The sequence below is a fragment of the Gambusia affinis genome, linkage group LG04, assembly GCF_019740435.1.
Source record: "Gambusia affinis linkage group LG04, SWU_Gaff_1.0, whole genome shotgun sequence".
In the NCBI taxonomy this organism is placed as follows: domain Eukaryota; kingdom Metazoa; phylum Chordata; class Actinopteri; order Cyprinodontiformes; family Poeciliidae; genus Gambusia; species Gambusia affinis.
The window spans coordinates 23,510,657-23,654,835 of record NC_057871.1 but is presented as its reverse complement, the minus strand read 5'-3'; the positions used below and the strand labels follow the sequence as shown (position 1 = coordinate 23,654,835).

The 144,179-nt window shown below is 39.8% G+C and overlaps 6 protein-coding genes across 18 annotated transcripts in view; all 6 read right to left on the bottom strand.

Annotated features, from left to right (window-relative positions):
• adra2a (adrenoceptor alpha 2A) overlaps positions 1-904 on the bottom strand; it is a 2,568-nt gene extending 1,664 nt beyond the window's left edge. Inside the window, exons 1-2 of the mRNA XM_044114570.1 lie at positions 536-904; positions 1-375 (exon numbers count right to left, since the gene is read on the bottom strand). The exon at positions 1-375 is cut by the window's left edge and continues 1,664 nt beyond it. Of these exons, the coding sequence (XP_043970505.1) occupies positions 1-247 (247 nt within the window). The 5' untranslated portion in view covers positions 248-375; positions 536-904. The remainder of the gene's footprint in view (positions 376-535) is intronic.
• A 5,193-nt stretch (positions 905-6,097) lies between these two features.
• shoc2 (SHOC2 leucine rich repeat scaffold protein) lies at positions 6,098-23,964 on the bottom strand. Of its 2 annotated transcripts, none has more exons than XM_044114568.1 (9): positions 23,858-23,964; positions 16,468-17,549; positions 15,337-15,474; positions 15,062-15,192; positions 14,704-14,892; positions 13,324-13,446; positions 12,348-12,485; positions 10,811-10,928; positions 6,098-9,711 (listed from the first exon to the last, which is right to left on the bottom strand). In XM_044114568.1, exons 2-9 carry the CDS (start codon positions 17,168-17,170, stop codon positions 9,503-9,505), a joined length of 1,749 nt encoding a protein of 582 aa, XP_043970503.1. In that variant the 5' UTR covers positions 17,171-17,549; positions 23,858-23,964; the 3' UTR covers positions 6,098-9,502. The 2 variants fall into 2 exon arrangements, with proteins under 2 accessions (XP_043970503.1, XP_043970504.1); XM_044114569.1 differs by lacking the exon at positions 23,858-23,964 and adding an exon at positions 23,579-23,597.
• A 5,019-nt stretch (positions 23,965-28,983) lies between these two features.
• Positions 28,984-38,097, bottom strand: pdcd4b (programmed cell death 4b). 5 transcript variants are annotated; one of them, XM_044114565.1, is made up of 14 exons: positions 37,982-38,097; positions 37,440-37,545; positions 36,170-36,487; positions 34,326-34,420; positions 33,947-34,060; positions 33,650-33,871; positions 31,784-31,881; positions 31,079-31,193; positions 30,740-30,847; positions 30,538-30,648; positions 30,318-30,457; positions 30,169-30,222; positions 29,265-29,421; positions 28,984-29,157 (listed from the first exon to the last, which is right to left on the bottom strand). In XM_044114565.1, exons 2-13 carry the CDS (start codon positions 37,480-37,482, stop codon positions 29,265-29,267), a joined length of 1,575 nt encoding a protein of 524 aa, XP_043970500.1. In that variant the 5' UTR covers positions 37,483-37,545; positions 37,982-38,097; the 3' UTR covers positions 28,984-29,157. The 5 variants fall into 5 exon arrangements, with proteins under 5 accessions (XP_043970500.1, XP_043970498.1, XP_043970499.1 ...); XM_044114563.1 differs by having other exon boundaries at positions 29,276-29,421; XM_044114564.1 differs by lacking the exon at positions 37,982-38,097 and adding an exon at positions 37,831-37,852 and having other exon boundaries at positions 29,276-29,421.
• Positions 38,098-39,138: 1,041 nt separating this feature from the next.
• On the bottom strand, positions 39,139-97,156 carry rbm20 (RNA binding motif protein 20). Of its 8 annotated transcripts, XM_044114556.1 has the most exons (15): positions 97,076-97,143; positions 89,407-89,625; positions 56,452-57,454; positions 55,402-55,466; positions 54,965-55,071; positions 53,492-53,592; positions 47,110-47,265; positions 45,866-45,997; positions 45,704-45,783; positions 44,967-45,615; positions 44,800-44,886; positions 43,425-44,004; positions 42,309-42,374; positions 40,691-40,812; positions 39,139-40,445 (listed from the first exon to the last, which is right to left on the bottom strand). In XM_044114556.1, exons 2-15 carry the CDS (start codon positions 89,466-89,468, stop codon positions 40,377-40,379), a joined length of 3,279 nt encoding a protein of 1,092 aa, XP_043970491.1. In that variant the 5' UTR covers positions 89,469-89,625; positions 97,076-97,143; the 3' UTR covers positions 39,139-40,376. The 8 variants fall into 8 exon arrangements, with proteins under 8 accessions (XP_043970491.1, XP_043970495.1, XP_043970490.1 ...); XM_044114560.1 differs by lacking the exon at positions 89,407-89,625 and having other exon boundaries at positions 97,076-97,156; XM_044114555.1 differs by lacking the exon at positions 97,076-97,143 and having other exon boundaries at positions 89,407-89,818.
• Positions 97,157-101,576: 4,420 nt separating this feature from the next.
• smc3 (structural maintenance of chromosomes 3) lies at positions 101,577-130,413 on the bottom strand. Its single transcript, XM_044114554.1, has 29 exons — positions 130,237-130,413; positions 129,529-129,604; positions 128,817-128,855; positions 128,650-128,717; positions 128,346-128,417; positions 126,324-126,403; positions 126,140-126,218; positions 125,369-125,486; positions 124,897-125,072; positions 124,577-124,657; positions 123,500-123,664; positions 122,011-122,132; positions 121,534-121,747; positions 121,248-121,351; positions 120,555-120,654; positions 119,562-119,722; positions 117,383-117,524; positions 116,531-116,681; positions 116,252-116,404; positions 112,461-112,612; positions 111,604-111,762; positions 110,216-110,323; positions 109,987-110,095; positions 108,595-108,842; positions 105,718-105,930; positions 105,442-105,633; positions 104,326-104,503; positions 103,529-103,635; positions 101,577-102,537 (listed from the first exon to the last, which is right to left on the bottom strand). Exons 1-29 carry the CDS (start codon positions 130,249-130,251, stop codon positions 102,466-102,468), a joined length of 3,654 nt encoding a protein of 1,217 aa, XP_043970489.1. The 5' UTR covers positions 130,252-130,413; the 3' UTR covers positions 101,577-102,465.
• A 1,427-nt stretch (positions 130,414-131,840) lies between these two features.
• Positions 131,841-137,167, bottom strand: dusp5 (dual specificity phosphatase 5). Its single transcript, XM_044114553.1, has 4 exons — positions 136,160-137,167; positions 135,046-135,185; positions 134,319-134,538; positions 131,841-132,619 (listed from the first exon to the last, which is right to left on the bottom strand). Exons 1-4 carry the CDS (start codon positions 136,521-136,523, stop codon positions 132,213-132,215), a joined length of 1,131 nt encoding a protein of 376 aa, XP_043970488.1. The 5' UTR covers positions 136,524-137,167; the 3' UTR covers positions 131,841-132,212.
• Positions 137,168-144,179: the final 7,012 nt, after the last annotated feature.

The following is a 144,179-nucleotide window of genomic DNA, read 5'->3' as shown; positions in this document are numbered from 1 at the left end:
CCGAGGCCAGGGAAACCAGGAACAGGTTCTGCGGGGCTCGCAAAGCCCGGCTTGTAAACACAGCAATGACCACCAGGACGTTGCCGAACACTATGAGCAGGATCATGAAGCCCACTAGCAGTGGCAGGGCTATCCGTAGGCTGTAAGGGGCCAAGCTAGGTAAGCTCTGGTTGGTGTTATTGTTGTCCGCCATGGCAGCAGATTGGCCCACTTTCTTTAAGAGTTCACCTGAGGTTACAAATATCATCCGCCAGGAAGGAAAGAGCTAGTGGTTCCCAGGAGAGCTGAGAGGAGAAGAGGCTGAATCACTCCTCTGAGACTTTCCCAGATTTTTCCTCCTCATTGTGAGGGATACTTAAAAAGATTACACTTTATCTGAAAATAAAACAAGAAGGAAAAAAAATTATATTATTTATCATACTTTTAGAATCGTGTCGTCTCTTCATCAGTGCTCCAAATACAATTAACTCGGATTTATAGCCTGGCACCACTGCGTGGATAAAATCGAGGTAAATATAATGATAAATAGTCCTACCTAAAACAAGGAGCGACGACAGCGGCTCTCCGGTGCCAGGGCACTAAAATAGTGCGACCGGGGAACTTCTTTGGGCAAATCAAGAGGAGGCAAAGAAGATCCATGTGCCGGATGAAGCGTTTCCCCTGCGCCTCTTGTCCCTCCACTCTTTATGGTCTCTGCGCTGCATCTAGTTGCGCTCGGCAGCGGACTTAATAGAGCGCTAATCACGTTATCCCGGGCGCTGCCGTGTTACTGTCTGCGTGTGGAGTTTCTCTCCTCACTGTTCTCCAGAGCGCCACTCCCTCTCCTTATAGCCCGCACGCTGCAAAAAGTGTCCCGCTCGCCGGGTCACCGCGCGTGCGTCCGTAGGAGTGTCAATACTGGCACGTTGCCCCGCCGTGTTTGTCTGACAACAGCAGCATCAGCTGGAGAGGCGCTTTAAATGACTGGAGAGCTGGGAGGAACATATTTCCTCGAGTTAGTGTTAAAAAAAAACCCCAACAACATTTAAATACATGACATGTGGAGACTGACTGGAGACCCAGAAGGAAGCAAATGAACCAGATTCACATGTGCGTGACGCTAATAAAAAAAATAATAAAATAGTGAAACTGAATCTTTTGGGGGAAAATATTAACTTTATTTATCAAGATTTCTTGAAATATGTCACTTGTAGTAAATGAATAAATGGAATATAAGAAGCTTTTTGCGTGCTCAAATATTAAGAACAAAAAATATCTTTAAGCAACTTTTTGTCCTGCATCAGATGCCTCAAAAAGACACCCTACAAAGGAACTAAACCTTAAAGAAATAAATAACAAAAATCAGGGGCCAATATACAAGGATGTGGACCCCTGGGCTGGAGCCAGTTTTGGTGCCTTAGCCACAACAGAATTATTATTATTATTATTATTATTATTATTATTATTATTATTATTATTATTATTATTATTATTATTTTTTTTTTTTTTTTTAACAAAAAAATATACTTAAACTATGACATGGGGCGTCCTTAAACTATTAATATATGTATCAATTCATACCCATATCAGTGGGTGTTAATTCATGTTCGGCAGATTTTAATACAGTAGCTAGCTGATAGCTCCAGGTTGTTCCCAAAGAAATCTACCACACATCCATAATTCTCAAGTACTTGAATATTGTTTATATTTATAAAAATATTAATACAACTCACCTCAATACATAAGTACATTTATATGTACATAAATGGTTCCTACATAAAGTGCAATTTTTTTTGCAAAACATGCATTGGTAAAAAAAAAAAAAGAAAAGAAAAAAGTAAAAAAATAAATAAAAAGAAAAATCTATGAAGCCCCCCAAAAATTAGGGCACTGGGTTACCACCCCTGTAAGTACTTTCTAAAGTCTGTGCCAGATAAAAATGTATGACAATTATCATGTCGACCTGAACATACATGACCAATAAGGTTTCAGCAAGAACATAAGACGCATTGGCCAAGAAGCCCAGGAACAGTCTGGAATAGAACAATAATGGAATTAAAATGAATAAAACATAATAAATACTCTAGACGTATCAGCATAGCAAAAATCCTCAGCAAGGGACTGAAACCTGTTATTTAAAGCAGGGACTTTTTGTAGCACAGCTGCAACTACACTCTGTTACTAAGCAGCAGCCAGATCTACACCACATGATCGTCGACACAAACCTTTTATATCTTAGCCCAAAACTTCAGCCATCAATTCTGACCTTCAACAACAACAACAACAAAAAACCTATAAAGAGGCCTCGGACTGATTTGGGGAGTCTGGAAGACATTTATTGTGTTCAAGGTCTGCTGTTGTGCCTGGAAATTTATAAAGCAAGAATTGAAAGACTTTATTGTTGTTATGCACAGCCCCTGTTAAGAAGCAGTCATCCAACACATCACAAAAAAGTACAATATAAAGTTAAGACTGCTCTCCAGGTCAGTATGTGGCTATGTGGTGTGTAGCTACATACCACCACGTGCTACAAAAACAATAAGCCACAGGTCACGTTTTTAAAAGGACATAATATTCTCAGTGTTTGAAGTAATTAAAAACACTATTATGGAGACTCCATGAACTCTGGGAAACCCGATGTTTGAAGTCAAATATTTGTTTTATGAGACAGCTGTCTTAATTTGCTCTTTGCTGTCCAACAACATCATATGCACCTGAAAAACAAATTTGCCAATGTTTGCTTTGTGTACAGAACGAAGACATAACCAGTGACGGAGTCACAGCTGTCATGTAATCGGAGTATAAATTAGGTCTGCGCATGACGATTACCACCCAGTGTCTCTCATAGACCAGCGTGTTTTCTAATAAATCCCTCCAGGGGTAAAGACAAGCTGATCTACTTCTGCTTGCCGTTTCATGTCAGGGTGTCCTCAAAACTGGAAGCCATTCTTAGCAGGAAGGTTTTACTGTGTTCCATTTCTCTTCCAGAGAAGAAATAACTCCTGATGGGAGGACATGGCAAAGAATATGTGTGAGGACAGATTGTAAGCGCTGCATGCGTCAGCCAGATGTGTTGTGTGGAAATGCTGCCAGCCTCTCGAAATGTTTGCAAATACGATGGCACAAAGGTCTTCACAGGTTCCGGTTCATGTTCTAAACCTGAAGCTTGATTTTAAATCTTTGAGTAAAAGTGAAAACGCATTTGGATATGCTTCCTGTGCTCGGCAGCCAGCTGGTTACTGTTGGTATGGTGCATATTGTACACTTAGTTTGCTGGTCTAATCTCAGAGGAGAGGAGCCTGGTGTGTTCTTCTGCTCCTGAAGGGTTTTGTGGTCAAAATGGTACTCTGAATATCTTGGTTTATAAAAGAAATTATTTTGAGCTAATTTAGATTTTTATCATCTTGAATCAGTCTGCTCTGACAGCAAAAGGGCTTTTCATTAACAAAACGACAAAACGTCCTTTTAATAGAGTGCAGTTCTTGCTACTCATCAGCAGATACAGACCTAACATATCACCATTTTAATTATAATTAGAGTTAAAGAGGTTGTTTATGCTAACAACACTTTTAGCTGACTACTATCTCTGCCTGAGCATTTTCTTTGTTTACTGTATATTTACCTTTTTTTTTTTTTTTTAGGTTAAAGGTTTCCGTTGTGTAAGTTTTTATATCTGTCAGCCTTTCTAAGGAAGCTGACCAAGCAACTGTGGCTGGTTTGTACTTTTACAGAAACTAAAAGAACGGCACAATATGAATCCGATAGACTCCGTAAGGAGAGAGTATCGGTGGAGGATAGTAATGGGGATTGTAAACTTTATGAAACGTAAAAAATATCAGTGGAAGCATGCAAAAAAATAAATAAAAATCTGGAAAAAAAAAAACAAAAACAAACTGATTACCAATAGAAGGGTGTAATTGCTGTGATGATAATAAAGAAATTCTGTTTGAATGTAGAAGAAATAGTAATATTCAACATGTCCTTTTTATTCAAATGTAAATAATTTTTTTTAATTGACACTTCTTTCATCGTTGTTTTTATTGTGATTTGAGATATGCTGATCTCGTTTCAATTTCATTCAAAAATTTTGATTAAAAAAAATTTTTAGACAATTTTTCATTGAAATCTGCAAAGGGTATGAATATTTTGGAACCTGACTCTGAGTCTCACAACTTCAGCATTGCTTAACAAAAGTAGTAGACTACTGTGAAGTCCAGTTGCTAAATCATCTAATATCTAATGTAATTTCTATCTAACGTATACCAAATGTAGTCATCATTTATGAATTAAGACTGTCATCTTCGGTCATAACTAACTTATTAAGATATCTGCTTCACGTTTACGGTCACGGCAACTTTTTTCTTTCTTTCTTTTTTTTTTTTTTTTTGGCGCGACGTGACGTGACGTCACACACACATACACACACCTGTTCCCACGGAAACGGAGAGGTGTGACGCGCCGACCCCTGCTCACCCCGCTCAGAGCAAGCAGCGATAATTGACATGAAGGCGCTCCGGCTGAAAACACAGCTTTAATGGGTTATTAGCAATTCAACCGCCTCTCAGATGAACCGCTGCTGCTGCTGCTGCCGCCATAAACCAGAAAGTATTTCACAAATGTGATGGGGAAGCTTTTAGCTGGAGCGCTGAACGCTCAGGTCGCCCACAACATTAAACACGGGGGAGAGAGGAGGAGAGAGATGAATTCAGGCTGATGCATCCCAGGATGTTTCTCAGTTCTCTGTGTTCAGAAGCCGCCGTGTGACGGGCTGTTTGTGGACAAGCACTCGTGTGTCGAGGCGCTGGTAGACGCATGATGGGGGCGCACGCTGAAGCGCAAGGACACAGTGACACCTATCGTCTCCAACCAGAGCCGCTGAAGTGCGGCAGCGCGCTACCCAGCTCAGTTCCGGGGGAAATAAAGAAACAGAAGAAGGAAGTGAAGGTTTTGGGTTTTTTCCCCTCCTCTTTTTTTGATAAGAACAAACGGCCCACAAATCGGAAAACATATTTAAATGATCTCTCTCTGTCTGGCAGCGCTTTCTTAAGCGAGCTTCAAAAACGCCTCTTGGTGATTAAAATATCAAATGGAAAAGAAACGTGCTGTTATTTATGTCGGAAGAACTGCGCCCTGTCAACTTTCAGAGAAATTTTTATTGGCCAGCAGGGGGCGGCGTTCACCTGGAATGTTTCTGATACTCGTCGCCGACAGTAAACATTGCAGGTACACCTCGAAAAAATGTCATATATTTTTGTCATTTCAATCATCGCAAAGATTGAAATATTTCCGATATTTATTTATTGTAATTTTGATCATAATTACAAATAAAGAAAAACTGAAATTTATCATCTCAGAACATGACACTATTAAATAACAGGTAAATTTCACGTCTTTGGATGTCTTGCTAATTTCTTGGTATGCTTCGTTGGGGCTCTTTTTGCCTGAACCGCTGCATCATTACGGCCTGGAAGCGCGGCTCTGCTGAGGTGTAATGGAAACCCAGGCTGCTTTAGCCTTCAGGTCATCTGTATTGCAGGGTCCTCTTGACAGCACTCCCTCCAGACTCTGGGACCTTGATTTCCAATAGAAACTCAAACTTTACTTCTATCATAACAAAAATGAAGACAGTCCAGTTTTGTAAACTGCTTTAAGTGGACAACAGAGACTGCCATTAAATACTTCAATTAGTTGTGTATGCCTTTCACTGACATCATTATATAAACTGTGGCTGTTTTTTCTCAGCTCTGTTTCATTTTTGTTTTGTTCCTCTCTTTCCGCAGGTGTAGACACAGATTCCCAAAAAGCATTTATTGTATCCCCTCTCTTTGTTAACCTTCTTTTTTCTCCTTTCTCGTCTTTGTTCACACTGAAATACACCTAAAACAAATTGTACAACGGCATAAACATTATAGTGAAAATATTGTATAAATATAACTAAATATTCATTATTGTGAAAGTAAATCCGTTAATTTTTCGTCCAAAAATAAAATATAAAATAAAAAATCAACATAATCAATTTGACTATTAAAAGGTCCAGCAGATGTTTTTGAAATGAACGCCCCATAACAAAAACTCTGTTGACAAAAATAGACTCTCACAAAACAACGATGCAAGTCAGTTTTGGTGGAATTCCCCTTTAATGCCACAGACGCGTGAAACATAAGCTTAATGCACATCCACCTCGGAGCATATTGGCATTATCTTCCAATGCAGTCTTTGTCTTCTTATAAAACTCTTCACATAACAGATTTTGTAATACCGAGTCTACAGATTACTGTACAGAGTAAAAGAAAAACAACAAAAAGATAAGACAGAGGAAAACTAGAATCAAATTTACATTGTAACGACCAGTTGCTTGTCATCAAGTACAGTCAGTGGCCATAGACACGAGAATTAGCCAAACGCATAAAAAAGACCATTAAGGCTGCTCGTCAATGTAGATTAAGTAGGAAAAGCATTGGCACACAATGCTTCAAGACCCTTTGCGATATACAAAAAGGGAGCATTTGCAGGTAACACCAAATAGCCAGAAAAGTTCTCTAAGCAACAAGGCCTGATTGTAACCGGACAGACGGACGGACCATGTCAGGTGTGTTCCCACATGCGTTGTTGCCTGTACAAAGGAACCAGGCGAGGAATCGCGAAGTTGCACGGTGCAGGAACCAGAAGCAAAGCAGAATGAGCAAAATGACCGATTCTGTAGGAAAAGGAAAACATACACTCAGCTCATTTTGGACGGACCGGTGAACTGCGGACAAATAACTCGATCGATCCGACTCCTCTCCAGCCGTCCCGGGTCTTCGTACGCAGACGTGTTGCGACGTGACACGGAAAAAATAACAAAAGAAAGGTGAAAAGATAAAGAGAATGTAAAAACGGGTCGCAGCAGTCGCGCTGCATACCTAATGCACATCTCACTGTTGAGTACTTGAAGGCATCTTCCCCTCCCCGCCCCACACACAGCGTAAAGTAAAATACACACAAAGAGAGAAGAAACTCCCAAAGCTTTTATATAAACCCCAGGAATGCAATGCCTCTGGTGTTGTTGAGCGTGAACACAGAAAGCCCTTTTTACAACGGTTCTGTCTTTTTTTTTTGTTTTTCCTCGACAGTCTTGTACTAGAACTGCGTTTGAGCTCAAATATGCACCTTTTGTTGTGTTGCTTCATGTCCGAACAATTTGATCTGTTTAACCCACCGAGGCCCGACGTTGACCAAAAAAAAAGAAAGAAAAGAACAATTCAAAGCAGCCGGTTCCTCGGTATCGGATGTTTTGTCCCGTTTCCTCCGCCAGCCTGATCCGTGTATGTTTGAGTCAATGAAGAGCAGCAACAGGTTCTGCTGGTAAATTAGAAGCAGCGTCTCGTTGTTTTTTCTTTCCTTTCCAATGATTTGACGCAACCCCTGTCGAGGAGCTCTAGGAAAGTGGACCCGAACCTCCCAACACGAAAAATCGAATTACGACTCGATAAACCGGGGAGGAAAAACGTATCCAAATAATGACCTTTTGTAGGGATGTTTTTTTTTAATGTACAGTCAGTTGAAGAAAGAAAAAAACCAACAAAAAAAAACTAACTTAATATACATTTAATCGTTTAGAAAAAAAAAACACTTAATCAAAATTTATTTAAAAATTAACACAACGCCCCTTTCAACTAAAAGAAGCCATTTTTCAAGCAAAGTAGAAAGCAGGATATGGAATTTAAAAAATATATTTTTACAGCCCAAGACAAAAGAAAGCTTCTTTAATAAAATCGACAGGGTTAAATTTCACCAAAGTTACTTGTAAATTCTGAGACTGCCAAACTCAACATTTATATTCGATTGATATAAATTTACATGATAAACCGTAAAAAAAAAAAAAATAAGAGAAGAGAATGGCCCCAAGGTTAGAGAGAGGGTCTTTTTGTGTGCCCGCTTCAATACAAAGGATGCCAATATCTTAAAAAAACAAAACAAAAAAAAGTGCATGAAAGCAGCAGCAGCATTGCTGGGACAGTGTGGCACAAATGATATATCTTTAAATAATCAGAAATGGATACAAGTCAAGGGAGTAGTTTCAGTTGTGTGTTTAAGATTATGACACCCTGTTAAACAAAAAGAGAAAAGTTTTAGAGAGGCGGAAAAAAAAGTGTCACGGAGGAATTTACCTGTCGATGTTTTATTATCAAATTGTTGTGAAGCTCCGACACTCGCCAAGTTGCTCCAGAGACTCAGAAAATGTATTTTTAATAACGCTTGATATGTTGGTCGATGATCAACTGGATGACGGCCATTAAGTTCAACACTGGAGATATCAAACAAGTAAACATGAACTAAAAATTTCACCCAAGGCAACAACCAGAAATTGTATAAATGTATAAAACATCTATTATTTATCCCCAACACCTATTTATATTTCATGACCCCTCAACCCTCTCCTCCCTCCCAATACCTAGCAGGAGCTGCCTCCGATGCTCCTCGTTGGGGTGGGGGTGCAAGAAAAAGTCCCATGATGCCCCCCATGGCCCCACCCTCTCTGCAGACATGTAGAATTGGCATTTATCATATGTATACAAAGACTAGCTCAATGCTGAACACCTACTGCTGCTATTTGTTAAAAACGATCTTCATATTTTACAACTGATATCGCTTGCATGACAGAATGATGCAACAGGTACACTTAAAAAAAAACAAAACAATAACCCATAAACAAAGAAAAAAAAAGAAAATAAAAACAGTAGTAATAAAAACACTATTGAAATAATTTATGTCTTTGTATGTCATGGAGAATCGTGTTTAGAAATGAGCCACCGGATCACTCTAAACATAGGCACAGTTTTTAAAACAAACAGAAAATAAAAACAGATCTTTGTTCTTTTGGGTCAAGAAACAATTAACATAAATTATGACCAGGAAAGATTATGTAAAAAAACAAAAAAACAAAAAAAAAAGCATAAAATGACAGAGTTTAAAATTACAGCAGCAGCAGTAAATGAGACGTTCCAAAGACTTGCTTTTTGTGTTTTTGCATACAATTGTAACCTTGCTCACATATTAGATGCTGTAATTACTGTAAATATATTGGCAATGGGGATTATGATTTAAAAAGCGGAAGGACTTGCCTCAGAGCTCACAGTCACTCGATATATTAAACTTTATATACCTTCAGTTTTGGCAAAACACGTTGAGGAGAGGGGGAATTTTCTGGTTTCATAATTCGGAATGAAAAGTTGAGTGGGTTTTTGGTGGCTGAGGGGAACAGAGGGCGTCGTAAATGACCGGGACCGACTCCGGAGGAACACAAAAGTCTCCAAAAGTTTCGCTTCCATTTCTGCCAGAGGACTGAGAACAAAATGCGATCCTTGAGCGCCTCCCTCCCCCATTGTTAATGTGCGCCCTTCACTCACCCCTCTACCCCCTCGCCCCCAACACTGATTGTAGCGAGTTTGTTTCTCTTTACAGTGTATGATACACGTAATGGGAGGGCAGGCAGGGGAAGGGGTGCGGAGTAAAGCCGAAGCGTTTTGGAGCTGCTCTTGGCTCAGACCATGGCACGGTATGGTCCCTGCATCTTTAGGAACTGGATGATGAAAGAAGGGCCTCCTGCAACGATCTGGGCCGGCAGGTGGGTGAGGGGACAGTTCTCGATGCTCATGATGGACAGCTTGCTGCAGAGAGCCAGCTCAAACGGGAGGCTGTGCAGGTGGGGGTTGTCGTTGAGGTACAGTTCCTCCAGATTCTCCAGTGTGCCTGGGAGCAAACGAAGGGCAGTGATGATGGGATTTCTGCAAGTTTCATCAACTCAAATGTAAGACTCTAAGAGCACTATGAATAAAATATAAGACCTGTGTCAGGACAGAAATGTACAAAAGAAAAATTGCAAATAAGACGCATGGGTTGGCAGCTGAAGTAAGCCAATGACGAAGACGAACATCGTCCAGGACAACTGGAAACAAATAGATATAAAGAAAGAAAAAAAAACAAAAACATAAAGCTAGCTAGCAAGAGCATATTAACAGCTAGCTAGTGGTAGCCACAACTGTTACCTTTACTGACAGGACGTGCAACTCATACAATATACTCATACTTCATGCAAAATATCAAATAAATAGTCCTGCCACAACAAACTTTAAGACTGTATTACTGTATTCAAGGCCAACTTATTGTTTTCAATGACTTTAAGGCCTTAATTTCATATAAATAAATTTTAGACTTTTTAATGATGTGCAGTCACCCTAAATTATTTAGCAACACACAGTTTCTTCAGCTTTCCCTAACTCATATTTAAGACTTTTTAAGACCCTTATGAATGATATTTAAGAGTTGTGTCCCAAGAAATGTACTAAAGGAAATCTCTGTTATGTAGCAATGCTAAGCTTGTTTATGCATGTAACTGGTTGGCAACAGAAATGAGCCAATGGATAAGAAGAATGTCCTCCAGCCAACCTGATATCATTTACATTTACCAATGATTGATGCAAAAAAGCTAGCTAGCTAGCAAAGTCTAGGTGTATGTTTGACTCAAACCTTGCTTCATAGAAAACTCCCGCCAGAAAAATAAAAAACATAGAACATACGAGATAAAATAGTATGTAAACTAATAAATAAAGTTAACTTGTGATTAACATATATAATTAAGACTTTTTAAGGATGTGCAGGCTTTAACATATTGGATACTTAACTCTAAAACATTGACCCTGAAAATTCTGGATCACACTTTGGCCTTATTAACCTAATGTTTGCCGAAACTATCACAAAGCTGAACTTGTGGCGCGTCTTAAGGGGTTGGCTAATTGTTTCACAATGTTTTAAGATTCATAACATGTTCGCAGGAATGTTAGACACCAACCGATCTCCTCAGGAAGGTGTTGCAGCAGGTTCTCTCCCAAACCAAGGTGAGTCAGGTTGGTGAGGTGACCGATGCCTCTTGGTAGCGTAGTCAGCTGATTATTAGTCAACACCAATTTCTGATAGGAAAAAAAATAATAATAATTTAAGAAGCGTTGCAATGTCAGCACAAAAAACATATCAAAGTGGAAAAATTTAAAAAGACATGTTTAAAATGTATTTAAGAACAGGTAACATATTTTCTAATGAATTCATGGCATTTTAAGGCCTTCATTTTAGATAAACAAATTTCAGGCTTTTTAAGGATGCAAACACGATATAAGCCAAACATTTTTCTGAAATAAAACTAATTTCTTAAAAGCAATCATACTTTGCAACTTATTTGGCTGCAAATAACTGTATGAAAAGTTGCATCTCTTACAAACCTTTAATTTAGAAAACTTCTTTCGTTAATTCAAATTTGTACCAAAAGGAAAGCAAAGCAGAGGCTTCAGCAATCTGCACCATCCAAACCTCAAAAGCGGTTAACGGATACACAAACTACAGAGGTTATCAATCTCATTATGTCTCATTATGCATCTTTGAACACAAATGCTGCAAAACATTCGAACATTACCTGTTTATGTCCCTTAAAATGATTATGATTGATGTGCTCACTCAATACCGTCACAGTCAGCTATAAGCATAAATCTTTACTTGATTTGTCTCTATTGTTAGCTGACCAGATTAATGTATTTGAAACACTACAAAGCACATTGAGAGGCCAGCCTTTAACGTCGTTGTCACAAAGAAAATTACAAACCATCTACTTGAAAACGTGACTTGTGGAAGAGAGAAACCAGATAGAAATGCCCTTCCAATGCATCTGCCGTGCAGCGTAGTCCAAACTGCTCCACATTGATTCTGGATCATGGCAACCAGCCTACACATACAGGCAGAGTCACGCAATTCTACCGTCAGCGAAAAGCACAAGCAGTGCTGCAGCAGCTGGTGCGACCCCCCACAGAGCTCTAAACTCAACACGCCGGCACCTTCAAAAACTGACTGTTCTCAAGACACATCAGGTATTGGTAGTGTGGAGAATTATCCGTGCTCCGTGCTCAGTTCGTGATGTATGAGGTTGAAGAATAGTCAGTGAGTTGAATTCATGAATTCCATTTATTAATACCAAAATACAGCTAGTCCACGATTCATGCTATCCATAAGGGCTACCTGAAAATATGGCATCCCACAAGAGGTTCCCATTCCCTTTGTCTCTCTGAGCTACGCCCCAAAGAGGGCGTTACCTAGTGTGTTACCCCAGCTCTCATTTGTATTTCCTAACAGGTGATTTTCTTTAGGTTTAGCTTAGCAACTAGCTAAAAGAGATAGAAGGAAAAGACAGAATTATTTATTCTCAACAATAGTCAGCAATGTGCTTGATTTGAATCGCTTTGTATTTAGAAGTGTTTACTTGAGAATAAATAAGCCAAAAACTTACTGCAAAGTCAATGAGTCGAGGGTGAAAAAAAAAAAAAAGGTAAATCTGGAAAAGTTACCTGTAAATCTTTAAGGTAAGCGATTTCATGCGGTAGACACTCTAGCTTGTTTTCCTCCAAGTCAAGTTCTCGTAACTTTCTCAAACTTCCAATACCGTGCGGTAGCTTCTTCAGAAGATTATTGGAAAGTATTAATACCTGGAAGACAAGGAAGGGAATTCAAGTGGACAATTCACACAAGGTGACAGTCTGGACCACATTTCTATGGTTATTACAAATTAATCTTAACCAAGAACAAAAGTTTTGAGGCCAACTACAAATGCACACCACACATTTTTGTTTGTATTTCTTCTTCTTTGACGTTACTTTCCTGCACCATTTTTATTAAATCACATAAGATCCATTGAAATCTGTGGTTGCAACATGAGAAATTAAGAAAATGTTCCAGAGGTGTGAATACCTTTGCCTGTGACTTTACTTAACATTCTCTTCAGTTTTTTGGGGGTTTTTTTTAATCAAAGCATACAGTTGGAACCAGATGTTTACATAAGTATATACAATCGATGCACCTGTTTTTTTTTCTGTCTGAAGATAAATCAGACCGAACACCTCTTGTTTTAGATCACTTAGAGTTACCTTAATTCATTTTATTTGCTAAATGCCACAATAATGAAATAAAAATTATGTCACATTAATTTATTAATGTCTTCAAAATTAGGAGTTTACATACATTTCCTCAGTATTCAGAAGAATTTCTATGATTATTTTATAACTGAATCTTAACCGAGATTCATACACAGATTTATGACAACCCTTTTTTTTTTTTTCTCATTTTATTCAGTGCGTGCAAGCTTCTGGTTTTAACTGTATATTCAAAAATTGTTTGAAGTTTGAACAATGAAAACTTTAACTTGACGCCTGGGGGTGGAAAACCAAGTACAAATGTCACAGTTGTTGAAATACATCATTAGTAAAATAGCATAAAATTCCACTTGATTATAGGCTGCATGATTTAAAGCAGCATAATCAGACGCACCTCTAGAGACATAAGCCCACAGATGTCTTCTGGGATTTTATTCAGCTGATTAGTGGCGAGGTTAAGTTCAACCATGCTAGTCCATGTACCGAAATCCAACGGCAGCGCCGTTAGCTGGTTGTCCTGTGGGAGGAAAGGACATTTTGTTTAACACCCATACAAAAGAACAGCAGGAAAGGAGACGTGCAGACTCAAATATTTTAGCATCTATGCTACCTGCAGCTAAAGGGAACTGCTTTAAAGTGAAATATTTTTTTTACAAAAATAAAACCCACGCACAAACCATGTTAGAGTAATTTCATACGATCTTCATTTTTATAGGTTGAGTGTTTTTCCCCAAAATGCAAAAACTATCAACCTTGAATTTTTATCGAAAGGTTTTAAAGAATTATCTTGGAGGCTAATATAATTTACTTTGTTTAAAAGGAAAAAAAAAGTTGAACATGTCAAGAACATTTGTTATTTTATTAATTTTGAGGGAACAATATATCATGGTAGGACATATTGCAGAGCTTTCCTATGTCTGTGTATTTAGTCAATCTAAAAGGCTAAATTTAGAGTTATATGATGGATGTGGAATTGAGCATTTTAGCCATCAGTAAATCTCTGTACTGCACACACTATTAATAGGGTGCAACACTGCCCCCTAGTGTTTGGAAAATGAAAAGAGAAGCTGCAATTACTGGATAAAGATGGAATATTCTCTATCAATAAAACTACACCAAAGTCTACTTTTATTTATTTATTGCACTAGCTTTTAGGCAACACTGGTAAAATAAAAGACAATATAAGTAGTCCAGTTATAAAAATGTAAATTTGAAATGAACAAATTGTAAACCGCTTAATGTCAAAACAAGAAATAGATTCAATTTCTATGAAATGCTTCAGGTTTAGTCTTATGTAGCAGTCACTGAGTTAAAGGCTCTGAATCACGGAGACGTTTTTATTCAGATAAGAGGAAATTAAAATACACATTCAATTCTACGATTTTTACAAACTTCAATGTTGTAAAGCAAGAAAATTCTCAAAGTCGAAGCTTAAAAAACCCCCCACAGTAATCCTGTTAATATAATTTAGGAGAAAAATTAGCAGGCAGGTGCTGCTAACAGAATACACTCTAATAAATGTGATAAAATATAAAAGCAGGAGTTTTAGAAGTCATTTTTACTAAGTTCTATTGTGTGGAACCACAGAATTGATGTGTCTTTTTCTTCTAATGACTATAAGTAATAATGGTCATTGCTATTACCAAGTATGAGATATAAACACCAGAGAAAGTCTGTTACAAGCTAATACTGCAACATCATTGACACCGTGTGTTCTTCTTTAAATAAATCTCACGATTGTTGTTGTTGAAGTTGTGCAGAAAGACCAAGATACCTTCATGTTAAGCTTGCTCAACACTTTGGCCCTGGAGAAGATACCGAATGGGATCTTGTTGATACGGTTGTGCTCCATGTTGAGGGTGTAAATGGTGGAGAACTGGGAGGGTCCGCCCACAGGGTACGACTGGAAGCAGTTCCTCGCCAGTGTGAGACTCGTCAAATTTAGCAAACTCGACAGCAGGCCCTGCCATCCGAGAACAAAGAAAAATTAGATGAAGCAGCAGTAAAACGCAAAAAAAAACAGACGAAGACCTGTAGCAGCAGAGTAGCGAAAGCTTTAACTTATATCCATACAGACATTTTCTCAACAGTTTCATAATCATTTTAGGGGTAAAAACCTCTACCTGTCTTACCTCTGGCAATACTGAAATGTTGTTGTTTTCGAGGTTAAGCTCCTCCAGCTCTCGACATTTGGCTAACGACTTGGGGATGGCTGACAATCGGTTATATCGCAGTCCTAAACGATTTATGCTTGCCAAATTGCCTGAAAAACAAAATCCAACAAACGCTTTATTAAGACTTATATTTGTAAAAATGAAAAAAAAAAAAAAAAAAAAAGTACACAGAATAAATTATATCTTGCATTGAATAAAAGTCTAAGATGTACCCAAGTGCCACACTTACTTACCTATAGTCTCTGGGAGGTCCAAGAGCTCGTTGTGCTGCAGGTCAAGGTTGGTTATTTGTGTGCAATTTCCAATCTCCTTCGGTAGATGTTCCAACTGATTATGGGCAACATCCAGAGTTATGAGGTTGCAGAGCTCCCCTGCAGAAAAATCCACAAGCATGAGAGGTCGAATCAGACACTGCCAACAATACAATGGCAAAAAAATCGCAATTACACGACAGAGTGTTAGGGAAGGGCTAAGAAAAAAATATGTTAATAACGAGAAGACATAATGTTAGGAGAATAGATTTGAACAACAGTAAGTGTAAATGCTACGACAATAATACAAGAATAAGCTATTAATATTACGAGGATTCTAAGTCATAATAATATGACAAAAAGTTAACGTTTTGAGAATAAAGTCGCAATAATACGAGAAAAGAAAAGTCGTGACAATAAAGTTGAAAAAAGTTGTTATATTAGTAGAAGGAAGTAGTCATTTCATAACTCCTACAGGAAAAATACATTTTTTTTTATTTATTTAAATGAGTAATGTTGAGCATCTTGTGAAGTTATACTTTGGTTATTGGTTTTATAAATAGAACCTTATTAATCTTTGAACACATCAGCAGCAAACGACAATCAGTAGCAGGACTTTGTGCAAACTACTGTGTCTATTTGGAAGAAAGAATCAGAGAATAGATGACTGTCATGTCAGATCTTAACAATTCTACTGAAGCTTTTCTCTCTTTAAGACCTTTTTCTTGTAATTGTATGACTTTCTTCAGGTATTATTGTGTCTTTGTTGCAAATATAATGACTACTTGTCGTAAACGTCTGGGTTTATTCTGTATTAGTAGGACTTAGACTGGCCCCCAATACACTGTCAAACAATTATGTTATCCAGATACACAGGACAAAAAGAACAACAAAAAACACTGCTGAATAATATAGCCAGAAAGATTTAGGTAAAATCCATGATAAAAACATTTTTATTTTATAATTCAACACTTTACTTCACTCAAATTGACAGATTGTTGTTCCCTTAAAAGAAATGAAGTCAACATTTATGGCGTACATTTCAACATAGGTTAAAGAGTCTGAAATCCAGAGTTGTTTCCCCCCCCGTCCCGTCCCATCGGTCACACCTACCTATTTCTGCTGGTAGCTGTTTAATCTTGTTCTCCCGGATGCTCAGCATGGTGAGCTTGGACAGGTTGCGGATGTCCTTCTCCACCGTGGTGATGCGGTTGAAGCGCAGGTACAGCGTGGTCAAAGACGTCAGCCGGTAGACGACGGGCGGTATCTCTCGGAGCTTGTTGTGCCGGAGGTCGAGCATCCGGAGCATCTTCAGCGAGTCCAGGGAGTCGGGCAGACTGGTCAGGGAGTTCTCGCTGAGGGCTAAAGTGACCAGCTCCGACAGACAGCCCAGCTCCGCCGGTAGGCTCTGCAGCTTGTTGCTGTATAAATAGAGTTCTGTCAACTGAGTCAACTCCTTAATAGCAGTGGGCAGCATGTGAATGGACCGCTTGGACAGGTCCAGTCTCGTAGAGTTCTCCTCCCGACATTTATTGAGCTCCTTGATGACCTCCGCGTTGCTGGATTTCTTGCGTGTACCTTGTGCTGGGTTTGGCCGCTTTATCGTGTTGTCAACAGAGAAGGCAACACCCGGCGTCGAGCTGCTCGTGTCCTTCTTTCCTTCTTTGGCGTCTTTCCCTTTGGTCTTTGTTTCTTTTCCACCATCTTTGACTAAGCTGGATAAAGTCTTGGCCTCTTTTTCCCTTTCTTTACCAGCCGGACCGCCTTTGGGGTCCTTTTCTTTTGAATCTTTGTCTTTGCCTAAAGTACTACTCATGTTGACGCTATCAGCACCCCAGCAGAGATGTGCATGGGACTCTCTCTCTCTCTCTTGCTAGGTTACTTATTAAGAAACAAAGGGACGCACACAGTCAAGGTAGCTCTCGAAGTAAACATCCCCATGTAGGCCGACGCATTTACAATTACCCTCAGAATAACGGCCTCCAGACCCAAAGTTGTTGTGTGTTTTTTTCTGCCTTTTAGATGTTCCTTTGCTAAAGTGGAATGGGAGAAATTAGCCTGTGAAGCAAGTGACCTGTGGCATCCACGGGACACATGCTTGAGTCTTTAAACTCCACACAATCCCGGGTTCCTTAGTTTGAAGTTGCTTCAGGTTGCAGGACGCACCGACGATTGTTTAATCCCTCCGAAAAATACTGTTGGAGAAAAACATATACTATGTTAATGCAATGCTGTTTTATAAACATCTCTAACATATCAGTTTCAGCACAAATGCCTCTGTGCCCGATTGCTGATCTCTAACCTTTCTGGTAGATTTTACAGAAGCAAACCGCTGCCTAAAATACGACCAGCTTCAACTGAACCGCCGGCTGATATTAGATACCAGCTAAATATTCATTAAACGATCTACCCTACTTTGGGTTGTCTTTGAAAAAAAAAAGCTAATCTTTTTTTCCTGTTCAGGTCGAGTGAATGCACTCACTACACTAACAACACCCTTCAGTATGGCCGCCATAACTGAGTGAAGTAAAAAAAATAATTTTTTTAATTACAAAAAAAAAGTCAAAATATTACAAGAACAACGTCATAATATTGTGAGGAAAAAACCTTTTATGAGAATAAAGCCATATGACAGTAGGTTAAAATAATCAGAGTTACCATAAAATGAAAATAAACTCAGAATATTACGAGAATAAAGTTGTAATAGTATGTGAAAAAAGTCAGAATGTTAAAATAAAGTCATACGATAGGAAGTCAAAATAATACAAGAATAATAATAATAATAATAATAATACGACAATAAATTCATATTAAGAGCGTTAAGTCATAATGCGAGAAAAAAACCCAACTGATTATTAGACTAAGGCCATAATAACATCAGACGTTGTACAACAGAATGTCATAATATTACCAGAATAATAAAGAAATGTTATGACAACTCTTTCTCAAAAAATATTTAAAACATTCAAATGAGCAATATTGAGCATCTTGTGAAGTTATACTTTGGTATTGGTTTTATATAAAGCAAACTTAATATTTGAACACATCAGCATCAAATTATCATCAGTAGCAGAACTTTGAAACAATTGTGCAAACCACTGTGTCTATTTGGAAGAAAGAACGACGAACTAGATGACCCAGTCATTAAAAATACCTTTTTCTAGTACAACTTTCAATATTACAACTTTCTTCTAGTTATATTGTGTCTTTATTCGGTTAATATTATTACTTTCTTCTAGTAATAAAAAAAAACAAAAACTCTTAGTCTAGTCCAAATACTCTTAGTACCTGGCCCCTTTCAAGGCAGATTAAAGGTGTCACATTTAAACGTGGAACTTTTCTACAATCATCATCTGAAAAATGCCAGTAGTTTCCAGCAGTCTCGTGTAAACGTGTCCTGAAGCTGCCCAACACATTTGGTAAACCTTTTGAAATGTAAATGGTGAGGGCTGGTCAGAGAGATTCCAGCTCCCTTAGAAAATTAGACGGGTGGAAAATGTCAGAAAATAAACTGCAGTAGCCTGGGCCGCAAAATGATGTCACAAAACGGAAAGCAACAACTCAAGCAGCTAAAACTGAAGATGATCACCAAACGGAAACAATCTCTTCAATTTTGTAGCTAGCAGGATTTTTTTTGTCGATTTTATCCGCCGTTAGTAGCAAGGGTTTCCATGTGAAGGAGGAATTACACATTACTCCCTTTTAGATCCACAGTACAATTAATTTTGTCATATATTCAACAAAATCCTGACAATACATCACCCTCAATATAAAACTTCACTGAAAGTGAATCTCCAGATAGTTGAATTCGCCACTTAAGTTACATTAAATAGAACCAAAATAAAAATTACATTTTTTTTGCTTGTTTGTTTTAAATATGCAGATAAATGACAAATTAAGGCCTCTTTGGCTCTAACCTAGAAAAACCAGCTTAATTCAACAAAACAATTTCACCAGGATTCTCTCTAAAGTGAGACAGAACATCCTTTTGGACATCTACATCACAAAAAAACGGTTTCTCTCTTCTGCTCTGTCTCTGTTTAGTCTCTCCTTTAGTCTGCTGCACCTTGCTGGCTGAGTAAAGCTCTCCAGCACCAGAACCACCTAAGCTGTTGCAAAAAAAAAAACAAGAGAGAGAAACAGGTTTGGCCCGTGATCTGAGCTAAGAGAAAAGGTTGAGACTGCTGAGAGTAATCTTTAGAAGAGGCCTTCAAAGCACACAGTCCACACCACACTAGGTCATATGACCTTTTGGGTGAAAGTAACGTTCAGTCGATAGATGTACATGGCAATACATAACACAGCGTATCCTGCAAAAGCAAGAATTTTTAAAAAAGTACATTGCTTTTGTTTTTTTCTTGTCACAAATAAACTCGGTAAAATCGAGAGTTGGCTGTTGGAAACATATCTGCGTGTGAAGTTATTAGTAACTTTAAGTGAGAATAACCAGGCCAGACCAAACGCTGCAACCATGTAAACGTAGCTGTGCAAGCCATTTCCTTTTATGGTTGTAGACTTGGTCTGTCTGTCCTTTATCTTTAGACTTGAGCACTAATGTTTTGTCCAAGTAGCCAGTAACAGCAGAAGATGGTACATTAAAGCCAAAGGGCACACCAGGAACGTCTCAATAATGTCTGGTACAGAGATATATTCAGTTAAAAGGTTATAATTTTCTATGAATGCAAATTCATTTGACCTGAAACCAAACATTAGTCCCAACAGATGCCAGGACCAGAGCGGGCTCCTTTAGTCGGCCACAGAGGCCACAGTAATCCCAAAAATGCCAGTTTGGTAAAAAACTGTTTCAGGTCATCACATTTGTGTCGGGCAAGTGAGGTATCGGTCTGCGCAGCAATAATGATCCTCCTGTGTCAAACGAGGAGAATGGAGCAAGTAGAAGCATTTCTGGTCAGTGAAACAGTAGGATGGCAGTTTCAGTAAATGCTATTGGATTTAGTTTTTGCCATAAGGTGTTTACTCTGACCCGAAACATTTTACATGTTCTGCTCTCTGTGTTTGTTTCGGATGGGACTCAAAGGATTGATCAAATTAGTCGTGATTAGCTGATTACTGAAACTATTAATCGAATTATTTATGATTAATCGGTCACTGAAATAATTGTCAGCTAATTTAGTAATTGAATAATCGTTAACTGGAGTACAAAGACACTAAAAATGGTCATTTGCTAAAAGAACAACACAGTTAGGGCGGTAATTAAGCCAAACATTTTCAGAGATGCGATCAGAGGGTCGCGCTAGACTTTTTTTGTTCCCAGTCATTTAAAAAAAAAAAAAATCAGTCATGTACTATTTTTACTCGTCAATTTTACCCGGCTATTTAGCCACATCTTTATGTTCAGTTAATATTCACCTAGTTGAATCGTGAACCCAGATTCCATCACACATAAAGCAGATAAATGCACCTAAATCTTTCTCCATAGTGACACAAACCACTGACTGTGGTCCCAATAACTTATAATAAATTAAACGACTCCACTTTAATTACAAGTACTTCACCTGCTGCGGCCTGACCGAACAGCGCCTCACAAACTCCTCCTGGTCGCATCTATAGAGAAATCTGCGCTGGTTCATCAGTCAGACCTGTCGGATCCAAACCGATCAATTGAACTCTCCAAGCTTTTTACCCTGTGCGGTCCGGGCCTGCGCTTTTACAAGGATTTTACTTTATTTTTTGTGTGGTTTCGTCTCCCGAAATGGACAGATGTTACGTCTGCTGCTCTCCTTCTGAGCTAAGGAGGGTCCCGTCTTCCAGCTCCACTTGTTAAAACCGCAGAGTGAGTTAAGTTCAATTCTTCGCAGCAGCAGACCCGCGTCGGCTGTGCATTTGCGTCTTTAACTGTATTTCTAAATCAAAAGATTGAGATTAAATGAAAAATTTGCAGACAGTGCCAATTTTTGTATCCGATTAATCAATTAATCGTCACAGTAAATGATAAAATATTTTTGTAAAAGTAATCATTAGTTACAGCCCCAGTTTCCTATAGAAAGATTACCTCCACTTCCTCTGTATATAAATAGTCTGTTTTCTGTGTTATCCAATACAATCACAACATTCTAAAGGTTCATTAAAAGAAGCATTTTGGAAATGTTGCCATCTAAAGAACCACAAGAAAATTTTAAGATGCCTAAAGTCAACTCTCAAATTTGCCATAAGTTCCAACATCTATCATCTTACGTTGGACCTTTAATAACAGATTTTGGATGTCTGAAAAGCTACCAAACCTGTTCAAGGGAGTACTTTTCCACAACAGGTCAAGAAAATCTATTAGGTGTACTTAGGATAACCTCACATCAGCTTACTGCTGCTAAGCAAACATGGCCCAAATAGTGTTGACATTGCTTCAGCGCCACCCCTCAAGCATGAGTTTAATGATTTAGCCATCAAATCTGAACAACAACATGATCTATGAAGAGGATAGCAACAGCAGGGGATAAAAATGAATGTACAACTTTGCTATGCTGAGTAGAAATAAGTTGCACAAACAACTGCAGAGACGTACCGGTCAGACTTCCGCCTGGCCAATACCAATTTCTGATTTCCTCTGAGAATGTTCAGCAGATTCTTTGGCAACGGTAGATATGAATGACGTAAAAAAATGAAGAAATGACAGGATTCTACAAAGATACGCTTCAAAGCAAATGTCCTTAAATATTTTTTTTCATTAAACTTGCTGGTTGACAGGAGATGGTGAAATCCCCTAGTTTATATCAAGTAGGATAACAGACTAATTTTTTTTGTTAGCATGTGACCGTTAAGCAGAACTGATCTGTAGCTAATTGATTGATCAATTATGTTTCCGTTAATCACCAAAGGGCAAAAACAGAATAGTATGGGCAGATCAGTAGGTGTGCAAGGATGCAATGTTTTTGTTTTTTGGGGGTTTTTTTGGCCAAAGATATTGAACAACGCCTTATAAACATTTAAATAACCCAGCAGTGACAAGATCTGCAGGCACTTATATCTCATAATATGTAGGAAAAACCACTTAGTCGATGTAGATATCAGGCTTGAAGTCAAATACAGCTTTTCAAAGAAAAAAGGCTAATGTGTGTCCATCAACACTACCGCAGAACCACCATAAAGGGCTTCTTTGACTTCCCCACACACACTAATGAAGTTTCCATTAAGGATATCTTGGGCCCATCAGCTAATCTCAGTGCATTTAGAGACAATTCCAACTCTGCTGGTATCCGTTTCACCGTCTTTGTGATCAGACATCTCGCACCAAAACAACAAAAAAATAAAACAACGTAAACCTGGATTTACATTAAACAAGCCATGCAGACAATCTTGAGTGCGGCTATGCATTACTGGATCTGGAGGCATGAAACCCCGAAATCCAACAGCACCCGCTGCCCATGAGAGTCACAATCATACCAGAAATAATCAGGCCCCAGGAGGAAATAAGGAAAACAGAGGTGATGTGGCAGCTGTTTCTATGAGCAATTCTTGGAAAAAGATTACCGACAAATCGGTAGCTACCAGGTCGAGAAGTCAAGTCGCCTTTAGAGATTAAATCATTTACCCAACAGGACAGCGAGGTAAAGATATTAGAGTTGGCTGTAGGCTCACGGAGACAAGAGTAATAATTCGCTAAGAGCTATAATAATGCTACACGTTACGTTGTAATTCATCACCACACTCATTTAGCTGTGTTATTAAATATACCATCTCATGAACAGACACGGGGAATAAACCATAATGCATAGAAAACGACGAAAAAGAAAATAAATAAATAAATAAGGAAATCTGCTATTACCAAAACCACTGACAACACGGCAGGAAATAACCACAACTAAGCTAAACGTCAACAGCAAAGCAAACGTCAGTTCTGCCAGACCGCTAACCGTTAGCTGGCGTTAGCTAGCGAGCAATTTAGCCCAACCCGCCAGCTGGATTTCAACGACAACCTTCCTTCACAGACGAACAGTCTAATCACACTGGGAGACAATATGACCCAAAAATACACATATATTCAAGTTACAACGAGTCTGCAACGTTAACCCTACACACTAAGCGGTTAGCCTGCTCTCGAGCTAAGTGGTTATTTAGCGTAGGCCCGAGCGGAGCGGCTGTCGGGCGCACAGCGAGTTCGCCCGAGAGGGGAAATCTCTGCTACCGCCAGCTGTGAGCGCAGACAGCGGACACCCAAGCCGTAGAGCATCCGGTGGTGGTAGCAGAGACAAGGAATCGTAGCCCTCACCTATATGGCTATATGCGATCTAGCATCAACACTGTATTCGAGCACCGATTCCTTAAAGAAAATAAGTAGAAAGAAAAGAAGAAAACACTCTGAAAAAACAGCGGCCATTCCGAAGCTGAACAAAAGAGTGCGCTCGTATTCGCCACCAAAAAAATGACACATTTAGCGCTAAACAGAGGTTCGTAAAAGGAAGGCGAGATTAGCACCTAATGAGTGTGGCCAAACTGAGCTGGAGGGATGAAAACGTTTATTGTTATTGGGGTAAAATAAGTGGTTTACCTTCAGAGGTGTGACTCCGCCATCCTAGCTGCTTCCTCCTCTTTTCCTACACTGCTGCTCAGCTCCCCTCCCTCCTCCCCCGATCACAGAACTGCGTCATCCTTACGCCGAACCAATGTTATCACGAGACCTTCAAATGCACCCAAATATTCAGCTTTTTAAAATAAAATAATAAAATTGGTATAACATTTATCTACATGGTTGCGAGAATGATGAGAATAAAAATACGTGTGAAAAATCATATATTACTGAACATAATGTTTACTTAATGTATATTGTAACAATAAGGAAAGTGGCATTTTCTGTTTGTAGCAACTAAAATACTTGCTAAGCACAGTGTTTTCCCCAGAAAACTTGCTAAGCCCGGGACTCGGGGTGCTAGGACTGTCAAAAAATGTTTAAACTTGACAGGAAATTTTAAATATATAGTTATGCATTATTGAAAGACTGTAAGATTAATGCCTAAACACCAACTATAAAGTGTTAAAAAAGGCAACAAAAAAAACAAAACAAAAAAAACTAAGATAAATTGACAATGCCAAGCCAAGATTATAATACACTGAGGGAAACCCTGACGCAATATCTAAGAAATCCGAATCACTGTATCCAAATGAACATGTTTTCAAGATCACGAGCGAAGTTGTATTTTATAAGATTTATTTTAATCTCAGTGCTCTTGGTGAAATTAAAATATTGCTGAATATTTAAGAAAACTAAAACGAGGGGTTTTTTCTTCAGGAAAATATATTTATGCGCATAATGTTTGGTGAACTATGAGTGAGCGGAATTATTGCACACCTAAATTGTACCATCTCACATGTTTGTTGTGATCTCTCAAAGTGAGAATAACAAATAAATGCCAAAAAATTGGTGCATAAACAATTCTGATCTGTTTTAGAAGGAGCCAAAAATCCTTATAGGGCATAGGCCATTGTTTCATATTTCACACCGCTAGTTAGCCATGCACTGTGATGGTTCATGTATGCAGTGGAGCATTGCCTAGTATATTAAAAGATACAGAAATCATATTTTCATCAACAAACATGTCTGCTCCACGGGACAGTTGTTTCCTGGTAGCCTTCTCTCAAATTAACTTCTCCAAGTTAATTTGCATCTCTCAACACGTTTCCTGCAATTCTGTCGACTTTTCTTGTTTTTTGCAGGAAACCATCCCTCTCAAAGATTTTTTTTCACAACTTTTTACTTTTCAGGCATTCACATTTATTTACTTTTGCTATTAAACTTTAGAAACTAACCGGGTAAAAACAACAACAACAATAAAAAAAAACCAACAATAACAATTGAGACCAAAGTCTCTTTTACAAGGATGGCAATAGAGTAGTTGCTCCTACACATTGAAAATAAATTAATTGAAGTGGTTCCAAGATCAAGCAAGATCCCTCCTGGATGCTTCCCTACGGTGATTTCTCCAGGCGTCTTCCACTGGGAGCAGATCCAGGAACAAACCCCAAACCCATCTGGTGGACCAGTTACTCCTTCTGATCCTGAAACAGTTCAGAACCCCTCAAAACGAGACAGCGAGCGACCATCACAGTGGAAAGGGATGTCTGAGTTTCCTTCCTTCTCCAGCTACCTGCACATTCTGATTATGCACAAACCAACAGGAATGATGTACTTTTGGAAATAAATAAATTGGAAATTAACTAATTGAATAATTATCTATTTAATTTACTCAAGATAAGATGAATTGCATTTCTAATAACGTAAAGAGTGAAAGATTAACATTTGGTCAGCACATCATCTGAAGAAGGCCAGTGGTAGAATCAACAGGTTTATTTATTTGTTTGAGTGGATTTGTAACACATTACCTCAGTCTATGTTATTGGTTATTTCAATGCACATGTACATGCTGAAAGACAAAACTGAGAAGATATAAAATATTGGAGCTAATAGGCCAGTTGTCATCATTTAAGGTTGAACAGATTATTCTGAACCGATTTCAAGAGAACTTAACAACAACAACCTTTTAGGCTGCGTTTTGAAACCAAGATGCAGGACTAATCTTTAAATATGTGCATTAAAGAAAATTGTTAGAATTAAAAGAAAAAACTTATCATTGGAAATTTTATGTAGACTTCCAATACCGTTTCTGCTCTTACTCATTTCTTCATTTTGGTTGATCTTTCTTTGGCTTAACTGCGCGAGCTGATGACGTGGCGATCCTCTCTTAATACTAGTTAAGCTGCCCAGTACGGCATTCTGTTTAAACCTAAAAACAGGGTTGTTATGATTTCCATAACTTTAGGAAGATCGAATGATAAACTTTATTACCTCTTCACATAGCACATCAAGCGTTAGACCTTTTTAAAACAGTGAAATGAGCCAAATCATAACAAATGATTTATCTGATAATGATGATGTTTGCAGTAGTAACAGTGTACCAAGTTGGACATTGTACATTTTCATGAAATGTTTACCATTAATATTTTTGTAGTATTTTAGACCTGATTTTTGTGAATTAGATTAATGTGTCTGCAGTGAAAGTAAATGTAAATAATTTTACCAGCTGGTGGTGTCCATCTTCAAATCTACATGTTGTTTTAACACAGAATTATCACCTGAGAAAGTGAGAAAAAGCCAACTTTGATTCTTTACGCAGATGGATATTAATACATCAAGAAGCAGTTGAAGAGGAGCTTTCGTATCACTAATAGAAGGTGCAATAATTAACCTACAGAATCTGTGTTATGGACTGATTGCTTCTTGCAGAATCTTGCTCTTACAAACAGGCAAGCAAAGCATTGAGACTTATCAGTGAAAACCAGTTTCTGAGGGATGTTGCAACATCGACCTCTATGCGTTAAACCGAAGATAACACGCCCTTGCTCACCCTTGGACTCAAAACATTGAGATTAAAAGCTTGCAGAACAAGCAGGACAAAGGCGTGTTCTGTTATTACTAGAAGCAGCAGTAGAAACATTATTAGTTTTAGTATTATTAGAGGACAAAATATAAACAGGATTATATTTATTAGCACTTTCTGGACCGTTTTGTCTTTAAATAATCTGTCTAACAAAGTAAAACTGTGCCGTTTTAACCTTTCAGTTTAGCTTCAATTCTCCAGGCCGCCTCTAGGTGCTGCTAAAGCGCCGTGTTAATAAAGTCAACGAGGAAGAACGTCACGTGATTCTGCGGACGCGTTGACCTGGCAACTGCAGCAACCCTTTATCTGGTGCTTAAAGGTAAGAATGAGGAAAAATTTACAACAACGCATTCAAACATGCGCTGATAACGTTTTTAAGTCTGATTAGACAGTCAGCTAAACCTCGCCAGGAGGTTCTTTAAAGGGAAATGTCCCTTAACGTATCCGAGCCCAAGTAAATGTATACTCGCTAACATGCTACGTGGGATTAGCGTTGTGCTAATTCGCAATAATCCACGTCTATGGCTCAACGTGATAGGTTCGAGAAATGTTTTTTTCCTCTCAGATGTGCCATTGAAATATTTATATGTATATGAAAATGTTTAAGAAAAGTCAACATGGAAGGGTTTATGCTTACACATGTCAGCTTCTGCAGAATTTTGTCACCACAATTGTGTATAAATGGTGACGTGTACGTAAATTTGTGTTGAATTGATGATTTTATGAGTCCGCTAGATGATAACAGATGTGTTTTAAAAGTAAAAAGAAAAGTACATATATATTTTCTTACCTTTCAGCACGCGCCCACAAGACACAGCGATGCCCGAGGTCAAGTCAATATTGCGAGAAGTTCTGCCTAAGCAAGGTTTGCATCGCAGCCGCTTGCTATCTGCACAGCAGTAGTTACAAAAGCTTGTTTGTGGATGCTCCGTATGACTTGTGGACTGTTGAGAAATCAGCAAACCCTCGCATAACTAGTCAAAGATTCCTCTGTGCTTCCTTCTTATTATCAGCATCTGCGCTCATTTAGCCAGTTAAGATATTTGAACTAGGAATAGAAATCTTTGCTAAACTATTCGTACCCTCTGGACCGCCTCATAATTTGCCAAGTTATGATAAACCTCATTGGATCTTATTGGGATTTTCTGTGATCCAGCAAGACATAACTGTGTATAGCGCTGAGGTTAAAGGAAAAATAATACAAGATTTTCTAAATGGTTTACAAATAAGAATCTGAAAAGGCTCATCTTTTTTTTTTTTTACCAAAAATAATTTTTGCTATAAAAAACATGCTAAAAATGGGTTTCTGTTTCCACTGAAAGTTAAACCTCTACTGCAGTCACAAATATTTCAAGGACAAATAAAGTCCTTGAACGTGCTTGATATTAAAACTGTCATTAGTTTTCTAATAATGTAACGTTTGATTAAAAGCCTAAAGTTAGGAAAACATTTACATTTGACAGCAGATACTAACAAGTAGAAGACTTTTTACACTAAAGTAAAATTTTCTTGTTATAGATTAAACCACCACAATTATTTCTATTCACTAAATGACAGAAAACTTGGCGAGAACACTTTTTAGAGATTTTTTTTTTTTTGTAACTGTTTGTAAATTATGTCAAAGCATTTAGTTTGAGCCATAAAGGTGATTTATATTTTATATTTTCCCTGCTGTAGAATGTTGGTACTATCATAAGTGATTATCAATAACAGTAATAAATGAAACAGTCATTTGTAGTTCACTTGTATTGCTTTTATCTCCAAAGTGATTCTGGGAAAGTTTCGAAATGTACATTGGAAATGTTGATAGTGGGAAAAGTGTATGAACCCTGATTTTTGCCTCATCTGATCGTCTTCATCTTCCACAAGTCATTAGTCTTTCCTTGGACGTCTTGGCTCCTCTGAATAATTATAGCATTCCACTTTAAGTAGAGACATCAGGACTAAGAGTTTGCGAATAGGTATGCATAAAACTTGTTTGGAGTTTCATTTATCACCCCTCCCCAGTATTTTTTTGCGTTGATCGATCACATAAAAAAAAAAAAATCACAAAAATAGCATGAAAATGTTTGCACAGTCTGGGTTGCTGTGTCTATAATGAACATAATCAGTGAGGAACTTCTCTTTTTCAGAATAAAGCATAGAGCAAACATGTGAAATGCAATTAAATAATAAACCCACGTTATTGTTTGAAAAATGACAACTTTTAGGGGCTCTTCTTTTTTTTTTTGCTGCTTCTACAGGACAGCTCTACATGGAAGACGTCCCAACCATGGTTCTGTGTAAGCCAAAGCTGCTCCCACTCAAATCAGTCACCCTGGAGAAACTGGAGAAGATGCAGATGGAGGCTCAAGAGGCCGTCAAGCAGCAGGAACTGGCAATGAAGGAGCAAGGACAGCAGATGCCCAGTTGATGACTTGAAACCACAAAAAATAAATAAAATACACGACGTTTTGATAGAGAACACAAGTCCAATGACTCAAACATTGGCGAGGAAGTATTTTTGCAATCAGTGGAACAAACTTAAGTTATACTTTTCCTTTTGCAGTGAGCAGACGCTTTAAGTAAGTTAGCACCACTTTGAATGTTTTCTCGCCTCGGGACTCCAACGCCATCACGACGGCCTGCCGAGAGCGCCGCGGGGTTTTCAGAAAACGCAACTGAAAATACGCAGCGGCTCCTACAGTAGGGAGACAGCAGACTCAGAACGAGATTGTTGGTAGCGGCGGCTTATCTGAGGAATTGTGCAACATGTAGAGATTATTTTAATAGTGACAATGATAGGAAAAAAAACCAAACAAATATTTTATAATTATTTAATCAATAAACAAAGAAATTTTTGCCATAAGTTGCTGCCTAAGTACAAAAATAAACCATTATGTTACGTTATATGATGGATGCTTCTTTGTTTTGATGTGTTCCAAGCACAGCGTAGAAGTGAAGCACAGCATATAAAAAGCAGCCAGTTTTACACCCGTTATGACATTGAACTAACACCCTCCCTTTATTTATTTATTTTTTATTTCTTCCACAGATTCATAAAGCTCTTATCACAAATTAGTTATCTTGGTACAAACACTGCTTTTGGAAAACAAAAGGAGTAGCAGTAAAACAAAAGAAAAAAACAAAAACAAAAAACTGTACAAAACAACATGGAATGACTGACACTGAGAGGTGTGGCACTTTAAGGGATAGCTTATGTAAATGTTTGTATAGAAACACTTTGAAGTAAAGTGGTCTACTTCAGTTTAAATCAAAAGTGCAGCTTTTCTTTTTACCCAGAATTATACCGTTGGAAGGGAGAACATTTTACTTCACCATTCAAAAAAAGAACAAAAAAAAAAAGAATGCAAGTAAAAAGGTAAGTTTGTTTTTTTCTTCCACTTCTTTTCAGGTATTCTGGCTCATTAAAATGCCTAATCAGTACCGTTCAAATTTCACAACTCCGCCGTCTCCCTCGCTGACGAACCTCTTTCGGTTCCTGACAAACAGATCACAGAGAGAGCGTCGATGAGCGCAGCGGAAAAACACCGTCGGACCTCTGCAGACATTTGTGTGAAATTAAAGAGAACTCACCGGTGCGGACACTGATCTCTTAATTTTACCCCAATGACACCCATGTGAAAGCTCTTCTCCACAAATTGCTCCAGGATAAAATACGCAAGAGGAACGTCGATGTTTATCTCATCGATGTCCATGTAAACTCGTTCGTAGCCCTGGAAGGGAAAAGAAATAAAACAATCACCTTCAGGATGGCACTTGCAGTGCCTGATTCAAACAGCAGGTGGCTCCCTACCCTTCGCATTTGGTCCTCTGTGATGATGGAAGACAGAGAGAGTGACTTGAGTAGCTGCAGCACCATCTTGAATGTTTTCTCCCCTCGGGACTCCAACACCATCACGATGGCCTGCCGAGAGCACCGCAGGGTTTTCAGAAAACGCAACTGAAAATACGCAGCGGCTCCTACAGTGGGGAGACAGGTGAGACGCTGCGCGTACCTCGTAGACGAACTCGTGGTGGAAATGCGGGACCTCCAGGTCTCGAAGGCATCTCTCCGCCTCCTTGCTGTCTCCAGACAGGATGTACTCCTTCAGCAGCAGGTTCATCTGAAAACGGTGGATCCAGAACGAAACTTGTTCAGCTTTAGCTAAATATGATTTGTGTTTTGGTTGCATATTTATTAAAAAAGAAAAAGAAAAAAAAAGCCTGGAATGGCGATACTGTATTTCAATGAATGTCAAAAGTTTCCATGTTTTCAAGGGTAATCTTTACTTTACTAGAAAGTGAAGATTACACTTCTCTGTCTAGTGAAGTGCAATCACTAGATTGCACTTTACCTCTTTGATGAGTTGTATGACGGGTCGCTGGCCTCCGCCCATCCCCCAATGGTTGTCGATGCGAAGGCCACCCATACTCATCTTCAGCAGCACGGCTGCTCGATCTAACGCCGCTCTGCAGATTTGATAAAGCAAGTCAATTTGTGTGGTTTACAGGAATTTCCATAAATTAGGTCAATCGAGTCTCTTCAAATGTTTCTATTAATATTTAATTTTTATGAAACTCAATTCGGATACTGTTGGAAGTGCCTGCGTTTGGATTCTGAGCCATGTCCCGAATCTTGGAGTAGACCAACTTCACACTGCCAGCCTAACTTTTACAACTTAGGAGAGACAATCTTTGGAGGAGAGGGTGTATTAACTGATGCTTCAAACTGACAGGATAGAAACACTTGAAAGTTTCTGAATTAAATATTTACTCAGATCTACACTTAGGCTCATAAAGACATATCCAACAATCCATCAAACTATCTCCGCCACGAAACTGTACATTTTTCCACATCTACACTGCAATTTGCTTAGTTATTTGCTCAACAGTCGTTGTTGATGCACTTAATCTTACCTAACAATTTAAATAACCCATTATGAGTGTCAATTTTTAGCTAGTACAACTGAAAATGTCATTTCAGCTCCCTCTTTGCAGTGAGAACTGTATGGTATAACTTACCAAGAGAATAATCTGCTAAATTGGCTAACGTTGCGTACCTTGCATATTCACAATCAACTTTGCCTTTGTAGCCGTCGATGTAGCTTTTGGACAATATCTGGTCGCTAACAGCCCGAGCAATGAACTGGCCAACCAACTGAAAGGAGAACATAAATAGGAATGTACCTTTTAAAATCGTTAAGCAACACTAGATTTGCGCAATAAAAATGTAAACATTTCTTTCTTAAAACGTTTTTCTCTCCAGTATATTACAGAATTCGTGCAGGTTTCACCAACTCAAATTTAAGACCTACACGTCCACAGAAATGCACAAACTTCATCCACAAAAATGGCAATAAATTTGCACATACACGTGACAGATGGAAAAAATACAAAAATAAAAATTTAGCCAGCCAGCATCGTTATGTTAGCAGTCGCCTCAACTGTCTACATACCGCAGTGAGTGCGACTAAAACATTTGCCTGACAGAGAAGTCAGGCAAATGTACGTAGAATATACCAGATTAAATAGTCCCGTCAAGGCAAAAATATTTAAAACCTGTGATTGAAATATTAAAGGCAAACTTAGTTTTTAAAATGAACTGGAGACATTTAGTTCATCAGCCTTGAATTTACTTTTAGATAAATTCAAGACTGGGGATGTACAGACACCCTGAATTAGGAACCAGCTGAGTAAATGAGATGTTTTCATGTTTGCTGCAGAAACACCAGTACCGTGCCGCAGCCTCCCAAACAAACACTGACATAACAACGGTGGCCTCGGGGGGGACATGCGCCTTTGTTTACAGTAGCGTGGGCCACACGGTTTTGGGAAAGGAAAGAGCAGGCTTTGCTGTTTTGGCCTCCACAAAGCATGCGCTCATTGTTTCTCTTCCAGACCAGAGGCAGCTACATTACAACGCGGCGCGTCGCAGCGGCCAGACCGAGCGCGTGCGAAACCAAGAGAACGCCCCCCCCTCAACCCCGCAAGTGAAAGTGTGGCGTATACAGAGGTGTGGGGGAAGGGCAGAGTCATAAAGCCCCACTGAACCCCCCCGAGGGGCAAGAGACAGAGAAAGAGAGAGAGAGAGAGCAGATGACTGGTCAGATAAATCAGACCGTGTAAGGAGGGGAGTGGGCCATGGTTTTTTTTGGGGTTTTTTTTGCCGAGTTTGCATTTTACAAGAAACGATAGACAATGCAAAGGATTTCATGTGTGCGCAGACTGAAAAGGAAAGAGCTCACAGACGCACACAGTGGCTCTCAGATAAAACCGCAGCGTTATTCCCCTCTGCCAAACCACCAGCAGAGGTAAAACTCCTCCTTCAGAAACAAAACTAGAAGCCTTGAAAAGAACGCAATGTGTAACGTGGGATGGACATAAAGTAGTAATAGTTGCCAAACAATTATCAACCCAACATGGCTTGCTACAAACTGTGAACTCAACTTGTATGGCTGTCTTTTGTGCACCATCACATACGAGTTGGTTGCTTCAGAGAGGTGCTTAAGCCCGTCGCAATTAATCGATTAATTGTATGATAAATTTAAAATTCCATTCAGAATCCGTTTTATTTGTGGTTTCGATTTGTGTGTGGTGTTTATTGTTTTTAGGATATTTAAAATATCTTCCAGTTGCAGTGTGAAGTGTTCTGTACATAATTAAACGTTTATTGGAAGCAAACTTCCATTATTACGAAATTGCCAATATATTGCTTCAAATTAGTCTTAAAAACAACAACGTAATTGTTTATATTTCTGGGACAAAGTATCGTCCAGCAAAATGCGAGATTATCATGGCTTTGGATGACCTCCAATACCTAAACCCTGCTTGAAACTTCACTCAAAACACACACACACACACACACACACACACACACACTTTCAAAAAGCGAACAAGCTTTTCAGCCGGAGGTTTTGGAAACTCACTTGAGGCGCTCCAGGTGTATCCAGGACCAGATCCGGCAGATCTCTGAGCAGCTTGTCGAAAGAGGACTCCATGTCGCTGTGGGAGAGAACGCTTCCGCACAGGTCCACCAGCAGCCTGGAGGTGAGCTCCCGCTGGCTGGCCTTGGCCTCCAGGGCCAGAGACACGGCGAGCGACGGGACCTCGCTCCGCATGGGGCCCAGGTTCAGGTCCGCAAGCAGCTCCTGACAAAAATGGGAAAAGAAATTTAGTTTGAGCTGCTTTCTCAAGGGGTGCTTTCTACACTTTGGAGCACTTACCGCTACTTCGTTTGTATCGCCGTGTTCAAAGTACTCTTGCACTATTGGGGTGACCGTCTTCTCAAAGTCCCTCTCATCCAGCGGAGGCACCACAGTCTCGTACACACAGTTTTCCTGTCGGAAAAGAAAAGGACAATTACTTCCTGTTTTCTTGTGTTGGCAGAACACATGCCAAATCTGCACCAACAATTCAAAATTTTACCTTCAAACCTGTTATTAACAACCGGCTAATTTTAGCTCGTTTTACTCGTGAGCAGAACAGCAAAAACAGAGAATATTTTACAAAGTGACTACTTCCAAAACCCCACTGTTTTCAAGTGTAGCTCAAACCCGAGTGAATACGCCGCTGAACGACTGTCCTAAATGCAAGTGTAATTACCTGATCTTCGTCAAAGTTGGGATCTTTCTTGTCCACCTCCACCGGTTCGTAAACTTCACCTGACCTTCCCCACACACCCTTTCCTCCCGCTCCACCTGCAGGTAAATGTCAGAGATAAAGTTACTGCCCTGACATCTGCTCATGTCAATTTAACAAGGGGAAAATAAATAATAGAAGGTGAGAAACTGCAGCTTTAGTGTCTTTGCGCATGTTCGTCAGCGGAAACATGAGCCGAAACATTTTCTGCAGGTTCCGCCAGCACAAATGTAAGACTTTTTAAGACCAGTGGCAATGAAATTTAAGACCAGCAGCATCGCATGGGTTGGCGATAGAAGTGAGCCAGTGGCAACGACAAACAGGCAACGGCTCATGATGGACGCCAAAAAGCTGACTAGCTAGCTAGGGTATATTAGCAGCTAATTAGCTGTAGCCACAACCACTTCCAGTCACTTTTTTTTTTTTTACTGATCACATATTTCCAATTGAATTCAGTACTGTACGTAAAAGACAAAAACAAGCATCATTGATGCTGCTGCCAACATGGAGATCAGGCTACATATTTAGCGTAGGCGCAAACAAACAGACAAAAAAAACAATTGAAGGGTGAGCCCCCAGCAGATTGCAGACAGTGTAAGAACACCAAAGCAGCTTGAAAACATCCTTTAAACCCCCCACCCCCATTAGTTCCACCCACTTTGTGGGTAGAGCACTATATTTAGCTCATCCCACATTAGTTGAGAATCCGTCCCACTTCTGTGTTAAAACGGCTTGCTTTCTCCTCTGTTTTACTAAAAGAAAAAAAAAAAAAAGCAGCACGCCCACACTAAATGTCTCTCTCCTCAACTAAAATGTAATATAGATCAAATGCTGAACAGCCCAGAGCTCAAATTGCACGGCTTCACTGATGCGAGAGAACCGTTGTGTAACCAAGACAGGACAGACTCGCTGCCAAGAAAAACTGGACATGCCCTGTAGTCTGCGGCCCATGGGGAAGAAGACAAGTGGGCAAACCCAACTGCAGTCTGAAGGAGAGGCTAAATGAGTTACATCACTAAAGTCACTAAACTCATTCAGATGCGCTGGAATGACAGCAATTCATGTTTTGTTTCTTTTTGTTTTAGCCAAACATATTCAGATACTAATTGTAGACTAATAAACTCTGCAGATTCCAATCAGAAAAGAATAAAGCTGATGCTACGCGACACAAATCACAAGTGTTTTTGGTTTAGTTTCCAGTACAAATATCTCAGTAAAATTGAAATAAGACAAAACTAACGAGTAACTTTTCAGCAAGATATAGGAGCTTGTTTTAAGTCAAAAATTCCTTTATACTGATGAAAGAAAATACTAGCTACAGCGAAATAATCTGACGTATTACAGATTATAATATGTCTTGCTACACTGACACATTATTGCATGTATAACTAGTATTTTTTCATCTATTTTAAGGACTTATTGACTTAAAACAGGCTCCTACATCGTGCTGAAAAGTTACTTGTCAGTCAGTTTTGTCTTATTTTAAGCGTACTGAGATATTTGCACTAGAAACTAGACCAAAAAAATACTTGGTAAGATGTTGTGTTTTTGCAGCGATGGTGGCTGGATCCTGCATCAGGCCTTCAGCGGAGAATTCCAGAAAAGCTGGGATGCACGCGGGACACGAAAGGAGGCTCGTTTTAAGGATTTGAGCCGCTCAAGAGCAACCGGCTAATTGGTTTATGGCTCGGCGCTGGAAGGGCTACAGCAGGAAGCAGTGAGTCCCTCTGACCCACTGGGACAGGTGGATTCCTGATGCAATCGAAAGTGCAGACAGAAGAAATATTGAGGAAGCGACGTGATATCACCTTTCTTTGGCAGGCCTCTGCCCTTCCCCATGCGGGACTTTCGGTCGAGCAGCTTGCTCTTGGGACTCGTCGGCGCCATGGAGGTTCCCCTCACTACTTCCCCGTTGTCACTGAGGGAGTCCCCCCTGCCCGAGTCCCTGGAGGAGTTTTTTCGCAGCCTCCGCTTGGCCTTTGCCTTCAGGCGAGCCTCCTGGATGTTGTTGCTGGACGAAGACACCCAGTTACCGTTGATCTCATTGATGATGTTCTTGTTGGAGACGCCGGATCCCCCATTGTCTTCCTCGCCAGAAATGAAGGAGTCGCTGAGGTCCACGGCCTCTGTTAAGACACAGAAGAACGAGTCTGTGTGCGCTTGTTACCATCAGTCGGTACTTTCACTCCACACAAAAACAGTTTTTCATTTGATATTTTTGGTTTGCCTTTCTAGATTCCTACTTGAAACCACGTCCGGAATAATGTTTAACGTTGACGTTTTGACGTCAACGTTAAACGTTAAATCTTTCACCCTGCAGAAGGTGAAAGATTATTTCGTTTCAAGTCAAAAGTACTTAACGTTTTAATCCAAATACCGAAAATAAACATATTGGTCAAATGAGCACAAACTCAATTTGCTACTATTTGTGATAAAATCAATTATAATAATAAATACATTTTCTGAAATTGACACAGTAAAACACAGATTAATGATTACATTGAAAACCGAATAAGTTTGATTTTTAAAATTCTATAAATGGTGTATTTGCTTCAATGTAGAATACCCTCCCACTGTTTTTAAATGGTGAAAAATTTCAGTTTCTATAGTAACAAATATGACCTTTTGGCTGACATCTTAACTGCCACCCGCTTCAACCTCTAAAAAAAAAATCTGAGCATTCTTCAAAATGCTGTTTACTTGACGCTTTATTGCAATATCTAAAAATAACAAATTACGCATTTGTTGATATTTCGGTTGACGGCCGTTTATAAATGACAGCTTTTTAGACGCCATCTTAATTTTTTTCTATTGCTCTTTCCAATTAAATCGTTCGTTCAGACGCACATTTCATCTGAATGTCTTCATATAGCAATCCCCTGAAAAGAACTACATCCCGTTTAGGTGAAATTAGTTCATTTACAATGCACTCAGCTACAAAAATGTGAGTAGAAAAACTGACTCAGTTCAGGGTGCAGTGAGAGGAAACACGAAAATCACCCACTTCCACATAAAAAAAAAGTCCCACTACCCTACATCAGTCCCAGCTGATTAAGAGTTTGAGGTTTTCACACTTACCAACAGGGTTTGCGTTCAGCCAAGCCTCGCAGTCAGCTGCCATAGTTTACAGTAGAAAAGAGCCTTTGCAGCGGAACCGTGCAAAAACAAGAATCACCGAAGATAACTGCAAAAAAGGAAGGCAAAATAACTGAAAATTATATATTTGGCTGCAGACGTGCAGCGACGGTTTGGCCAGACATGTCGCAACACAACCCCGCCACCCCCCCTTCAACCATTTTCATTCAAAGACGTACTGTTGACAAACAATGGCTAACGCAGTTAAAAATGATAATGCTAATATTGTAATGCACTTCCCTGGTTTTAATTTCACGTAAACAGGGTGACTTATTCCATATAGCTACGAAATGCAATACACATCTAAAGTAACCGTTCTCTTGCGTCGTCTTACCTCGAAGCCCACACGTTAGTAAAAGATAACATCTAACGGTCAGCAGCTAAAATAAACGAAGCTCTCAGTTTTCTAATGATGCTGAAGTTTTAAATGTACAAATGTGCCCACTCAAATGTTTGACTCAATAACAAGATTATAAAACACCTACCGTTTCGCACCTTGAAGCTTTAAACTCTGACGCGAACGCTGTTGTTTTTGTTTTACTTACCCAGCAACGCCGTCACTTAGGCTTGTGTTTTTCTTATCTGATTGGTCCAGAGGAGGGGGCTGATTCAGGGGAGCCAATCAGAGCGCAACAGAGAATTTCCTTCTAGAAAGTTCCATGTAGATCCATGAGGTCGTGTTGACTGTGAAGTGCTGCCCCCTGTCGTACAGCAGAGTATGTACGTTGTGTCTTGGGTAGATGTCACCGTTTAATACGGATATTAAATCCATATTTTTGCATAGAAAATAGTGATATAAATAGCTATGCTACTATTAAACCATTTTTTTAAATGCAAAATGGTGTTACAAGTATAAACAACCTAATATCAGGCAATAATAGACACCACAATATTCTTAATTATTCACATATGATTTTCTTTTAAATTGATTTAACATTTTTCAAAGCAACCTCTAATAAATGTAAACCTGCAGACTTAACGACATTAAGAAAAACAAAAAGCCTTTGAGCAACAGCACAACACTACACTTATGGAAAGTAGATAAATTTCAGCTGGTGTACAAGCAAGGAAAATAATTTCTATTTTAAAAACAAAATCTTGTAGATTCATAGTTTTACCAAGACAGTGCAAATATTTCAGCCTATGATTACAGTAATACTGTTGGTGTAGGTTGTGTTTATAAATGTCTGAATCATTGTTCGCTTTGTCCACACGGATGTAATCCCGGGAGCATTTCTGGAACAATCTGGAGATTTCTAGAAAATTACAACTAACACGTAAGCTCCTGATGACAAAGATAAAAGTGAGGAAGCTCACATGAACAGGGAGATATTAAGATTTAAATTAAATCTGCATTGGATGATCTATTATGCTGTAGTCGCACAACAAAACTAAAACAAATAGTAAAAGACGTGACAGAGCAGAAAAATGTAGAGCATTATTTTGAATCAGAAGGAAAAGAATGCATTTGCTTTCAATTGTTTACAAATAAAAATCTTAACAGTGACATGTATTAAGTATAATTCAGAGACCTTAGAACTAAAGCTCTAGTTATACTCAGTTTAAATGACACAGAATTGGACTTGATTTACTCACTCTGAAGGAGACTGGTTGCAACGGATATCAAATACAAAATCAGAAGCCATGTGATGGGATTTATTAGATTGTTTGCATTTTTATAATGGTTGACATAGTTAGACATTTGCAATGTTTTCCTTTTGCATCACAAATGTGTGGAAACAGTCCCTGTAAACAATACCAGTACCGATTTCACAACAGCCGCATCCAGAGAATAACAGATTCTGGCTTGATACTCTTCTTACAGAACATAAAAAAAAAAAAAAAAGCATGGTCAAGTTTAATGTTTGTGCTGCAGTAGACATATGATATGGCACATAAGCCTGGGATTGTCTTAGGAAGCAAAGACGTTAGCAAAAATGTATTGAAACATAAAACATTTCCATAATTTCATCATCGGAAACTATAGTGATGTGAGTTTACCTGAAAGATTTGCAGTCGGCCACATTCAATTCCAGCTGTAGATGTAAATATATAAATGTTATTTATACAACAAACAGGTTTTGATAAGTATAACAAGCCTGAGAACGTGTTCTACTGTTCTTTTAACTGAGAGAAAAGGAAAAAAAACCAAAAAACCCACATTTTGACCCTGAGAGCTCAGGCTGTAACACAAATGAATGGAGAAAATGCAAACAACCTTGAGAAACAATTTGATTTGGACAAAAGTTGCATGGCATTTAGAACAAAGAAACAAAGCCAACACACCAAATATGGACACTTACTGCAAACCTGGCAAATGATCGCTACCAGAATATCTGCCAAAAGCCTTACATAACTGTTTTATTTAAATATAATAATAATAATAATAATAATAATAATAATAATAATAATAATAATAATAATAATAATAAGATTGAACTTAAAACAGAAAATAGCATATTTCCCAATGAACTTTTTGCAGCAAGATAAAAATAAATAAAAATAAAATAAATAAAATAAAATAAATCAATAAAAATATTGTTTGTTTTTTTGTTCTTTTTTGTTTTTTTGTTTTTTCAGAAAAACTTGCATAAGAACTCTGGGAAGACAGTAGTTCATTAAAAGCAGTCCACAGTGTAAACCTCCTTTACAATTCACTTCAAGTATGTACAAAGTCAAAGAATTCAAGACATTTTAGTATAATTTAAACGTAAAATAAAAACTACCACAACAGTCCAAAAAAATAAATTCAAGCTTCTGTTTGTCACATTATCCATGATTTTTCTTCTCCCCCTCTTTCTGTAGCTCCACACAAACTCCACATGGTCACAGATCTTCCCCCCTGCTGCGTACTGTTGCAGGTCAAGGGTCAAGCTGGTGTCAGTGAGCCACGGAGGGCTCGGCCAGCGCGCTCGACAGGCCGTTCTCTGCCAGCTGGGACAGGTATTTCTGTGAAAGTAAAACCATACGACTAAACTTCAAATTCCAGCATTCGTACAGCACAATAGCATCATACAGCCCTGGATTTTATGCTTTTTCTGACTGATGAAGGTTTGGCTGTTAAACCAAACAGGTTCAACAGAACCAACAAGGACATTAACATGCCTTTGTCCTTGTTGTGTATATATATCTATATAGATATAGATATATAGACATATGTCTATATATCTATATAGTTGCAGTTTGAGATGTACCTGCAGGTTTCTGTAGTGTACGGTGCTGCGGCAGTGAGTGGTTTTTGCAGTGTCCTCGCTGCTGTAGAACAATCCACACAGTTTGCAGTAGAAGCCTGATCTTGGCTCAATGAACTCCACTCCTGTCAAGAGAGAGAGAGAGAATGCAACAGTCCAACACCACCCAGAACCAGAACAACACATACCCCATGGGTCTTGGCCAGGAAAGGCAAGGAACCTCACATAGGATTTGCAAAAAGTTTCCTTTTTTGTCACTCTCCTTGCGTGATGTTTGTGACAACAACATTTTAAAAAGTATCTTTTTCTTTAAAATACGATACTTTAAAAAAACGAGTATCGTATTTTAAAGTACGATACTGTAAAATATCGTACTTTACAGTATGATATTTTAAAGTATCGTACTTCCACATTGAGGTCTAATGTGCCTGTGTGATTTGTTATTATAAAAACTGTTTCAGCAGAATGAAGGCACCCGTAACTGTTCTGTTAAAAGAATGCTGCTGTCGGCCTCTGTCCCTAAAGAGGGCATGACTTTGCACTGAACCAGAGTGAAATATTTAATGTGATGATCTCTGACAGGCCGTAGATCAGTATGTGAACTGAATTTTATAGATCAGAATTGTGCTTTTGTGTTTGTTTTCTTGTAATTTTTATCAATTTTTCAGTCTTTACAAAGTCATTCATATTAACACTCCTTATAAACACGTAAAAAAAAAAACCTATAAGAATCTTTGTTTTCAAAGAAGTAGCATGATCTCACTTTAATTTGTTATGGACACATTCAATCGGAATCCAATTGCATAGCAGAATATATGTTTTTTTTGTATTTTTTTTTTTTACAAATCACAGGTGCCATAACTATTGACACCCCCTGAAGATTTCTGTAAAATAAGTGCAGCTTCTATTTTATTTTATTTTTTTCCAATTCCCACGTCACCTACCATGTTACTTTAAGTGTTTTATTGAACTCTTAATTAGTAATTCGTGACATTATGTTCTCCTGGGATGTAAAAGTGACGTTACACATACAAACTTTTTTTTTTACCCCTCCAGGGGGTCTTTTATGGGCTCTAGTGTCCCTTATATGACAGTAGGCTGACAGGAAGGGGGGAAGGAGAGAGAGGAAGACATGCGGCAAATGTCGGCCGGGTCCGGGAATCGAACCCGCGACGGCCGCGTCGAGGACTAAAGGCCTCCAAACGTGGGTTGCGATATCCCCTACACCACCGCAGCACGCCCACACACACAACCTTTTTAATCAGCCGCTCTTCAACATGGAAAAGACAAGAGAACATGCCGTTTACGTACGGGAGATTTGTAATCTTCGAGGAAAAAAAGTGCCAACTTTGTAGTCAGACTGAGTATTCAAAAGTTTAAAACAACCGGAAATGTGACAAATAAAGGGACATTTTGTGAAGATTAAGTCAGATCTCAAACACCTGAGAAGAGTTCTGGATGGGAGACATAAGCATGTATAATCCAGCCACTGAAATATGAAACAGGACTGATGTAGCTGCTGCTGAGACCGCATCACATAACTGGCCACATGGCAACAGTTTGCAATGTTTTATGGTGTTAATAAAGTTTTAGTTACTATGTTATAGTGTAATGTGCTTACCCAGAGGAATGCTGTGTTCACTGACAGCTTTGTCTTGCTCTAGAGATGATGAGGGGGCTTCGATCTCTGTGAAAGACATTTCAGCAATAAGAAAGTCGTTGTCAAGGAACGTCCTTAAATTTACTCATTCATAGTGTTTTGTTCCCTTTGGATTTTTTTTCCCCTCTCAAAAGAAAAAAAATAGTAAATGCTAGTTGTTTTTTTAACAGTTCAGTTTTCAGCAGTTCAATTATATTTTTTGGGGGGGGGAGAATTGGGCACGTAGGGTGATTTAAGAAAAAAACCAACTTATTTTGTTAGGATTTTCTCTAACCCACAGTGGTTCATAGTACAGAAACAGTCTCAAATGCAAAGACTCCTGACTAAAATCTGAGGCAATGGAGAAAATTTGGAATCTTCAATTGAAACCAGAGATGCAGGTTGAGGCAAATTATTAAAAAATATATTTGAATATAAACAAGCTGTTAATCAACTGCTCAAACATCTCAGAGCAATAACCCCTGAAAACCGAAAAACTGAACTTTAAGGACGTTTTCACACCTGACAGTCCAATAGACTCTGCTACATTTGTGCCATTTTCCAGGTTCGCTTTCACACCGAGGGTGTCAAACAATCTGAACCAATTGAAACACTTGCTTAACCTCCTCGCCTGTGGTGGCGCTGCAACAAGAACCACTTGAAGGAAACGGCACAAAAACGTCTGAAGAAGACACTGAGCTCAACTTCCTTCTTTACAAAACGTAAACAAAAATGGAGTGGTGTCATATTTTCATGGCTGTAAGATTTCTTTTTTGCTTTCAAGAAACGACAACGAGCCATTTCTCCCGCTAGCACTAGACTCCTGCAATTGTTGTGGTCGTATTTACCCAGAATTCTCTGCACTACGGTTCAATTACTATTTTTGGAAAGGTCTCTGATCCAGTTGCACGTAAAACTTGATTAGTGACATTTGACTTTTATTGGTTAAGTGTCTCTACCCTCTAATAGGTATAAAACATGTTGCTGCATGATTACGGAAAATGAAAAATGCTATCAGTGTGACGTATTTTTCAAAGTCACCTTTGGAGAAGATAAAAAAAAAAAAAAAAACCACACACACACATTGTAGGGAAGCACCTCTTTTCAGGCTGCCATCCTTCAGCCGAACGTCCAGAGGGATTTTATCTGGAGTTTCTTCCTGGCTTCTGCTGTCCTCTGGCAAACAGATATGATTTTCCATTGGCTCGTCCGGCGCCGTGTTGTTGGGAAGCTTGGCGCTCTCCAAGCACGTCTCCTCCAGCGCTGCTTTAAACTCCTCACTGGGGAAGCCACTGATGTCTGCCACTTTTTGCTCTGTACTTCCTAAATTCACTTTCTCGGTTTCAGTACTTGGCGCAGCGACTTGATCTTCTGCTTTCTCAGCTTCGGATGCCGACGCCTCGCCCCTCGTCTCCTCAAAGGAGTCCTCCCGTTCAGGTTTCTCGTCGGATTCTTTGTGCTCCTCCACTGCCGGAGTCGATGGAGACGCGTGCTTCTGCTGCGACTGTTCTGCCGTCGGCTCTTTGTGACAGGAAGTAAACTCCTCGAGCTCAGAGAGATCTGGCTCAAGGATGCAGTCGTCCTCCCCTCCCACTTCATCCACCGTGACCAGCTCCTCCATGTTTTTAGGATACCAACATTCTTCATCCGTGTCTTCGGCACTTTCCAGCACTTTCTCCTGGCGACACAGACGAAGGAAACGTTTCACAAACGCACAACGAGGTACAGACACGCTCGACGTAAAGCTGCAGACAACGAAGACGTTTAAAATACGCACACAGTTGATACGACTGAATGTCGAACACAGACAGTCGTCCAGCGTTTACTGTAATGAAACTGACATGTTTCAAATCTTATATAGATGCTCCAAAGTTTGAGTCTTAAAAATACATTCTGAACTTTGTTTCATGCTTTGTTTTAGTTTTTTTTTATTGTTATTTTCATTGCTTAATTTTAAGCCATATAAAGGAAAAAAAAAGCATATTACTCCCATTAACAGGTAAAAAAGAAAATAAAAAAATATATAGAGCCATATAGACACGGCAAAAAAATGTTTAGTAAAATAATAGTGAGTTTAGATATAAAGAATAATGTTTACATTAGTTTGTGTACGCATGTTTTTGATGTCAATACCACTGATGTTACTCAGACCGTTATTACAAAATTCATTTTTTAATTATATAATACGTATGCATGTATGTGTAATTTTAAATTATGAATAAAATTACAGTTAGTAATTGTAGTAATTGTATTACTAAACTTCTGACTAATTTTATTCATAATTTAAAATACTGTTAAGGTATTGCTTCTAACAGTAAAAATTTTTTTTTATATCAAAAGTTTACATCCACTCATGACGAACATATTTATGATAATTTATGTAGCCAATTCAAGTATTTAGTTGTGAAGCACATACCTATCGCAGGTCAATAATCAACAGTTTGAAAATCCTGATTATTTCAAGTTTACTCACAGTTTCTCTGTCTTTGTCATTTTCAGCCGCCTCTTTTGACTTGTTGCTTTGTTGTGGCAAAACAGATTTTTCTTTGGACGTGGCGTCCTGAAAGCAGAAAACATTTTATTGGTCAAGAGGTGAGACGCATGTAATTATCCGCCGATGCAGAAGCAAAAAGTACTCACAGTACTTTCGGGAGCAGTTTCTCTCTCCTGTTTGTCGGTGTTCCTCCTGCTCGGGTTTTTGCTCCGCCTCTTGTCCTCCGGCGTTCGACACCGCGGCTCGTCCGTCGTCTCAAACTCAGAGTGTCTTGACCGAACCGGGTGGTCGCCGTCCCTCCTCCTCGGCTTTGTGTCATGCCGATAGTGAGATGCCCTGTTGAAATCTTCGTCCATGCCCCTGTAAGAGTTGAAAGACGAGCCCAGAGGGCTGTCCCGTGGGTGCCAGTCTCTGCTGCTGCTCCTCGTCCCTGTCGTTTCGCCGCTTCCGCGTTCGTCTGCAGACCTCAAGTGACCCAAGTGTTTGTGGTAGCTCTTCCGTCGGTCGGCCGTCCTCCCGTTGGGTCGATTGTCGTCCATGCCGCCGCCGCTGCCGCCGCCGCCGCCCCTCCAGGGATCGTCCCGCTCCCTCTCATCCTCCCCTCGTCTCAGGTGCGACGGCCAGTCTCTGGAGCCCCGGTGAGGGCTCAGGCCGTTGCTGCCCCTGTCCTGACCCCGGCACGGAGCCGCCGGGAGGCTGTGGGCAGAGCTGCACGACGTAAAACTGGGACTGTGGGAATGAGGACTCAGAGAGCGACTGATGGGGCTGCGAGAACGAGCTCTGTCTGGAAGGTAGCTGACAAGAAACAGTAACGAGAGACACATCTCTGTAAATTTTTTACTTTTTTAAAAATTTAAGGACTGCAACGCAACAGTTTCCTTACTGTTCAAGTTCTTGCATTTTATCCCGTTCCCGCTGTGAAGTGATATCCTGGATGATTGACTGAACATCTTTACCGGGTTTCTGCAGAGAAAGGAAAATGATTCAGGCTTAGTGGGCGGCTAACACATCGTGAATGTCGGTTGCTTCTTTGTCATTATTTTACCTTGAGCTGCAGCTCCTTGTACCTCTTAGACATCCGTATGAGGAGTTTCTGACCGTTAATTGTGGCAGGAGTCAGTTGATAGTATTGAACCATGGCCTGAGCTGCCTCAACATACGCCATCTCCAGAAAGGCCTAGTCAAAGAGCAGAGAGAGCTTCCATTAAAAGAAACAACAACAACGAGAGTGACAATCTGGTGGCATCTCAAGGCACAGCAACGTTTTGAAATAGTTACGGTTTGAAAGTGACCGTTTCAAAGCTGGAAGTCATTTTAATATGTTCCACGGTTTCCCCAAGAAAACAGTGTAAAACTTTCAAGAGCGACAAAAGAAAAATAAAAAGAAAAAAAGAGCCTAAAATCTACCACTATAAAATCCAAGGCATTTAAAAACGAATCCAAAATTAATTTAGGAAAAAAAGAATCATCTGAAAATTGGGCGTTGACATAACTTCATAAATATTTTACTTCTTAATCACGTTATTGGCCCAAACTGCACTATTACATTATGACTGGGAGGTCATGGCAATTAAAGTTGCTGCAACAACTGGGACCTTAGAGGCAAACTGTGGAAAGAAAGCCAAGCTCACAACTTCCTCCGTTAAAGAAACGCCTGCTGACAGCTGCACAGAAACTTTAACCTGATTTCTCTAGAAGTTTTACAATGAGACACAATAATTATTGAGTCCAACTCCAAAAATACTGCGCTGATCCAAAAGGAAAATTAAATATTGTCGTAAGCCTTCAAAGAGTTTGCTCTGGGGAGGAAGAATCTTCTGTAGCGGTCTGCGTTACAGCAAATCTGAAGAAGTCTCTGACCGAAGACATTCTGTTGTTGTATGGTAGTATGTCATTACGTGACCAACTCAAAGGTGCATAAAGATAATAAAACATAAAGATATTCTCTCACACATATTTAAAATAAACTTGCCTTCTTTGAATCTGAAAATCAGCACGTGATTTTCAGAGTCAGGGTTAAATGATTGATTGTTACATATTCGTCTTGCATCTCATTCTACTTCTCACTAAAGTCAAAAGCTTGGCTTAACTCAGATTTCCCTTTATCTGAGATTATTATGAGGAGAAGACATTTTTGTACTTCGTACAGACAATTTCATCTGAGCAGAGCATTAACTGGAGTCACCTGATTTGGGGACACAGCAGCAAAGGAGCTGCATTGAATCTGAGCCGTACAGATGAAGAACTGTGAATTCAAATGTAAATGACTACAAAGGCAAAAGTAAGTACATGTTGCACCTGATGGGTTGAGCGCATCAGGATGTAGTTGGTGACCTTCCCGAACGGTATTCCCAGGTTGATGACGTCATTCTCCGTGCAGCTGCCCTCGGGCAGGTTGCAGATGTGAACGACGCGGCCGGCCGACGCCTTCCGGGGGGGAAACGGCTAAAAGCACAAAACGGACAGACGTGTGTTGAACACTCGGACCAGTGATCAAGTCTGATGAGCGTCTGAAATAAAGTACCGCACATTTAACAGAGCTACATTCCCAGATTTCTAGGTTTTTCAGACTGTTAAGCACACATTGTACAGTTGAGAGTTTTTACAAGATTCATTGCAACTCTTAGGCATCCTACACAAAAAAACATTAAGTTTGCTCTCCCTCATAATAACAGCGAGTGAAACTACTCTATCCACGTGATGGGAAAGTTCCTGCTCTTACTAAAGTCATCTCTTATTTTGACTTTGGTCCCTGGTGTTTCAAGGCCTTTAGAAGCTATCTCAGTTTCAGATGGCGCTAAATCAGATGAAAGCGGCCTCACCTAGCGTCTACACAAAATGCAGGATTTAAAAGTCAAGCATAGTGTGGAAAACCTGGCTGTCTAACTATGTGCAACATTAAACCGCATGATCCCTTTTATTATTAGCCCCCCTGGCAGCAGCGCTGTGGTGATAATGAAGGTTTCTTGTTTGGATTTAGAGAGTTGTCATTCGACGGGACCCAGACATTTCTCACATTTGACACTCAGCTGCAAACCCACCGAGGCACGGCGGTTCACCTGAACGGACTGGCGGGAAAAGGAGAGCATTAATCAAGACACACAGCCAAGGGCGAGTTTGGAGGAGCTGCAGAAATCCACAGCTCAGGTGAGGAAATCATTTGACAACGACAGCTGTTAGTTGTGGGCGTGACAGAGGAGTGGCTGGTCATGTGCTACAGGTCGTTTATTGACCGTTTATGGCCACGTCTAAAAAGATTTGGAAATTGTTACTCATTGTAAATGTGGAGGTGGCAACAAAATATAATCACATCGTCACTAAAGGGAGTATGAGAGAAAAAATGTGACTTGACTGAATGACAGTTTAAATATTTTCATTAGTTAGAAGTTCTAAAACCTGTCGCTAAGCATCCTGGGAAGTAGTTCCCACTCCGGCCCTTTTCTTCCTTCAGGTTTTTCAAGAGCTAACGCAGAAACCAAAGTTTACTCAACTCTTTGAGACCTGACAAAATGAAAGCTAATTAAAGCTCAGGAATATATACATCAATTTGATAGTAATTATACTAATTACTATCGATAATTATTATAATACCACATAATGTCTTAACATAAAGTCTTAACGAAACACTTTGAGGTTTGTGGTTATTTCATGACAAATGTAAAAGATTCAAGGGTACTGATACTGTGTATCTGCGCTGTCTCCAGTATGAACAGAGAACAAATACAGGAAATTAAAAGGTTTCCTTTTACAGAAATATACTTTCAATTACACACTAACCGTGTGAGACCTCTTGATTTCAGGCCTTGTGAGATCTTCTGCCTCAGTTGTTTCTGTACTATTTTCCACTTTCATCAGGAAGGTAAAACATGAAAACATTTGCTCCCAAGAATTTTGTTTGTGTTTATTACTGAATGTAACGTTAGGGGACAAAAGAGGAAAATTAGCCATCTTGCTAGCTCCAGCATATTTGCATGTTCTCTTTACCCAATACTACAAAGTTTGGAGCCCTTTAGCCTTTAGCTGTTTTCATAGCCAACAAACACTGTTTCATAGTTTTTAAATGCATCACTAAATGCCTCATCTTCAACCCAACAAATTCTGCAACGTTAGAACTATAAATACTGCGATAAGCACCCACCACTATGCTTGTCACATAAATCTGTCTCATTTCTGTAGCCATTGTGCTGCGGTGACAGTTTCCTCGGCTCCCCCTGCTACCCGCCATCTGACAGACAGACAGCTCCATGTGCGGGACAGGCGGTGGTCTTAATCCCACTTTAGGGCCGGACGCCAGGGTCTCGGGTTTTACAGGGAATTTGTTCAAGGAATACCCAACAATAACACAGACTTTACTCTGCTCAAGTGTGGAGAGTCCAATGGGACTCCATAAGGACGCCCTTGTTCCCTCAAAAGCCATCCATAATGTCGGAGCACTGCGTTTTCTGAGCATCAGGCGGACTCAGTTTGATGTTATCCAGCTACTGTTAAAAACCTGACAGAGATTTTATTTATTTATTTTTTCTCATTAAACAACACTGACATCATTTCATGAGTTAAAAGCTCAAAGGGAGACCATATTGTCGTTTGAGCTTCCACCAAACAACCCACGATTATTGAAAGTCTGTGGGGTGACTTAGTGTTTTCTGGCCGGCTGAAACTGTTATGATATTAGCAGCATCAGACGGACGAGTGATAATTCTGCTAGCGGACTTCGCCAGCAGAAAACACAAAGGTCAGTTTGGGCTGAGCTCAATAAACACATCCAGGAATAAGCTGGTTAGGAACAAAAGAGAGAACAAAAGTCTTTATAAGCTGGAGGAGTTTGCTCAGAGCAACTACAGCGTTTGTTGACTTAGCACTTAAACAGCAGCTGCTTCCATAAACCATAAAACGTTACGGTTAAGCCGTGTTGCTTCTTGCTCCGTTGGTATCATGGCCTCCGTAGAATAAACTGAAACCAACAACACAGCGATTAAATATCTACCTGCTGTGGTGTGCTAAGCTGTTAACTGTTTCTGTGGGTTTGTTCAAGCTAGCAGTCGGCTAGCCAAACTTTATGTCACACTGGCCAAAGGAATATTGCAATTGTTTTGCACAGATTGCAATTCAGGTTCATACATTCCACTTTGATTTTTGTCATCAAGCAATGCAGTCAAATTCAGTTTATTGTTCAAAATCGATGGAAGAGTTTCAGCTGTAGGCAGAAATCCTTCATACTGTGCACATGTGTAGCGACTGTGGAGAGGAAAAACTCCAGTAAAACTTGACCCAGTGTGATCAGCCACCAGCTAGGGCAGACTGGGGGGTAAAGCAGTCAGAAAATACGTGTGAATTATTGTAGATCCAAAACTTAAAAGGGGTTTGGCATGCTTTCACTAAAAGAAAGCTACTCAGCTAGCAAATTCATTTTGGTTTGACTGGATGTTAGTATCTTTGTTTTACCAGAATCTCTCTCTTTGAGCATTTCCGCTCCGTTTAGCCAAGTTCAGTGAAATGATTTAAAGCAGATTTGGGTGGAATAAAAGTTATATTTATCACGGAATTAAAAAGAAATGGAAAAAAGAAACATGGTTATTATTTAACAACAATTACTTTGTATTTTTAAACACAAAGTATTTAGTATCAAATTACTTTGATACTTTCCGATCAAATACCAGATCAGATACTTTCATATCAAAGTAAATGATATGAAAGTATATCATTTACTTTCATGACATAAGGATTTAAATTTGTTGGTTATAATCTTTGCTCTGATTACAAATAAAAAAAGATCATTGTTAAACTGCAGTCATGGGCGGCACAGAACCGCTGCAGGGGAAAACTTCGGACACCCCTGGTTTAGACTGTAGCGACATGGAGTTCTTTAGTTTTTTTCTCTGAAGCTGTTTTGCTTCATAAAAACCAGCAGAAACGCCTCCTCGGGATGTTCCGGTTTATTTGGCCTCCGACACGTTGGTTGATGAAGGGAGAAAGTCTCTTTGGTTTTACAGTTTCTCCTTTGCGTTCCTACACACACGGCTCTCATGCCAGCTCCTCGGATCGCTTTACCAGTCCCTCACTGGTCTGAAACTTTATACTGCGGTACAAGGGTGCGACTCAAAGGCCTCCAGGTTGCTCTTCCAAACAGTGGTTAGCTGTAATCCAGTGTTTATCGCTGTTCTTTTGCAAGAAGCAACAAAGCTACTGTGTTACTTCGCCACAGACAGACAGACGGACTCTGCAGTGCAAAGAAACGTCAACCGTGTTCTTGAATGTTAGTGCAGACGTGGCAGAAACCTTTTTTTTTTGCACCAAAATAATAGACGTTAGCCTTAAAGTTTGATGCACATGTTTGACAAAGTTGTATGTGTGGAAGTTCTTTGTTTGTAACACAATAAAACCTGCACATGTCTGGCTCAGGCAGGTGTGTTTTTATTGGGACTAACATTAGCTCTTGAAGCGCAGCTTGTAAATGTTTTTACACTGATGCAGTAAAATCTTTTATGAATTAAAAAACAAACAAACATGTGATCGATAAGATGATATATCAGGTCACAAAAACGCTGTGGTTTTGTCAAAGAAGTAAAGGGTTAATAAATAAAAAAAAGGAGGCTGTGGTTTTGTTAATTTGAATAAGGTTGAATCTGATTGTAGATCAGATTTAGACAGTCATTTACTTGCTTTCATCCAATGAAATATATTTAAAAATGATTTGAATGTTGAGTTGATATTAGATACCATTTTCTTTTATAACCTAACTCTTCATTCATTCATTCATTCATTCATGGATGGATGGATGGATGGATGGATGGATGTTTATCTCTCTCCGACTGCATTTGATGCAAAACAAATGCAGTGGAAGTCTGAGTGAACACAGTTTTTGTTTTGTTTGATTTTTCGGTGCATTATGTTTGCATTAAATCATAGCTATGTCTGGTCAGACCCACGCGTTGCATCATATGAAACATCATTACCCAGAACACATTCTGCCAATGCTTACTCTCTGCACAACGCGGCAGGTTCAGTCCCTACTGAACTGACATGCAAATAATCAACAGAAAACTTACTTGGAGTAAAACCAACAGAGATTTTTTTTTAACTCATTACACCCTTGGATGAAATTTTGCTCTGGGTGGTGAGCCCTATCTCCCTCAACAAAAGTGACCACAACCAACATGGTAGCAACAAGAAGTTCTGTTGATATCTAAACCTTTTTAAATGGTTAAATTAAAAGTTCATTATTTGCTTGTAGCCATAGAAAAAGTTTAAAAAAAACGTTTGTTTTTTTTTGGGGTTTTTTTGCACAAAGTATCCACTGACTACAATAGCTTGAACTAAGAAAGAGTGAAAATAAGTTTTTATAAATGAAGAATAAATATATCGACGTTTCACAATCTTCAAGAAATCTAAATCTGAAAGTGAGGAATGAGTTTGCTGTACTTGTGTGTGCTTTTGTAAAAATAAACAGCCTGTCATTGCGTGTCTGTTCCAGTCCACACACTGTGGACAGCTTCATGCTGCGCTCCAATTCAGCCTGTCTGCAAGTTACCCGGGGTAATTTTGGGCTCCTTTCACCCCACTTATCATCCGCTCCGTGCTTTTCGAGACGTCTGCCTGCGTGATGTATGTCTATCAACAGATGCTGTTTCCCGGTCTCCTGTTCTAGAGGAGAGGCCGACCGACTGCGAGGCGAGCCTCTGCAGCTCCGTTCCCAGGGAATAATACGGAGGCGTATGAAATGTGGTGACTTACATTCATGACTGCTGAAATTTCTGTCCTCCAGTTTAGGAATATGATGTCCTCGCAGAAAGATTAGCAGGACCTGGGCCAACCCAGAGGAGGTTCAAAAGGTAATTCACAACAGTGATTTTGGACTCGTGCTTGTTTTAAACGCAACTTTCCGTTTTGTTTGGCATGAAACTGTAAAAGACTAATTTTGCTCGTTTTGACGAGGCTTCAATAGTGTGGGACAGAAAAAAAGTTAGTCAATTTTTCTCTTTCTTTTAAAATACGTACATAATGCATTTAGTTAATGTAAGAGTCGATTAAAGTCACTTGAAGCACAAATAATGTGACTGAATAACAAATACTGGAGGTGTGAAATAATATCTCACCACTGCTAAAAAAAAGAGCAGAAATTCATGTTCTAGCGGTTACATAATCTCACGCTGAAAAAATTAGAAAAGCGTAATTTGAGTAAATTTTTGCAGTACGGTGGAAGAAAAAACATCTCAAGTAAAAAAGAAAAAAAAAAAAGCACACTTCTTTTTAATCTCAGTAGAGCATTTTCTTTAAGTTTATATTTCACTGCCAACAATATTAAATTAGTGATCCTTTTCAACACGGGAAAGACAAAAAATAAAAATAATGAAATTCAACAAGCTCAGTGTTGTTGCCTCCCGGAGGATATTGACAAGAAAAAAAAAACAGGGTCCATTAATTGTCTCAAACATAGTCTGTTCACACAAAAGCACAATGTATTTTAAGAAACATGAAAACATAATACGACAACATCCAATAATATAAACAAGAGGAAAAACAAAGGTTTTTCCTTCTCTTAGTCAAAGATGACAGGAAAGGTGAGTAACAGTTGTTCCTTTATAACTTCAAAACCTGTTGAAACACGCATTCAGACATTCAGCGCAAACTGGAATAATTTCTAAGTAAATACAACGCAGAACCTTTGTCTGACCTTTGACTCCGGCTGATGGGGGGTAAACGCTGCGTCTGCTGTGGGATACGTCTTCATGGCTCCTGCTGGCAGGTACGACGCTTTGGTTCCTGGCGACACATCTGTTCAAACGACACGCTAAGCAGTGAATGAAAAGTCGCGTTTGACGATGATATAGTTAAGTCATTAAAAGATCATCTTCTAAATAACTCAGATTGAATCATTAGTCTACATTTTCTGACAGGAAAGTGAGTTTTTCCATTTAGAAGTTTCTAGTTACTGTGTCTGGAGTAGGAAGGAGTATTTATATCTAAACTAGAGGAGAAAAACTGTAAAAAGTTGGTTCTAGTGCATTCTCCCTGACCTGATCTGCTGGTGCTTTGGTCTGCATGATGCTGTTTGTTCACTAATGTTCTCCAACAAAACTCTGAGCGGAGATCCAAGATACTGACGCTCAAGTTTCAGATTAGATCTTGAAATGTTGTTTCTGTATTCGAATTTTTCAACTCTTCTTCAAAATAAGGTAAACTTAAATAAAAAGCATTGGTACTGGTGATCTCAGATCAATACCAAATCGAAATTTATGGTATTGCTCACCTTTACCTCTGAGGTCTTAACAGCACAGCCAGATGTAAACTCGGGTTAGTTTAGTAAGTTTACCAATTTGGTGAGTTATCAAGGGAATTTGATCGATTGCCTTTTATTTGTGGATATCAGGTTAAAGGAGGCTAAATTCAAATACATGACTCCTGTTTAGATTTTACTGGGGCAGGTTTTTCAGAACTATGCTTCATTTTACCTCCATCTCTGTACACTACTTTGTGAAGCACATGCAGTTCCAATACCACACTTAAAAATTTTCTTTAGTAACCTGATAAGATGTTAAAAAAAGATCTAAAGGAAAGGGAATATTTTTGCTAGGTAATATATGTCTAATTACCAGAAAAAGTTGTTCACAATACGCCCTAGTTACTGATTTGTAGCCTCGACGTAAACCAGGCTCAGGTATCATGTGCAGGGAAACTGAGACAGGAGACTGCTCAAAGTCATGTCCCTTGGATATTGTCAACAGTAATAGTTTGGCACAAGTTGTCTTCCATGCTGTCTGGACCACACTCTGGTACTCGATGCGACGAATAGGACATAATAAAGTGTGGAGATCCGTGGTCCTTCTCTGTAATGCTACTAAAGCTAACGGGATATTTTGTTTTTCTTGTACAGAAAAAAAACCCAAAAACAAAACGGCCATTTTGTTAGCTCTTTGCTCTCACGTGAGCATATCTCAGCCATCGAAAGTGTTTTCGATTTTTGCAAACAGCAAACGTGAAAAGTTCAAGTTGCATCATGACAAGCAATAAACTATCGTACACTATTGCATGCCTCTTGAAATAGTCTCCTTCGCATTCTTTAGCAGACAGAAAAAACATTACTACATTACATATCAGTAGTAAATAACGCTTAGTTGGAGGTGTTGATGAATGAACTCTACCCTACCTTGACTTGCGCCGGAGCAAACCGTGGGGTTCGTCCCTCCTGGGTTCAGACCTCCATCACACGGCCTGCCGACGGCGTACTGTGGGGCTCCGGCCGCTGCCGCTGAGCTGCAACAATCACAGAAGGCTGATTTTAGCTGCCTCTCCCCTGCCTTGCTCACTCATATCCTGTGACAGAGATCATAACCTTAGAAAGATTAAGACAGCTGTTTACGGAGCCAGTACGAGGAAGAAAAAATGCCCCAAACAGTCAGAATGCCGTTGTGTTGACTATGTCCGAGAGGCTAAGACAAAGTCTATGACAAAAATCATGTCTACACGTGTAGTTTTTGATTTTACACTAAAAAAAAGGAGGGGGAAAAAAGAACGAAAGGCAAGTAAACACGAGTTTCAGGTTGAGGAAGAAGCACAAGAACTTCAAAGTAGCTATAAACTCACCTGTCGGTGGCGTACAAAGTTCGATTCTGCAAATGTAGTTTCCCCTTCACATGCTGGTCCCAGTCCTGAAAACACATAAACGTCATGCCGTGTCCAAACATAGTCTTTAACTGCTTTGGCAGCACTGGACGGGCACTGCTTGTCCTTCGTGGCTGGGAGGAAAGCTCCTTAAAGCTGTAAATCATAACTGCAAACATTTCAGGATTATTATTATTATTATTATTTTTATCCCTGAGTTGTTTACAGTTAGGCCCAAAATTATTTACCTTCATTTCATTTCAATTTAATTTAGTTTATTTATAATACAAGACACTTTCCCAAAAACTTATTTCAATCCACTGATACATACACTTCGGTTGTGCATCAGGTTCACTGAAATTCACTCAAGTTAGTTTGATTTTGAAACGTATTTCATTGACATCTTAGAGTGGCCTAGTCAAAACCCTGATTTGAATTTGGTAGAGAATCTGTAGGGGAAGCTAAAGATTAGAGTGATGGCCAGGAGGCGTTCCCACCTCATTAGAGCTCATCGCCAAACATAAATCATCAAGACACCAGTGGAAACAAGCAAAAACAAAATGGCCGGCCAACATGGAGGTTTGATTGTTGTCATGGAAATGGTTGTTGAGAGGGGTGAGAATAATTTTTGACATGACATATTCAAACAAAACATAAACAGTCAAATTATCTGGTTGAAAATGTAAAGCAATAATGACAGCATTTGTCTCCTTTTTATTTATTCTGTTTTCTAAGAAACGTAGATTCAATGCAAAATCTAACGCAGAAAAAAATCTAATCTGTGGAAAAACTGGATTTCTGTTAGTCTCCAAAACGCCTGGACGCAAACGTAACGAACCTGTTCAGTTCAACACAATTTCTGATGAGTAATTTATGTGTCTGTTCTTGGGAGACGGGTTACTATTTACAATGAAGTGGACACGAAAGGTAAACAGTGCGAGTGCGTTGGACGACGTTCTAAAAATCACAGTGCCATCTAGTGGCCCTAAATACAAATGAAACATTCACACTCATTTTCACGAAGATGCTCACCTTGAGGTTGTAGACCTTTTTTTCACAGATGCTGCACTGATGTGGCAGCTGGGAAGGTGTGATGCCATAAAAGTCACTGACTTGATGGGCCTGGAGTGTCCTGGTACCCGACAACAGGGTTTCCTCGCCCCCATGCAGGGTCTGGTAGCTTCCGAAGCCCTGTGTGCCGAAAGAGGAAACCCCGCTACAGTTCAGCTTGGGCTCGGGGGTCGGCTCTTCTGGGTTGTACAGTTCTGTTCTGGACCAAATGGGCTGCCCAGCTGAAGGCCATGCTGTGGGAGGGTTTGAAGCCATGTTCACCTTTCCAATTTGGTTTAAGTTATTATGGCCTTTCCATTGCTCCTTATGTGCGGTGGAGTTCATTTGCTCATTGGAACTAAACCCAGCTGGTTGTCCCTGCAATTCATGCCCGTAGAAATCTCTGTGAAAGCCAACATTGGTCATGTTCTTGGCCTGAGATTTAATCCCAGCGTACTGTCCGTCAGCAGATGTTCCTCCAGATAAGCTGTACTGAAGACGTCTGTCGGTGTCAGAAGAGTAAGTTGATCCAGGATTTTTTCCGTACTCCCCACCTTGTTGACCCTTCCCACCCCCTCCACAAGGATGATCCAGTCGCACATTCCCTGAGTTTTGGTTGAATGCCCCACCCACCAATGACCCAACGGCTGAATTTGAGGAGGGGAAACCAATCACCCCAGTGGGGAAGGCCCCCTGTGGATTCCCGACCAAAGACGAACTCCTTAATTGATTCAACAGGGGCTGGGACATGTTGACATTGGAAATCAACTGGTTGAGAACGCTGGTGGCGTTGGCCGTGTTTCCTCCCTGAGCCAGTTTGAGGCGATGGAGGGTGAGCTGGGCCTGGAGCTGAGCGAGCTGAAGGCTTGCTGGAGTCAGGAGGAGCTGGTTCGGCAGCTGAGGTCCAGCTTGCACATTGCCTGGCAGCTGGGCACCCACCGGAAGACCCTTCTTCTCTGTGTTGTCCAACGGCCGTGCTATTATGCTACATGGTGGGGAAAACAACACAGACGTTATGGATTGCACAGGACAAATGCAGTTCCTTTCATACCTGTCAAGTTTTGGATTTGGAATTACGTGTGGTATGTTGTAATACAGTATGTTATAATACGGTATGTTATAATACAGTATGTTATAATACTGTGTGTTATAATACGGTATGTTATAACACTGTATAATACAGTATGTTATAATACTGTGTGTTATAATACGGTATCTTGTAATTCCAGGAGCATTTGGACAAGCAATGTAATTTATTAAACCTGGGGATTGAAATGTATAAAAAACAGACACAATTGAAGGTGCAAATTTAAAGAAATCAACATTTAGTGGAAAAAAAATCAATGGAATCACTTTCAACATTCAGAACATATTATTACCCAACGAAAGGAAGGGGTCTTTAAATGAGAACGATGTGCGGCATGTTAATTAAACTACTGTAAATGCGCAAGTTGCTAGTTTTTTCATAACACAGTAGAAAAACTCACATTTCACTGGGAACAGTGTTGTTGTTCTCCCTTTTTTGCCAGTGCATCAAAGTCTGGAGTTAGTTTCGTTGTGGCAATTCTCAGAATAGATCTGAGGTGTAGGTCAGTTAACCGGGATCTATGACGGGCTTTGTTGATGTTCATGACGCTGAACGTCTGCTCACACACGTAGGTCGAGCCAAACAATGCCAGCATCTTCTGTGCCGTCCTCCGGAGGTTTGGAAAAGTGGCTTCGTTGAGTGAAGCGTAAAAGTCACTCAGTTTAAGAGATCTGACCTTCTCTTTTGAGATGGAGTCAGAGTGAAGATCGATCAGCTCCAATTGTAGCTCATGCGGTGCTGTTTCGGGGTCTTGTGACAGGGGACAGGACACCAGCTGAAGTGACTTTTCAATTTTTTTCAAAATCAGTGAACCGACGGCAGAACCGACGAGTATGGGAAAATGAGCGAAAGGTTTGTTTGACATTTGCCTGGAGAATAAGATCAGCTTGGATTTGAAGGCTCTCACATTTGTGTACGTCGTGCACAGACTGATCTTTCCCCTGCAGCTTAACGTTCATCTCATTCATGTGTGACAATATGTCCACAGCAAACGCAAAGTCACAAAGCCAGTCCTCATCGCTCAGCTCAGGGAATTCGTCGGATTTCCCCATTAGCTCCAAAAACGAACGAATCTCCTCTTTGAGCTCCCACACTCGTTGGCACACTTTCCCCAAACTTAACCAGAGGACACGAGAGTGGTAAAGTAAGTCCTGGTGATCCGCATCGGTTTCCTCTAGGAACGCAATGAACTGACGGTGATTAAGTCCCCTTGCTCGTATGAAGTTAACAAGTTTTACACCTGGATCCACGACATGATTAAGCTGCAATACAGACTTACACAGAGATTCTTGATGAATGATGCAGTGAAGAAAAATAACATCCTGGTCAGGGTTTTCTTCTTTCACTTTATCTTGGAGTCTCCTCAGCAACCCGACGTTTTTTCCAGTTAAATTTGGCCATCCATCCGTGGTGACACCGGCAAGTTTACTCCAAGGCAGCTTCATTCTCTCGATGACAGCAGACACCTGTTTATATAAGTCCTCTCCTCGCGTTTTCACCCTTTGGCGATTCCATGCTCAAAAGCTCCTCCGTTATCTCAAAACTGTCATTTATCCCTCGGATAAAAATTAGGAGCTGAACAGTGTCTTTCGTGTCGTTGCTTTCATCCAGTGCTAGTGAATATACATTAAAGGACTCCGCTTTTTTTGTTTAACTCGCTGACTATATCTTCGTCAATCAGTTCCACACGCCGAGTCACTGTCCTGCGTGACAAGCTGATTTTTTCAAACTTGCCTTTGCTATCCTGACACAAGAAATCCGCTGTGTCTACCATGCATTCTTTCAAAAACTCGCCTTCGGATAAAGGCTTGCTAGCCTTTGCTAACTTGAATGCCAGCAAAAAACTTGCCTTGGTACTTGACTCCTGGATCGCAGTTTGTCGGTGAAAAGAATTCTGCTGAGTCTGTAAATTAGCTGCCAACCTCTGAGCAGTAGCCGCCCGTTCTTGTGTTGACAGCTTGCTAGCGGAGTTAGCATGCTTTGTGGCAAAGTGACAGCTGATATTGTACTCGTTGAAAACTGCATTGCGTTTCTTGGCATATCAGACATACAGCCGTTGATCGGACATCAGGAAAAAAAAAATTGTTGTCCACTCCTTTTTAAACACTCGGCACTCAGTGTCCACTTTTCTTTTCTTTGGTCCGCTCATTTTTACTGAAGGGGGGAAATGGCAGCTGGAAAGTGTGTCTAGACTAGTGCGCCATCTATCGGGGAAACGAGGGTATTGCAGGGGAAAGGGAAATGAAAGGATTTTACACATCCATGGGTTTTTACTATAATTTGGACAAGTTCGGCGGGCCGGATTAAAAAGCCTAACAGGCCGTATATGGCCGGGGGGCGTAGTTTGCCCATGTCTGACTTAGACCATCGTACACATGGTTAGCCAAAGTAGCAATTTATTTATTTTACTGATGTTTTTAGTAAATTACAGTTAGCATTTTATTACCGAGGGCGACTAATCCTTTCTACTTGAGTTTTTGTTTAAATTATTTCTTAACCTGGATTTTTTTCCCCATAAATAAAAGGTCGGATCTTTATAAAATTCTCAGAGCGCAGCTACAATTAAACACGCATTTATTTTAGGGCTTTTTTAAAAACTTTTTTTCACACATCTGTTACTGGCTGAGTAGCTGCTCCACCTTTTCAGTTTCTGAAGAGGTGGAGTGAATGCACTCACTGTCTAAACTTAGTCTCCTCAGCCACACGTCACGTCAGAAATGTGGAGCACCTGACACTACCCCGTCTGGCCAAAACACCCGTCTCATGGTTTGAGACAAAGCATTAAAATTGTAGCACATGCAGATACTGACAAACTAAATTTAAACCAACGTGGTGGGACAAAATCTTCTGGAAGTGGATGAAAAGATGCAACAGATGAAGTGGATTTAAGTTGCTAAAGAGTGAAGATTTTTGCAGAGATATTTCTTTCCAAATATTAATTCACGCCTCCGAGACAGGCAGAGGATTATTAGCCCCTACATATATCCGGGCTGCCTTCTCTGGTTATGATTTGCTCTTGTGAATTTGTTGCCACTTCATAAACTCATCAATTGTGACTATCACTTCTCCTCGCACTGACACACAAACCGGGCCCAGGCCTTAAAAATCACACCTCTGAGGTGGAAAACTGACACTCAGTGAAATCTTGCAAGCTTGTTTTGCATTTCAGATTACAGATTCCTTAACACCTGCGCTGAACTGAATGCAAACATTTGCATTTTCATCTGAACCATGAACTTTACGAGACAGTCGGAGCAGCTGCTGTCGCCGTGGTAAATAGAAGACAATTTGTCTTTTGTAAGAACTAGTGTAACGTATAAACATATCAGCATTTTGGACGGTATTATGATAATCACACACACACACTGAAGAGGAACCGAGGAGGAAAAACGAGCCTGATCTCATTCCTCATGAATCCACAGGAAGAGGAAGAGCCATGGATACACACTACGCTCTCTGAGCTGCAAACAGACTGGAGTAAAGTCAGATATTTACACATTTATCTGGACCCATCATGCAAGGTTGAATAAAGACAAAACTCCCAGAGCCGCACGAAGCACAAATGACGTTTGACAACCCCAAAACTGACAGTTTTATTTATTTATTTATTTATTTATTTATTTATTTATTTATTTATTTATTTATTTATTTAAATTATTTTCAACATTATTGATTCAATGAGAGCATCAACAAATATAAATAAATTTGAGGATATTAGTATATTCAAATAATATACAATTACTGTGTGTATTATTGGGATAAAAAAAAATAAATAAATCACACATCGTATGAAATAGGCATCCTTAAAAAGTACTGGTACAAAGATCTTGAATTTTAACATGGTGGTGGTCTGAATAAATTAAAATTTAAATCGCAGTCAAGACATAATAACCATAATTTTACGTTTAGAGGAAAAGGAGGGAAGTATGAACACCATAAGCTGTGAAGCACGGCGGTGGCAGCATCATGTTCAGTGGAGGTTTTACCGATGGAGATGCTGTTGCTCTTTACAATACAGATGGCAACATTAAGAAAGAGCATTATGAGGAAATATTGAAGACATCTTATAATTCAAAGCTCATTCGATCTAAAACTCTCTGAATCTTAAGGTTGAGCACAAATGGGTCTTTGAAATGGATAGAGACCTTAGTTATGCTGTTAAATTTGTTACAAAGCGACTTAAAGGCAAAAAATGTTTTAAATCTTTTAGCGGTCGCAAAGCCCTGACATACCAACATTTTGTGACCCAAGTTACGCAGCTTAAAAAGCTTTTTCTATTCTTTTTTTTTTTTTTCAAAAATATAAAAGAAATTGTGTAAATCTAGGAACTGAATGAAAGCAAAAATTCCTAGGAAAAAAAAATACAAACAAAAAACAATTCTCCAATTTATTTTTTAGCAAAAGATAATTGACCTTGTTGATCCTAGTGGACCAAAACCAGGAACGTTTGGTTTGAAATCATGTCAGGAAGAGAGAAAAATCTAAATCAAAAACGCTAATGCGTCTTTTTTCGCACTGTATGCAAATAACTTACTTGCGTGTTTATTGCACTTATTAGTTGTGAAAGGTTTTTCTAATGGTTTGGCCTCTTAAGTGAATAAGCACGCTGATGGAGAGAGATACACTTACACCATTCCAGCCAGTGACTCAAAGCTATAAATACAGGAGTCGCCCACACAGCCGTCCCAACGCACCGTGTCCTTAAAAGACTAATATGGCCTCTTGAGCAGCTGGCACGGCGTGTGAGACACTTCAGGCTAATCTTGCAATGACGATCGGGGAATGTAGGTGTCAAATACACAACCGCCAGGTGTGGAAGGGAAGAGTTTGGAAACCAGAAACACCGGAGGTCTGGTGGATGTGGAACAGGGAGGGAACATTTCATCGCACTGCACAATTCAGTTTCTGCTCCCGAGAGAACATGCTGAGGCGACACACATCTTAAACACGTTTACCTCTACTGCAAAGTATATTTTATTATTTTTACACGTTTACTCTGTCACCCATTTTAGCCAGGTAATTAGGAAGTTGGGGTAAACTGCAGCAGGAACATATTTTACCCAGAAATAAGTAGAACTGGCTGCAAAAACAATACAAATAAATGAAGCAACAAGCTGGTAATAAATGTATTTAAGGGTGATATTTATTATTAATTAAGCAGCCTGCTCCGAATTGTTTAATGGACAAAATAAAGTTGATTAAATCAAAGATAATAAGCTAATAAACTACTGCACTGACAAGGGGAACCTTTATGAATGAGAAATTAGTGGTTCAGAATATCATCTGAGATGATTACAAATGTCATTTTTAATCAAGCATCTTACGACCTTTCTGGATTTTAAATAAAGAGGTTTGCAGCCAGATTCCTAAGTTCTAACATCTAATAATAACTTGAAGGGAAAGCTTTGGAGAGAAAAGAAAACGAAAGAGGAACAAATTGAAGATTTCACATCTTCCTTTGAACCGTCACTAAAGAAAGTTCGGATTCCCTCACTCTGGTCTGGAATCAGCTTGTTGGCTTAAAGAACTTTCTGTTATTTGTTGGGGGGTTTTTTCCCCGTTGAAAGTTAAGCATTTTTGTTATATTAAAGAGATCCAGGATTACAGAAATGTTCAAATCTCACCTAGAAATTAATTGTGTATAACTGCTCCATGTTGGCTTTAACAGCAGCGTAAACATCAGAATCAGCTCTCTGTCTTATACCGTTTTCCACAGTCAAATGTATCCTGTATCTCTTTTTTTTTTGATAAAGTTTTACGCTTCTCTTTGTTTTAAATCCTAATAAACAGAAACAAAATAGTGGTTCTTTAAGAAAGACAACAAACTTCATGTAGTGGATAAGAAAAAAATAAGTAAATAAATAAAAAAAAGTTGGCTATTTTCCAGAGCTCATGTGAAATTTGGCCAGCTAAAGTTTTCTTTAGCTGGCGGAAAAGGTTGCAGGTGGTCAAAGGTTGCAGATGCCTGGCCTGTTCAATCATCAGTCAACAGAAGGGGGCAAGAAAAAAAAAAATCCCATAATGCTTCAGTCAGAAATCTACTCATCTTGCAAGCGGTGAATATGCTGAGAAGCCAGTGAGATGGAAAACGGTCCAACAGGAATATGATCTGCAACATAACTTCAACTTGTAGTCTGTCAAAGTCATTTGTTCACCTCAGTATTTACTGGTCAGCAGCTAATCACTGACCCAGAAGAACACAAAGCAGGAACAACACTTCCTTACAAATGAATGTAAAAAAAAAAACCTTATCGTAAAGAAATCCAAACTTTATCACCCAGTTGGCATAAAATTAACAGCAACGCACCACCTCCAGAAATTTTTGTCTAATATATATACACATACATATGTAAATGTATATTAGCTTTCTTTGCAAAGCCAGAAAGCTAAATTTAGAGAACATGAGTTGTCAGGAAACCTCACTGCAGTTATCCAGAAACACATTTAACAAACATCCACTTTCCCTTTGCAAGGAGATCAGAGTGGAGCTTCCTCTCTGTTTGTCTGCTCAGAATAAAAGAAAATTAGTCAAGTCAATGTATCAGAATGAGAACAATGTTTTTTATTTTCATATATTCCGACTTCGATCCAAAGGACTGGACTTGAAAATTTAGGTAAATTTCATATTTTTTTCTTTGGTCACAGTCTAGCCACAGACAAATATTGCAATTGCTGCTAAAAGTGTCCATTTAAACTTTCTGCACACAAACCCAGTCTCAGAAAAGGTCCACCTAAAGAATTAAGTGTGTGTTGTCACATAAAATGCTTTTACTCTCCTAACAAACAGAAAACAATGCTCGCACACAGAAAAAAATAGAGAAAAAACAACAAAATAACACATGCTGCTTGATGATTTTATGTACCTATTAATTATGGCATATAGAATGTTTTCTGTACAATACGCTGCTTTATAAAGTGCAGCGTCTCAGTGTTTAAGTCCAGATACACGCAGCAGCTGCCACAGACAGATGTAGCGCATTGCAGCGCAGTGGAGAAAGTAAAAATAAAAACAGAAACATTTATCTATAACAGTTTCCTATGTCATTAAAAGAAAATATTCAGAAATTCTGAATTAACAACAACAAAACAATTAAAACAGAAAACTTTCCCTTTGCTCAGTATAACTCGTCAGGGACACGCTGTTCTGCTAAAACTTTCATTTTGGCACCGATCAATCAGAGCTCCACCGGCAAATCAACCCAACGCGCCGACCCCATCGCTCAGCGGAGCCTCGCGGGGAGGAAGTAACAAATTAGAGGCAGGATTTGGTGCAGTTCAGGCCGAAGCATCGAATTTCACTGAAACATCCAGCGGAACAGCGAGCAGATCTGCCTAAATCTCCGACACGCCGCCGCAGACGGCGAAAACACAAACCTCTGAGAAGCCACCGGACGGCGATCCGAGCCTCACCTCTGACACTGCGCTCCCCAGGGCTCCTTCAGGCTCTGACATCTGCCCAGCATCTGAGACGGATGGGCCTGTCTCCCTCCCGCCCCGTACCCTTTGACACGGCCACTAATGCTCACACATGTACACTAGAATAACATCCCAGCCAGCGGTCCTTACCCTGAGCCGGGTGGCGGAGCTTTCCGGTGTTAAACGGACAGCCAGAGGCTCTTGTGATGAAAAGTCACAAGTGTTGAGCGGGTGTGTGTGTGTGTGTGTGTGTGTGTGTGTGTGTGTGTGTGTGTGTGTGTGTGCGTGTGTGTGTGTGTGCGTGTGTGCGTGGGTGTGTGTGTGTGTGTAGGGACGGGGTTAGACTAGCACAAGGGAGCTAAACTATTTGGCCTTTGGGTATTGCTGCTTCCACAGAGGCAGTAAAGCTCAAAGGAGAGTCGCCCTTCAGGTTCAAGGTGACGGAAAGCAGTAAATGCCCCTGGATTACGTCTGACCTTCAATCCAGCCGACACAGAGCTGCACTCACACGTGGTTACAGAAATGAAGATGATTTCCACTGGAGCGAATGTCCACTTCTCCAGTGTGTCTTTGAGTAAATGTAGATTTGCCTCAATAAAACCTAAGAACACATCTGATTGGCTAATGAGCTAAAATCATAATTCTGATTTCAGGTGGAAAATATTAACGTTGCTGTAACTTATTGATGTACTAGTTAAACACGCTAATTAATTGTTTGTTAATTCTTGATTTTTAGACTGAAATTTATTTATCCTTAATTTTGGTAAGAAAAAAAAATGTTGGTTTGCTCTTAATTCTTTAATAAAGTGCAGATATCTGGTCCTGTTTAGGATTTACAGTTGAACAAATATGTTCTAAACTTTCATGCATGATAAAGATAAGAAAAGAAAGGTTTCCAGTTTAATAACTTTTCATTTCTGATTGAATGAAAATCCAATGAAGGCACTTACTTTTCCCAATCTAAAATTCCTCATTTCTCATTTAGTAAACATGAATTTATTTTTAGCCTTACACTTCTGGTAACCGAGAAGGACAATCTATTATCTTTACGCCCAATCAACACATAGCGGAGGCTTTTTATTTAGCCAGAGTGAGAGAATAATGTTCATTTGTTTCACCATCTGCTTCGTCCTTTATTAAATCTGTTAAGTATCATTTAAGGTTTATGAAACAGAACATTTAAGAGAGAATTGAAACGGACTGAAGTGGACATTTTATGGGACAATGTTTGTCAAATGAACAGCAATGATTTCGGTTATTTAGTCTGTTACGAGAGACTAAATAAAAAAAAATGTGGGTTAGTTTTGCAAAGTAAAATTCTAAATGTTTTATTCATTAACTTACAAATGTCAGTTTCAAACTAAATATTTAGATAAGACACTAAACATTTAGGTTGGTATAATCTGACCTAAAATATATAATTTCTAAACTAAATATTTAGTTTCAAACTAAACACTTTTGTTTGCTGCTAAATATTAGTTTGTAAACTAAACATTAACCTTGAGGCATTAGCAAGCTAAACATTTCGCTTTCTAACTAAAGCATTTCGTTTGAAACTGCAACATTTCTACATGAATAAAAAAAAGTGCTGAAAATATGACCAAAAAAATAATTGTAAAATGAACAGCAATGATTTCGGTTATTTAGTCCGTTACGAGAGACTGAATAAAAAATAAAATAAAAAAGTGGGACACTTTTGCAAAGTAAAATTTTAAATGAGTTATTCAATTAAGGGACCTCAGCAACGCAGCTTTCTTTAAAAAACTGAGTTAGATGGTTGGTGCGCTCTACACATAGTGCAAGGAAGCAATATAAGAGCCTAAAAATGAATGTACAATTTCAAAACAACCAGATAAACATCAACAAACTGAATCTCCTGGAAAATGCAGCAAGTCTGAAGAAACCCTTCAATCCAACTGGCAAAGAAATCCCTATAATCCTCTATTGATGAGCAAGAAAACTGATTTTACTTCCAGTATTTGCTCTTCATGAATGTGCGGAATTGCTTAGCTGTGTATCTATCAGTCATTTGATGCTGGGCGATAACTGTGGTTCCATTCAGCCTGGTGGAGCAGCTGTGAAAGCTTTTGGGTGGCGGGTAGTTGCAGGAGTTAAGGTTTCAAAACTACAGCTGGATGTTGGACTGAAAACATGCATTTCAAAAACACACACAAAAAAAAATTTACCAAGTAATTTTGGTACAGTTTCTAGTGCAAATATCTTAGAACGCTTAAAAGAAGGCAAAGCTGACTTACAAGTTACTTTTCTGCAAGATATTGGAGCTTGTTTAGAGTCAGCAATTTCTTAATATCGACTAAAAACTCCTAGTTCCACTCGTAATATGGTAAAACAAGAAATAAATGTCTTACGCCTTTTTCCTGGGATTGGTGCATCTGTTTCTTTCTGCAGTTTGCCAGAGTTTATGATCCATGTGTCGCTGGTAAACAACTTTAACCAAACGTCTAATCCGAAAAACAGGCAAAGACTGAATGAGCGGATCCAAAACAAATGCGAAACTCGAAACAGCAAAATGTGTGGTTCTCAAGCTGTGCGGTGTGTCTGGTCCGCAGAACTTCCCAGTCTTCCAATCTAACGACCCGAACTTGTGTTCTTGTAATATAGTCAACAAATCTTTGCCTCCTCGATGACAGGACAACACATGAGAAGGTACAAGAGCATTAGGCTACAGATAGTAACACTCCGGCCTCCAATACGTTCTCACAAGGGGAGTCCGTCTGGACTTCGTAATCCTGCTTCCACATGGTCATTGGTGTTGGAGATATTTCCTCCTTAATGCCAGAGCCAAGAAATGTTTCCTAAGGAAGGCGTGAGACCCGTCTGAACAATGACGACAGGAAATCGACGCGTTTGACAGCTTATACATGTTGAGAACCTGAGACAGGAGGAGAGGAGGGAATAAAAAGAGAAGAATGGCGACAACGAGGAAGAGTACCTTGGTTTTAAGGTTGCAATGAAGTGTAAAAAAATAAACAGTGATATTACTGTTACTATGAAGAAGACAAAGACAAAGAAGAAATCTGGAGAAAGCTGCCTGAAAAACCAATAGCCATCAAATTGACAAGGGACCTCAGCAACTAATGAAACTTGATTAAATATGAGTGTAAATAAGTAAATTAGAAGTGGAAGGTACACTGAGCAGTCAGACTTATGTTTAAAGTTTGAGGAAGATGCAGGTCTTTCCTAATTTGTTCCTTTGTTTAATTCCAAACAAAAGAACATCAAACCTTCTGCTCACATTTATTCAGTAAAACTAAAAAAAAGAAGTAAACTTTTAGTATGAATGTTATTTTCTTAGCTGAAATAAAACTCAATCCATGTTTTTCACGTTTCTGATAGTCTAATTGAGAGTTGTCGTTCTCAGTGTAGCAATGATGAACACAATGACATGCAACAGGAACACAATACTGTCACTGTGATATTAATAATATCTGTAATTACATTTCTGGATGAAAGCGAGTCCATGCAATCATAAGACCATAAGATTTAGAAACATGTTGGGAAGGAGACTCCCAAATGGTCGATGAACCATAACTTTACCGTTTTATTTCTAAAAATTTAAGATGACAAAGCTATTTATTTTTACTGAAGTTTAGTTTCTACATTAATGCTTCATTTAAAAGCCACAAACACAATCAAAACAACAAAAAAGATTAATATTTTTTCTTTCACAGTAGCAGAGAGAAAATGTAAAAAAGAAAAAGATCCATCAAACATTTCTCAGTTTAATTTTATTTCTTTATTTTTTCTACAGATAAAGTCAAATTTGACCCAATCTGTTTCTCTAAAACAATTTTGACACGAAAACTTTGAGAACCATAGAAACGGATTAAACAGAAACAACTCTGATCTCAAACCCAACAATCAAGTCCTTCTTTATGGTGGCCAGCAGATGGCGCCAAATATCAACCACCCAGAGATCCGCGGGGACGCATCAGTCTGCCAGGGGAGGGCGCTAATGCTCCTTTTTTAAAGATCGAAACACTCATGGAACATCTCAGACTTGTGTTTACATTTGTGGGCAGCGATTGTTGAAGAAAAAGAAAAATGCTTTGGTGATGTAAAAAAAACAAACAAAAAAACCCCCCCAAAAAAAACACATTAAAAGGAAAAAGTGTTTTAAAGCTCATCTTCTCTGATTTCTTATTTAGATTTTTCACACGTAAATTATCCTGTGTCGACAAAAACGGATCAGAAACGGTATTAAAAGAAAAAAGAAAACACCATAACAAGGTCTAAACAGGTCCTGACATCTTGATTTAACTTTTTAAGAAATCAGACACTGTCTGCGAAGTCAACACATCCAACAGCAGGGAGGTTGGTGTGGGCGGGGAAGCAGGCTCATCTTCCCTCACTCCACATTTGGCACAGGGGGCAGCTTTTAATTTATGGCACCATACCAGCGGGCGAGGCATCTGGGCCCCAGGGACATGGGATCTGGGCCCTCACAATGCCCACCGGGTCAATGTCGTCTCTTTGATTCACGCCGTGTTTTATCCGATGACGAGTCGCTCAGATTTATGCTGAGAGGATCAGGAGTAAACGTCAGAGGATAAATTTAGATAGGTGAGATTTTCACATGGAACCAAATCAAATGATAATAAGAAGAGAAGCATCAGTTGCCAAGTCCGGCGTGAAACATGAAAGTTGACGACTCACAATAGCACCAATGAAAAGCCCAAATCCAGCTGCAAATTGTCTCCCCATGGGATCTCGCTCCAGATATTTTTGCAAAGGTGCGTCATGAGATTTTGAGGTCACAGTGAAGCGTTTAGGTCAGAGGAAGAAACTTCTGCCTGAACAGCTGCATCCTGACCAGGAGTATTTCAACAGATTTACCCCAGAGCAGGAAATCGGCCAGTAGTCCTGTACGTCCCGCTGACATGGCGCCCACTGCAGAATCAAACGCTTCTTTGAAACATCAGCTGGGAAATAAAAAGATTTCCCACCACAAACCGCAGGGGATGATTAAGTTGGTAATAAATTTAACAACCGTTTTTATTTACTTGATGAAAATGTTTTCTTTTTTCTGCAAGTCCAGCTTTTATATTAAGAAATGTTTCAAATTACAGCACACCACTTCAACCGATTCACATGAAACTTCAAAGGTAAATCCATGGGGGGAATTTTATGTGGCAAACATGTAAGCTTTTTAAAAAAAAAATTTTTAAAAGTACTTTTAGAAGATGTACTTTCTACTTCTACTTGAATAACTGTTATGAAATATCACTACTCTTACTTGAGTAAACTTTCTGGATACTCTGGATTCGGTGAACAACAAGCTCGCTTTAACCAAAAATTCTCCAGCTTTTTGTTAAAGTTCCTCAAGTTTCATATTGAGAGACATTGATTTGGAAAAATGTTTCTTTTGTCTGATTTTGTAAGTGTGTTATTAATATTAGGTATTTTTATTTTGCTCCTTAAAATACCAAAATTCCCACATAACTTAATTTTGATCTGTCTGATGCTGTCATTTTTAAATATCAAATAATTGATATTTTGATGAGTACTTGAGCTACTTTCTACCAAATACTTTTTTACTTATTTGAGTCCTTTCTTGAGTAAAAATACGTTGAAGTAGTGCTACTCTTAGCTGAGTAAAAAATTTCTACTCACCTCGGCATAACATAAAATATAACTGGGAAGTTATGTTTTCTGTTCAAATAAAACCGAACCGTGCATTTGCACTCTGCTGCCGCTGACAACACTTTGTAGAGCTGCAGTTTGCGTCTCAGGAGGTATTGTTTTGAAGATTTTTCTATATTTATCTAAATCCATCATTAAAATTGGCTCCCACCAGCTTCGTCTGGTGAAACACATCATGAGTCTCATGGCTGCTTCTTTAATTCATGGTCTTCTTGCTCAGTTTTATCAGTTTTATCAACCAACCATGTCTCGGTAGGTTTGACCCGACTCTCTGGACCTCCTTCAAACCGCTTCCTCTCAGGCCTCTCTGCTGTGCTCAACGTCGGACGAACAGCTGGACTTACACTGAGGTTAAATTACACACAGTTGGCCAATCACTGTTGGCCTCCTGAGTCGAATTTAAAGCCGCAGCGTGCAACTTTTATATTTTAAATCTATTTTTTTACATAATTGTTCAAATGTTCACCATGTTGACAGTATAACATGAGACAGTGAACCTCCTGTGCCTTCTCCCTGTGATAATGGCATCTACAGAAATGCACCACTCTGTCAGAAACAACCGATCACAGCCAGGAAGAGGGTCTTTGTGCTGTCAATCATGCCTGTGTACAGGTAGTTCCCCACAATAAAGTCTGTTGTTAATGCTCAGGCTAGTTAGCATAGCCACTGATAACAGCGGCCATGCTACATTAAGTTGTTTCTCCGCTGTTAGCAAATTGAGCAGCGTCCACACAATCCTGATTGACAGCGATAAGACCTGCCTCCTGGTTCTGATTGGGTGTTTCTGACCAAGCGGAGAAGAAATGCCACCTGGTGTTAGAAATTCTGCAATAGAACCACAGGGATGCTTGACTCAGTCTCATGTTATTCAGTCATGGTGACAGTTTGAACAAATACAAAAAAAATTAAATATATTTTGTGGGGGAAACTTGAGGAAAACTGGTATTTATAGGGTACAGATGTTTTAGTGGGGGTAAAAAAGGAAATACTTTGATAAACAACAGCAGCTAAAGCTTTGTCACCACCAACAATTTAACAGTTTGTCAGCTCTTGTCCCCTTTTTTCTGGCCTATCAAGTGTTTTGCAGTTGGTTTTAATGTAAGCACATGAGCTAAGAAAAGCCCCCGCGCTACCTGGCATCTGCTGACACCGAGTGTCAAACTGGGTGCTGAGAGCGGAGCCCCCAGCTCCTCCACCCGACTGCACAAAGTGACATCACAGATGTGTCTGACTTAGCAGAGTTTGCAGAGAGGGAAGATGATGACCTGAAATCATGGCGTTAATAATTAGAAATGCAATTAAAAAAAGAAAGCTTCAGCTCAAGCTCAGCAAAGTTTCATTTGAAACAAATTGAAAAATGTGTACGGTAAATCAAAGAAATATTTGAGAGGTGGGGAATTCGGGACCTGTCACAAGACTTAGAGGTGAAGTAAGATGAGAAGCGGCGTTGGCTGGAGTCGGTTTTGGCAGACGAGGCTGACCAACCATTTCGCCTGCTGCCCCGAAACAGTTATTTATAGCTGCTGCACGGGTGTAGACAGCAAAGTTATCTCGCCCTCTTTTTTTTTCTTTTTTTTTAAACAACACCACCGACTGCTACGCAGAGACACGCTTAAAGTTTCTCTACTAATTTTCAATGAGATTGGAGCCCATATTTCCAAAGGCACGGCCATTCGTTTTCCTCCAGAGCGTCAGCAGGACAGAGAGCATCTAAGTGAAGTCTTCCTGCATCGTGGTCAGCAACATCTGAGCTATATCTGTGCACAAGGTGACGTAGCAACGATTCCCACAACCCCCCTCAGCTCTGCTCCGCTTGAGCTCAGCCTCTCTCTCTCTCTTTCCCTCTCTCTCTCTCTCTCTCCCTCTCTCTCTCTCTCTCTTTCTGCTCTTACCTCACACTCATCTCTGGTTAAAGCAGGCATTGCTTCTTTTTTTTTTCTTCTTCCCCATCTGTCATACTGTCAACTTCACAAATACCGATCACACCCTAAAGTCTGGTCCCGCTTTAGCGACTTGTCAACCAATCGCAGCTCCGCTCTGCTCCTTCCTCCCATCGTTCTCACTCTGCTGCCCCCGTTTTTTTTTTTTTGTTTTTTTTTAAAGTTTAGAAATATATAGATTAATATAGTTTAGTAAGAAATTATATTTTCTTAGGCAACAAATTATGTCACCTGACCTGATGCAGAGAGTCACTTTTACTTCCTTACAGAACACTTAGTTTGGTTAGTTGTTTATTTAACTATGACACAAGAGAGAAATGAGACAAAACCGGATCTAATGCAAAACACATTAGACAAAACATGATGCATACATCTGATAAAATTCTTTTAAAAAATTACAGGTATATTGGTATGTGATGCCGTTTGCTTCATTTCTTTTTTGTCTTTGTAAACCTATTCTGGGAAATGTATAAATATTCTTTTTCTGGATTGGAAACAAGCTAAACACAGGAGATCAAGACTGATATACCAGAAAAAAATGGAGAACCATCTGAGAAACTAAAGAAAAATGTGTGTGTTCGTGCGTGTGGGTGTGTACTGTGCTAACAGAGACATTTTGAGGTTATGAAGTTATTGTAAAATATTTTGGGATCAACATGGAGTTATTGGCTAGAGGACCCGTTAAATCTACCACATATCAGTTTAGACCTGCTGGTGTGCAAGACTAGCCATTAATGTACTGCAATTTGCATTAATAAAATGTACATCCTTGTTAATCCAGCCCTGCATACAGCTGCAACAGGGTGTGTTCAACATGCACCATCTACTTAGGATTATAGTTTATGAGAATAAAGTAGTCTGTAATCAGAGCTTGGTAACATATCCAAAAATTGTACTGAAGTAAGTACAACATATTTTTACTCACGAGTAAAAAGGTATTTGGTAAAAAAAGGATACTGAAGTACAGAGTAACTGATCAAAACGTTAAACATTCAATATTTAATAATCCCATCACCAGATGGCCCAAAACATACAGCTACATGGAAAAAAAATAAGAATAATATACTTAGAAAAGAGCAAAATTACGCAACATTTAAAAAAAAAAAACTTTTAACAAAACCTGCAATTATGCGTCTGTGTCTGGTGAATTTTTGGTAAAGACACATTTGCTCTTCATTCAGTGAAGTTACTCAAAGTGGAGTATCCAGATATTTTTTTAAGGAAGAGTAGCGATACTTCATAGTGTATTACTCAAGTAAAAGTAAAAAGTACAGTGCAGTAAAAATACTCCCAAAAGTTGACTTTTCCCCCCAAAACATTTGTCAGGTAAATGTAAGCAGCTACTATCCAACCCTGATTGCAAAATCAATCAATCAAGTTCATGTGTCTAGCAGATTGTAGCAGCAGGTGCTAAAGTGCTTTATGTAACAAAAACACAAAATTGTTAGAAAAGTTAGAAAGAAAACACCATACTCTACATTACGTTTTATTGCAGTGTTATGGCAGTATTATTAGCGAACCTTGCTTTATTTGAATCACAATAGTCTAAGAAATATAAGAAATATTGCCTATATTCATGCATGTAAACCACTAACACAATGGCAAGTATTAGTGCAGTGGAGATTTTGCTGGACTAAAAAATATGATTGAGACACTAAAATACAACAACAATAGTAATAATAATAATCATTGTCAACATAAATGTTAATGTTTACAAATGGCTGCTTCCCTTTTGTAAGTTTGTGCCTGAAATCCAGGACAGACAGAGTCAACAACTAAGACATAATTTAAAACGTTGTTCTGTAATGTTTTCCACTGATGAAAATGGATTTGTATGGCTGTCTCAGATGTGTGTGAGGAGACACTCCACAGGGCAAAGCGGTACAGATGCCAGGCCAGCTCAGGGATAAGCCCAGCACATGGAGAGCACATTAAAGGAAAACGCTCAATCACACACTAAAGTGAAAAAGTAGAGGCTCAGCAGACCATATGGCTCAACGCGTCTCATACCACGGAGGTGTTGGCATCGCAGGCCGATCAAATAACAATTAATTTCCAACGAGTCCAAACACCACTGGCGAGGGAACTTCACAACTTTTCCAGCAGCTGCTCCGTAAACGCTCTCAAATTAATGGATGAAAAAGAGAGTGAAGGAGAAATCCCTTTGAAAGCCAGTGAGCAGAATGGGTTGGATATACCATGTGTGAAGGCCATCAGGGGATTCCCTAGGAACGTAGTCAGAGTTATACTCGATAAAAGAAGGATTACGCCGTCGTCTTTTAACTTAAAGACCATGTGGATCTCTGAGCTGCATCCTCTCTCAGTGACTGATTGGCCTTATTCTTTGAATATCAACTTTTATGGACATTCAGAGTGGCTGTTTTATCTTCAGCCTGGTGAAGGCTGCTTTTTTGCCGGGAAGGTTGCTGCCCTCCTAACTGTGCGATGACGAGTCACTGACAGCTGTCCCTGAGCTCTAACAGACCCACACGTGAAAACACGCCTGCAATGTAACTTTTCTCAGTGCTGAGCTCTTTGTTTGTCACGCTGGAAGTTACAGCCCAACTAAACCCACAGGCGCAAGGGACACGATTAAAACCCTGTTGTGGATGGCAGCACCTGCACACTTACAATCAGGAAGTGGCCTGTCAAGACCGCAGTCCCCTCCCACGCCCGGTCTCCCTGCGGTGCAATCGATTGGGAGGGAGTTAATTTGTCAGGAAACTCTTTGGAATGGATTTTAACCTGCTGATGACAAACAGGAGCCCTCCAGGTCCTCCGTCGTCAACACGCTGGTTATTTTAGGCTTCCTTGTTGTCTCTGATTCCTAATCTCTTCTCTAACCAAACACACACGTCTGCCTTGGCCTAGAGGTTCCTCCTGTTTGTGCATCTGTGTCAGCACTGCATTGCTACTTTGTGTGATTCACCCTCATTGTTTTGTTTCCCTCTCCCACCCACGTGGACGTCATCTTCCTCATCCATCCCCGACACCTGACGATGGCGTTGGTGGAGTGGCTGATAGCAGGAGCCAGGAATAGCAGGTTATTGTTTCTGCCATCACATAGGAAATTACATCTTGAAGTGCAGAGAGTCATCTTATTTACTGTCGCGGTGCAGTCACGCTGGTTCTGGTTCTTGGAATATCTAAAATTGTGTCTTAGGTTGACATAAACATGGAGAATATTTCCTGGACGTCTTCTAAGGTCCATGTAGTGTGACAGCTTATGTATAGTATAGTATAGTATAGTGCATGTGTAGTGGGATAAAGGGTGTGAAATGTACAGTCTCCAATTCTTTCAGGATGGAGAATATTATGTTTGCTTTCATGCCATGGTATTGTTTCGCTTCTATACTTAAAGATGTAATGTGCAACATTAGAAAAAATATATTTTTACACATTTGCTTACAAGAAACGCAATGTACATGAGCTGCATGCATGATGTATCCAAGTTGTGAAGCCAGCGCTGAAGGATGTTTTTGATGAAAAGAAAAAAAAAATTTATAAAATGGCATTATTGTTGCTACAGAATCAGATTCCAAGACAGGATGCTGGAGCTTCACTGACATTGTGCCACTGAGAAGGATAATATTGTGATGGGTCCTTTGTTAAGAGTTTCTTCTCTCAATATAATGAGCTAATATGTAGCTAAGAGCTGGAAAACTAGATCACCGCATTACTGTTGTTGATCATTCCTATTCGTCATGTCAAGGTCTTCCAGTGGTCTTTCTTATGACAAAAACATCTTAAACCTGCTCATTAGTATCCATTTCATGTTATTCTGAAAAAAAGAATCACATCAGAAATGTTAACTAAAGGCAAGACCCAAGTTTTCCCCAGAAAACTTGCTAAGCCCAGTGCTTGGAGCGTCAGTCGTGGTTTTGAGGTAAAACATGTTTATATGCGACAGGAAATTTGAAAATATCACTTGATAGTATTGGAAGACTGGACGATTAATACCTAAACACCAACTATAAAGACTTTTAAAAAAAGGCAATCATCAAAAAAAAACTAAAATAAATTAACAATGCTAAGCCTGGCGGGGGAACAAGTGGAACCTGGTGGCCCGCCAGGCTTAAAGTACACTGAGGAAAACCCTGCAAGACCATTATCTTGTTCTTATTCCTACAACAAAAAGATTTTTGCCAATGCTAAAACTGGCTTTTTCCCATTGCCTTTCAAAGTCAAATTAATGTAGAAAGTATTTATAAGAATGATAAAAAGTAATATAAAAAAAAATCAAATGACTTTTCTGGTCATTAACACTTTTAGCTGGTATTTGTGTTACCGCGGAAAAAAACAACAACCACACATCATAGTTAGAGAGAGGTGATACATTTTAATCATAATGAATAATTGTAATGTTGAATCAGGATTTCCTGCTGCTGCTCAGTCACAACATCACACATCACCTACAAAAAACCCCTAAATCTCCGCAGCCAAGATGGCAACCGTATCATAATAAAACGACGGTAGATTTGTTGCATAAGCACAGGTACGACGCATAACCTGACCCAGTGTTAGAAAGAGTCTGTTGCGTAAGGCTTACGCTGACAGACGGGCCCACACACCTTCACATGACTCATCGCTGAATCCAGGAATATCCACGAAACCTTGAGCATCCCACTCTTCAGGACAATGACAGCTTCAAACCGAAGAGGAGATCTTCACCAACCAAACGATGCTGCACATCTTCTCCAACTCAACATGAACAAATGAGCTCAACTCCACTTCTTTACATGTCACGTGTGAGGGACGTGAACCAGAGAAAAGGATAGAAATGGTTCAAAACTAGACAAATGTTTACCAAATGTAGTCATATAGATTCAATAAATGGAGCACATTTGTATAGAGATGCCATAAGCTGGTGAATTTTGGCTGACATGTAAATGTTTTTACATACAACACTTTGGTTGTTTTTGGATGATATAAAAGTATTTGTATAATGTTTTTATAGGCAAAGAACATAAAACAAAAGAAGCATAATTCGGTGGTCCAAAAATCACGCTTTTCACACTTGTAGCTTTTCTGTGCATGATGCAAAATGTCTTTTAGTTCATTTAGTAAAAGCAGAATCTTCACCAATGTCAACAATTTGCAACGTAATCTGCTGGATTTCTCGCACGTGCACGTTATATATCATCGACTGCTATTCCTGAACACATGTTAATGCCTGAAAGTGATCTGTAGTTGTTACTAAGGCTGACTTAGTAAGCTGGCAAAAGAAGGACAAACATAAAAACCTCACTGAGATTTATATGTTTTAAAACAAAACAAACAGATAAAAACATCAGCACAATCACCAAAATAACCGAGCAAATATTAAAAGTCAAAGAAGAACTTAAAATTACATTATTGGTGTCCATAACGTCTTCCGCTGATAGCAAAAGAATCTTTTTTTTTTTCCCCAATTTAATTATAGAAACAAATTTGTCCAAAAAGGCTCTGTCTTTGTTTTTAAATGCAGAATGTCCCCTTTAAAGAGAGTGACAAGGAGAGAGGGAGAGAGGGAGAGAGAGATAGAGAAAAGAAAAATTTATCAAACTGCAAAATGATTGCTTCAAACTGGCAGCACACAAGGCGAATGGAGGCGTCAGAAATACGACACCAAGTTCCCCCACGTTTCTCACTCTCAGTTCTAGATGTTGAGATCTGGGAGTTAAAACCTTTAACTCCAGTCAGACTTTGCAGCCATTTTATTTTACATCCTTTAACTTCCTTTTACCATCTTTACCATCTTTTTTCATGCATAACAATGAAAATAAAAACACACCATTGGCTATGGCTTGTTATAAGCAGAGATTCTACAAACAAGACCATGAACATTGGGGGGAAGAATCACAGCTTTATTCACACACACACACACACACGCACACACACGCACACACGCCCACACACGCACACACACACATGCACACACAGCTGCACAAGTTTTCCTAAAAGACAGATCTAGTGGTTTTCTCCTGCTGCCAGAATGTAAAACTACTCAAATTATTTTAGGTTAATGTAGTCGTTGTCTAAGTGGGACAGAATCACTCTAATACGGAAGGCCGGTATTTCGGCCTTCATTGTTTAATGCTCATTAGTGTCTGCATTGTATTTTCTGTGGAGAACAAAGAAGTCATTTAGCAGAAGTATTCTAGGAGACATTTTCAGCCGGTGTGGTTCCCTTTCACACTGCACTGTGTCTAAGGATCCAAAACATTTGAAAAATCTGTCACTCCCCTCCCCAGTGACAGTGTTGCACCACAAACCTCTGAAGAAGACACTGAGCCCAACTTCCTTCTTCATGAAATGTAAACACTACAAAAATGAAGTAGTGTCAGATTTAAGCGGTTCAAGGATTTCTCTTTTGTCTTTGGTAAAACACCAGGAGCCATTTCTAACGCTGACGCTAGAACCTCGCGTACATTTACAATGTATTTACCCAGACTGCCCTGTGCTACTGCACTTCCTGCTTTTGGAGCGGTTTCCTCTCCACTTGCATTCGCATAAGGTTTTGAACCATGCCAGACTTCATTTCGACCAGTCCGAGTCCTAGGTTTGTAGCCGGATCAGAGTTCGCTTTTTTGTCCTGCATCAGAGTTCAATTGTGCATTCACACGTCTCCAAAGGAACCAGACCTTCCAGACAAACGGACTGGTGTTTTATTAAAGCACACTGAACAGGGCTGGTGCAAATGCACTCTTCAGTATAACCTGCTGAGCAACACAAAGTGGGACAAAATATGGCAAAAACAAACACAATATGCTCTGAAAAGAAGTGAAGAACTAATGGAAAACCAGCATGTTGACACCAGTGTGAAAAATGTTACTGAGCCATTTGCAAGAATTTGGGACCACAGTGAGTTATAATCCACAATGAAAACACTACAAATAGCCAGTCATACAAATCTACTCCAAGAGAACATCCACAACTCATCCAGGAGAGCAAAGACAAAGAAAGAACCAAGGACAACATCTAAAGCAATGTGGTGTCTGAGATAAAGTCAGTGTTTGTGACTCAATAATAAGAGAGAGATTGGGAAACAACAGGATTGATAGGAGAGTTCCTGTTAAAGCTTCCCAAACTGAACACAATTGCCAAAAAAAAAAAAAAATACATCCTGGTCTTCACCTGGACAACTGGGAAAACGTCCTGCGGCCAGAAGAGACCGAAGTGGAGCTTCTTAGAAAGCATGCATCTCGTCAAATCTGGGTTAAAACTAACAGTAGTTCAGAAAATAAAAACCTGCAGCGAAACATGGTGGTGAGAGTGTGATGGTCTGGGGCTGCTTCGCCTCATCAAGATAAATGTCGCTTTTTCTGACCATCTGTTTGTGATCTTAAGCTCAAGTGCACTTGGGTTTTAGAGCGGGATCCTGATCTCAAGCCAAACCATTCACCTCTCAATGGTTCATAGGAAAAAGCAACAACAAAAGCCTCAGGGGCTTCAAACTATTTCACATTTAGGTCCAGGTTCTTTTTCATCTACTTTGCTCATGGGCTCCACCTGAACATTTGAGGGTGTGAATTTGTGAGGGAGCAAATATTTTTAACAGCCGTGTAAGTTTTGAGTAACTCTAAATGTCACTGTATCATATTACAGAAAAGCTCTTCAACTCATACATTACCAGAAACATGCTTTTTACAGTATAGCGTGTTTGTAAAAAGGGACGCAAAAAAAATGTGGCACCATGCGTCCACCTTTCCACACAGTAGCCACAACCTTCATTTATCTTGACATTGGCCATGAAGCAGACGGTTCCCAGCTGTCAATAAGCCCTCAAACTGTCAGCTGTGCTGCTGCTTCCTCTGCTTGGCAGAGGCGCATCGCACAATCGAGCTCCACTACTGCACTCTGAATATCACACATTGCTATCCATTACCGCCGCTGCAGACTCCGTTACAATTGCTGAGTTGTCAAGTTATACATCAGCTCTAACCGAAACTCCAACCCTCCCCACACCTCCCGATTTTAACACCCATTTTAGGTGTGAGCAGCGCCAGTCAGACAAGGGGGATGAGCTGGAGATGTGGCAGCTCTGATAATTTATACATCACCCACCTGGCTCTCTACGCAGAGCGGCATGTACCAGACGGAGAACAGCCTGGTGTTCCCGCTTCTCACAGATGAGAATTAAAGAAAGAGTAAAAAAGCAACTGGGTCTAAATGCTGCCATATATATCCCAGCTTCTCGTTATATACACAGTTATACAAACATGTTTCAAAAGTAATCGTGCTTTACAGCCCCACAAGATAGATAGAAAGATAAATTTTTAGAAGATAGATTTCCAGTCCTGCTCAGTCCGGTTCGTTTCAGGAGGTGGGAATGCACAATCTACTGATGCGGACCAAAAACATTTTATCCTGGTCAGCCTGAAAACCTAGCTCTCGGTTCAGCTGAACTGAAATCAAATGAATAGCGGACCAGAGACCATCCCAAAAGCAGGAAGTGAACTAAAGTTCAGGGCATTCTGGGTAAATGCAACCAAAACAAACACAAGAGTCTAGCGCTCCCGGGTGAAATGGCTCGTGGTCTTTTACCAAAAGCTAAAGAGAAATCCTACAAGTGCTAAAGTCTGTCGCTGAACCATTTTTGTTTACATTTCGTGACAAAGAAAGTTGCTCTCATGTCTTCTTCAGAGGTCTTCCCGTCGTTAAGTGGTTCTTGGTGCAGCGCCACCACAGGTGAGGGGGAGGAACAAGTTTTTCAAAAGACTTGATATGTTGAAAATGTTACAAATGTACTGCACCAGCTGAAAATATTACAAATGTTGCAACTTTGGATCCAAATCAAACCTAGTCGATGGGTATATCTGGTGTAAAAAACCCTAAAGAAAGAGAATGACAATACATCTAAAAGTAAATGAAAAAGGGAGGAACCATCCGTCACTTGTCACAAAGCAAGATATCTAAATCTCTTGTGTCACTTTTTGCAAAAGCAAATGCAAATACGTTGAATACTTTTCTGATTGAAGAACTGTAAGTTTGAATTCCTGCACTTTGCTCAATATTTTCAAGTTGTGTGAGAAAGGAAAATGCTTTTTAGATTGGAAAACGTGCTCCAGTCCCCCACCAGCCCCACCTTCCCCAGGCTCAGCTGTTGGTGCCAGCTTCCCAGAGGGACTTGAAACAGGGGGGTGATTGGAAGAGCGTGTTATCTAGAAACCCATACCCTCCTACTGTCACACCTTTGGGGCAACATGCATTCAGTACATACTGCAAGTTCATTGGTCACATGCGTCACATATTGATCTGTGTGTGTGTGACGCATGACCTTGTTCAAATGCACGCTCACACTGACACGCAATGGTGGAGATGTGCATTTGTAATTAATCTACAAAGGGGTTTACACGGCACTTTGTTTTAGTTTTAACGCAAACGATAAACGCCATAAGCAAGATTTTTAAACACCCTAACAAAAGGCGACAATGTGCTTCAAGAACTAGAAAATTATGCAACATCTCTCCATGTTTAGAAGGAACCCTTGAGTTATTCTGGGAGAGCAAAAAAAGTTAGTCCCTGAAATATGAAAAGAAACGCTGCAACATCAGCTTGCAGTCCTCCCTCTTCGCCGTCTTTATCTCAAACAAATAACAGTAAAATGGCAGATTTCAATGTGGAGTCCTCCTATTCGTGTTTACCTTGAAAAGAGCTCAGCAGCAGCAGCAGCAATGCTGACAGTCCTGTAACAAGCACCTGACTCACTTATGACTCATGACGTCAAGCAGGGGGGTTAATTGTACTGCCTTCAAGCAAAGAGTCCACACGTAATTAAACAACTGAAACAAAAATAGAAGTGGGCTACTTCTAAACTTTTCCTCCCTTTTTGTCATTTGCACCCACGACGACTTGCTTTTTAAATCTGTCAAATGAGTTCAAGGTCAGGGAGAAGAACCCTGAGCCTTTTACAAAGCTAGCAAAGAAAGCAGCAACGCTGGCACAACGCTGCTTGGGGTCCAGCCAGAGCTGAAGCCAAGAATCGCTGATATCTCTCTCAGTGTTGTTCTTATTTGATGCTGCTGAGTCACTACAGCTTGTTTTATAATTAACTGGGGTGTCAACAGCACATTTCTGTTATTAGGTAAAGAAAACCCAAAGTTGAGTGTCTCAGACATTAGACCGATCAATAACAGATGTTTCAGGCACAAACGTCAGGCCTCTGAAGAGTATGTTCATTCCTATGCACTCAATACTTGGTTGGGCCTAGTTTAGCATGAATTACTGCGTGAATGTGCTGTGGCATCGTGGCGATATGTATGTGGTACTGCTAGGTGTAATGGAAGCCCAGGTTGCTTTTATAGCTGCCTTCAGATCATCTCTCTTGTTGGGCCTGGAGTCTCACGTCTTCGTCTTGTCAACAGCCCATAGATTTTCTGTAGGGTTTAAGGAATTTGCTGACCAATCAAGAACAGGAACACCAGGGTCTCTGAAGCAGCTTTTGGTACCTTTGGCAGTGGGGAGGTGCCAGGAAAATAAAATCAGCATCTCCATATTTCTTGTTAGCAGAGGGGGGCGGGTTTAGAGCGCTCTAGAATTTCCTGGTAGATGGTTACGTTGACTGTGGATTTTAGAAAACAATGGACCAACGCCAGCAGACGATGTGGAAACTTCACACTGAGCTTAAAGTAACGTGTAGTCTGTGCCTCTCCACTCTTCCTCCAGAGTCTGGAACCTTAATTTACAAATTAAAGAAATTCGATTTACTTTCATCTGAAAGCTATTGCGCAACAGTCTCTGGTTTGGGGAAAGAGACATTTAGCCTCGTCTGCATAGTAGTTCCTCTGCATTGGGTTTTCCTTGACAATCCTCTCAAGGCTGCAGTTCTTCCTTTTCCTACTGCTCTTCTTCCTTCCTTGCTTTTTGTTAACATGCTTGGATACAGCACTCTATTAACAACCAGGGTCCTGAGCAATGAGCTTTTGTGACTTCCCCTCCCTGTGTCGGGTGTCTATGACTGTCTTCTGGACTTTTGCCCAACCAGCAGTCTTCAGCATGATGGTGTAGCCTACTGACCCAGAGAGAGAGAGAGAGACCGCTTAAGAAACCTCTGTACGTGTTTTGAGTTCATTAGCTCAAAACACCATGATTAAGGTGCAACACCATGAGTTTTCAATACTGATGCTTTTCATAATATTTTAATTCTCTGAGACACTGAAATTTGGGTTTTCATTATGTGTAGGCCATAATTATCAAAATTACAACAAACAAAGGATTGGAATATACTTTATGTGTGATGATTCTACATAGGTTTCACTGTCTGAGAAGACTGGCAAGAAATATTGCACATAATATTTCTTATGCAACATTACAAAATCTTTCTAGATGTACTAGTACTAAAAATCAATTGAAGACCAGCTACTTGCGTCATGTAAAAGTCAATCTGTGGACTTAAATTCTGTATGATAAAACGCCAGAACATGACGGTAGCGACCATCTTTGATTGGTCAGAATTGACATTTCAGATTCGAGGCAAAAGGTGGTTACTGCAAAACCACGCGTGTCAGGGAGGGTGAATTAGGTGCAGTGGCTTGCAAGAGTACTAATATCCCTTGAACCTTAGCATATTTTGTCACATTAAAAACAAAAACAAGATAAAGCAAATATATTTTGTTGGAATTTGTGGATGGAGTGCTCAGAGTGATGCGCAGCGTTTTGGATTTTGGTCAAAAAGTTCAGTCTTGGTCTCGTCTGACCACAGCTCTTTCTTCCACATGGTTGTTGTGTCTCCATCATGGCTTCTGGCAAACTGTAAACGGGCCTTCTTACTCTTTCTTCTAAAAATGACTGTCTTCTTTCCCCTCTTCCATCAAGACCACATTAGTGCTGTGCACGACTAATATTTGAGCTCTGGATCTCTGCATCCGGTCCGGAGTCACTATGGTCACTATGCTTTGAGATCAGAGCTCTCCTTGTTCAGCTTGTAAGTTTAGGTGGACGGCCTCGTCTTAGTGGGTTTACATTTGTTCCATACTATTTCCATTTCCAGATGATGGATTGAACAGCGAGGTGCTCAAAGCTCAGGAAATCTTTTCTAGCCTCAGCTTGCTTTAAACTTGTCCATAACTTTCTCCCTGACCTGTCTGCTGGGTTCCTTGGACTTCATGAAGCTGTTTCCTCTTAATCTCTGAGACGTCACAGAGCAGCTGGATTTGTACTGAGATTAGATTACACACAGCTCGACTCATTAGCAGCCATCTGGCAACTTCTGAAGGCACTCAGAGAAAAGGCGGCTGAACACTTTTGCACATTGCACTTTTCAGCTTTTTTAATTTGTAAAAAACGTTTTGAATCATGTATGGTTTTCTTCCTACTTCCCTTTGTGTTGGTCTTTCACATTAACTTACAATTAAATCCATTTATGTTTGTGGTTGTAATGTGACAAAATATGGAAAACTTCAAAGTGTGTGAGTACTTTTACAAGCCACTGTATAAAACAGCTGAAATGCAGACTCTTATTTTAAAGTATTTAAAGTATATTTAGGTATTCACTCACTTAACTTTCTGATTGGGAAAAGCTTAATCTAAGCAGCGACTTCTGCTGAATAAGTCATAAATAAAACAAGATGCCTGCTCACTGTACATTTTGAGTTAAAGTGCAGCAAAGAATCTGATCATCCTCTACTCCAGCAGCGCCATCAACATGATTATTGCTCTTTGTAATTCTGGTTCAGGCACTGGTTCTGTGGTCTCAAAAAAGACGTCCAAACCGGAGTTACACTTAAAATACACTTGATGGGCGTGCTGTGGTGGCGTAGGGGATAGCGTGACCCACATTTGGAGGCCTTCAGTCCTTGACGCGGCCGTCGAGGGTTCGATTCCCGGACCCACATGTCTTCCTCCCTCTCCTTCCCCCTTTCCTGTCAGCCTACTGTCAAATAAGGGACACTAGAGCCCACAAAAAGACCCCCTAGTGGGGAGAAAAAGAAAAAAAAACACTTGTGGATGTTGTGTTTCTGACTGCTTCGGAAAAAATGTGATTAATTAAACATATTCACTCAGTATATAAATACAGCTTTGTTACGGAGGACCTTCATGCCAGCTGACGGTTTCGTTAACAGAGGCCTTGGAAGCGAATCCTGAAACTGTTGACAATATCAGGATTAAACGGTGTGCAGTCAAAGTAAGGTGTTAATCTCATCGGTAAATAGACACACATGGTGACTGTGAAGGCTCTCCTTTGTCACTACTGTGTTTTTGTGTCAATGTGGGGGCATAAAGAAGCTGAAGCTTGCTCTTTTCTGTCCATCTCTAATCATAAAAAAATCTTGATTGTGCTCCCAGAATAAGAAACATTCAGAGGAAGTTCAACAGAAGAGATTAAATGTGTTCATAAAATCATAAAATATGTGATTGTACTATTCGATTAATAACAGTATAGACGAGTTAATTGGAGAAACAGCAAACTGAGGGACGAGTATTTTTGGTTGCACTCAGAGAAACGATGAGAATAAAAACGTATTGATTGCCATCTATTTTGTGAAAAAGCAAATCACACTTAAAAAGCTCTTAGTGTTCAAACATTCTGCGTGCGAATGCTTTTAATCAGCATCCTAACGCAAACCAACCCTGCTGGGAAATCTGTTGCCAATATTTTTTGATGGAAATCACAAAACCAATTGTATAGTTTTTTCCTTAACATTTTAACTTCATATTTCACCTTTTTCTGTCTTGGAAGAGCAAAAAAATCCCCAAAGATAAATCCATCATGTTTTTCTGCCGCGTAGTCCGATAGGTACAAAGGAAATGATGTAACGTGTTTATCATTGTTAAACAAGCCGTTGTTTTATTAATGAGCTTAATGTTAATGTAACGCTGAATGTTAGGGGGAAAAGGTCAAAACAAGAACTTTTCCTTTAAATCATGCTAGAAACAGCGAAGCAGAGCAAGTGTGGGGATGATTATTGCATGTCATAAGAAAAAAAAAGTAGCATTTGGCAAAACGTAATGCTTTTTGTCACAGACTTCCTATTCATCCGTGGTTTTCATGGTTAAGTTCATACGGAGGCCACTGAGCTGACGTCTCTGGCTGCTGCGGTTTATCCCCCGACTGAAAGAGAAGCCCAACCTGAACGAGACCAGGCCACAGACGGCCCCACCTTGTGCCACGCAACTGTCAGCCGTTTAACATTGGGATTATCCACAGTTGCTGCCATGTGTCAACACAGCAATGAACACTTGCTAAAGGTGGAGGCTGAGAGACTTGAAGGTTACTTGCAGACGGCCCAACAGTAAAAGTGTGATTCCTCTGAGTTCAGGTGAATCAATCACCTCCTCTGGTGACATCCAGTCCCAGGATCAGCGTGGATTTAAGAACTCCATCCTGACTTTACTGTGTCTTTATTGAAACCCCGTACATCAAAATTAGAACTGAAATCAGTGCATTCTGCAAAACTGCAATAGAAGCACTTTTCCTGCATCGTACGAGTCACGTGACAAACGGTCTGGTTGATGCCACTGGCGGCGAAAATGAAGAAGACGACAGGAAGTGGAAGGAGGATGATGGCACAGAACATTTCTTAATGGTTTAATGCATTAACAAACGTATTCACGTCACATGTGATTAGAATCGCTTTTCTTACTTAACGGAAACACCGCAGTTGTGAAATTGTGTTGTTTTTTTAACACCAGTAGAATATCGACAACATTTTGCACACTTATGTAATGGAAGCCCAGCTAATTTGATTCTGGTGCAAGGCTCGACAGCTGATATGTGATGCTAAATGTCCCAAAGTAAACCCTGTGAATCGAGACACAAAAGTTCAGATTCTTTTAGAAAGCTACACACAAAAAACTAATTAGCCCCCAAAAAGAAAATACATCTTAGCAAAGCAGTCATGCATAACTTGAAACGTAACCCTGCACAAAAGCAAGACAAAAATACAAAAACAAAAAATTAACTAATAAAACACAAAGCGAGAAATTGAGTGAATTAGACAGAAAACCTTCTTGTGGCAGTGCAATGAGAAAGGCCTGCAGGGTCAGTGCAGGTAAAATTTGGCCAAACTCGCCGTGTCTCAGTGATATACGGCCGGCAGCTGAGACGGAGAGGTAAGACGAGCGAAGCAAGCGGAGGTACGAGCACTAATGGGAAAAAGATGTGCCCAAACATGTTGATCATGCTTCACTAATCCTGCTGCCACAAACAACTCAGACACATCAGCACCAAACCAAAGACGAAACGAGGACCTAACCGTCCCTGTAGCTGTTACATCTGAGACACTAAACAAAACAACGTACAGAGCTGCTAAAGCCGCAGCCGTCGCTCGACATGAGCAGCGGAAAAATACGTCTCTACTGGTCAAAGTCGGGCAGGCGGAAAATCTGGCTGCCCGTCGGCTTTCTGTTTGGACTTGAATGAATTGTAACGTGTGCAAAATGTTTTGGAGCATGAATTTTGATTTTCTGAGAATCTTCACAGTAAATATTACATTATATAGCAGCGAAGACCGACAGGTGTTCAGAAAGTAAAAAAAGGTGCATATTTCTATTTTTTTCCATAATATTCAGAGATTTTAATATTTACCTTTTTTATTATACTCTAGTGATTTAATGTGTACACTTGACTTCAGGTAATCTCTTTAATCTTATTTTTTTGGGGGGGAAGTTGTTCATGTCTTTGTCCAAGAATCTTAATTTAATGTGTTTTACATAAGGTCATCCTAAGTAAGACGTTCAAGGAACTCTCTTTTTTTTTTTTATCGCTCTCTCAGGATGGAGAGAGCGATAAAAGTCTTAAACCAACACAGAGCTTCTAAAATTAAAGAAATTAAATAATTTACTTTGGTTCTAGGAAGTGCACCATAAATCTAACAAGGTTTTATTTTTCTTCTTTTACATATTTAGTATTGATTGCACATCCTGAATTAGCTTTTTAGAGATTCTATTGGGAAGAAACTGAGAAAAATCTCACAAATTCCCACATGAAAGCAGGAGATTTTTTTTGTATTAGTAGGTACCGCTTGGCAACCGGCAAAAAAAACAAACAAAAAAACGCCTGAAAACCTCATGTTTGGTGATCGAGGCTCTGTGAAACGCTGCCAACTTGAGGTTTATTGCACCAGTATTTGCTGTTTTGAACTGCAGAAGCTCCCAGAATAAATATGAAAAAGCCAAATACAAAACAAATGCAACGCAGGTTTGCTAAATGTGGATTTGGACTCCATTTCTAGAATAATCTGGTGGATTTTAGCAGTGCGGATGAACTAAACGATTTCTACAACTACAGTTTGCCTAAGACACTTTTTACTCAAAATGTTCCCTAAGTTTTAATTGAGGAATCAGAGCAGTCATTTCAGTCAGGAAAATATAATTACATCTAAAGAAAAAAGAAGAGTGGGGGTTTCACAAAAAATTTTAACTTCTTTCTAATGAAGACTTAATATTTTAGCGTTGTCTAGCAACTTAAAATTTGCCCATTTATTTACAAACTCTGTTTGGCTTAGAGGAAAATGTAGGTGCAGAAAAGTATTTCTTGCTTTTAAAAAAACTGCAATTCTTGTTTTCTTTTTACAAACAGATGCATGTAAAAGAAGCTTCTGCAATTTTATGAGATTTCTTCAATTCTGTCTTAAATTTTAAAATTTTTCTTAAAGAGAAAGTTTGACTTGATGAATGCCAAAGGAAGGTTTTATAGTTACTGTTTGGTAAAAAATAAATAAATAAATAAATAAATACCCAGTTAGGACCAAATATTAAGTCTTTTGCTCAACTTGTAAAATTCCTCGTCCAGTTTGAAAAGAGGAGGAAACTCCCGACTTTCGGGACAAAAATTTAAGTAAATTTTTCTTCTTTCATGCAGACATTCTGAGACCTTCCTGTTTTTAGGTTGATGTAATTTCCTCTTACCTCTGCAGCGCTTCGTTCATCTCAGGGACATACGCGCCACCGCCATGCCCTTTTCCCAGCATTTTTACCACCGTCGATGCTTCTTGTCCCACGGCGGACTCTGTAGCACCACCTGCAGCCTTTTCGCCTCAAACTCGCTGCAGAAGACCTTCCACGACCCAAACGCAGCAAATCCGGTCGAGGCCGCTTCCTCCGGCCTGCTCCGTTTAGCCTTTTCCTCTGTGGACGGACAGATGTCAGTAGCTGGGAGGAGACGGACACAGAGACCTCGGCTACGTCTGATCGACAGCTGCGAAGAAGCAGCAGAGTCCCCCTTCACGTCTGCCCCTTTAGCAAAGAACGTGCCACACTTTTCCTCACTCAACGTGTTCTTAAGAAGTTTGGCAAGTGAGAGTAGTTCCTCTTCAAGGGGCAAACTAATGGTTGACTGAGTGAAGAGGAAATAACAGGGAGGTGGGCTCAGGGGGATGGCGAATGGAGGGGGAGGTCGAGAAGGGGCAGGCTGAGTTATCAGAGACCAACTGGGAGTCCCTGCTCCATGCAGCACAACAACAGGGACAAGAAAGTCCCTGCAGCCACCGCTAATTATCACCTCGGCGATCCCACACGCAGCCTGGCAGAGGGCGGCCGGCGAAGGGATGCGCCAGGCTTCTGGGAATGCCATCAGTCACTCGGCCGTGTCGGGATCAATTTGGTTGCTGAATCATGGGAGGTTTCCAGTTCCCTGCCCTGGAACCCAGTGTCAGATTATTCACATTTTGTAATGGCCCGACCGGCCTGAGGGATCACAACTATGACCCAAACAGCATTGTAGGGCAGAACTGATAATAGGTCAGCATTACTGACGGAATACACAAAGCGGGAACCCATAAGCACCTCCTAATGCACAACACAGAGAGGACACGGGGTGTGTGTGTGTGGCGTAGAGGAGGGTCCATGAGGGACTTGGGTCGGTAAATGTTTATTTTGACTGGACAAGAAATAGATTTTGGCAGCAGTGTTGTGATACTGCTGTACTGTTTCCATTTAGATGCCTTTTGAAATCCATATACAAACCACTGCTGTTAGCTATGGGGTTCAGTTTATTGCTTTGGTCGCTTCAACAGATTATGACGACAAAATAATCATCAAACGCTCGCCGCTCTTGTAGAATTTTATTGATTTATACTGAAGATTTTATATTCCACTTTTTTTCCGTTGTGTGTGGTTCTGATCCATGTGTGAGATGGAAGAACCCAGGATGAGGGAGAAATCTGGAGATAATGATCTGCAGCTACATTAAAATTACTTAGATCCAGTCAACATTTGCATAAAACCCAAATACGAGTTGCTATGAAAATGCTGCATACATCAAACATAATTAAAAGGAAATTTGATTCCTTGAAATTGACCTCTGTCTCTTTAAGAAGCTCCTGATTTTTCCCAGGCGTCATTACAACAATGCTTCTCCATGATCCTGTTTACAACCTTTCCTAGGAGCGTTGAACTGGGAGATAATTGCTATGAGGAGCTCACCAGTTCCACCGGGTGTTTGCTCACTGCTACTGCCACTAGTCTGGAGGAGCAGAGAGGGGTAGTCGATCTGTGAGGCGGAAGCCCAGCAGGGAAACTGCAGCTTCACTTACTTACTTTGGGTAAGTAGGCGGAGCCTTGTCTCCCAAATGGTTGCCGTGGGAGATTAAAGGATTTCTCAAACATGAATAAAATCATCAAGGCAACAATGTAGGTATGTTTCTAATGAGCATTTAAGTAAAACTTTTCAGGGAGGCAAGAAAGATTTCATGCCTATTTCCAGGAAAATGAACTACTTTTACTAAAAAATGTTTTAGAGGTTTGAAAGTGACATGCTCAGATTCAATTTCTTTTCATGTACAAAAGTACAAATTCTGACCAGTTCAGTCATAGAAATGTACTCAAATTCACTTTCATACCTTCCAATTGGAACCCAGTCTCATTCAAATTCAGTCGATAATGCAATTTGGTAGAGTATTTTTCACTTATGTTTTTGAGTTGCGACACGTCATATTTTGTAGAGTAGAGATGGAAAGTTGTGCCGACGGCTTGGTTTTACTATTGCCTGCATAAATTGTGCATGTCCAAGTAAAGATGAGCAATCATGCTTAACCTTGTGTTACATAAGTCTACTTCATACATGCGCCGTGGCAAGCAGAGAAAAGCAAAAACGACAAATCTCCTCTTGACACTGCAGACGTGGTACATGCGTCGCATACGTCTAAATAGAGCATTCAAATTCTGCAGCCTCACACAACAAACGGCAAAGTTGGAGGAAGAGAACCTCCAACAGTCCCTGCCGACAACCGGCCGCAGCTATCCATTGCGTGAGCATGTGCCTGCGTTCATGTGACAACCCTACATAACAATCCTCCATCCTCCCCCTTTGCTTATTTTTGGCTTTGCGAGAAAGCAGATACCACTGTAGCATGAAGTGGTTTCTATAATGGTGGCAGTCTGGATAACTCGGCGTTACGCACACGAGTTGCATTTAAACCGTTTGTGCAGCGAATCCCCTGAAACAACACCCGTGAAGGCTTGATATTGACGTTTAAATTACAACTTCAAAGTCCAAGAGTCGTGAAAATAAAGTGTTAAAGATCTATCTACAGTGAAAGCGTTAAGGGCTGACTAGTAAATCCTTTTGAGAACACCTTCCCTGGTGCTCCTACTCAGCTTACACAAGTCCTACAAAACCTCCGGATGTGTCGGCTCGATCTTCGCATGTGGTTCTTAGCGCCCGAGTGAATTTGTTCTCGCGGTTCTGAAAATGCCAAAATAAAACCACATTTCCCTTGAGTCGCCGACGCGCCTAAGATTAGCTGAGAACTGTGTGAGCTGAGAGCACGCTGAAATGCAATTTGTCGAATTCGGTGTGGACAGCTGCGGTTAAAAAGCCAAGTGACGAGAAGTTAAATTTGACGATGAAGAGTGGCGACCAGAGGCCTCGTAAAGAGCCGGGGCGGCGATAAAGTGTGTGACACCGAGTCACAGACTCTTAGATCTTAAAGATGTTGTTACAATGGAATCACTTGTTTATGTGAGATGCTTAAAATAAGAGATCCAAATGATACATGTAGCTCCAAATACGTTGAAACCTTTACACTGAACAAATTTTAATTTAATTTTTTTATTGAATGGGAACACAGCAATTGTGAAATTGAAATCCATTTTTTCTCGATATTGAGAGTCTCACACATATTGTAGCTGCTGTTCAAGAATGCAGCAAAAAAAAAGCTATTCTGCAGTTAAAGACAAATTAATTTTCAGACTGTGCAGATCTATGCCAGTGGTGCCAAAGAATGTAGGGGGCGCTATAAACACAACCATCTAAAATACTTGAGAGACGTTTCCATCGATGAAGAGGTGACATATCAAATAACTAAAAGATGGGGGTTTTTGTACATCTGCAGGAAACAGCTTCCTCTACGTGCCTCCAAACTGGCATGTGTAGATTTTCACCAACAGTGGATTTTTGTATTTAACTAGGATTCCAACACAATGTCTGTGAAAGGAAACAGATGAGCACCACTGTTTGAGCTAAAGTAAATCTGTACTCAGCTCTCTTTCCAAGCGATCGGTTTGCAGCAAACTCTCCCGCTGCAGCTGAGAATGTCTCCCTGCGTAGAGCTGAGCCTTCGAGTGAGGAGGGGAATGCTCCATTACCAAAAGGATTAAGGCCGACATGTGTAAAACCGGCCAGCGGCCCGATTGCTAGAACTAGTCTGTTTGTCTAAATCTTGTAGTGAAGCCAAGTCGGCTACAGCGAAGTTAACCTACAGATTAAGTGAATTCAGATTAATTCACTTACATTTTAAGCCTGACAAAATGTCTTCTCTTACAAGACAATTACTGGTTGCAATCTTTTAGAGTTTATTGTCCAAAAGCAGAAAATATGGAATGTGTCAAGTTTATGTGCCAGCAAAAAAATAAAAATAAAAATAAAAAGATAAAAACCCCCCCCCGATTATTTCTTATTTGCTTTAATACATTTAATAAACTTGTTTTCTTGGTTATTTGAGACGATCCCTTCCAAAAAGAATCTGGGTGGAACACGTCAGTACAGCGCACTCCTTGCTCCATGTGACGTTTTGAATTAAAATACAGGAATAGAGACGTTCACCGAGCAAGCCGTCTCTGTTGCGAAAAATATTAATTTTCAAATTTAAAGTACTGAAATAAGTTTTCACTGTACTGTACATGTGTGAACAAAACACATTTGGACATCTGAGTTCCTTGCAATGACTGTAGATAGCAAAAATCTCTATTGTGTACATTTAAAATCCTACTGTTGTACTGTCATTTCTAGTGGTACCAAATGCCAAAACAATGAACGGTCCCGCCAATTTGGACGTCACAGTTACGACGCGCAACTTGTACTGCCCCAATTCTCCAAATTTTGCACGCTTGTAACCTGTGCATTCGACTGAGTACACACTTCACGGGGGGGGGGGGGCAGGAACAGAGCAAATATTTTCTTGAAGGCCTTGCTATTAATAAATAAAGGAGCATATTCATATGCTGCCAACAGCAGCTTTGGAGGGGAACTATTTGTTCCAGAGGTGTGCTTTGCTGGTGAGTTACCTTCCTATGGAAACAACTAATTACTTGGCAGTGGTGTAACCAAGTATCCTGCCAGTATTATGCAAGAAGGCCTCAAAACAAGAGTGGATGAGAACTAACTTGCTACTGAACATTTAACAAAACATCAGTGAAGGTGCATATTTGAGGTTGTATGTGAGATTTTTAACTTCGCTGAGCCCAACATTGGCATTATTCAGTTGCCAGTCTGCGTCTAAACTTCGGGTTCTCAGAGTTATTGTAAGCAAAGCATCCTCCGAACTCATCCACGTTACACCCAGGAGCAAGATTTGAAACCTCACAGTTCATACACACGGGCCAGACTTTGACAATTTGGCCGAGCACCGATATAACATCTGATCTCACAGACCATGTATTTAAAAAAAAAAAGGAAAAAAAAGGAGCCGACAAAGACAACCACCGCCTTTAAATTCCAGCCTTCGCAGCAGGAACGGTGCTACATTATTTTATTGATGGTCTAAAATTAACACACAACCGCGCCGAGTCGCCTCCGTCCAATCATATAGCGGACTTTATGCCGCTATCATTTTCAGAAGCCCAAAGTAGAAGTGAGTTTATGATCTCCGGGACATTTTATAGACCCAAACGACACCGACACCAGCAGCAGCAGGCCCCCTGTGGGGAAGCGCTAAACAGCTGAGATCAGTTTGTTAACACGCTCACATTTTACGCAGCCAAAGAGTCCAAACACCAGAAACCAATAACGCAGTGAGGGGTCTGGTGAAAAACAATAAACAGCTTGTTGTTGTTAAATTGTCTAAAGTAAATGCCAGGAAAGAGAATGTATATAAAATCCCTCTTTTGTTTTTAATTTGCGATAATAATAATTACTTTAGTGTCAAAACACTTGACTCAAAAATTGCTGTACAGGATGGGAGGAGGATGATGTTTCCGAAAGTCAAGTTTGACAACTTTTTGAACTAATTTGTTAAAAGTAAACTGGAAATCAAATAAAAAATTCTTGCAAGAAATATTTAATTAGATAAACGTTAAATGGTTAACTTAAATAAAAATGATCTTATATTGCTCAAATTTTAAATTTAAATTTCTTAGTAGTGCTTTATGTGGATGGGGGAAAACATCAAAACTCTTTATCACATTGGCAACACTATAATTTTTCATGTTCTATATGAATAAAGCCATAAAGCATTTTCCCCAAAAGGAAGTGTCAACCAACATATTGATGGCAGATCTTGTTAACAGTGCTATTTTTTATTTTTTTATTTTTTACTTCGGTTCACAGTCTGGTAGACTCAGTTTGATTGGGGACCAAATTGGGGCCTGTGTTACATTTTCAGTGGGTGAGGTTATTTCACACTGGACTACGTCAAATGAACCAAACCATTTGGAAAACCTGTCCCCCTCCTCACTTGTGGTGGCGCTGCACCAAGAACTACTGCAGAAAATGACACAAAAACCTCAGAAGAAGAGATAAACCCAATTTCTTCTTTACAAAATGTAAACAAAAACAGCTGGATGGTTTCTCTTTTGCCTTTGTTAAAGACTATGAGCCATTTCTTCCACTAGCGCCACATTTGTTTTGGTTGTATTTACCCAGAATGCCCAGCACTGTAATACTTTCTGCTTTGGGAGCCGTCTCCAGACTTTGCACCAGACTTCTCTTGAACCAAACCAAGACTTAAGCTTGTAGGCGATCCAGAGTTCACCTTATTTTTTTCGGTTCACATCAGAGTTCGATTTCACATTCACACCTTGCACCAATGAACTGAACCTTCAGGCAGCTAGAGTTGGATTGAAGCGAACCAAACAGGGCTGGTGTGAATGCACTCTAAATCCTCTAATCCAGGCAATTCAAGATGCTTTGAAAAAATCATTAGAAGTTTGATGCTGAATGTTAGATTCTCAGTATGCTGCATCATCACTGCAATATCAGTGTGCACAATGTTAATATTGCAACTAAATATTGGACTGTTGGTAATGCAACAATTGTAATGCCTTCTTTATGACAGAGCTATAAAGTCATTCACGCCTGGCACAGATTACACTACCCAAGATGCTAAAGGTGTAGGAAGCCAGGGGCAATATGAAAAATATTAAATTACTCTTGTGATAATTACCATTAAATTAGAAAAAGGAGCAATACATTGCAATAATATGTAATTAAAATGCAATTAAGTAAGTAGGGGTCATTGACAGGTCAATAGCCCCAATTTCCTTAATTTTGGGAGATTGGTGATTGCCTGATACCTTACATGTGAAAAGTCTACAAGTAGCCTATACCGCTGTCCTCTCTTTGCTATATTTAGAAACATTTGAGATGAAAACCATCAGTATCAGTCAAAATCAGAATCTGCAGATCAAGCTTTTTTAAAATCGCAAATCTGCCAGGAAACTGTAATCGCTGTCTCATCTCTGTGTTGTGGACAAACAGCCAGACGGAGGAGGACAGACCTTCTCTGATCGGCTGACAGAGCCTTAAAGCAGACAGATGGTTCTGGGAACGATCTGATGGGGAATAAAAATATAATCAGCTAGCGTTTCAGGCCTGCGACACAGATGGGCCACCATGGAGTGCAAGAAAAGAGCCAGACCTTTCACACGCCTCCCCCTCCTCTTCGGTCATTAATCAGCACCTGCTAGACAACAAATTAACTCGCCGCTGCTTAAAGCGGAACAGTTTTATGCCGCTCCGACGATTAGCATCTTGATTATGGTTTGGCATTATCTATTCATTACTGTGCTTAACATTCTGATATCAAAATAAAAGTGCAACAGGGAGTTTACAGCCGAGGATCACCCTTTCAATCCATGTCAACATCCAGAGCTCTGTAGGTCAGCGAGGGCTCAGAAATGGCGGGGAAAGTTTGAAATGTTTATATTTCTTACCATATCGACAAGTTGCTGCCAGAATTCTGACTGAATTTCAGTCTTGGTCCGGTTGACAAAGCTACAGTGAATTAATTGGTTCTCTTGAACGTTTCCGACCAATGCTCTGTGTTTAGGAGCGTCGCGTGGCGCAGAGCTTAGAGCGCGCGCCCCGTACACAGGTTAAACTCGTTACTGTCAAATAAAGGCAAATAGAGCCGAAACGTACCTGAGGTTGTACTGGTAGAGCTGGGAGTGTGTCGCCGTCATTTCCTGTCCATGCCCGTTTTGGCCGGGAAACTACCACTTTGTACGGGTAAAAAAACGGCGTACCAGAACATGCGCCATGCTCCCATATTATATCCAGTATTAGTTGGTCTCAGCTTTCTCAAATCCAAAACGTGGCAGGTATGCCGTGGATATGGATACAAACTTTGACACTGGTTCACCATCAGTATCAAATATCCTGCACAGGTGTCAATCATGGTAGATATGGCTGCTTGGTTACTGCAATAAAATTAACTTCTGCTGATGTGTTTTTTGACGGTTTCTGGTTTCCTGAGAGAGAAAAATTGTATGCGAGTGTGCAACATTTTAATAGTATGTATGTGAAATTTTAATATTTTGTGTGTGTGTGTGTGTTTGAGTCTTTAGTAGTGTGTAAGACAAAACATAATTTTTGTCCTGACCGGCCCCTCATGTTTTTTCTCTATCAGTCTGAATAGATAATAATAAAACTGCACTTATGGGGAAATTAAACATTTTATATTTGCAAGAAAGCAAACAAGTTAATCCTAAATCCAAAAGCAGAAAAGCAGCATTCAGCTTCTGTGTGCCACAAATCTGTAATAATCTTCCAGTAAACTGGAAGCTGAAACACTGAGTTCCTTTAAATCCAGTTGCTTTTGATTTGTAACTGGAACATTAAATATATTTAATGTCCATTTGCTTGATGATTTTACTTGACAAAATGTAATGCTTGTTGCTGGTGCCATAAATTGTGGTCATGAGGTGGTGAGGTAGATGCGCTGGACCCAGGTTGAAGTGAGTGAAGTAATGATTTAATGATGAATAACAAGATATACAATCCAGGCAGCAACGGTGAGCAACGGCAATGACACTCACACTGGTAGCAGCTGACATAAAGGCAAAGACATGAGACACGACAGTATAGACAAGGACCTGACAGGGAAACACAGACACAAGCAGGACTAAATACACAAGGGAGAAATCAAGGGGAAACAAGAGACGTCTGGAGACAATCAAGGGGTCGGCGGGACGACACGGAGACTCAACTGAACACAGAAACCTAAATTAACACCAAGAAAAACCAAATCCTCACAGCTGGTGTCATACTTGGTGACTGTCTGATGTTTTTCTAATGTAAAGCACTTTGAACTGCCGTGTTGCTGACCACACTAAGAAGCTTGACTTGACCACAGAGTTCTTCCAGACGTCTTGGATCCTTCCCCAGATTTGTGCAATGACTTCATCTCCTCTCAGAGGTCAGCAGACGGTTCCTCTGATGGTTTCTAATCTGACGTTCTTCATCAGCTGAGATACTTTCTGTAGACACGAGGGTTTCACTCCACATCCTGTTCAGTCTGCTGATCGTTTCCATAGCAACGATCAGAAGCAAGACCTTGCCCCAGAAGTCCAGTGAGCTCACTGATGCACACATTTAGTTAACTTTATTTGTCAGTTCATTGTATTTTTTGTCAGCTCACTAGATGACATCATGTACATCACAATAGATCAAAGTTCTAAAGCTTGAATGTCTTGCTCCAACATTGAGCCCACACAAGTTTGAGAAAGACCAGAACCTTTAAAAATGAAAATGATGAATCACATAAGAGATGCTTTGCGGTCACAGAAGCCAACTGTGAAGAAGGAGGAGTCACTTGGTCTCTTCAAAACATTACGCCACATAAGACGCTTAGAACGAGACACCAGACCTGTGATACACTTTTTTAGGAACCTGTTTGCTTTGTTCAGCTGGCACACTGTGCATAGGACTACCATCTTTTTCATTCTTTACGTATACGCAGTGTGGCACGGCCGGACAATCCCTATCTTCCTGCTCATTGTGATTCTCCGCCTCTCAGTAAATTATTTAATTTCCAGAGGCTGGGAGATCGAGTTCACCATCGTACCTGATGTAGTTAAGCCATTGCGGCATCCGAAAGATAAGATGAACGTAGTAGAACTAGGACACTTCACTTATGATTCTGCTCTGGAAGCTCAGAAGCTTTTTGGAAAGATGGCTGACAATGTTGAGAGGGCAAAAAAATCTGTGCATGTGGGTCCAGCCAGAGCTCACTAAACATTTTTATATGAGTCTTTGGCTGCTCCTCCTCTTCTCAGCCATGTTTCCATATCAGCTTCTGGGCTGTATCATAGGTGTTTCTGCTGGGATCAAGTTTATAATTTTTGGCTTGATCCTCAAAAGGTACCCGAAGCTACGGCAGTGGTTTGGCTCCTCCTACAACATCTGGTCCATCTGGTCCAAAATACCCACTGACCCGCAGCGGAGGGAACCCAGCATTAACACCCAGAGCAGACGGTTTGCTGCATTAAGGGCCCAATGGAGAAGGGCCCGAAGGAGCATTTCCAATGCTCTGAACAGCTTCAAAGACGCTTGTTCCCGGCCCGCTTCATTGGGTCCTTAAATACATGGCGACAACGGATACGCAGAAGATAGGGGACTATTACTTTCCTGGGAAGTAATAGTCAGACAAGAGTATGTCTCAGGTCTCCCAGAATAATAAGAGCTGGTTTTGGAAAGGTGTCTCAAGAACAACAGAGAAAAGGTAAGAAATGAAGTCACACCTGATGTTATGGTTTCTCCAGGCCCTCCTCTTGCAAATGATCAAGGAGCTTTTGGAGAGGAGCTAAAAATAATAAATTTGGAAGACAAAAAAAATCACAAAACAGATAATTATTGACCATTTCAAGGTTGGAGAAATCTGACTGGACTGAACATGTGTCTTGATTTGTTCAGTTAAATTAAATTATGAAATTGAAAGGTAAAAAGATTTAACAGGTTTTCTGTAAGCAGGTTTCTCTCCGGGTACTCCAGCTTCCTGCCAAAGTCTAAAATCACTTTAGTTAATTGGTCTCTAAATTCTGCTAAGGTGTGATTAAAACATTTATTTCCTTTGAACAAAATGTTTGCCTGGGTCTGGACCGAGGGAGATCTGGGACCACATGGAGGCGACGAGGGAGATCTGGGACCACCAGGAGTCGACGAGGGAGATCTGGGACCACATGGAGGCGACGAGGGAGATCTGGGACCACATGGAGGCGACGAGGGAGATCTGGGACCACCTGGAGGCGACGAGGGAGATCTGGGACCACCTGGAGGCGACGAGGGAGCGGTTTGCAGCTGAGTGTGAAGCGGCTGGGATGGCGATCAGTGCCACCAAATCCGAGGCCATGGTCTTGAGCCGGAAAAGGGTAGAGTGCCTTCTCCGGGTCAGGGTGGGTGTCCTGCCCTAAGTGGAGGAGTTCAAGTATCTCGGGATCTTGTTCACAAATGGGGGATGAAGGGAGCGGGAGATCGACAGGCGGATTGGTGCAGCGTCTGCCGTCAAGCGGGCGCTGTACCGGTCCGTCGTGGTGAAGAGAGAGCTGAGCCAAAAAGCGAAGCTCTCAATTTACCAGTCGATCTACGTTCCCACCCTCATCTATGGTCATGAGCTTTGGGTCATGACCGAAAGAACGAGATCGCGGATACAAGCGGCCAAAATGGGTTTTCTCCGTAGGGTGGCTGGGCTCTCCCTTAGAGATAGGGTGAGAAGCTCAGTCATCCGGGAGGGACTCAGAGTAGAGCCGCTGCTCCTTCATGTCGAGAGGGGCCAGTTGAGGTGCCTCGGGCATCTGGTCAGGATGCCTCCTGGACGCCTCCCTGGTGAGGTGTTCCGGGCACGTCCCACCGGGAGGAGGAAGACCCAGGACACGCTGGAGGGACTATGTCTCTCGGCTGGCCTGGGAACGCCTTGGGATTCCTCCGGAGGAGCTGGAAGAAGTGGCTGGGGAGAGGGAAGTCTGGGCCTCCCTTCTGAAGCTGCTACCCCCGCGACCCGACCCCGAATAAAGCGGAAAAAGATGATGGATGGATGGATGGATGGACTTCAATGCTCATGTGGGCATTGACAGTGTGACCTGTCAATGCCCATGTTGACAGGTCTCACGTGGGCATTGATGAACACCAAGTTCAGGCATAAGGGTGTCTGTGACAGCTGTCCCTACTGTCACACTGAGACAGTAATGGTAATGGTTTTCAATTTTCACTAAAAGCAAAAGAAAAGTGAAAAGCAAGTTATGGTCTAAAACATTTATGATAAGGTCTTACTCGAAAATGGGTTTTTGCTTTGCAATGCATTTACAATAAATACAATTTACCACTAAAGTTATTTTACATTCACAGCTCACATCTGGCTACTAATAAAGATTTAACAGTGTGGGAAAAAAAAAAATCAAATCAAAGCTGAGAAACTGTATTTGGGATCACACTCAAAAATAAACCTCATTTAAAATACCACAGACAAATCTGTATATTGTTGCTTTTAAAACTGAATTACTAAAATAGTCACTTTTCTTACGCTAACATGCTTTTTTAGGAAAAAAAACCTCTTCCAAATTAAAAAAATATATATATCTCAGCCACTGTCTTGAGGTCAGGCGTTAGCTGCAGCGCCACCCTGTGGTCTAAAAGGAAAACAATGAACTTGTTTTAAAACCTTTTATTATTTTTATAAGCTTTTTCAATAGCGTAAAAAAACCAGAACATTTCAAACTCAGACTGGGAAATAAAAGTACAACTAATGAGAAGTTTATTTCCAAATAAAAATATGAAAACTTGGACTTAGTGCAGTATTAACAGGCTGCTTTACCCAAACCCTCCCCCTGCTTAGACAGCGACTCCGGTGGCTAACTTCAGTCCAGATGGGGAAATTATACAAAGAGGAATATAAACTTTTATTCCACTGACCTAAAGCAAGAAGTTACACAATACAGTTAGACCTCATCATGGTAAGGTACAACAATCTAAACACTAACAATCATTGTTGTACTCTCGTTTCAAGAGTACAAGCGGTATATGTTACAGAAATTTAGAAAATATGAATATATATATGAACGATGTTGTTCCATAGGTGGCACCGAAAACAAGATGACCCCCCGACCCCCCACCTTCTCACAAACCTTAAAAGCAACATTTCAACTCATGTCGTATCAAAACAGATTTGTATGTACAAAAGAGGAGCCGTTTACTGTCTCTACCTCATCCAACGTCAGCTTCAGTGTTTGAAAATGTATCACAGCAACAAACTCAAAGAGCTCTCTGTGTAAAGAGTAACTAAATTTTATGAAGTTGGGAGGTCCGCTGTGAAATCTGGGTTCAGGGATCGGACGAACATAAACGTCCCTCACTCAAGATTCCTTTTATTTGTCTCTCCTCGTCCTCATTTATGCATTTTAATACGTCTAAACTCCAACTGTGAGAAGCGAAAGATTTTCTCCAAAAAAAGTAAAAAGTAAAAACAACAGACATGGTGTATTATTTCGGTGTGTGTGTGTGTGTGTGTGTGTGGCCCTCGACGTTGGAGGCAGAGCGCGTTAACCATGGGTGGTGTCGTCCTCCACAAAGTCTTTGGCCTGCTCCGCTGTGATCACATCGATGTGACTCACCTTAAAACACAAAGACACGGAGACACTTCACAACCAATCAATGCCACTCCGACGAAGCATCAACAATTCAGCTTATGAAACATTAAACGCTGAAGAGTCTCTCTGGCGGAGCGGGTCGGTAAAGAACAGATGGAAAACCTTGTTTATAGAGAAGTTCTCCATTCCTGCTGAACTCGCTGAACTTTTGTGGAAAAATCATTAAGTAGAGAGGGTGAGATAGAAGCCTCTGATTGGATGAAACCAGCTTTATTGCTTTTGGTTCAGTTCAAGTTACAAGAAAATGTGTTTTTTTTTTGTTGTTGTTTTTTTTTTTAAAGGTATTTCCAAGTGTTAATAGAGTACTTTTAAGTAAAGACCAAATTACTTAGTGAATTAAGCTAATTCAGTATATAACTTTATCAAAACTCTGTGACTCATTATTACAGCATCTATCCTTGTTGGATTTCAGACAACTATTAAAATCCTGGTTTTGCACAAACTAAAGAGGATAGCACATGTAATTATAGTGTGTGAAATACTTAAGACTTTACTAAATTGAGATTATTAAATTTAAGACATTATGGATTTTTAAGAACCTTGAGAAACCCGGCAGAGTTTATTTTTTATTATTATGTTCTTGAAAAGCAAAATTTGTTTTGCCTTGTTTTTAGGACAAGAGCTCTATGAACTTCAACTTTGGGAAATTATAGCTTCTGCTGAAGTGAAGAACAGAGGTAACAAAGTCTTAAATTCAACCAGAGTATAGAAATGATCTGATTTGATACATATATATACATATATATATATATATACATATATATATATATATATAAATTTAATCTCTTGAGCTGTCTGCTTTGTTTGAAGAGTCTTCACCACCTTTCTTAGGTTATTTAGCTAACATAAAATTCAAGGGGTCTTGAAATTACAGATTTTTAATATGTTTAAGAGAATCAGAAACTAACCTCTAATGAATGATTAAATAAAATAATTTGCTTGGTGAGCGCCTCACCTTGTTCCTGAATTTGACTCCGTAGAACTTGTCTGCCGACTCCAGCAGCTCCGGCCTGAAGGTGGTGGTGATGAACTGGGCGTGGCCGGCCAGCTCCACAATCATGTCTGCAAAAAATATAAAATGAGGCCCGATATGCATCTTTCCAGTTGTTTGCATTATAAATATTACTGTATTTATGCTAGACATATAGAAAGAGATAACATACAAACTTTGAGAGTTCCCACATATTTTCTAGATACCAGAAACTATTTTTAGGTGCTGAAAGTTAATGGTTCTGATTAATCCAAATATTTGTTTTCTTTACACAGCAATCCCTTCGGTGTCACCAGTTTATCATCTCTGCCTCTAAGAATTCACATCAGAGAAAATATTTCTTTTCATTTTAAGTCAAAGCCTCACAAACAAAGAATAAGACTGAGCTGTTAAATAAACCATACTGAATTAAAACTATACTAAACTAAACTATAAATAAAATACTTTGCTAAACAACAAACAACCCCTGAATTCAATCATTTAATTATTTTTTATTTTTTTTAGAAATATTGATAATTTACAACAGAGTGTTAGGGCCAGGCTAAGAAAATATAAACAATTTTCTTAGCATAAATAGTCATAAAATTAGAAACCAGAAACATGTTATAATATTCTAACTTTATTTCAACTTTTTTCATACAACTTTATTCTCAAAATATCATAATTCTTTTCCACTTAGTATGACCCAAATACTCAGTGGTAATAATCTAATGGGGCCAAAAGTCGTAAAAAGAAAAGTAAAAATCTCGCCGCTGGTTTACCTGACACAGCCTTCCTGTGCTGGGCGTCGAGGGCCTGGTCGATCTCGTCGAACAAGTAGAAAGGAGCCGGGTCACACTTCTGGATGGCAAAAATCAGAGCAAGAGCCACCAGAGACTTCTGACCTCCGGACAGCTGCTGCATCTCCCTCATCTCCCCCTGCTTCCCCGTGAACGACACCTGCAAGGGAGACGCACAAACCCACCGTCTTAATGCACATTAATCTGTTTCTGTGGGCCCAGACAACGAACCGGAGCGGCTGTGACAGCTTTCATACGGATCGGGATAAATTTAGCGTGAAGAGAGCCGCGCATGAATAACTTCACCTTGGTTCTGCTTTGAGGGGACGGAGCCGTGAGGAGAGATGGATTTTTATTTCCCCAGCAGAACAAAAAGCCACGCAGATACACTCGGAAAACTTTTATACATTTTTACAAAACCTTGATGGTAGGATACATATCACAGGATTTCTGCAGGTTTCACTACCTTAAATTTAAGACTTCTAAAATTAAATTAAGAGTTCATTTTGAATGAAATTTAAGATCTGTATTGTGTCAGAAAGGAAATAAAGAAACAACCTTACACCCCCAAGTTTTAAATGTAGCATCGTATGGCGATAAATTTGGCTTAAATCATGAGAGATGCAAAACATCTGTCAGCTAGTTCAGCTTTTGTTTTTGCTTGCTAGCTAGATAGTTTTTCTCCTCCCTCTGTTTCCACTGCAGGAACCAGAAGCATTGCTAAAGAGCAAGGTATATTAGCAGCTAGTTACCACTAATATCAACCTCCTTGAGTCACAGAGCACAGTGAAGAAACGATTGCCACAAGGGGGAAAAAAAGAATGTGCAAGATTTAAATAGTCCTCCCATCACAAAATTTAAGACCTGTGATTAACATATCCAAGACAAACTTACCTTTTAGTAAATTAATTTAAGACTTTTAAGGCCTCAATTTTATATACATGAATTCAAGACATTTTAGGACTTAATGAGGATACACGGCTCCCTGTGTCGACATTTGCAGATGCTTTCTGTTCACATTCAGGAGGTTTTGGCTCAGATTAATATTACCCGATGCGTTTGCTCTCAGTGCAGCAGGATGAAACGACTGCTCCTTACTCTGATGCCGACTCCTGTGAACTGGTCCACCGAAGGAACGCTGCTCTGGGATCCGGATCCCCTCTCGCTGCCTTCTCCCCCCTCTCCCTCGTCCTGGGACTGGCTGCCCTCGGCGTCGCCCTTCTTCATCACCAGCGTGGCTTTGCCTCCCGGGACGAGTTTCTGGAAAACCTCGCTGAAGTTTTTCGACACCTGAAAGGAAAGCATCGGGGCCGTTATCGTGCTTTCTCGTGGCGCTAAGTGGTTTTCGTCCGTGACTTTGCGATCTGATCGCACCTGCTTAAAGGTGAGCTGGATGGCCTCGTACTTGCGCAGCTCCAGCACGTTCATGAGCTCCATGATGGATTTGTAGCCACGATCCAGCTCGTCCTGACGCTTAATTAGCTTCTCCTTCTGCTCGGAGAAGTTGACGAACTGATCCAGGGCCTTCTTGTTGACGTGGCTGTACTTCTTCAGCTCCGTGTTGCACTGCTCCAGCTTCCTGAACAGCTGTTGGAGCAGAAACAAAATAAAACGTTACCTCATGTCTTCATTAGCAGCTGCTGGCGGCGTCCTACGGTAGAGCTTTGCAGGGGGCGATAATTGATTAATTTAGGCTCTGCCTCAGTTCACTTATCAATTTACATGGTGAGGAGGTGGGAAAATAAACAACATAAGCAAGTATGGTAATTAGCTATATGGTAATGATTTAGTACATGGCTTCTGCAAGTTTCACACAATAAAATTTAAGACATTTTAAGACCACTATGAATGAAATTTAAGACTTGTAATGCAACAAAAGAATGGGAAACTATTCCTTTCCTTTAATTTTTTTCCCCTACTTGTCATTATAGTTGCATCTGTGGCTCTTCATTCTCTTTTGGTTTCATGCTCCTTCTCAGTTGTATTTCCCTTCATTGTAACAAATTTGCTGATATAAAATTCTTAAACAGGAAAGACTGGGGTCTAAAATCCACTAAACTTGCGACTTCAAATGCGGCTCCTAAACTGGTGCTAGTAGCAGTAGCGCCGACATTTTCTGGCGAGCTAGCCAGGAGAACAAGGTGGACATTTCTGGGGTCTGTTTGTGGCTCTTAGCAGCATTTTTGCGCTTCTCACACTACGTATTTGTCTCTACAGTTTGAATCCTAGTAGTGCCAAGTTGTTGTTTTTTTTTACGCAGCCAGCATCCTATGAGTTAGCAACAGACGTTAGCCTGTGGCAAAGATCAACGTTGTTCAGCCAATCAGCGATAAATTTGCACTTAATAAATACAAAAAAGCTAGCTAGCTGGCAAGGGTGTATTAGCAACTAGTTACCAGTAGCCTCAACATAACACGACTTAGACTTTTTCCTTCACAGAAAAGTGAGTCGTTTAATTCGAGACTAAATAGTCCTGCCACGACAAAATTTACGACATGCTGTATTTTATTTAAGGCCATATCCCATTTTTCAGACAAATTTAAAACATTTTAAGTCTTGATTAATTTAAGACGTTTTAAAGATGCGCACACATCCTGCTGCAATTTAATTTACATCAAGTTTACAGTGAAACACAAATTCAGCTCCTTTAGGTGGACATCGACAGCTTTTAGTTTCATATTTCCACACGGGTATTCCAAGCTCTCCAGCAACACGTTTATCATTTAAAATCAGTAATGGCCAAAGCAACACGAGCAGCTTCACCTCCACTTGAACAATCAGCAGCACCGTCCTGCCTGTGGCTGCCAGAGGAGCAATATTAACTAGATGAAGTGTTTATGCAAAAGTGTGAAGCTATTCTCGGCTTTGTTAAAGAGGAAGGGGGGGGGCTAAAGACACACACACACTCACACAAACTCAGACACTTATGAAAGATGCAGCCAAGTTCACTCATCCCACAGCCTTTGCTCCCTAAGGCGACTGGCTCAGAGCAAAAATTAGACGGAGCACTTGAGCCTGAGTCACTGCTGCGTGGGCAGCTGGTAGGTGATGGTCCTCAACTTTATTCCTAAAGAAGCATGGCTCTCGCCGCTGATTCCCTCGTCTGATCTGGGAATGAGCTAAAAGTGTTTTAGCGCACCTGTTTGATTACCGTTAAATATTACTGTAAGAACTGGGCTGGCAACTGCATCAAGGTTTAAAAGGCTTTGGTTTCAAATCAGCTAAAATGATCCTTCATCCCGTTACTACGCTAACATTACAAATGTTTACTTTATGTCGGTCTAATATTTTAAATCCCTGTAATGCCATTTAAGTGTGTTGTTGAAATCTTTATCTTTCTTGTAACCTTTAACAATGGTCAGGTTTTCTGTGGGGTTTTCAAAGTTTTTCTTCCCCACTCATTTTCTGCCCAGTGCTGACTCAGCCAATCAGCTCTGCTGTGACTCACTCAGATAAAACCACTCCCCCCCCAAATGCAGGTGATGAACCAGGATTGTGTCAAAACAAAAAAATTTAAGTTGTTTCCATTTGCTACCAGCAGCATTTTGCAAAAACAAATTGTTCCAATTTATTAAGATGAATCGGTTTTACATATTAAAGAGAACATGTTGAAAGATAAATTTTATTTTAACACCAATATAGTGATTAGTAAAGAGCTCTTAGATAAAAATATGGATTTTTTTCCCATCCATTTAAAAAAGAAAAGTTTCTGCTTCATTTTTTAAGCCTGGAAAGTTTTTTTTTCTACAGGAAGGTAAAAAAATTCTTCAGACAAAAATTTGGATACAAACTTACAAGAATATTTCTTTGGAGACAAAAAGTTGCACTTTAAAAAAAAAATTCAAGGTAACTAATGGTGCCTTGAATTGATAAAACACCCAAGGAAGGAAAAACTAAAAATCTGAGACAATAGTTGGACTCTAAATAGCAGCTTATGACACATTTTCTCACTTGAATCTGGAGATAAACAACAGTTTAGATAAACTCAGATTTAAAATTAAACTTTTTCAAAGTTAGCAACATTAAGCAATCCCTATTGTCCTGAATGGAAATTAATTTATTGCCACTTTAATTTTTAAATGTTGCGATTCTAAGTAACTAAAGAAACGACTTAGATTTTAAATATAGACACCAGAAATACTCCATCAAGAGCGAATAAAGTTAGTAGAAAACAAAAGGAATTAACAGGCACATGCAAAAGCATAACACAGGGAACATGCTGGTAAGTGTGTGTGTGTGTGTGTGAGTTACCTGTTTGAGTGTGAGGGTCTGGTACTTCTCAAAGGCTTCCTGAGGCAGGGAGCCCAGTTCTCTGATCTTCTTCATGCACTCCTCCTTCTTCTTGAGCAGCATCCCCTGCCTGTTGGTCATTTTCTCCAGCTCCTTGGTGTCGTGGTTGATGGCGTCGTTCTGCTCCTTCTCGATGTTCTTCCACCGCTCCATGCTCTTTATGTGCTCCTTGATCTCTGCTTCCGTCTTGTCGACGAGACCGTCCAGGTCTGGGAATGGGAAAACGATGCTTTAGTCTGATAATTAACTCTCCAGATAAATACTGGGGGAAGTATTTATAGCTCCTGAACCTTTTCGGTTTATTATGTTGCAACCTGATTGGACCATTCTAACAAATGAACATAGTTTTATCTAAACCGCGTTGTTCTGTTTTCGGCTCCATCCATCCATCAGCTCTGACCAGCTTTTCTGTTCCAACTGAGAAACACTGCAATTTCTCACAAAAGTTCAATTTCGGTCTCACCTGAAGAGGGCGCCAACCTCCACATGTCCCCCACACTGACTTCATTTAGGTCTCTTTCAACAGACCAGCTGAATTGATGCCACCTGTCTGTTAACTAGTTGACTTCCACGGATTGCAGTGGGGCTTGTTATTGTCAAAAACCTCATAATCCAATTCAATTTTGATTTATTTTAAGAAATAATTGGATTATATACTAATAATTGTATATATTACTTATGTTTTCACTGCCTGCGTAAACACATTACTTTAACAATGTATACATTATCATTTCTGAGCAGTAAAATATCTGAAAATACAACTTTAGCAAAATAATACTTTTGCCAGTGGCCCTCAAGAGCTGCGGCGGGCCGGATTTGGCCCGCGGGCCTGAAGTTTGACATCGGTCAGCCACAAAACAGCCGTCCAAAATTCATTCAAAGCTGAAGTGAATTTCAAGGGGTGTGAATACTTTTGTAAAGCTCTGAGGACAACCAAATAATCCAGCTGGAATTAGGTCCTTTGAGTCACATTTTTTTTTAGCTTTTTTGTATACACATATATATAAATAAAAAAGTATAAAACTTTTGGAAAGTTAAAAACAAGCTAAGATGAAAACATAAAAAAAAAAAAAAATTGTATTCAGTTTTCAGTTTTGGGTCTAAAAATGATCATAATTATTTGTGTTTCCAAATTGACTAATTGTGTTTTGATGACTTTTTCTATGGCTAAACGGCCCTGGATGTGTTTTTTTTTTTTTTTTTTTACAGTCAGATTGACAAAATTAAATTAATTTCTAAAAATGTTCATTTTTTAAAAAAAATTAGCTGGATACTAACCAAAAAAATAACTATAAAAAAGCTCCACAAAACACAGTTGGAGCCTACAAACTCAATTTTCCATCTCAGACCTACCATCTGATCGAGCCAAAGTCTCTTTTACTCGTTTGTTGATGCCGTCGAGCTCAGACGTGGTCGCCGTGAGAACCGTGCCGCCCTCTGTCTCACGCAGCTCATTCAGCTCCTATATCATTATTACAATTTCAAAAAATATTACAAGATTCCTCTGCTTTGGATTCCTAAGAATAATTCAAGAAATTCAATGAAGAAATTTCCTCTTTTTTTTTTTTCAAAGCACGGTCACCTGCTCGACTTGATCAAGACGTTTCCTCAGGTTCTCGTTGAGATACGTTTCCACTCGGGTCATGATTCCCTCCAGCTTGATCCTCTCGTTCAACAGCTGCCTGTTGTCCTGCGAGGAAACAAAAGAGATCAAAGCACATCCATCGGTCATTAACTGGTCAATTCAAGACGAATAATGTTGAATATTCTCCTGCATCACAAAAACAAACACCACGGAAGCACTAAATCCAAGTCCTGGTAGATGATTAAAATAGTTCCTCTATTCAAAACTGTGAGTTATACGACAGTGTGATTCATTTATCCAACATGGCTATTCAACATTAAAAGCAGGGGTCACACAGAGAAGGTGGAGTTGCTATGGGATGATGAGAGGAGAGGAGCTCAGTGAGATGGAAACAGACCACAGCTGCAGTCTTCTCCAGGACAATGGTGGTAAACGATACAATGGAGGCAGCAGATGTTTATTGTGAGCCACGTCCGCCTGAAGAGGCGCTCCTCATTTTCCCTCCAACAATTATATTTTATACGCACCTTTTGATTCCAGAGTCGGAAGCGCTCTCACAGAGGCAAAAAGAACAACTGCAAACTGGCCCAATAAGCACTGGGATTAAATTATTGTGTCATGTTTAAGATTTTAAAGTCATCTTTTTAAAATTGCTGCGATCAAACCAGAGTCTGTGTGAAACGTCAGGACGCTGTCAGCTAATGAGGTTCATTTCGTTAGCTTTCCCAGACTCAAACGGTTTTATTTCAGCTAACAAACAAGACGTTTGGATGTTACCTCCTCTCATGATTGAATTATCCAAAATGCTCTTGAAGAAACTTGAATTCATATGACATGAAACAAGATTTAATTTCACTTTGGTATCGATAAAGTATTTTTTCTAAATTTAGCTATTTGGCCTGGAGTAATTCAGGAGATGATTGAGGAGATGATTTGTTTTTCCGCTGGATTTAGTGAAGAAGCCCAACAGTCCTCAATGACGATGAAACAAGTTCCTTAAGTTTTGATTATCAGCCTAATCAAACTAAAAACACACAAATCAATAAAAAAATATATCTATATATCTAAGGTGTGGCAGCTCAAAGTATTTTTTTAAAATTTCACACAATTGGGGGAAAAAAAATAATCGAATTTTGTTATTTTCAAAATTGTAGGAACCTGAATTCATAAATTTAGTTTGACTTTTAAAAAAAAAAAAAAAAAAATTCTGATACATTTTAAAATGCATCAAAGGTAAAATCGGTTTTCACAGCAATCCCACAAGCCGACATTAAATGTAGATTGAAATAACTCCAGCCAATCACTTCACAAGGATTTTTCCATGTCATTTTCAGCCGGCGGATAATTCAGAGGACGATTAGGAGCTTCTTGGCGTTTCTCCTGACCTGCTGTAGCTGACGGATCTCGTCGTTGAGGTCGTCGACACGCCTTTGGTCCTCCAGGCTGAGCTGGGAGAGGAGATCGGTGCCGAGCTCGGCCTTCAGCGACTCCCTGGTGGACTCCATGGCGTGGAGGCTGGCCTCCAGGCTCTGCAGACTACGTTGCTGAAGAGAAACAACAAATGTTCTCACATGCCAAGCAAATGTTTTCAGCATTCCAACTCATGGATATTTCAAAATTCACAAATGTGACGCTCAAATTTCATTTTTTGTCTATTTTATACATTGAGGTGCAAATGCTTAAGGAGATGCTTTTACAGTTTTTCCACATTGTTTAGTATTTAGTGTAAGTCAAACGGTGTGAAACTCCTGAAACCTGGGGATAAAAACTATTTTGTCACCCAAGCGACAAAAAACTGAATGCATGTGTATGAACCTTGAAAACCCAAATGCAACGCCTAAATGTTTCTTTGAAAAAGTTTATGCCTTCATGTTCTTCCGACATCGACTGTGTGTGCTTGACAACTTAATTTTTTTGTACAATCTTAGATATTAAGCTTGTTTTGTCGCAACGACAGTAGAATGATCCAATCATGAGAAAAGAAGAGCTCAAGCTAATTTCTAAAGCAATGAGTTTAAATTTTTTGAAAATATAAAAATGCTTTTTTAAAAAAAAGCCATTTTTAGACTCACTGAGAACAGTCAAAAAGAATGGTTATTCTATGCATTTATAGTTTTTCCAAACTTTTCCAAACACAGAAATTGCTAAAAAAATGTCTCCAATCCTTTTAAGACAGTGTAGAAACCTGGAGAAATCAACATAATGGTCTAGTCAACAGTAAATGCCAGAGAAGATGTCTGACCTTGGGCATGAAGGTCTTCTCAGACTGCTGCCTCTTCTCCTTCAGCATCTTCATCTCTGACAGGATGCTGTCCCTGGAGGCCTTGAACTTCCTCTGCTGCGTCTCGATCTGCTGCATCTGGTTCATCAGCTGGTCGATCTCGTTGTTGATACGTGGAGCGGCCATTAAGGATTTACACAACCACGTCCTGTTGGCTCATCACAAACAGCTGCAGCTACATGCTTATCACAGTCTGAAAGGACACATTTTTGTTAATTAGTCTTTTTGTTTCTGTGTACTTTAAGAGCGTATAAAATACTTCTTTAAATAATAATCAGTGTAGCATATATTAAAATGAATATAAAATTGATATTTAGTGAGAAAACAAAAATATGCTAAACAGCCATCTTTCACATAGTGGGATTGTTTTTATGTTTACATTTCTGCTTGGGCTGCGCTGTATCAAATGAACAAAAACCTTGGAAAGTCTGTTCCCTCCCTCGCCTGTGGTGGCGCTGCACCAAGAAGCACTGAAGGAAACTGGATAAAAACCTATGAAGAAGACATGAGCACAACGTCCTTCTTTCTAAAATATAAACAAAAATGTAGTAGAGTCAGATTTTAGTTTAGATTTAGAAATGGCTAGCAAGACCCATTTCTCTCACTAGCACTAGATGTACATGTTTGTTTTGGTTGTATTTATTACCCAGAATGCCCTGTGCTATAGAGTCCACTTCCTGCTTTTGGAGCCGTCTAAAATCCTCTCGACGTTCCCAAGATCTTGATAAAAGCTGACTGAACAGGGGTGGTGTAAACAGAAATTGAAATCTAAGGGGAAATTGCTTATTTTTTGACAAGCTACTCCATCCAAAGTGCTTAATATAAGTAAATACAAATGTAACCAGGAGTGATGTAAAATGTGCACAAAAAAAGTCCCAAAAAAATAATCACGCTAACTTTGTTTTAATGGAAAAACGTTCACTTGGCCAGCGAGACTCCTGATCTGTTCAGCACCTCCAGTTTTTCTCGATTTTGCGATGGCAAAAATTCAAATAAAATCAACAAACCCATGTATTTTTTTCTGTGCTAATGCATAATGGTCAGTTTATTTTACATTTTCCACAAAAATGAACAAAAGTGACTGCCAACTCTCACCCGCAGGAGGCGGTATTTCTTCCTTTAACTACACCGCTTCCTCACCGTTACTTGAAGTCAGGTTATAGTCAAGTGATCGACCAGGAGTCACATCTGCCGTCATACATGAGGGCAAATATCCCAAAATTTCTTGAAAAATATTTCGAAACAAGCACCACAAAATCTGAGACTGATTGCAGAAACACACACAAAAAAAAAGGAAAAAGAGAAAATTACAAAAGCAACTGTGAGAGCCTGGAGATTTGCTCAGCAGGGAACAGAGTTTATTACAGGGCAGCTTGGAGGCGTTTTGGTGCAAGCCATCGGCTTTAATAATGTGACCAGGCTTGGGGAGAAAGATGTTATCGGCTCTGATGTCAAGGCAAAAAACTTAAAAAGAGCAGCTCCTCATCCTCATTATCCTAAATTAACAGGCAGGTTTATTGATCTTCTGGACCTCTGCAGTTTAAAAACACTTAGGCCAATTAATCTGTCGATTAAACTAAAATGAAAAGAAGAAAAGATGAAGTAACTTGAGCAAGCTTTAAAACTTTTATGGTTTAGCTCATAGGAGAAAATATAAATGCTAATCGGGTTCCATTATCATGAGGTTAACATGACATGTAAATGCACCGGGAAGCGTCGAGCTCTAATGGGACGTTAGAGAGATAAATGAAAACAGGAAAGGGAGCGAAGTGCATCAGCTCGTACTCCTCGACAGGGCAGCTGAGGGAGAGCGGCTTTTAAGTGACTCATTGCAGGGATGAAAGACGAGATCCTGCTTCTCTTGCTTGCTCACACACACATCTGAAAATCGACAGTAGATTTTTTCCTCCATTTGCATTCGCACGTCGGTGTGCGGCTTTAAACGCTGCACGCATTTTAAAATCTTAGCAGCGGAGAAAGTGACCATCATACCGCACACGCATGCTTCAAATCCCACCTGATCGGCTTGCTATGCCTTTCATGTGCTTGTCGTGAAGTGAGTCATGGCTTTGGCAGACATGACCCAATATACACTAATCCTTCATGACCTGCTGAAGCTCTCCTCCCGCTGGCTCTCGAGCAGCTACACCCCCACAATGGATTTAACCCACGTCCAACACGGAGGCTCGGCCGTGTGGGATCGCCCTGTGTTCCCGGATTCCTACGACGGTTCCGGATTTCCACGTTAAAGCCGGGACTGAAACGATTCATGGGATGGCTCGTGACTAAACAATTGTTGAAATAATAGCCAATTTAGTAATTGATTAATCGTTACCTTGAGCTGCTAAAAGAACACACTCAGCGCAGCAATTAAACCAAAACTGTACAAAATATATATCATATATATGTTGAGGGAATAACATTATATGTTAAGTTCAAGAAGGTCGATCTTACGTAATACTACCTTTAACGATTTTGGGAAAAAAGAAAGAGTCTCTAAAACTTGTAAATGTTCTACCCAGAACTTCTGAAGTTTTTATTTTGGTTCAAATGTGGTAAAAATGTCCACATTTTTTTTTCTCATCCAATTAATCGTCAGAATAACAGTCAGGATAATCAGTTCCTAAAATAATCAATAGCTACATCCGCCCTCCCCATACTTCAGCTCAGATTCACATAACTGGATGTTGCAGCAGGTCATTAATCTGGCTCCAGAACCGCTAAGCTCATCCCACATGAAGGTTTAGCTCAAAAATCGGGTTTGTCAGAAAACCAATTTCAATTCAACGAACAACTTTACATTTGAGGTCGTGCGTATAATTTTGACCCCACGTGGATTAGAGAGAAATCAAAAAATAAATCCAAACTTGTCAATATGTTGCTAAAAGAAAGACTCAAACAAATCATTGAAAGCCCAAAGCTAATGACATTCCTGGCCACAACAGGCTCTTCAAACTGACACTGTAAAGACTTCCTGTGTGTTTTCTTAGCAAAGTAGATTGAAACAAAAGAATAGAAGAAGTTTCCAGTTTTAGAAACAAAAGTGCAGCAGTGGAATGTGCATCTTTCCAGCTGCTCTGTTCTTTTGTCACTTCAAGAGATATTACACATTGGGAAAGACTAGGCAATCTGAGGCAATCTGAGTTTAGGATAATCTTGAGCAGGAAAGTATACTGCACCCATTTTTATAGATTCTCCAATAAACATAAAAAAAAAAAACACTTTCTATTTATTTCATGCGGAAATAACAAATAAGGTTTTTTTCTGGCCATCAGCCTCACAGAAAGCAGATGATACTTTTTTTAGAGAACTGTTGCTGGAACTGGCAGATACGTTTAACAAACAATAAATCTGTGATTTTAAATGTCAGACAACTTTCCTCTCAGTCTGGTTTTAGTCATACGTACATTTAAAATCACAAACACTGCGGCTGATCCCACTGACTCCCTCCTTTTTGTGAAGACTCCAGCATGAGTCACTTTACTATAATCAATACATCTGTGTGTGGGGGATATTATCTGTTTGCTCAAGTGATCACTTTACATAAACTAGGTGACTCATTTTCCAGTAAACTCATCCGGTCCTTGGCCAACATTCTCAGCAACCCTGTAAAAATGTCCAAGTAAAGTTATTCGTGCAAACGTTTTGTGTTAAACTTTCTTTTAGGTGAAAGGGTGGCTCAGAAAAAAAAAAAAAAACCTTGTTAAATCTCCCTGGTGCAGTCACTCTGAATGTTTTAATGAGAAGGATATGTTCGATGTTCCTCCGCAGGTTCTCGTTGAGCTTGGCCTCCAGCTCAGACAGCTCCTCCTCGGCCTTCCTCATGTCCTTCTGCAGCTCCAGGCGAGACTTCCTGGTGTCATAGTAACCTCCCGTCAGCGCTCCTCTGTGGCTCACCTGGTCTCCTATTTAAAAAAAACACAGCAGGTTAAGCTTAAAGCGTGGCACGCACAATATTATCCTTTGTGTAAATTTTAAGCAGATATGGAGCTTTCAGCGATTATGAAACGTCACGGCAAAGGTTGGCCTACCCTCTAGAGTTATACAGTCCATGGTGAAAGCTCGGGCCAGCTGGGTGGAAACCTCCATGCTGCGACAAATCAGCGTCTTCCCAAACACGTGCTTAAAGGCCTTGTCAAAGTTTGGACTGTAGCGCAGCTTGCTGATCATAGGGATGGCGTCCTGAAGACAGACAGGTAGGAACATCAACTAAAACAGCCTCATAGTCTGAGCAAAACTGTCGGAGTATAAATAAAACCTGAAGGACTGCCGAGCCTTTAGCAGAAACTGCATAAAAGCTGGAATATGTAACTTTCTTTTTTTTTAACAAGTTTTTTAAAACCGTCACTATTTCCTGACGGTTTCTGGTGAGACAATCAGTGAAAAAAATTAAAATTAAGCTTTTCTGCTTTCTCCCTGTGGTCCTAGCGCCATCTGCAGAAATACACTGCTCAGTCAGAGACAACCAATCAGAGCCAGGAGGAGGGTCTTAGAATCGTCAACCACGCACATGTACACGCTGCTCTCACACTCCTGCTTGCTCTTTGCTAAGCTACAGCGATTTCCCAGCAACTTAGCCTGCTGAGAATGCTCAGACTAGTTAGCATAGCCTTTAACGACAGGAGAAAGTTTTCCTGTAACGGTAAGTTGATTCTCGGCCATTAGAACATTGAGCAGCTTGTACACAAGGTTGATTGACAGCACTAAGCTCTTCGTCGATTTTGTAGCACTATGTGTAATTTTTTTATATTTTTTTTTGTCTGATTATCCATGTCATATAATTTTGTCACACTTTCACTGAATATGTAATAAAAAAAAAAAAACATTTTTGTAAAAGTTAGAAACAGCAGCTTTAGCAGTTGGAAATAAAGCAAGGTTCTTACATTGGTTTCTGGGTAGGCGGTGTCTCTGACGTCCAGCTTGCTGAGTGGAAGGAAGGTCACTTCTCCGGGTAAGTTCATTTTGTTAAACTCCATGAGGATTTTTGTGCTCACTTCGTCCGTTTCCACAATGTGGTAAAACAGTCTGGAAGATACGAGTTGAATGTTTTACTAAAACGCCTGGCTAAATTAGATTTATCCGTCAATAAAAAAAAGATCAAATACATAAAAGAAGCCATTTAAAATGATCCAAAAAGAGATTCAGATGACACTTCTTGTACGTTCTAGGGGTTATGACAATATGTTGAAAACGGAGGAAGAAATGAATGCAAACTTATTTTATTTAATATTTCAAAACATTTCGTACGGTTTACAAAATTAGTAAAAAGATTATAAATGCGACAGAACATGCTACATTTCCGAAAAATGTAATAGTCTCATGTAGTCTTCAATGTTTCCTTCATTATCAGAAAAACTGAAATCGGGGGCGTGCTCCGGTGGCGTAGAGGTTAGCGCGCCCCACGCTTGGAGGCCTTCAGTCCTCGACGCGGCAGTCGCGGGTTCGATTCCCGGACTTGACGACATTTACCGCATGTCTTCCCCCCTCTCCTTCCCCCTTTCCTGTCAGCCTACTGTTGTATAAGGGACACTAGAGCCCACAAAAAGTCCCCCTGGTGGGGAAAAATAAAAAAATAAATAAAAAAAAAACTGAAATCGGAGTAGTCAAAGCATGAGGTGTCTAATCCTGGGATCATCCGCCTCAGCAAGTTACAAGAAATATTCACCTCTTTGTTTTCTCCAGGCTCTTACAGAGCATGATTGTTATCTAGAGCAGACCACAGGAGGCTTACATGCAATCAACAACTCATTTGATTTTTATACACTTAGCATAAGAAGAGTTTGTGTTTGGCGGATTATCGCTTCGTTGTAAAAGTGCTGCTTGGCAACACAACTTGTACCCCTGGAAAAGCTGATTATATCCTTTCAAACGGTGCCGTGTTTCTCAAGGCAGCAACACGAATACTCCGCTCTGCCGCTCGACACATAAAAGCCTGTTTTCTCACGCAGATGGCGCCATTTAAACGCACATAAACAGTTGGGGGGGGAAAATTACTGCCAAGAGGCACCATTAAAAAGAGGTGATCAAACAGTAAATTTATTACTTTTTAATGCTTGGAACAGATGATCGCAGCAAAGAGACGCTAAATGTCAAGCTCTTCCTTTTGACTTATTCTGTGAATGAAGAAGGCTGCCCTTCTACAACATGTCAGCTGTTTGTAAGGGTTTAGATTTGTGTTAACTAAGAGTATATTAGGCAGCACACCAGAAAACACAAACTCTCCTTCAGTACTCCATTTGCTGTTGATTTTATTGAAGTTATGTGAACTAGTTAAAGGCCATTTTCACATTAACCAGCTTGTTAACACACCTACTCATTAAGGCTATGATGAACTATGGATCCTTTAGATCAAAGTGAGGCCCCTCTCCGCTATTTAAAAATAGATTAGATAAATTAGGACAAAACTACAACTTTTAAATAAAAATCTACTTGCAAAAACACTCGATGCAACACAAAGGGATCATCTTTTCCCAGCTTTCTGGTTCCTTCCTGTTACTATAGCAACTAGAACCACGCCCACTCATTGACTCAATATTTTAAGTACACCTTGGTGCAGCCAAATCTGCTTTCTGCTGCTGCATTAACATTTGGCTAAGTGGGCCAAAAGTGCTTTCAAATGAAAACTGACCTACATGAGAACATACTAAATATTTTTCAATTTTCTTAAAGTCCAAATCCTTCCAAAGTAATGAGCAAACTGAACACCTTTCAATTAACAAGGAGAATGGGCAAAACCCACATGGACTTTTGAATCTATGAACCTGTTCCCACAAAAAAATAAAAAAAAATCTGATTACTTTATTTGTTTGACTAAAATAATTTGAGCTTAGTTTACTATACATGAGTACATTTAAAAAAAAAAAATCATTCACTTTCGGTTATTTTAGTTTTTAAAAATTATATTATTTAACCCAGGAGAACTATTGAGCTGATTTTGGCCCATGTAACAAAAAGTTTGCAAACCCTTGCTTAAGATGAATATGTAAGGATTTCAGGCTGGGCACTTTGTAAGAGAGAAAAAAGTGAAGAAAATAATAATAATAATGAAAAAACATTTCTCACCGTGTCCCTGCTGTCACTTCCACGCAGGTGTAAAAAGCTGGCTCGCACTCAAAATTATTCATGACAATGCCATGGTAACCATTGATGACATGCTGGTTAATCCCCTTCCTCCTAAAATGCTCCAATACTTTGTTTATGCTGTCGATGCCGTTCAGAATGGCCTGCGGGAGGAAGAGAAAAGATTAAAGACGTACGAAAGGTTTCAAAACGATAAAACAAAAAAGTAGACACGGCAAATAAATTCTGCGCCGATAACGCCGAATGTACTTCACAGTAATTGTTTTTGTGCATCTGGCACCAGAAACGCCTGCAATGTGGAGTGAGGCCGTGGCAAAAACAGATAAAGAAAATGTCAATTTCAATATAGAGGGAAACAAAAACCGCTAATCTAAAACGCTAGAGAGAAGGGGGACAGATAAGGGCGAGTCCATCAAACGCAGGAAACAGACTGAATCAGCAGGGACAAATGAGAAAATAAATAAATGTATGACATTTGTCCGCGAAGCTGCAAGCGGCCTCCTTTCATCTCGGCTGATATTATTCAGAGGTGATATTTGATTGATGCATATGCCCAGAAGGAACGGCTGGATGAGGCAGAGACGAGTGAGTCACATGTAAATTTAGCGAGCCGTCATAAGGTGCGAGCGTTGAGGCAGATGAATGATTTCGCTTGACATACCTATCCTGACAAGCAGGCTGAGTCACAAAGTGAATTCTTGGCGGCGTTCAGCTGGGCTCGCCGAAGCGCTTTGCTTGGAAATCATCAACACTCGCCAATTCCTTACTCCACTCGAGTAAGTGGATATGTGGACAGATTACTTGAATAGATGTGCAGCGTGACAAGTTTCGCGCCAAGGAAATGGCTAAACGTGCGAATGCAAGTGGCCTGGAAGAAAACGAGTTTCTGTCCTCCTCGTCTACAGACTGTGTTGGCCGTCCTGGTTTTCTGTTACGCAAGTCAGTGGTTACAAAGTCCTGCAGAGAGACACAGACCTTGCCTGTAGCCGCTCGGAGGAGCTGCTGCTTCTTCTCCAAGTCCTCTCGCTTGGCTGCCAGGGCCTGTTGCTCTGCGTTCTCCTCGCGCCACAGGTAGCTGGACGGACACACACAGTCGCACACTGTTAACGCTTATGTCGCTAGAGAGATCCGGGCCCGACTGCGGCAGCGAGGCTCGAGAGGCAACGCGTTCGGCGAGAATTGAAAAGACACAGAGTGATTGCAGGAGATTCATGGAAAACATGATGAATGTGTGTTCACTGTGGCATGTCAGCACTATGAAGGGCTTTGGAGTCCTACAGCTTATTTCTTTAGCTATATGAAACTAGAGCTGCAACTTGAGACATTATTTTACTAATCAATTAATCAGATGATTGATCAGATTAAAAAATTAATATAAAAAATTTTATAACTGTATCACTTAAGCCTTATATGTACAAACTGCTCTATAAGAAGAAAATACATCATCCGAAAAGCAAGAAGTTAATTTAGGGAAGACTGCTGCTGAATGTAGCAAATAATAAAGATATTCCCAGTTTAGATTGTCAGAGCGTTATAAAAATAAAAAAAACCCAAACAAAATAAAACTTTATGTTGATTTGTTGATTCATACAGAGGCTGATGTGAAAAAGGTTCAGATTCACTCTCAGAAAACAATCACACCAAGACTAAAATTGCAACAATTCTTACTTTCTTTCACTTTGGAGTTCATCTTTCTTGTTCTTCACTTCATAGTATTTTTTGTCCAGCTCTTCAACCCGGGTCTTCACCTCATTTAAATCTTGATCAAGTTTCTAGAAGACACAAAATGAGCTATGAACACACAAATTCTTTTGTTGGGAGCTCACATGTAAGAAATATAATTTATACTCAATCTGATCCAAGGCACATATATAGAGATGTGAAATGATTATGGGACACCACAGAAATAAGCCTGTAAGGGCAGCAACTTCAGTGTTCAGTTTTGAGGCCTTACATTGTACTGCTCCAGGTTCTTCTCCTTGTTCATCTCTGTGTCCTCCAGGTCTTTGTGGATGGCTGCAATCTGCCTCTTTTTGTCATTTATGGCCTGGTCCAGCGACTTCAACTCCTTCTTGATCCACTTATCCCTCTCCTCCTTGGAGGTGAACTGACTGCCGCGGCCCTGCTTGGCATACAGGTCAGTCCTCTCTTGGGTAGCTTGAGCCAGTCTGGAGTTGGGGGGGGGGGAAAGCATTAGTAGTCAGCTTAAACAATAAGGGCAATATTGGTCAAATTAAATATTACTAAACCTCAAAAGGTGTTGGTTTGACTTAAATGTTAACAGTTTGTTTTTTTTCAAGTGAAACCTGCTTTCCAAAGTTTCTTGTGCTTAAAAACATTCCAACTAATGTGAACCGTGGTTTCACAGAGTGCTGACTGACTCATGGCGTTCTGCTCTGTCATCAGCTGCGCAGCGATGAGTCATCCCTACCTAGAGATGCCCCGCTCCTCCTTTTCCTTCACCATGTTGAATTTGGGTTCGGTCTCCTGGAGCTCCTTCTGCTTCTCCTCGATCTTCTCCAGCAGCTTCTGTCGCTCCTTCAGCAGCCGTTTCTGCCAGAACAAACCGTTTATAGCAAGTCAAACTTCCCTCTTATGGTACATTGCTTAGATCGCTGATTATTCATTGTCCTGGTCAAAATAGGTCAAAAAATTAAATAAAAATCACCCCAGTTTCCCCACTCATTTTGTCAATACTTTAAATCAAAAGCTGGTTGAAGCCTTTTATTTTGCTCCACTTTAGACAAGGTGCTGTGCTCGTCATGGCCAGACTGGATCAATCCAAACACCGGCAGTCAGCATGAAGCTCCAAACCCAAAAAAAACCAAAAACATTTTCTTCTACGCCTGTCAGCCACTTTACGCAAGGCCATATGGAGAGTGATCCATGCCAACTGTGCAGACGAAAAAAATAAAAAATCCCAAAATGAATGTATAGTGGGCCTGAAGGTGATTCTGCTGATTACTCATTTTGCTCGTTTCCCCTATGAAGTTTGAAAAATAGATTCAGACTGAAATGATTAATCGGCTTTAACCCCAACTAATCAACATTAATGGCCATTGATTGTGATTAATTGATCACTGAAATAACCAACCAATTTAGTAATTGATTAATCGTTAACTGGAGTATGCAAACAAAAAAAGGCAACTTACTAAAATAAATACATATTCAGAGCAGTAATTAAGCCAAAAACTGTACAAATATATATATATATATATATATATATATATATATATATATATATATATATATATATATATATATATATATATATATACATATATATATATATAGATATATATACACATCAATTTTGTATTTAAGCAAAACCACCTGTCTGTTGATATGATTCACTCAAACTCCTCAAGTGGCATTTTCATTTTTAGTCAACTGGTTCAAATTCACTGAAGGAATTTGAAAGACTCAGCACATAGAATATAGGAGAGAAAATCAGAATGGGTGAAAACATGGATGGATGAACAGAAACAAACAGATGAAAAAAAAAAAGGTTTGTAAGGATGATAATAGTCAAACGAAATGAATGAATAAATTATGCAAGACCAACGAAAAGATGGACTGAATAACGTACAGAAAGGGATAGAAAATGAAGTTTCGAAATTGAAATATTTTCCATTTACCATTTCATTCAGACCTGGAAAACACTTGAAACAAATTCCACACTTTTCCAGGCTGCATAGGAACCCCATTTCAACTGTTTAGTTTCCTTTTTTCTTAACATTTCAGCAGCTCAATACAACAGGCTGAACAGCAAATTCACAAGTGAGAAACTGACTTCCCAGTTTAGAACCAGTTCAAGCGAAGACAGCCCTCCCTGCTTTCCCACAGTGGTGCGGATGAACACGAGGGGTGCTGGTGCACCGTCACGTGTTTTCTGTGACGCAGATCGGAGGCTTCCGTACCCTCTGTTCGCTGTTGCCTGCCAGCTCATCCTGCAGGTCCTTGGCCTTCAGCTCGAGCTTGGTCCTCTGCTTGATCTGCTCCTGGCGCTCCGCCGACAGCTGCTCTCTCTCCTCCTTCATGGCAGAGACCTTGGACTTCAGCTCGCGCACAACGCGCTCCGTCTCCTGCAAAGAAAAGAGAAAAAAAATGAAGAAACGAGAATAGATTAAAGGGCTGTGAGATTCGTTTTAGAGGAGGAATTTTCACTTGTTGACTCATTAAGTGACAATTCAGTTCCACAAGACATCATTACTGCAGACAGAATATTATTTATTTACCTAAAAATAAACTGGTTATTTATCTCAGTGCACCAAAACTAAGACTAAATAAACATGAGATATGATGTAGAATACAAACCAAAGCATATGTATTTTTCCACTGTCAAATTTTTTTCTTTTTTCTTCAACACAATGAAAAGAAAAAGAAGTATTTGTTTAGGATCAATTTTATTCTAACAATAAAATATGTTCATATCAAAATTGTCATGCAATGAATTCATTGACTTATTGTTTCAACTAAACAAAATGTTTGTTAAAAATATTTTAAACAAATGTCTTTCAATATTTGAACACCTTCAAAATATGGAGGTCTAATCCTGCCAAAAATAGATAAAAAAATATTAAATAAATACAGGACATTAGAAAAAGAGAAAACAATAAATAATAAAAGTAATCTAATTAATAAAACACTAAGACTGGAAATGAAATGGAAAATAATATTAGAATCTGACAGAAAGCACAAATGCCACATCCCGGCTTCTTTTCGGGATATTTGCTTGTCTTTTAGTCCCTTATGTGATATTCAAAATATAAAAGAAATTATGTTGAAAATGCTAAAACAAATATTCATGTCACACGTCATCATCAAATCAGTTGGGAAAGTTTTTATTATTTGAAACCAATATTGCAACATTAATTACTTTACCAAGTCATTTATTTATTTCAATATTTATCGCCAATTTTGGCAGGATCAGTCCTCCGTGTTGATAAGAACACACAAGGGTTATACATATATATCAGTTTATTTTTCAGCTTTACCTCTACTTTGTCCCGGGCGTCTTGCTGAGCGTCACGCAGTTGTCTGGATTTGTCTCCACAGGTCTCTCTCTTGGAGGACAACTAAAGACGGCCAAGGAATAAAAATAAAAACCACTGAATTCAAGAAACAATAAACAACAAAAACAAGAGGTTTCCAGCTCTGTATAGTGACATTTTTCACTATTTGATGTGTACATTTACACCAGTACGTCTTTGTAAGAAATGGACTAAATTCAGTCACAAATTGAATTCTTGGCGGAGTTCAGCTGGGCTCGCCGAAGCACTTTACTTTACATCAACACCTGATGTAAATTCATCACCTCATCTAGTTTGGCGCGAGTTTCGTTCAGCTCCTGGTTGTAAATGGTGTACTCCAGAGCTCTCCTCATCTTGTCCCACTTCTGGTACTGAGCCAGCTCCTCCTTCTCATCCTCCAGCGTGTGCAGACGCTCCTCGATGTACTTCAGCAGCTCATTGATCTTCTCTCGCTTTCCCTCTGGAAAAAAAAACACACGAGCCGGGTTGTTGTGCAAAAATGTCAACTAAAGTTTAGTTTAACAGTACGTGATCTTCACTGATAATCGCTGCAGCAAAAATCACGAGAAATCAAAACAGGTGTAGTAGAACGTTGTGTTCAATTATTCTCCAGATGAAAAGCTGCAAAAAACCAGCAACCCTCTCAACACGTTTCAGGTTTATTATCGCCTTACGCTTTAGGGTCATAGCGCGACATGATCCATGCCTTCTTCTTTTCGAGTTTACTAAAACTATGCATGTTTTATAGCTTTTTACCCGTCTCCTTCATGAGAGAAATACTCTCCTCCTTTCGTTCGTCGTACACTCGCGTTCCTGCCACCTCTCTCAGAAGCTTCAGTCGCTGAGAATCGGGCGCTGTGGCCATTTGGTTGATCTGCGAGAAGAATTCAAATCAATCGAGTCAGTCAAATTTATTTGTACAGAACATTTCACCAACAAAGCAGTTTAAAGCAACCCCACCCCCCAAAAAAATCCAAACTCATAGAAGACACAGTCAACAGCTGAAACATTACATTTTGTCAAGCCGTCATTACACATCAAAGTGTTAGTCATTTATTATGGTACAAAAGCAACTCTAAACAAGTGGGATTTTAGTCGAGATTTAAAGGAAGTCAAGTGTTTCAGCTTTTCTACAGTTTTCCGGAAGTTTGCTCCAGATTTGTGATGCATAGAAGCTGAATGCTGCTTCTCCATGTTTGGTTCCGGTGATGCAGAACCAGAACCAGAACCAGAAGACCTGAGAGGTCTGGAAGGTTGATACAACAACAGATCTTTAATGTATTGTGATGCTACGCTTTCAGGGATTTATAAACTAAATGATGCAACGAAGATGGAAATGCCTAAAGTTGATTCATCTAATCAAATCCGTATTCTGAAAAATGACAAAGATTATACAAATCAACATTGGCTTAAGGAGGCGAGGAAAATTCTGTTGGAGCCTCTTGTTCATCTCTCATCACAGCAGCATCATTTCACACAGATAAATTTAGAAAAAAATAAAGAAACAAAAAATCATAGTTTTCTCACCTTTCCCTGCTTGACAATGTAGTACGGGTTACTGCGAGAGAAGCCGGCGCTCTCCAGAAGGTTCATGACGTCATTCTTACTGCAACGAGAAACGGGCAGCAAGCTTAGAAAGGAGGCAGAGCTGGACGGTTTTCTGTGGGACTTTTTACAAGTACACGGACGGTCGAGCCGCAACAATACGCACGTCACCATCTTCTTGTCCAAGAAGTACTGGTCCTTCTTCGCGCCGATGACACGCCGAAGGGAGACCTCCTCTTTGTCGATCTGGAGGGAGAGAAATTTCGCACTAGTGATGCCGACGGTCCCACATAACGGCTGATTTATGTGGTTTATACAACAGTATTATGCAACTGGGCTGGATGCAGTTTCTAACTCAGTTCAACAAACTTTAGATTTCTACTTAACACTGTCACAATAAGCAATCAATGAATTAATCGCAATTAGCGTGATCATTTTATGGACAATAGTTGTTAAAAAGATGCTGCAAACATTTGACACCCAGTTGCCAAGTAATTAGTTTGAGATTTCAGCCACTTTTGCCTGTTTTCCCTGTCTAAACTGAATAATTGAAGGATACGCAATTTTGGTTAAAATTTTCTTTAGAACGTAAAGTTTTGGGGTTTTTTTATCTGTGAGTGGGTATACAATAAGCCATTATAATTATTGTATTAGTTGAAAACGGTTGCAAATTGACATTATCGTAGTTTATCGCAATAATTTATCACCCAGGCCTATTTTTACTACACTTAAAGAAGCAGCTAGGATACCCTTCAGAAAGACGGGGAGCCGGAGAGTTTTCAAAAAATGAAGAAGTATAATTTAGATAAACATGAATTTTACAGGTAAAATTACAATTGAGAGACTATTATAAGAAAGAAATCAGATGGGATCCGTCTGTGGAAGTGAATGAGGTGATTAAAATTGTGATAAATTCATTCAGTGGAACAAAAATTAAAATAATCTCTACTCTATATCAAAAACTGGTGATAAACAAACATTCAACTAAGTATGTAAAAGAAAAGTGGGAATCAGAGCTTAACACGACAATTTCAGATGAAGATTGGTTGGATATGTGGAATACACATCAGACAGCCACCAATTCACGGATATGGAGGGAGTTCTCACGGAAAAATCTAATACGATTTTTCATCACGCCTAAAGTCCAGAATAGATATAAGGCCACAAACATGGGGTGTTGGAGGACCTGTGGATCAATGAACGCTGATTATTCTCACATATTCTGGAACTGCCCTAACATTGTTCAATTTTGGAAAAATGTACATGAAACTGTGGAGGATATTCTGGGATATGATATCCCTATGAGTAGTGTGGTACTATATCTTTGCAATTTTAACAATATCAAAATAAGGGCAAAAGACAGGTATCTGATTAAGATAATGTTAATAGCTAGCAAGAAAGCTATTACGAGAAAATGGGGAAAGGCAGACCCCCCCTTGTCAAGAACAATAATAGAAGGTGAATTCAATAATAGAAGAAATCTAGATTATGGAAAAACTGACACATCGTTTGAGACTTCAGCAAACACAAATGGAAGAGAAATGGATGAAATGGACAACATTCAAGACAAAAGACAGCGAGAAAAATAAAGAACTAGACAAACTAGACAGGACAAAGGTCAAATAGAGGAACAGCTCCTAAGCTAAAGTTTAATGTTATGGTGATTGTAAAGTGTTCATGTACATTGTATATGTAAAGAAAAGTGAAAAATATTAATAAAAAGTTCAATGATTAAAAAAAAAGAAGCAGCTAGCATCATTATCAGTAGTTTATATAGTTGAAGCAGAAAGGTATAATGACACACCTACAGAAATTTTTCTACATTTTTACCCTGAGCACAATTTATCTTGTTAACGCAAAACCTACAGAAGGCAATCTAATACTCCAACCAACATTAAAAATAATATCAGTATCGTCCAAAGAAAAAACAATCTGTGTTCACAATTCTTCAGACATATTTATGAGCACTATGATCATTATCCAAATGACTTAAAGCCTTCAACACTTTCAGCAAAACACTGTTGAAGCCCAAATTCCCAAGCATCTCACAAAGATCAGAAATGTCACTCAACATTACTTGTTATGCATTATCCCTGTAGTTCCAGAACTATGAATGGCACTGACATTTTAAGGCTCAAAAAGCAGTGGTTGAGAGAAAGATGACAGAGAAAATGTTAACAATTCATACCGGCAGCCGGTTGTCGGAGTTATCAAATATAATCTCCACAAAAGCTGAAATGACACGTGGACCAGTTCCTTCCTGCAGTAACAGAAGTGGAAAAACATAATAAATAATATTAAAAACTTACTTTCACAATGATAATCCTGCCATCAACGTGAAAATAGTTCATTAACGTTTAACGTTTTAAGGTTTCAAGGTGGTTTGAACCTTGAAAAAACCTTGTTTGTTTCAAGGTTGTAAAAGTTTTTTTTTTTTCCCCAATAGAGCAATTCAAGCTACATTTAGGAGACTGAATTTTGTTAGAACTCACATGAAGCAGGGCCAGGCGCTGTTCAGGTCGCAGGTGGCTGAATTCATCGCTCAGCACAAACTGGATAGCTGCAAAAGACAATTTTAAATTATGGTCAGTTCGTTATTGTTTTACACGTGTTAGAGAATTTAACTGAAATCCAGCTAAATAAGTAAAGGAGCACATACCATAGAAGAAGTTACTTTTTCCAGATCCATTTCTGCCGACTGAAACAAAACAAAATTGGTAAAGTAGAGATATGGAAAGACTCACACAGATCAATATTAGCAAAACATTGTGATAGCAGTGTTGAACATTGTGATAATAGTAATGATTATTAATCTATATCTTTGAAATAAATTATTAGCAGACAGAAATTTCCTATTCCTAACAAAAAAAAGACACATTTCCAAAATATCTTTCTGTTTCTATGACAGATGGCTGTTTGTTGACTACCATGTTTCAATTACCGGAGGACCAATAAGAAAACATAAGAAATCAACCATATCAGTTAGTAAACGAAGGTTTTCAAATACTAATGTGGCAAAAACTACAGGTGTAATGAATGTTTCAAGGAAAATATCGAAACTTTTGAGACCAAGTGATCTTATTTGAACCTATATATGCGGTCTTTCTATCATCTTAAGTTCTCTTATTGCTCATTTGGATGAAATCATCTGTTCTGGTGTACATCTCTTTTGAAATTGTTAAATCTACTTGAGTTGTTTACATGAAAGCTTAATCAACATTGCATGCAGCAGAAGATAGCATGCAATAATATACCCGTGGAAATCATGCTATGATAAACATTCCATCTCTAATTAAAACTTCTATGCAGGATAAAAACACAAGATGAAACTAAAAAAAAAACAACAACAAAAAAAAACAGCACAAACTCACCGATCACATTGTGCTTGGGACTAAAGGGGTCCACAACAGTTTGATCCCTATAACTTCTGAACCCCTGGATAATGACCTGAAGATAAACAACCATAAACAGCATCTCCTTTAGTATAACAGTGACAATGTGCAATTAGTATGCAAGTGTCGGAAAAGGCAGATTTAGGAAAGCTTATTAGAGAATAGACTCAGTATCTGAACTTTGTATGTTGGGATTTTTGCATCAAATACAGATCCTAAAAGCGGGACTGGGCCATTTGACACAAGCGCTGGCGGTAGCTTTCATTCAGAGCGTTACCAGCCTTATAACAACATAATATAATGATTATAATAGGTAAAGTACTATCAATGTCCCATTTGCATTGCAGAGTTACGTGCAATATAATGCTGGTAACCACTGGCATACAAAGCATAGCACTAAAAGTATGAAAATCCACACCAACTATTAGGCTAATGGCGTTAGCTTAGCCTCTTAACATGGAGACGTGCAGCAGTTAAAGATAAAAAAACAGGCCACACCGACACCTAACTTTACAGAAAAAAACTTGGCTGTAACAGTATTTTCAGAATCTTTATATGGTTTTATAAAATAATTGCCATATTACGTGTGAAATCTTTACAGCGTTTACTAGCATTAGCAAACCGTTAAGCTAGCATGGTCATAGATTAGTTAGGCTCCATCATGCAGAAGCCCGGTGGAAAGCTTACCTGTTTAATATACATGGCTGCCTTAACAGGACGTCCCCTGGATAACACCTGGAGAATAATATCCCCCACACACTAAACAAAACAACCCGAGAAATTAGGAACAATAGAACAACTGCTGCATATATAAAAAAAATAATGATGGAGTGTATGCTAACAGAGAATAACATGGAAAATGGCGGCGGGGGCGGGATGGAGCGGCTCGTACCATTTTGTGAAAACGGGGTCTGCGTAGCAAAAAAGGCACGGATAAATTGTGTGCATTTTGATAAATCTTACTCTTAAAGTTTACGGACTTCTATTGAAGTAATGAAATTTTAACGATGACGCAGTCGTGTCTAATTTGCCTCCAAAATGCTTCATTGGTATTCACATCTCCTTCCTTAAACAATTGGTACAATCCGACACTTCTCCTCTGGGCGCCAAACAAAATTATTACAGTTCTTCCTTTCCCTGCTGTTTTATCTGATCCAGCTGCTTAGAGCAAGGTGTATTTAGGAGTTTCCTCAATAGGTTATCTAAATTCATAAACAAAAAGGTGATTCTTTATCGCCATTTAAAATAAAACATCGACGCCTATGGGACTATTCGTTTCATATTACGGATAAATCATGTTTTCAGAATTTGAATTATGAGATCTGTCACAAGAAAGATTATGTACCTCAGCTTAGAGAAGATGTCTTAAAACATTTAGTGCAACCAGACTTTGACTTTGTCTATTTATTTGGTCATTTAAAGAAGGTTTGGACTGCACGCTTCATTTTCCTTTTCGTCTATGCATTTAGTTTTTGTTTTGAAGCGGAAATTTCCGATATTCAAGCCAGAAATAACAAAAAGATGACCCATAAATCAAAACGTCAAGCGGACCTCAAAATCCAAAATGGTTCCGCTTAGTGTTCAAACGTATTAGTTGGAAACAAATATATTATGCCTAGCTTGTATTGATAATTGCAGCAATCCATTACTTCAACAAAAAACTAATCTCACAAATTTCCTGGCATGCACTTAGAAAAGGCTCAATTTGTGTGCCAGGTCCTTTCTTGATACAAGGGGCGACTTCTACCAATAAAAATTGAGTATTGTAAAAAATAAATAAATACATTTTCAGACTCTTTTAGTTAAATATGAAACGGTACAATAGGGATTTCTGAAAATAATATTTTTTCTTTGTTTTATGATCGCAGATAATAAAATGTAGCATTTTTTAATTCCTATGTCCACACTGTCGAAACAAAATAAAGTCACATTTTAATTCCATCTTGTTCCAATTTTCTTTCTCAGAAGCTTGCTTTTGGTGGCAGTCCATGCTGCAGGGCTTTGATCATGAGGCAACATCAGGATAATTGTGGATAATAGTAATACATTTTTCACCTTTTCACCTGTGATTTATTCTCATCTTAATTTATAAATAATATGTGGCTTGTGTAACTACCACAATTTGGGAAGACATGGAGTATGACTTATTCAAAAAAATGAGACTTACTATCTGGGCTCAAAATCACTGCAGGTGTCACTGTTGCTTCTCCTTTTAGCACTTCATGTGGACATAATTGATCATGGGGTTTTACTTCTTGCTTCAAATACATAGAAATTACAACATGACAATGTTTCAGTGGTGAAAACATTTATTAAACACATTTCATTTCCTACATTATTGAAAAAACAGACCATTGTTTTTAAATAAATTAGGTTTAAATGCTTAACCGTAATTGTGAATAGGCCAGTGAATCACAATATTAACCTAAGGCATGTATATTGCAGTTAATCACTGTGCTGTGTTGTTTCATCATCGCAGCTCAAAAGACCGGAAAACCTTTCAATCGAACACAGTTCTTTGTTATTTTTAACTCTTCGCTGTGTCTCTTGCTGATTTCCGCTGCGTCTACCCGCTCTGCTGGTCTCAACATCAGGCACGCAGAAAGCATTGATTCTTAAAATTTCAAGTAATACTACCAAGCAATCATAGTTCTTTTTTTTCTTTAAGGCAGTGCAGTTAGTGGGCTCAGTTTCAACGGGTGGTGTCCTGGGGACTGCAGGCAAGAGGTAGGGAGGGTGAACATGGATGGCTCAAAGTTTTTGGTGCTGAAAGTGGCGGAGAAGTCATTGGCAAAAAACGAGGCTGACTCTGTGACGCACGGAGTGGCCGGTTCGGGCGTGGCAGCCATGGCCGGAGCATTGGACAGGACCTCGGACTCGAACTGCAACAGCTGGCCCATGAAGCTGAAGTTGGGCGAAATGACGGAGCGCCGCTGCTTGATGACCTCGAAGGCTTCATTGAGCCTCAGTTTCTGGGTCCTCATGATGTACGCCATGCAGATGGTGGGCGAGCGTGAGATGCCTGCTTCGCAGTGTACCAGTACCTTCCCTCCTGATTGCTTCACTTGATCTAAAGAGGAACGACAGGAAGAAATCTTTGTTGAAATCCGTTTTTTTTTTTTTTTTTTGGGAGAGGATTAGGAGGCCAAACAGCAAAAACTCACATTTCTTCTCAACACACTACATATCCAAAGCTACTCTGGTCAAATAGACACCAGCCTTCATAGCACAAGGAGACAAACTTCTTTTGCTGGTGTTAGTCACAAAGCACACCAGCTCCTGCACTAATGTGGGGGCGCTGCATTCAGCCTCCGTACTCACAGATGTGTGTGTCCTATACGTGCCGCGCTCCTACAGGTTTTACCGGTGCATTCTACCACCTCCACACGTTTCCACTTTCACCTGTCTCTCTAAATGTCCCTTCTTAAATGCTTCAAGAATTCTTAGAAATTCTCCAAACACCTACAGGTCTGTACTTTCATTCGCCTTGCGTGCAAGTCTGTTCTACCCACGGTTTCAGACAGCAGTTTCATTAGCCACTGTGCACACCTACACGTCTCTCTGTATCACAGGAACTATGAGGGCCACTTCTATCCATTCCAGAGAGCCCCTCTTGCTGAGAGAGCGACACCAACCTGAATTGAGCTGGACAGGATCTGTGGGTGTTTTAATGACCGAAGTTTGCTCTGAATTAACAGGACATACTTCAGTGGGTCAGCAATATTCATTATCTTCCCCCGTCTCGCCGTTACATCAGTTAGACACATTTGGGATTTGCTGATTGATTTTAATTGAAGACCAACAGCTGTGATTATTTGTGTACCCTGCATGTCTAATGGCTGATGAATTTCGGAAGCTGCGTTTGAATGTAGGTTAAACCTGCTCCCAGGAACACTTTTGATACCTTATGTAACAGCCTGGCTTATGCAGAACCACGTCCCCAAACTATGCACGGCACTGACAATACAGGTCAGGCTAGCTGCTTGTGGATGAGCTGTGTCTTTGGTTCTGCCAAGCTATAAATATCCCATTGTGTATTATCTTTGCTACTGCTACTAGGAGCGTTATGCAGCAGCCTCATTACCTGTCCTACATGCCGTGCTTTCCTCTGAAACAGATTTTGCTGCCCTGCTGGCCATCAGTAATTTCCATCTCGTACGGATAAAAAAACCCCTCTCTTACTGTGCGTTAGTCACCCAGTATGTACCCTCCACCCAGTCATCACAAATAATAGCTTGTTGTGCCGTGTGTCTCAGTCAGCCTACAAATTCTGACCCCATTGCTACAGTTCACCTAGTTGTCACACTGACTGACCACACCCGGCAACGCAGAGATTTGGCCGCAGAGCTGATGACGGCATGGGAGAGCCATCTATGCATTAAGACGGAGGAGGAGGGAAGGAGATCGGAAGGGTATAAGGCTAGAGAGGAAATCCTGACTGACAGAAGTCTGGCTGGGTTATATCGGCGAGGGATTGAAGGCTTGTGACGACGATAAACTGATTACTGCCGGGTTTCTCAAAGCTTTCTAGTTGTGAATGGCAGCAGGCTTGAGATAGAGGGAGACTTATTTCAAGATGCTTTTCAAAAATAGCAATGCCTATGTATAGATATAGAAGTCTTTTTGTATCTCAGCCTGGGTATTTTTAAGATTTGAATAATCTGGCCGTTAAACCTGTACAACATCTTAACTTAGTATCCTTACAGACTTGAGGGATTAAAGTATTTTAACTACCAAGAATGTTGTCATGACAATATCCAGACACTCACCAATGAATTCTATTGCCTCCTGGAAGTGTGAGCTAATGTCGGCCATGGGGCTATCCTCCACCGGGATCCACTTGTAGTCATAGTGGCCCCTGGTCGGATGCAGGTCCCGACGCGACACGTTGAGCAAGGCTGTGATGTGAAGGTCGCTGAGATAGTCCTGTCTAGAAGCGTGGTAGGCACTGCCGAGGTAGAGGAAAGGCAGGATCTCTACGGGTTTACCCTAGAGCGCAGAGAAAACAGAAACATAAGTCAGGTGTTAATGGGCAAGAACACGCAGCTTCTCAGAGAAGACAAAACATCCACCGCCAGCCTTGATCCATCAGCTTTTACCCACCCAAAACCCTGGGAAATTGCACATTGTCTTCATTTACTGACAAAGACGTGTGGTGGAAAATGGAGGAATGGAGCCATTAAGGGCAGTAGTACCTCACAACGTGTCAGTCAGAGAGACACAGGAGGTCATTCAGATCTGAGGCTTTCTCAGGCTTTCTATTTATAGTACACATGACAGACGAAAGGTTGCAGATGAAAGCCTCAGTGAGGGGTTGCGCTTCCTTTTTTTTTTTGCAATATATATATATAAAGAACTGAGGAGCACTGAAGGTCAGGGAATATCACGCTTTGGTGTCAAATATAAGCCTCTCTCATACCAGCGTGGTTTTGTGTGTGCCATATATAAAAACCTGACAGTTTGCAGCTGTGTGGGAGTGGAGGGGTGTTTCCATACCTGATCATAATCTGGTTTGCGGTGAGAAAGCTTCTCGCTGTGGCTGCTGACTCTTTTCTCGGTTTCAGTTCCGCTCTGGTCAATGGTTTTCACCTCAGTGCAAAGTTCAGGGTATTGAGAGTAGAAGTTTTCGTATCCTCCTGAGCCAGCAACACACACAGAAATACATGTCACGGATATGCATTTTTAGAAAAGAAGCTTAGAATAATTACAACACCACTTCTAGCCTACTAACGCCTTCACACAAGAACGCACTTCTTGTGAAATGGCAGTGTTTATGAAACAGTCTTAGCGCGGAATTTGAGAGTTTATAACCTGATTATAGACGCGTAATTAATTACAGGAGCCCTCACTAAAGGGACCGGTAATCCGTTTAGGCCAGCCCTCCTGACAGGCGGAGATGGATGCGCTTCCCAACACATTGCCACGACCTGAGATGAACCTACTACACTTTACTATATAGTAAATGTTGGATTCGACATCTTTACCGCTAACGAAAGTCACTGCAGCATCAAGCTGCGTCTCTCCAGCACTGACTCATCCGCTCTACTGACGTACGCAGGACATTCATTTCTCCAATAAGTGAGAGAAAAATAGCTTCGATGAAGCAATGAAGTGATGGTGATGGTACCAAAATGTTGGTCAACCAAATTTAAAAAAGAAAGAAAGAAGAAGCCATTTTAAGGGTGAATCGCGTAGCCTATTTCATGGATTTTGTCAGATTGCATGCATCCAATTATGACAAATATTGCTGTAATATAATATAATATAATATAATATAATATAATATAATATAATATAATATAATATAATATAATATAATATAATATAATATAATATAATGTCAAGCAAATCTGTCATATTTGGATAATTACATCATATCCTTGTTACTTTATTAATGGTATCGACTTTCAGCCTGAAACAGGCAACAAAACCGTGTAATACGAGGAAAAAAAAATTCAAATTCTCCATTTGGATTTCCTAAATTAAATTATTTATAATTAGCAAAACAAAAACAAACTGGTTTATAATAATAATAATAATAATAATAATAATAATAATAATAATAATAATAATAATAATAATAATAATAATAATAATAATATATTCTTACCTTTCAAGAAGCAGATGCTTGCCCCGCTCGCTAGATGCGACAGCGTGTTTATTACTATTTGTGCTACACTGTCCTTTTTCAGCTTCTGCCAGTGGGACGTCCGGTCATCGAGAGCCACGATAGCCGATATGCTCCCTTCCCGGAGCCGAAAAAGGGCTCTCTCGTCCGGGATGACGAACTGCAGAGGCACAGGCCCTCCCCGGGACCTCCGGACCACCAGAGAGTTGAGATTCACGTTGACGGACCCTTTAATACTGGAGTTCGTGAATGAAAAATAGGGTCGACAGTCCACAATGAGACAGGTCCCGCACTCCTTCCTGATGATCTTCTTAAGACGCCGGCAGTCAATGCTGGAGACCTTCATTTTGAAGACTTCTTCTTCTTCTTCTTGATGTTGTTGTTATTGCCTTAAACAACTGAGCTGGATGCGAAAGTGGGCGAGCAGCGAGCCCAGTGCGAGTCTGTGTCTACATTTCCTCCAAGGGGATTCCGGCCGATCGGTTTTATGTGAATGGGACCTCCGGTGAGTGACGTCGAGAACCATATATGGACACCGGCGCTGGTGTGTTCGCAGGAAAAAACCCGCCCACGTCCATGACTCCGCTGTGACTCCGCCCGCGGGCTCTGGTAAATAATAAGAAACCCTGTACAGAAACTACTACTGATCCAGCCATTACTCACTCCCTCTCTCTCCCTCCGCAAGAAGCCCCACCAGTCTTTTCATGCAGCCGGTGCTGAATGTTTTTAGAGGTCGCAACGCCACGGTTTCTAAAGAAATAAGAGGCCGTCACACCGTCTCAGTTATTGCATAACGAAGCCTTTGCGGCGGGTTGCTGTTGGCATGTTGTGAGGCTTCTGCAAGAATACAACAAATGATGCAACATCATGCATACATGTGTTGCCTTAAAGGAAATATTCTCTGGACACACGGAATCCAAAAAGTGTGCATTTTGCAACTGCTAGACTTTAGGTTATTGTGATTTTAAAAAATAAATAAATAAAAAAAAGTGATTATAACAAATCATTTCAAAAACTCTGCCTACCCTTAATGTGACACGCATTCAGCTGAAATTTGTAAAATGATAACTTCAAGGCAAAGTGTGAAAATGTTATGCAGCTTTTGCTCCAAAAACCTAACATTAGCTGGAATGAAGCTGCTCTATATGAAAAATCTTCAAGCTCTAGTATATATATATATATATAATATATATATATATATATATTTATTTTTTCCCCCCTGATATTCACTACTGACCTCGAAGGGAATTTAAATAAAGACACATCAATTCAATGAAGCCATAGTTTGGATAAAAATATGTAATCATACAAAAATTTACCACAAAAATGGGTACAAAAATAAAATAATCCATCGCAGCACAGTAAAAATTGTCATCAGCAATGTTGACGTTGCATAACACCGATGTTTCTCTAAGACAATTCAAAAGGCTGAACTGAAACTAATCAGCGACACTGCCAAGAGGCTAACAACAACACTGACAAAGCTGCGAGAGTTTCCGGAAAGGGCTGGTCATGTTTTACATGAGACGAAACGCTCTTGTAGTTTTTGGAGTCTGGATTAAGAAGGACTGATAAAAAAAAAAGAAAATAAGCTTTTTCTCCCAGTGAAACAAATTTGGGCCTGCTCTCAAATCTCTGGGAGAATGTGTTAAGATCTTATAAAACGAACCAAAACAAACAAACAAAAAAACTGACTCAACTTCAAAGCATAGATTTTGAAATCTGTAAATGTCAGCGTTAATAGTGGAATGTGTCCTGTACCGACGTTGTCTGAGGAGGAAGCTAGTAATCTAAAAGAGACATAAAAAGCCAGACTGCGGTTTGCAAATGTACACTGTGACAAATATCTTCACTTTTTCATGTTCTGCGGTGAAGCTAAAGTGAAACTGTTTGACCTTAATGACCGTTGTTACATTTGGAGGGAAATGAGAATGGATGTAAATCTGCTAACACCATCATCCCAGCTGTCAAGTATAGGGGTTGGCAGCATTATCCTGTGGGGCTGTTTTGCTGAACAAAGAACTGGTGTACTTCATAAAACAGATGGCATCATGAGGAAAAAAAATAAATAATGTGAGAAATATTGAAGCAACAACTAAAGACATCAGTCAGGAAGTGATGTCACGGTCACAAATGGGTCTTCCAAAAGAACAATAAGCCTAAGCATCCAGCCAAAGTGGTTATGTTATGTTTTGAAATGTGTATTTATTCAATGTAAACTCCTGGTTTCGACTGTACGTTCAAATGAACAAAAGAATGGCGTCGCTAGAGGAAAATCAGTGTTCAGGTTTGCCCTAGTCAGAGTCCAGAGCAGAAAGCATGTTGGCTGAAGTGGGCTGTCGATAACTCACGACTTCACAGTGAGGAAAACTACTGCAAGATAGAGAGAGTGTGAAAATATTACCAAGTCAAGATGTGGGATGTTCATAAACATCTACTGTCTCCTCTAAGACTGAATGCTGTTTCTGAATTACAAGGTGCTTTTACAACACTTTAGCTTGAGATTGTGCACACTTTAATATTTTTTCCCTTATGAGTATTTTAATTGTAATTTAAAGTATATAAATCACATTTGAGTTGGAAAAATTTAAAAACAAAAATTATATCATTTCCCTTTCAATTGTGGTCAGGTTTGTAGATAGTTGTATCCATTTCTACGTATGATTTACTTGAACTATACTTAATTTATATTCACTTTTTTGGAGTTAATATTAAACTCATTGCTTGTATCCAAAACTACAAACATATGAAATGGAGAAAGGGGAAATGACCAGCACACGTGGAACTGCACAACTTCTGATTTTATTCGTGATACTTCCTGTTTTTGAATGCATAAAACGTAGAAAAGAACAATGTTAGCTTGGTCACTCGGCATGAAAGTTAGCATGGTGTTTTCCATTTTGAATGTTGAACCTAGCGCTGTTTACTGCTGCCGATCAACAAAGCAGGCTGATTTCGTAATGGTTGTGTTCAGGCGACAGACTCACAAGTTCAAAAACGGTCAGAGTGGCCACTCTTTTTTTAATAAATTTAAAACCGAACATGATTGATTGTTTATTTAATGGGACATTATATCAGCTTTGACTCTTATTGTACAAGAAAGATTGGTATAGAAACCACAGGTTGTCTTGAGCATTGTTTTCCTTTTTTCTCTTTTTGCAAGCAGAATCGTTTCCCACAGATTAATTAACTCAGGGTGCAATGACCACTTACAAGCCGACCCAAATTAGAGCCATGGCCTACAGGGGAACAACAGGACAATCGAGTGGAGAGTGGCAAGAACAGAAAGCTTAAATCCTGGGACAATTGTTCTTGGAGTAAGGAGCAGTTGCGTGGGGAAGACTTGTGTCGCTGAAAAAAATGAAAAATGTGAGGGCAACCAGGTGAAACAACAGAAACGGACCACAACAACCTGACATCATGAAATAGGAATCCAATCGAAAGGCGGAACTACACGCTACAGGAAACGCGCTCGCTTCCTGTCTAACAAATAACACTTCAATGTAGCTAAAATGATAAACAATCCACTCCAGACCTTTCAGTAGCAGCGCCTTCTTTGGCCCGGCAAATTCTCAGGAGTTTATATTTGTGTTAAGGGCTTATGAATAATCCTCCATGTGGGCTAGTCAGGAATGTAGCTGAGTTTCAGGAAGAGATCAGGCAAAGTAGCTGACAAAAGCAACCTCTAACTTCCGCCCAGTCCCACGTATAGCCCAGTGAACCAGCATGACTTCTCTCCAGCATCCCTCAGCCTGTAAGCCTAATCCCCAAAATTAATTAACGAGCTTAAACGTCACTCGACCTGCCCGCACACGACAAGAAATCAATCCTGACACACGGCCCAGGACTCTGTTTGGGTTCAGTTGGCATTTGGATCTAAATATGGATGCCTACAGAGAGTGTAGACCTTATATCAACACAAACTGGTCTGAACTTGTAATACTTGAAACAATATCCTGAAATCCTGTTTGGGGGTGGAGATGGTAAATTCTGAAATGCGTTCCCAAAATGAGGAGTGTAGATTATACAGTTAGGGATGATTTGTTTTCCTCAGTTTGACATTAAAAAGATGTAAATTTTCCTGTTTTATCTTAGTTTGGATCATTTCTAATTGGTATATCCAAAAATAAAGAGACAAACAGTTGCTTAGTGACTTTTTAATTTACTTTCTTCAAACATAGACGTCTGGATGAAGAAGATTATTATGTCTATCAACATATGGAAATGCACAAATGATGATGTAATTGCTTTTGGTATGTTAATTCATGACATTTGAGTTAAATAAAGGAACACATTTGGACATAGTTTACACTTCAAACATACTGTTTCCTCCTGTGATATCATGAAAAAAACAAAAAAACGCCCCTAAAAACAAAAAAACAAATAAAAAACAACAAACACACCAGGAAGATAATTATGGACCTCCACTGATGTGTAGTTCACCCCAAGAACACAAACAAAAGAGCTTGTGAAGACGCTAGCTCAGAGTGCTACTATCCACAGAAAAACAAGTATTTCTTTGGTCATGGGCTGAAAGGCCGCTCAGCTTGGAAGAAGCCGTTACTCCAAAATCAAAGCAAAAACACGAGATTAAAGTTGGAAAGTCACACAAGGACAAAGAAGTTTGAATGTATCACCCTTTGGTTTGACAAAACTAATCACCAATATTACAGTTGGACAAAAAAGAGGGAAGTTTTCAAACCTTAGAAAACACTTGCAGTGTCTATGAAAAAGTATTTCATAGACACTGATTGTTATCGTTTTAACAATCAGTCATGATCTACAAAATCTGGGGGGTTTTTTGTATTAACTTACAAAGAAATCCCTTTAATGTGAAAGTGAAAACTGTTTTTCTAAAAATTACCCTAAACATACTGCCAAGTTAGTTAAAGTGGTCATGTCAAAACCCTGACCTGAACTTTTAGGAAATTTGTAGGATTTGTAGTGGAAAAAGTTACATTAGTAAGGCAGCTAACAAAATTCTGGCAAATTATTGTGAGAAGGTTATAAAAGAATACATTAATATGTTTCCTAACTCTACAAAATACAAAATGGATGTTTTGGAGCCTCTGTAAAAAATATGTACTTCTTATGCAGGGTACATAAATATTTAGTTTCACCTGTACTTTACATCTTTTGCAGCTTTTTGTGCCATAAAGAGGCTAAACGTTTTTTTCCGAGGTTCCTGTTTGTCTTTGCAGACCAAGACAAAAGCTAAATGTCTCAGAAAAAGACAAAAAAACAATAATTATGTTATATGTGACATATACATTTTAAATAATTTGCAGCAGTTGTTCATTTGCATAAAAACATCTCATTAAGAGAAGAGGTGAAAAAGGGAGAAAAAAGCCAAAAGATAATTTTTTCAGCAGATTTATAGGAAAAAAAAATCTTTCTATTTAAAGTGTGCAATTCTGCAGATGCTTTAGCAAAATTATTAATTATTTTCTCCTTCCAGCACCACTCACCACTGACCTAGTAAATCCATACAAAAACAGCCCATGTAATTCATCTGAAAAGCTCCGTGGGCAACGGACTGAACAAGTAGCTGTTACATCATGTGTCTGAGTTATAAATGCACAAGAACAATAAAAGAGCAAGAAAAACAAGAAGAAAGGGAGAAAGAGAAGGAGAGGATAGCAGGAGTCACAGAAAGTGAGAGATGGGCGGATACTGACACAACAAAAAAACAACATCAAATAAAACAATAGACTGACCTTTTGGCTACTGTATTAAGGTTTTAAATGTGCTGTGCACATAAACTTGACTTGTCAGACAATTTGCTTACATATGAATGGATGCACGTATGGACGGAAAGGTGACTGGATGGCAGCAGAGGATTAGAGGAGGCAGCAGGCAGCGTGCCATATGGCCCGGTCTAATCTGGGCCTGTGACATCACTGATGCGAGGGGAGGCCCACCATCCGTTCCTGAGCCCATGTTTCTCTGGACGGGCCCATTGTCAGCTGTAAACAATAACAGCGCACCCAGGTGAGCCAAATCTACAAGATATTTCTCCCTCTGGGATTTTATTCCTTTTCATTCTCACAACAGCCACTCTCCCCTCTCCTCTGACACATAAACGGTCGGCATCCACTTGCTCCAGCCTTTGGGCTGCTCTGTAGAGCGGCTATAATGTGTTCGGGAGGCAGGCAAAGCCCCGCGGGCCGCCTCAGAGGACTCCACTGGGTCTGAAGCAGGACTCAAGAGTGGGAACTGAAATCACAAGTGCAACAGTTTCTCTTGTTTTGATGTTTGAAGTTTAGATAAAGCCTAGAGTTTGGCATTATGTTACAACAAAAATGAGGGAGTGGGGGTGGGCAGAAAGCAAGACTTGTCTGAAATCGCAGCCTGCAGTTTTGGTTTTGCTTTGATGGCTTGAAGACGTTTTTATACCACTTCAACCCATCCACTGTTTTCTTTGAAAGAACTGCAAATTTCGGTATATTTTGTTTAGATTTTATCTAATGAACCCACATAAATAATTTGTGTGTTACTTCTTTCCATCCAGCATATTGCAGTGATACACTGTGTCACACTGGGAGGGGGATAAATTTAACATTTTGCATAGAGGTCAAAAAGTGTCATCTGAACAGAGCGCTTAATTCTTTATGAACCCTACATTGCGCCATGCTCTTTCCATTTTTGAACGATACATTTATGTGACATGTTCAAAGCCTGAGACGCTGTTTGATAACTCAACCCTCCATTAAAAGCCTCCATGACTTTATCCCTGACCTGTCTGGAACGCTGTACCAGACAAAATTGGTATAAAAAAATTCATAAAAAGTCAACAAAACGTAGCACTGTAACTTTATCTTCCACAAACTCACACATTTAAGTTTCGAATCTAAAACTCACAGGATTTACTTGACTCAAAGTGTAGAAGTTAGTGCGTGTTCATTGGTCGTCATGTGGGGTTTGGTGCAATAATGTTCTAATTTTTCTTCTACTTCACAAATATGTGCAACCCTGTGATAGCCTATCACAGAAAAGTCCAATTCATCACATTGACGTTTCTGGTTGTACATGACTAAACGTAAATACGTGATTAAAAGACGATAAACGTTCTAGACTTTCAGGATATATTAAATCAGCCTACTTTAAGTCTAATGATTTTACTACATTGTTGCTTATTACATCTTGCAGGAAAAATAATTTATTCAAAATTGCTTTAATAAAAATTTAAACTGACTAATCCCAAAAGAACCGTCAATTTCTCTGTACTAAGCATCTCTCATCAGGTTCTATTTGTGTGCTTGCGTCTCCTTTTGCACCCGACAAAAACTCTTTTCCAGACCGCGTTTGCATATGTTCGTTTGTATAAAGCTATTTCCTGTTGAGAAAGCCCCCTTTTCTTTCCCCCCCTCTCTTCCATGTGACTTATAAAAAGAATCCATACACAATAGGACGCCTTCGCAGGGACATACAGTCCGGCTCGGCTTTCCTCCTGCCTCAGGTCCACAGGTGCTTCCTGGCTGGAAGACGGAGGCTGCAGAGGATGATGGCGTTTCCCAACAAGGCCCACGTTACTCACCTCGCCTGACCACTGAGTGCAGCAGATTGGAATTTTCACAGAGTTGTCAGAATCGCTCCAAGACGGAGATGAAGCTGGAAATCACAGCTCAAAATAAAAACAGAGGCAGTGAGTCTGTGTCAGAGAAATAATACATCACAATATGTAAATAAAGGCTATTTTTGTACCATTTCCTGGAATGCTGTTCAACTGTGCGTAGGCGTAAAAATCCTAACGTGTAAAACGTCTCAAAATGTGGTTGAAAATAAATGATGTAAATTCTTTTTTTATCAGACTATTTCAACAAAAAGTTTGTTAAAGTTGTCTAAAAATGATAATTTTCTCTCCAAACCCAAATGATCAGCTGATTATGTTTTATCATATGGTTGTCTCAGCAATACATTATTTTAAGTATTTTGTTTGTATATTAGTCATTATAATCATTTACTTTTTAAAATTTTGCTTCTGTGACTTGTAGGAGGGAGA

Coding starts and splice junctions, on each gene's coding strand:
- rbm20 (XM_044114556.1), bottom strand. CDS start 89,468: ATGCTGGGAAAAGGGCATGGCGGTGGCGCGTATGTCCCTGAGATGAAC. Junction 47,266..53,491: donor CCCATCAGCCGGAGTCAAAG/GTCAGACAAAGG, acceptor TTGTGCTTTTAG/CCGTTTCCCCCCCGGAAGGC. Junction 44,005..44,799: donor ATGACAAAGACAGAGAAACT/GTGAGTAAACTT, acceptor CTGTGTCGCCAG/GAGAAAGTGCTGGAAAGTGC.
- dusp5 (XM_044114553.1), bottom strand. CDS start 136,523: ATGAAGGTCTCCAGCATTGACTGCCGGCGTCTTAAGAAGATCATCAGG. Junction 134,539..135,045: donor GCAAACCAGATTATGATCAG/GTATGGAAACAC, acceptor TCTGCGCTCTAG/GGTAAACCCGTAGAGATCCT. Junction 132,620..134,318: donor GGAGGCAATAGAATTCATTG/GTGAGTGTCTGG, acceptor GTTCCTCTTTAG/ATCAAGTGAAGCAATCAGGA.
- pdcd4b (XM_044114563.1), bottom strand. CDS start 37,482: ATGGCAGCTGACTGCGAGGCTTGGCTGAACGCAAACCCTGTTG. Junction 31,882..33,649: donor ATACACCTGGAGCGCCTCAA/GTGAGTTTCCAA, acceptor TTCTCCTTTCAG/TTGGTTGGCCAGTTCATTGC. Junction 30,458..30,537: donor CAGAGGACCAAATGCGAAGG/GTAGGGAGCCAC, acceptor TTTCCCTTCCAG/GGCTACGAACGAGTTTACAT.
- shoc2 (XM_044114568.1), bottom strand. CDS start 17,170: ATGAGTAGTACTTTAGGCAAAGACAAAGATTCAAAAGAAAAGGACCCC. Junction 14,893..15,061: donor ACATTTCAGTATTGCCAGAG/GTAAGACAGGTA, acceptor CTCGGATGGCAG/GGCCTGCTGTCGAGTTTGCT. Junction 9,712..10,810: donor ACACCTTCCTGAGGAGATCG/GTTGGTGTCTAA, acceptor GTTTGCTCCCAG/GCACACTGGAGAATCTGGAG.
- smc3 (XM_044114554.1), bottom strand. Junction 123,665..124,576: donor ACGCCCGGGACAAAGTAGAG/GTAAAGCTGAAA, acceptor TTTTCTTTGCAG/GAGACGGAGCGCGTTGTGCG. Junction 117,525..119,561: donor GAAGTGACAGCAGGGACACG/GTGAGAAATGTT, acceptor CGTATCTTCCAG/ACTGTTTTACCACATTGTGG.